The sequence below is a fragment of the Andrographis paniculata genome, unplaced genomic scaffold (genome assembly GCF_009805555.1).
Source record: "Andrographis paniculata isolate CXL003 unplaced genomic scaffold, ASM980555v1 Contig98END, whole genome shotgun sequence".
NCBI classification, from domain to species: domain Eukaryota; kingdom Viridiplantae; phylum Streptophyta; class Magnoliopsida; order Lamiales; family Acanthaceae; genus Andrographis; species Andrographis paniculata.
This window is the reverse complement of record NW_026137637.1, coordinates 1,516,056-1,634,400: the sequence shown is the minus strand read 5'-3', so window position 1 is coordinate 1,634,400 and position 118,345 is coordinate 1,516,056. Positions and strand designations below refer to the sequence as shown.

At 30.2% G+C, this 118,345-nt stretch overlaps 12 protein-coding genes across 16 annotated transcripts; 7 read left to right on the top strand and 5 right to left on the bottom strand.

Moving 5' to 3' along the window:
- Positions 1-11,569: 11,569 nt before the first annotated feature.
- Positions 11,570-14,959, top strand: LOC127243828 (stearoyl-[acyl-carrier-protein] 9-desaturase, chloroplastic-like). Its single transcript, XM_051264016.1, has 3 exons — positions 11,570-11,854; positions 13,540-14,044; positions 14,129-14,959. The coding sequence occupies exons 1-3, from the start codon at positions 11,730-11,732 to the stop codon at positions 14,690-14,692; spliced, it is 1,194 nt and encodes a 397-aa protein (XP_051119973.1). The 5' UTR covers positions 11,570-11,729; the 3' UTR covers positions 14,693-14,959.
- Positions 14,960-16,825: 1,866 nt separating this feature from the next.
- Positions 16,826-17,629, top strand: LOC127243892 (uncharacterized). Its single transcript, XM_051264116.1, has one exon. The coding sequence runs from the start codon at positions 16,920-16,922 to the stop codon at positions 17,496-17,498; it is 579 nt and encodes a 192-aa protein (XP_051120073.1). The 5' UTR covers positions 16,826-16,919; the 3' UTR covers positions 17,499-17,629.
- A 3,191-nt stretch (positions 17,630-20,820) lies between these two features.
- Positions 20,821-25,105, top strand: LOC127243938 (uncharacterized). Its single transcript, XM_051264184.1, has 9 exons — positions 20,821-21,432; positions 21,697-22,217; positions 23,187-23,237; positions 23,308-23,415; positions 23,981-24,076; positions 24,177-24,275; positions 24,346-24,405; positions 24,497-24,576; positions 24,783-25,105. The coding sequence occupies exons 1-8, from the start codon at positions 20,919-20,921 to the stop codon at positions 24,560-24,562; spliced, it is 1,515 nt and encodes a 504-aa protein (XP_051120141.1). The 5' UTR covers positions 20,821-20,918; the 3' UTR covers positions 24,563-24,576; positions 24,783-25,105.
- Positions 25,106-29,069: 3,964 nt separating this feature from the next.
- LOC127243897 (uncharacterized) lies at positions 29,070-40,369 on the bottom strand. Its single transcript, XM_051264123.1, has 15 exons — positions 40,214-40,369; positions 38,305-39,089; positions 37,915-38,227; positions 36,942-37,088; positions 36,703-36,791; positions 36,535-36,627; positions 35,116-35,242; positions 34,324-34,388; positions 34,069-34,243; positions 33,388-33,582; positions 33,249-33,296; positions 31,202-31,348; positions 31,005-31,087; positions 30,238-30,353; positions 29,070-29,484 (listed from the first exon to the last, which is right to left on the bottom strand). Exons 2-15 carry the CDS (start codon positions 38,898-38,900, stop codon positions 29,402-29,404), a joined length of 2,277 nt encoding a protein of 758 aa, XP_051120080.1. The 5' UTR covers positions 38,901-39,089; positions 40,214-40,369; the 3' UTR covers positions 29,070-29,401.
- Positions 40,370-43,588: 3,219 nt separating this feature from the next.
- Positions 43,589-51,118, bottom strand: LOC127243717 (endoglucanase 12). The gene is made up of 5 exons (XM_051263872.1): positions 51,011-51,118; positions 50,457-50,895; positions 46,949-47,854; positions 45,661-45,833; positions 43,589-44,144 (listed from the first exon to the last, which is right to left on the bottom strand). The coding sequence occupies exons 2-5, from the start codon at positions 50,830-50,832 to the stop codon at positions 43,743-43,745; spliced, it is 1,857 nt and encodes a 618-aa protein (XP_051119829.1). The 5' UTR covers positions 50,833-50,895; positions 51,011-51,118; the 3' UTR covers positions 43,589-43,742.
- A 5,183-nt stretch (positions 51,119-56,301) lies between these two features.
- On the top strand, positions 56,302-58,097 carry LOC127243929 (L-ascorbate oxidase homolog). The gene is made up of 2 exons (XM_051264176.1): positions 56,302-57,650; positions 57,797-58,097. Exons 1-2 carry the CDS (start codon positions 56,302-56,304, stop codon positions 58,095-58,097), a joined length of 1,650 nt encoding a protein of 549 aa, XP_051120133.1.
- A 9,342-nt stretch (positions 58,098-67,439) lies between these two features.
- Positions 67,440-71,369, bottom strand: LOC127243959 (violaxanthin de-epoxidase, chloroplastic-like). 3 transcript variants are annotated; one of them, XM_051264217.1, is made up of 6 exons: positions 71,261-71,369; positions 70,382-70,668; positions 70,139-70,305; positions 69,287-69,383; positions 68,816-69,207; positions 67,440-68,079 (listed from the first exon to the last, which is right to left on the bottom strand). In XM_051264217.1, the coding sequence occupies exons 2-6, from the start codon at positions 70,646-70,648 to the stop codon at positions 67,587-67,589; spliced, it is 1,416 nt and encodes a 471-aa protein (XP_051120174.1). In that variant the 5' UTR covers positions 70,649-70,668; positions 71,261-71,369; the 3' UTR covers positions 67,440-67,586. The 3 variants fall into 3 exon arrangements, with proteins under 3 accessions (XP_051120174.1, XP_051120173.1, XP_051120172.1); XM_051264216.1 differs by having other exon boundaries at positions 70,382-70,682; positions 71,261-71,365; XM_051264215.1 differs by having other exon boundaries at positions 71,239-71,332.
- Positions 71,370-77,378: 6,009 nt separating this feature from the next.
- LOC127243762 (probable serine/threonine-protein kinase PBL28) lies at positions 77,379-79,809 on the top strand. The gene is made up of 8 exons (XM_051263926.1): positions 77,379-77,478; positions 77,571-78,134; positions 78,266-78,292; positions 78,383-78,829; positions 78,904-79,019; positions 79,120-79,380; positions 79,464-79,664; positions 79,741-79,809. The coding sequence occupies exons 1-8, from the start codon at positions 77,379-77,381 to the stop codon at positions 79,807-79,809; spliced, it is 1,785 nt and encodes a 594-aa protein (XP_051119883.1).
- Positions 79,810-80,442: 633 nt separating this feature from the next.
- LOC127243964 (uncharacterized) lies at positions 80,443-83,244 on the bottom strand. Its single transcript, XM_051264225.1, has 5 exons — positions 82,866-83,244; positions 82,582-82,632; positions 81,681-81,814; positions 80,978-81,078; positions 80,443-80,875 (listed from the first exon to the last, which is right to left on the bottom strand). The coding sequence occupies exons 1-5, from the start codon at positions 83,205-83,207 to the stop codon at positions 80,694-80,696; spliced, it is 810 nt and encodes a 269-aa protein (XP_051120182.1). The 5' UTR covers positions 83,208-83,244; the 3' UTR covers positions 80,443-80,693.
- Positions 83,245-87,356: 4,112 nt separating this feature from the next.
- On the top strand, positions 87,357-90,207 carry LOC127243980 (flavonol 3-O-glucosyltransferase F3GT2-like). The gene is made up of 2 exons (XM_051264248.1): positions 87,357-87,953; positions 89,202-90,207. The coding sequence occupies exons 1-2, from the start codon at positions 87,479-87,481 to the stop codon at positions 90,089-90,091; spliced, it is 1,365 nt and encodes a 454-aa protein (XP_051120205.1). The 5' UTR covers positions 87,357-87,478; the 3' UTR covers positions 90,092-90,207.
- Positions 90,208-95,519: 5,312 nt separating this feature from the next.
- LOC127243951 (mRNA export factor GLE1) lies at positions 95,520-102,289 on the top strand. 3 transcript variants are annotated; one of them, XM_051264204.1, is made up of 16 exons: positions 95,521-95,742; positions 96,126-96,293; positions 96,366-96,527; positions 97,636-97,750; positions 98,189-98,337; positions 98,429-98,600; positions 98,872-99,073; positions 99,151-99,263; positions 99,531-99,601; positions 99,710-99,791; positions 99,956-100,036; positions 100,460-100,543; positions 100,966-101,094; positions 101,188-101,310; positions 101,392-101,613; positions 102,023-102,289. In XM_051264204.1, coding segments are annotated over exons 1-15 (1,872 nt in total). In that variant the 5' UTR covers positions 95,521-95,740; the 3' UTR covers positions 101,611-101,613; positions 102,023-102,289. The 3 variants fall into 3 exon arrangements, with proteins under 3 accessions (XP_051120162.1, XP_051120161.1, XP_051120160.1); XM_051264203.1 differs by having other exon boundaries at positions 96,363-96,527; XM_051264205.1 differs by lacking the exon at positions 100,460-100,543 and having other exon boundaries at positions 95,520-95,742; positions 96,363-96,527.
- Positions 102,290-103,957: 1,668 nt separating this feature from the next.
- LOC127243760 (probable serine/threonine-protein kinase PBL25) lies at positions 103,958-107,890 on the bottom strand. The gene is made up of 6 exons (XM_051263925.1): positions 107,734-107,890; positions 106,267-106,454; positions 105,989-106,178; positions 105,507-105,901; positions 104,684-104,945; positions 103,958-103,968 (listed from the first exon to the last, which is right to left on the bottom strand). The coding sequence occupies exons 1-6, from the start codon at positions 107,888-107,890 to the stop codon at positions 103,958-103,960; spliced, it is 1,203 nt and encodes a 400-aa protein (XP_051119882.1).
- Between the last annotated feature and the right edge of the window lie 10,455 nt (positions 107,891-118,345).

The following is a 118,345-nucleotide window of genomic DNA, read 5'->3' as shown; positions in this document are numbered from 1 at the left end:
TATCACCCTACTCCACAACCACATGTATATAACTAATTGGGGTATATCATTTTCTAGTTTTGTTTTAATTTATTTTTACTATTTCATCATTATAATTTATTTTATTAAATATCATATCTAAATTATTATTTTAAAAAATTGACTCCAGAAACATAAATTTTTAGGGGGTGGTACATAAAATTGAATTGCAAAGAAATAGAATTGAGTAGAGAATGAGAATTAATTTATTTTTTTTTTTTTGGTAAAACAAGAAAATTCAGTTGAGAAATATAATGATCAAACAAGAATAAATAATTAACCGGATAAAAAGAAAGTTTTAACGAATGAGAATTTATGAAAAAAAATTTGGTAAATTTTTTATTAAAAAAAAATTATAAATTATATACAATATTTTTTAAGATTATATTTTAGTACAATTTCTTAAAAGATCGTAAAAATTAAATATTTTAAAAATAAATTAAGTTTGTTTCTTTTGTAAAATTAAAATAATATAATTTTAAAAAAATTATAAAAATTAAATAGTATAAAAAATATTTAAAAATTAAAAAATATATATATATACTACAACATCATTTCTCTCAATTTCTCTGGGGGTGTTTGGTACAGAGAATGGAATTGCAGAGAAATGATAGTAGAGAATAGAATTTGAGAGAAATGGAATTGAGTAGAGAATGAGAATTAATTCTATTATTTGATAAAACAGAGAATTGATTTGAGAAATCTAAAAAAAAATGCAAATATATGAATGAGCAAACAAAAATAAATGATTAACACGATAAAAAGAAAGTTTTAACGAATGAGAATTCATGAAAAATATTTTTGGTAAATTTTTTTTAAAAAAAATTATAAATTATATACGATGTTTTTTAAAATTATATTTTAGTACAGTTTCTTAAAATGTCGTAAAAATTAAATACTTTAAAAATAAATTAAGTTTGTTTTTTGTAAAATTAAAATAATATAATTTTTAAAAAATTATAAAAATTAAATAGTACAAAAAATTTTAAAAATTAAAAAATATATATACTGCAACATCATTTCTCTCCATTTCTCTGCATATGGGAGAGAAATGAAAACAGAGAAATGGAAATGATTTATTTCTCAAGTTCATTTCTCTTAATTCAAACAAACAAGAGAAATGATACAATTTTTATTTCTCTGGCCTCATTTCTCTGTACCAAACACAACCTAGGAGAAAAATGAAAGCAGAGAAATGGAAATGATTTATTTCTCAAGTTCCATTATATGACTCAAACAAAAAAAAAAATGATACAATTTCTATTTATCTGCTTCATTTCTCTGTACCAAACTAGGATCTGTTTCTCCAGCCCAATTTTGAGCTTGATCACTCGGTAAACAAACTGGGCTGGACTACTGTATAAACAGTATTTGCACAATGATCCAGCCCAAAACTGGGCCAGAGGGAGGGTTTGAGGGACAGATTCTGTGAGTTTGTCCTTTTTTTTTTAATTATAAATATAAAAAAATATTATAATAATTATAATTTAATAATATATATACAACATATATGTCATTATGTAGAGAATAAAAAATTTATAATACAAATAAATAAAAATTTAAAAATATATATATAAATATAATATAAATTTATAATTAAATTATACAAATTACCGTACATTTATATTATTATATTTATAGTCGCCAGATCAATACACATCAAAACTCCTCAAACTCCAACAAAAAATCCAAACAAACAAAAAAAAAAAACATCAAACTCATCTCAAAATTCAAATAAAAATCAAATCCAAATTCAAATTTTCCCAAAACCTTCGAAAGAAACACACTCTTAAATCTAAATGCAACGAGAGAAATTTTGTTTATTAACAATTTTCTCTTGTTACGATTTTTTATAAATATTAATAAAAAATATAATATATATATATGTATTTATATAATATAACTAATATTCTTCTTTTTATAAAACATCAATAATTTAATACAAAATTATTACTTCATCGGTTGTTAAAAACTGTGCTTATTTGGTTGAGCACATGTTATAAATAAAGTGGATAATAATTGTTATTATTTTTTTTATAATTAAAAAAAAAATACAAGATACCGAAGAACAAAACGAAATATTTTTTTATAATAATTCAACAAGAAAATTGAGTATAAATTTAAATGAACTAAATAATTTTTTTATATTATCAATATAATTTTTTATATCTAACATATTTAAAAAAAAAAAAAAAGAGAAAAAAAAAAACACTAAACAAACACATTCACAATCCATTATAAATTGTAAGTTAAATATTTATTAAATTTCAAAACTAGTAGTAATTTATTTTTGGCAATTCTCAAGTGTATGAAGTGAAAATAAATTTTTTTTAATTCAAAAAAAAAAGGAAGAACAAAATATATCTGTGAAAATGACTAAATGCAATAAATATTCTCTTTGTCCCGTCATAATGAGAATTTACTATGAGTTTGTTTTTTTTAGGGTATAATTTTTTATAAATATTATTTAAGAAAAAATAATAAAACATAATATATATTTTATTTATTTATAAAAAGTTACTAATTTAATATAAATATTATTATTTTTTATATTATCAATATAATTTCTCAAACTTAACATAAAAAATACATTGATCTAAAAATACAAAATAAACAAACTTTGTATTTTCTTAAATTTTAAATAATAATAATAATAAATATATAAAATAATTTTATATAATATTAAAATGAAAGCACAAAAATAGTTTTATATCTCATACTCCCTCTGACATTCAATTGTATACTTATTTGATAGGACACGGATTTTAAAAAAAATAGGTAAAAATAAAAAATTTTACTTTTTTGGGTAAAAAAAATAGAAAAAATGATATTTTTTATTAAAAAAATGAAACGTTAATAAATTTGAATGATAATAAAAAATAATAATAATAATAAATTTGAGTGAGGGAAATATTTGTTTTAAATATATATTAAATGATATTATTATAAATATATTAAATTGTGAGGTATCATCCATAAAAAAGTTTTTAAAAAATAAATAAATAGATTCAAAGAGGACAATAAAATAAAATACTCCATCCGTCCCATTGGAAGGGTGGTGTTTGTTTTTTGCATGTAAATTTTTTAATATTAATATTATATTAGATTATAGTAAAAAGGACAAAAATACCCCTATTAGTATGGTATAATATAAAAGTAATGTCATTTGTATAATATATCGTAAGTTGAAAGGGTATTTATTATGTTAAGTAAATAATACAAATACTAAATTAGAAAATTGTAACTTTGTTTTGAGATGGACGAAAATAGAAAATGGTAACATTTCAATTGGACGGATGGAGTATTTCCGTCCCATAACAAAGTATCCATTTTTCCATTTTAGTTCATCCTATAACAAAATATTCATTTTTTTATAGTAATTGTACTATCTACCTAACATAACAAATACTCTTACGACTTATAATATATTATACAAATGTCATTCATTACCTTTATATCACACAATACTAATAAAGTTATTTTAGCCATTTCTACTTTATTCCTACTATATTCCAATATAATACTAATATTTATAAAATTTCATGCAAAAAGCACAAATGAATATATAATTATAGAACGGACGGAGTATATTTTTTCCGAGAGTAAAAATAAATAAAAAAAAAGAGTGGCAAGAAAAGAATAATAATTTGTTAGGCATTTTGATGGTGAATGGAATCAATCACTTTCAGAACCTTCCCTAATTAGAAACCTGTCTTCCATAAGCCATCAAACCTATCTTTCATACAAATACTTACATCTTATTTACCTTTCCTTTTCAAATAAAGAAAATACTATTATTATTCTTTGGAAATTTGTACCTTTTTTTTTTTTACTATATAATAATTATAATTTTCATAAAAATATTTTCTTCTGTTTACCTAAAATATTTAGTTATTTTTTAGAATTTAAGAAATATTTTGTATTTAAATAATACTCTCTCTGTCCACTTTGAAAGTTTACATTTATTTTTGGTGCGGTATTTAATAAATAATAGTATTTTAATTATAGCGAGTAGTTAAAAGTAGTGTAATGACATTTTTGTCCTTACTTTTTTGTGTAAAAGTAATGATGTGATGTAAAGTAAGGGTATTTGTGGAAAAAAAATAGAGTATTTAATGAAATGTTAACTTTGTAATTAGACATTGTAAGTAGACGGAGGAAATAATTGTTAGGTGTTTTTTTTTTAATAGAAACTTGTTTGTCTATAATGATATTAACATAAACAAGTATAAATGTTTAGGCTATTTTAATATATAGTTATTTGTATTTACTAAAAAAAGCTATATATTTTATGTTTAAAGAAGAAAAAAAAATAGTAAAAATATATACTATCTTTTTTTTTGAAAAAAAAATAAAAAATTATAAAACTTAGTATTATTTCTATAATAAATTAATACTTATTAAGTTTTTATTAATATTTAATTTATTAATAATAATTTATAATAATAGTTAAATTTTTAATTGAAAAAATATATCCAATATATTCATATTATTTTATAGAATATAAAATTTTATTAATTATAACATATTAAAAAATTAAAAAATATAATAATACATTTAAAATAATTTAAAAAATAATATATATATATGCATATATATATCATGACATATGCATATATAAAATTTTATTAATTATAACATATTAAATAAATATATTTTTTATATTAGATATAAAAAATTGTATCGATAATAAACGTATTATATACAATCTTATTTTATCATGTACCACATAATATATAATTTAGTTATCAAATGGTGAGTCCCAAAGGGATGGTACGGAGGTGGACTCGTAATCATGAGGTGGTGGTATTTTAAAGATATAAAGTCTGTCACACATGGTTCGTATAGTATGGTTTGTCTTGTCGGGCTAGTTAGTATATTAAGTTATGATATTTTTTTTTTTTTTATATGAGTAGCATTGTTGGTATTTTAAAAATATGAATTAATATATATATATAGTTAAAAAGGAATTTAAGATATATGTTTCAATATTTTTAGCATTATATTTCAATAAAATATATACAATATGGATATCATTTTGTAAATTATTAAACTTTATATAATAAAAAGAAATATATATATATATTGATAAAAGATAGAAATAAAAATAAAATAAAAAATAAATAAAAATAGTAGTCTTAGGTATAACATATTATAAATTGTTAACAGACTACTACATACGCTCTTGGGCCTCTTCGGTACACAGTATTTGTACACCAGCAGGCCTTGAACTTAGGTTGTGTTGCAGTTGATTTATAAAAGTTAACATAAATTTAATTAAATTGATTTATATTTATTCATGAAAATTAGCACACTTTGGGCCGACACAGAGATTAAGAAAGATAAATATTTTATTAAAAAAGTGATAAAATTAAAGAGTTAGGTTTTGTTTGGGAGTTTGGATTTTGGATTGAGATTTGAATAGTAAAAATTTTGAATTTGAATAGTTGTATGATGTGATATAAATAGGTGTTGATGTGATGTTTTGAATGTAAAATTGATTTTTAGTATAATATAAAAAATGAAAAATAGGTGTTTGATTTGATGTTTTTGGGGGAAAAAAAATATGATGAATAGTAGAAATCCAAACAAATCCTTCAAACAAACACACCCTAAGTGTATTTTTGAAAATTTAGTTAGAATTTAAAGTAAATAAAGAGATAATGTAATAAAGTCAGTGATATTTATTGTAAATAAGTATTGAATAAGGATACTAATTAAATATTGATTTGTTAACTTTGCCAAAATGAGTAATCGGGTAAATTTAAGGATGGATTAAAAAGAAAAATAATACTCCCTCCGTCCCAGAGATTACAGTATCTGCTACACTGTAGACATCTGCTACACTGTAGACACGGTATTTTAGGAGAGGTATAATTAGTAGATAATTAAGAATGTATTAGTGAAAATAATTATCCTATAATATAAATAATTATAAATTAAAATTAAGATAACTAATTAGTTTAATTAAAATTAAAAAAATAAAATTAAAAACTTTAAAACGAGATTAAAATGTGTAATCATTTTCAAAAAAAAAGGAAAGTGACATGGTATGTGGGACGGACAGAAACAGCAACGTGGACATGGTATCTGGGACGAAGGAAGTAATAAATTTGGGGGATAAAAGTATGTTTAAAATTATTAAATTTATTAAAAATGTAAAATGGTCATCTATTATTAAACAAATAAATAAAAAATAAAAAAAAATATGTCATTTGTGACGAAAGAAATAAAGTATTTAATTGGCATAAATTGACGCAAGAGAGTGACAATTATCTAACATTACACGGAAATTACCAATTTAAAAGATGTCTGTCCAGCCACATTCACATAAATTGTCACACCTTATGCAAATATCTGCCCGATCTAAAATTAGAGGTGTCAAAATTAAATTTGATCCGAAAAAACAAATCCTTTACATTGAAAATTTTCAGGTTTGAGTTTGTAAAACATCGGATCGACTCAAACCCGAAATTAAAAAAAAAAATAATAATAAAAAATAAAGTTGGATTTCAAGCTGATTTAATGATTTGAAATACTATATAAATCAGGTCGGATATCAGTTTAACCTAAATTATACTCCCTCCGTCTCGGAAGAGATGACCTCTTTGTTCTACGCACGGTTATTTAGATAACATAGATGAGTAAGTTATTAATAATAAGTTAGTATATTATTTTATTAATTTTAAATATAAATAGTGTTGTTAGTATTTTAAAAATAATAATGAATATATATGATTTTAAAAAATTAAAAATATATATTTTAAATATTTTTAGCACTATATCTCAATCAAATATATAAATTAGGGATATTATTTTATAAATAATAAAAATTTATATAGTAAAAATAAATACAAGAATATATATATTTATTAATAATTAATTTAAATAGTTTTATAAAAAATGAAAAGTTTTAAATGTTAATAAAAATATATGTTTATTGAGGAAAATATAGAAATAAAGAGATATGAGTGAATATTATAGTAAGTGAGAGGTTATGAATTTAATTAAATTAATTTATATTTATTGAGTATGTTTAAAATGAATAAATATATTAAAACTAGAAAGAAATAATTTATTATGGGACCGCAATAAAAAGAAAAATATCATATATTTGTGATAGAATGGATGAAGTATTTTTCATTTATTTTAATTTACACAGTAATATTTACATTATAGGAAAAATTAAATAATATAAAAAAATTTAAATTATAAAAAAATAAACAAAATACAAAATATCAATTCTTAAAATGAAAAAACTAAATAAATAATGCATAATTTATTGGATTTTTTTTTAGATAAATTTATCATTTTTTAGGTTTTCGGATTTGAACCATATTCGAAAAAATTTATGTCGTATTCGAATTTTGAATTTCGCAACAAAATTTAGGTTCATATCATGTTTGGATTGACACACCCACAATCTGAAAATACGAATCGACCCTCTTTTTTTTTTTTTTTTTTCTCTTACAGCTCAATCTTCTTTCTTTTTTGTCGAATTAGGATTTGTTTCTTTCGATAAGTTTGAAAAAAAATTAGTTTTAATTTAGTATTAAAATAATATATGAAAAAATATTTTGTAAGTGGAAAAAAATTATTTTTTTCGAAAAATACAAGGTTCAAATAATAGAAACTTGAAATTTTTTGCATAAAGAAACTCGTTCTGGAACGAAAAAATCTACTCTCTCCATCCCAAACACCATGCAATATTTCTTTTTTGGTATGTCCCAAACACCAATATTTCCAAAATAGAAAATAATTAATCATACTTAATCTTTATCCCACACTTTATCCCCTCACATCATCTAAATAAAAAAATAAAATATACATTTCTCTTTTCATCACATTATTTAATTTATAAATTATCTTACTTAATACTACTCACCTAAAAACTCGTGCCAAAAGTAAATGTTACACCTTGTTTGGGACGGAGGGAGTATTTTATTAGCAGGAAGTTTCTCCAACTATATGTTCCCTATTCTATTGAATAAATTATAGAAATATAGAATTCCCAAATATTCTTCTTTTTAATGAAAATCTATTATACTCTTTATGTCAGTTAAATTTATTTTAATTTTTTTTAGTCTGTTTATTAAATTTATTTTATTATTAATTTTAGTAAAGTCAACATATTTATATTTAATTATTATCTTCCATTCAATATTTATTTACAACAAATTTTACTAACTTTATTACATTATCTTTCTTAATTTTCTTTCATTTCTAACTAAATTCAAAAATATTATCAATTCTTTATATTTTTTAATAAATATTTATTTTTTTTAATCTACGTGTTAGACACAGGTGACCTAATTTTAATAGCCAAATGAAGTATTATATTAAGCATTTATTTAAGTAGCTTCTTTGAATAATAATTACACTTTAGGGTGTATTTGTTTCGGAGATTTTTCCCCCAATAACTATTCATCAATTTTTTCTTTTTTAAAATATCAAATCAAATACTCTGTCTGTCCCAAAACTATAGTCTGGGTTGTGTTTGTTACGGGATTTAAGTAATATTAATATTATATTGGTAGTGAGTAAAAAGTACGGGTAAAAAATTTTTTTGCTTTTGTGAGTGTATTAATGTAAAAAGTAGTGGTAAATGTTTAATAATACTGAAAAAATAATGGTAGTTTTATAATGATAGGATTATTTATGGAAATGAGACTATTGTTTTGGGACAGACAAAAATGATAAATATGACTATTGTATTGGGACGGAGAGAGTACCTAATTTTTATTTTTTATATTATACTAAAAATCAATTTTACATTCAAAATATCACATCAATACCTATTTATATCACATCATACAACTATTCAAATTTAAAATTTTTACTATTTAAATCCCAACTCAAAATCCAAACACCCAAACAAACACATCCTAAACATATTTCCTGTTCAACCTAATAGTATATAGGGACAATAGTTACCTAAGCTAACTACACACCCAAAATGAGTTCCCTTTGCCACGTGTGACTGCTTTTAATTAATGGTGGGAAATTTATATCCTATTTATTGGGAAGGTTAATGGGCCGCAAATCAGCACATGTAAAATACCGAAATAACACATATTTTTATTACAAATAACACATATTGTATGTAATAAAGACATATATTATTTGTTCATAATTAGAATGTGCGTTGTAAGAGAGTATGTTATGTGTTGAAATTAGAGGTGTCAAAAGTAAACCCGACCTGAAAAACCGAACCCGTTCAACCTGAAATTTTTTAGGTTCGGATTTGGGTATTTCGGATTTGAAAAAAATCGGGTCGACCCGAACCCAAAACGAAAAAAATTCGTGTCGTGTTCGGGTTGACCTGATAACCTGAAATATAAAAATCATGTTAGGTTTTTGGTTTCGTATTTCGGGTTAACCTGAAATTTTTATTATTATTATTTTAATTTATAGTATTTTTATTATTTTAAATAGAAAAAAATATACAAATTAGGTCAATTTAATTTTTTTAAAAAATGTTCGGGTTTGTGTCATGTCGGGTTTGTTCGGGTTTTGGGTGACTTAAAACTAATTCAGGTCAACCTGAATTCGACTCGAAAGAATTCGTGTCGTGTTCGGGTCAAGGGTTTCAAGTTAGATTTCGGGTCGGGTCGGGTTCGGACTGACAATTTTTTTGTTATCTCCATGGCTCAACCTGATACGAACACGACCAAAAAACACGAATTGACACCCCTAGCTAAAATCAAGTATTGTATATGTTGTGTGAGACTATATGATGTGTTGTTAAGTCATGTGTTGTATTTGTATTATATTAACGTATATTGTGTGATGTCTATGGTAGTAAGACCGTGTGCTCTCCGGTAGCTCACAATGTGCTATTCAGCACAGTGCTGAATTTCATATTTAGTACTGTAGCGGCCGCCCCTATTTATTACTATTAAATTTATAGTTATATATAAATATTATTATATATTTGATATAGATAGAAAAGATATGAAAAATATAATACTTTCTTCATCTCAAATAAATATTCCCTCCGTCCACTTTAAAAATTTATATTTATCTTTTGTGTCATTATACTTAACGTTAAAAATATTATTATATTTGTATAAATTTTTATACAAAAGTCATTATATTTGTATTACAAGACAATAATAGAAGTATTTTTGTCATTTTCTCTTAATTTATATTTATATTTTAATATAATAATTAATATTCAAATATCAACACACAAAAATAAATATAAACCTTTAAAGTAGACATAGGAAGTATTATTTTTTAAAATTTTCGTTTTGTCTTTGTTTTTTTTTCTTTTTTTTAGAAAAATAAATAATAAATTATATTTTAATCACATTTTATATTTTATATTTTATTGTAGACAGCTAGCATACTGAATTTTACTTCCTTCGTCCTCATTTAAAATATTATTTTTATCACTTTTGTTTGTTTCACTTAAATACCCTTAATTTTTATTTAAATTTTAAAAAATATCATTACATATATAATTATTTTATATATAAAATCAAAGCAAAAGCATCAAAATCTCTTGTACACTCCCACTAATTAATAAAATATTACTTCATCCGTCCAGCTAGAAAGTATATATATTTTTATTTTGAAATGTCCAATTACAAAGTAAAACCTCATTTTTTTTCACAAATACCCTTTCTTTACATCACATCATTACTTTTACACAAAAAAACAAGGACAAAACTATCACTACACTACTTTTAACTACCCACTATAATTAAAATACTATTATTTCTTAACCGCGCCAAAAGTAAATACTCCCTCCGTCCCATAAGAAGGGTGGCATTTGTTTTTTTCACGTAGATTTTTGAATATTAGTATTATATTGAATTGTAGTAAAAAAGACAAAAATATCCTATTAGTATGGTGTAATATAAAAATAATGACATTGTGTAATATAATGTAAGTTGAAATGATATTTATTATGTTAGATATGTAGTACAGTTACTAAATTAGGAAATGGTAACCTTGTTTTGAGACGAACTAAAATAAAAAATTGTAACATTTCAATGGAACGAAGGGAATATATACTTTGTATATGGACGAAGGGTATATTATTTCTTAATTTATTATAACAATATCGAATAGTTCATTTGAAAAGAGTGGGAGGGAGTACTATGTTCTAAATCAAATAAGTTCTTTGAAATGAAATAAAAAAATAACTTTTAATAAACACACAAAGATAATACAAAAAATACTTTCATCACGTAACATATATATTTATATAAATTTTATAAAGAGTTAATAAAAAAAAATTAATAATAAAAAAAAAATTAACTTAAAAATAACCTTTCATAACAATAATAATAAATAAATAAATAAATAACTTCCCGCAATGGAAACTATTTCTTGTGGGCGCACAAAATCAAAAAGAGAAAACAAACAAAAACAAAAACAAACGGTAGAAGGTACAACCGGAGGTGGCGTGCATTGAGAAGTTGTACGTCGAGGAGAGAAGCACAGAAATGGAGATCATAGGAATCATCGCCCTCCCTAAAATTGGTCAGGTCAGCAAAAATGGCGATCTTTCTAGCCCACAAAATCTATGGGCGGCCATATCTCCAAAACCAAACGTCCTTCCCACTGTTTTCCCCTCTCCACCCCTCCATTTATTGCCTCGCCTCTCTCCGCTGCCCCCATCATTCGCAGACCCTCGATCTGATTCCGAGATTCACCTCTCCATTTGAAAGCTGCTGTTGATTCCAATTAGTGCAGAGGCAATGGCGCTACTTAGGCTCACTGTTGCTCCCCCTCACAATGTCTGCGCGTCCTCCTCCTTCGGCGGCGGTTATCGGTTCAGATCTCACAGAGTGTCCATGGCTTCCACTGTTCATTCTCCGTCTGTGTAAGCGCTGTTTATGCCTTTTTTGAACTCGAGCTGTTTAGGCTTCGGATGTGATGAATGTGTGAAGGATTTGAGGTTTTGTTGTTACTGCTTTTTTTTGCCCTAGATTTGTTCGCGGATTGGTGTTGATTTCGATTTTCTGTTTGGATTTATGGCCGACGATTTGCATGGCGGCGATTGTCGGCGATTTGTTCGATTTAGTGCTTTTCATAGTTTCATACACACAATTTCTTCATTGACAATTGGATTCTTCGATTTGCTTTCATTCCAGTTTCGCCAATATATATATATATATTTGTGTAGATGTATTTTGAAAGTATTTCGAATCTCAGAGTAATTTTTGGAAAAATAGCTGGTTGATTTGACCTTCTGAATGGTATAATTTGGAAGTGTTTCGATTGAAAAATAGTTATTTGATTCAACGTTTCGAAAGGGTAAATTTACTTTGGAAGTATTTCGAATTTGGTAAAAAATTTCGATTGTGAAATACTTGTTTGATTTGATGTTTGAAATGGTTATCTTGGAAGTATTTCCATTTGATTAAAAAATAGTTGTTTAATTTGACGTTCGAGATGGGATATTTCCGAAGTATTTTGATTCTCTAAGTGATTCTATTGAAAAATAGTTATTTGATTCGACGTTGGAAAGGGTAAATTTACATTGAAAGTATTTCAAATTCGGTAAACAATTCGATTGAGAAATACTTGTTTGATTTGATGTTCGAAATGGTTAACTTGGAAAGTATTTCCATTCTATTAAAAAATAATTGTTTGATTTGACGATCAAAATAGTAAATTTTGGAAGTATTTTGAATCTCTAAGCAATTCGATTGAATTTGATTTCACTTGTTCATCTGTGTAATCAAATCATGGTTTTGTCTGCATTTTGAATTAATGTCTTCATTGCCCTATTAAGGTGTATCTATGAGCATCTGAGGGGGGGTAGGGGTGGGTATGGATTGATGCAATTATTTCCCAAGAAATTCTTGATTTTGTTCTTACAGTATTGACATTTCCCTTTTTATCTCCACAAATCGACGAAAATTAGGCGAAAGCCGCAAGAACTTTAATGTGTTTGGTTTGAAGCTCTTCCCCACACCATTAAATGGTCTATGGTGGTTGTCGTTGTATGGACCGCAAAATTTGACATTTGTTGTAAATATATGTGTAATGAGATGATTGGGACGCGCGACATTAAAGATTTTGCATTGTTTGGGTTAAATAGTATTTTGATTTGATATTTTGTGAGATGAAATAGTATATTTTTATTGAGAACTGTGCGGACTGAATAACAGTGTTTTTGTTTTGAAACCATAACAAAATCGACGACGTTTGGTTGCGTTTCTGATGGATGACCGCGATAACGATTTTGCGTTATCTGGTTTAAATAATATTTCGATTTGATATTTTGTGAGATGAAATAGTATATATTTCTATTGAGAGCTGTGCGGACTGAATAGCAACGATGTTTTGTTGTGTTGTTTCTGATGGATGACTGCGTTAACAATTTTGCGTTATTTGGTTTAAATAGTATTTTGATTTGATATTTTGTGAGATGAAATAATATATTTTTATTGAGAACTGTGCCGACTGAATAGCCGTGTTTTTGGTTTGAAACCATAACAAAATTCAGCGATGTTTGGTTGCGTTTCTGATGGATTTTCTTTGTTTCGTTCGTGCGTGTAGGGATGCCGAGAATGTGAAAAAGCCTTTCGCCCCGACCCGGGAAGTTAATGTCAAAATCACGAATCCCCTGCCTCCAGAGAAGCGGGAGATCTTCAAATCCCTTCACGGTTGGGCTGAGGAAAACCTTTTGGTTCTTCTCAAGCCGGTCGAGAAGTCGTGGCAGCCCCACGACTTTCTCCCGGACTCCTCTTCGGAAGGGTTCGAAGAACAGGTCGCCGAGCTCAGGAAGCGGGTCGACGAGCTCCCCGACGAGTATTTTGTCGTGTTGGTGGGAGATATGATCACCGAGGAGGCTCTTCCGACTTACCAGACGATGATCAACACGCTCGATGCCGTTCGCGACGAGACGGGCGCGAGCCTCACCCCTTGGGCAATTTGGACCCGAGCGTGGACCGCCGAAGAAAATCGGCACGGCGATCTCCTCAACAAGTATTTGTACCTCTCGGGACGCGTTGACATGAGGCAAATTGAGAAAACGATTCAGTACCTGATCAGCTCCGGGATGGTAAGACCAATGACGACAACGAAAAAAAATCTAAAAATCCGATCTTTTTCGGTACGATTGAAACTAATACGATTTAATTGACAGGATCCGCACACGGACAAGAACCCATATCTCGGATTCATCTACACGTCGTTTCAGGAGAGGGCGACGTTTATATCGCACGGGAACACTGCCCGTCTCGCCAAGGAGCGCGGCGACGTGAAGCTGGCCCAGATATGCGGCACGATCGCCGCCGACGAGAAGCGGCATGAGACGGCGTACACGAAAATCGTCGAGAAGCTGTTCGAGATCGACCCGGACGGGACGGTTCTGGCGCTCGCCGACATGATGCGGAAGAAGATAACGATGCCGGCGCATCTGATGTACGACGGGAGGGATGAGAATCTGTTTGGGCACTTCTCCGCCATCGCGCAGCGGATCGGAGTGTACACCGCCCGGGACTACGCCGACATTCTGGAATTCATCGTCGCGCGGTGGCGGGTGGAGGAGCTGGCGGCGGGGCTCTCCGGCGAGGGGCGTAAGGCGCAGGAGTATGTTTGTAATTTGCCGGCGAGAATTCGGAAGCTGGAGGAGCGGGCGCAGGCGCGGGTGAAGCAGGCGGCAGCGGTGCCGTTCAGTTGGGTGTTCGGCCGGGAAGTGAAGGTTTGAGCCGCCGTGGACGGCGGCGGCGGATGGGGGGGGGGGTGGTAGGTTAGGTAAGTGAAGGTTTGAGCCGCCGTGGACGGCGGCGGCGGATGGGGTGGGGGGTGGTAGGTTAGGTAGGTAGTTATGGTTATGGTTGATAGGGAAGGTGACTGTTTATTTTATATATATATATATATATATATATGCTTTAGGGGTTGGTGGGGGAGTGTAAGTGTATGAAGACTCTGGAATAATCAATCATAGCGTGTTTTTCCGGCAAAATTTCAATTTTTTTTTAATTTTTTTTCTATTTATAAAATTAAAAATTATAGTACAGCATATAATACTTACTTCTACTTCGTCCCACATAATTTATCTCTATATAATTTATTTTTATTTTTTATTTTCGTCTGTTCCACATAATTTGTTCTTTTTATTTTTAAAAATATAATTATGCACTTTAATAGGATTTTAAATTTTAAATTTTATAATTTTCTTAATTTTAATTAAACTATTTACTTATTTTAATCTTAATCTATAATTATTTTTATTAAATAATAATTATTTTTACTAATATACTTCTTAATTACTTACTAATTATACTTTACCTAAATTTTCGTGTATCTACAGTAATACACCCATATTACATAGGAGGGAGGGAGTATTTATTTATAAAAATTAATAATTTAATACAAAAGGTTATGAATAATTAATTATAGTATCTCGTGTATATTACTTCCTCCGTTACAATACATTACTCTTATTTACTATTTTTGTCTGTCTTAAAACAATAGTCTAATTTTCATAAATAATCATATAACTATAAAACTACTCTTATTTTCTATTATTATTACATAATTGCCACTATTTTTTACATTAATATCACTCGTAAAGGCAAAAAAGTCTTTTAGCCGTACTTTTTACCCAATATCAATATAGTATCAATATTTTTTAAAGATAGTTGTATTCTTCTCCCTCTATTCCTTGATTATATATTTATTTATTTTTTACATATAATTTTATGTATATTAATATTATATTGATATGTAGTAAAAATAATGTATAAATAATTAAAATAATTTTATTAGTATTGTATGGTATAAATATAATGATATTTGTGCAATATATTATAAATTATAATAGTATTTGTAATGTTATAATATAATTACTTAAAATAATAAAAAAAAATAGATAGTTTGTTACCCGAGGGAAATATTAACTTATATTTTATACTTTATGTATTATTTATATATATATTTTTTTATGTATCTACTATAATAGTAATAATTCAAAATATCTCGAATGTGTTTATTTTGTGAGATACTAATGTACTCCACATTTCAATTTAAGTGTTTGGAAATTTGTACTAAATGTATTAAGAATAATAATATTTTATTAGTTAGTGAAAGTATATAAGAATTTTTAATATTTTTATCATTTAATTTTATGTATAAAATAATTGTACGTGTAATAATATATTTGTAATTTAAATTAAAAAATTAATATTAATGTATGATTATTTTTTAAAAAAAAATAGAAAAGTAATACTTTATAATAAAACATATGCTAAAAAAATACTTTGACTTGGTAAGGAGAGATAAAAAAATATAAATTTTAATAATTATTTGATAGTATAATGTTTTTATAAAATATAGTATTACGTGCAAAGTAAATATATTGTATTCTCTCCGCCTGTCTTTAAAGTCACTTTTTTTTTTCTTTTTAAATATCCTTCTATTATTATTATTATAAAATACTAATGAAAATATTTTTATAATTTTCTTTTAATTTGTACTATATTTTAATATAATAATTAATATTCAAAAATTAATAAAAAAATAAATGAGATTTTTAGTGTGAAGTTACTATAAAAAAATAAAATTATAATAGAGATTAAAGATGGACAGATAAAATCAAGAACAGAGCTTGTGTATAAAATATAAATAATAATCCTAATGCTTTCTATAAAATATATATAGTAACAATAATAATAAAAGTAACAATTAAATCAAAATTAAAAAACCAAATCCACATAAACTATCCGTTGCACTCCCCACTTTTCAAATAAGCTTTCAAATTCTCTCCTCGCCCAACGGTCGAATTTCTCCCCCTTTTACCGTTGCTCGCCGCCTCCACTTCTATATATATTCAAATTCATCAGTCATCGTCAAAACCAAAATCTCCGACTAACCGTAAAATCCCTCCGGCGAAAAGAAACAAAAGCTCTCAAATTTTCCGATCGACCGGAAAAATGGGCGGATTGTCGCTGCAACACTCCTCCGGCGACTGCTCGCACCCAAACACCCACAAGGTGTTCCTCCTCTGCAATTACATCCTCCTCGGCGCGGCTTCGAGCTGCGTGTTCCTCACGCTCTCTCTGCGACTCGTCCCGTCGCTCGTCGGATTCTTCTTCATCCTCCTGCAGGCCATCACCGTCGCCGGCGCCGTTTCCGGCTGCGCCGCCGCGTCGCGCGGCGCCTCCGCCTCGGCGGGGCGGCTCTACGGCGCGCACATGGTGGCGACGGTGCTGACGGCGATTTTTCAGGGGTCGGTGGCGGTGCTGATCTTCACCCGGCCGGCGGACTTTCTCGGCCATCTCCGGTCGTACGTCCGGCAGGACGACGGCGTCGTGATTTTGAAGCTCGCCGGCGGTCTCTGCGCCGTGATGTTCTGCCTCGAGTGGGTGGTGCTGACGCTGGCGTTCTTCCTTAATTATTATGCGTATGTCGAGCGGCGGGGCGGCGGCGGCGGCGGCGCCGCCGGGATGAGGAACGGCAAGGTTCAGGATGAAGAGGAGTTGAAGAATTGGCCGTGGCCGTTTCAAGTGTAATTTTTATTTTTATTTATTAAATTTGTTAATTAATTTATTTTATTTTTGTATGAGTGACTTTTGGTTTGTTGTAATTTAAATTTAATTGATTTGGGTGACTGTTGGGAATTTTTTTAATGTTTGATTGGATGCCTTAATACTCCTCTCTCCTTTAAAATCAGTTCATTTGGTTTCGGCACAAAATTAAAAAAAATAAATATTTTATAAAAAAAAACAATGAATAGTTGGGGTATTTTTTGAAAATTTATTTAGAAAGTAAAATAAATGAAAATAAAAAGAAAAATGTAATAAAGTTAGTGGTATTTCTTCATAGCCGTTTCGAATTTTTTTTAGGCTCTGAGCGAAAATAAATTATAGGCCCTACAAATACATAATTAAAATGTATTTTAATAATATTACTGATTTCGCATTGATTGAACAAGAGAGGTTTAACGTGATCATCTGGACAATGTTAATTTGATTGAAAGACAATTGGAAATCAAGGACTAAATGAGGATGAAAGACATAAGAGAAAATGTGATGCAGGTTTGATTGAGTTAATGCGATAGGTGTAAGGTAAAGAAGTGTAGCTGATTTAAAAAAATATATATTATATATGTGATTAGAAATTTAAATTTAATTTTAAATTTAAATAGGATAACTATGAAGAAAAAAAAATAAAACTTAAAAGTTAAAATTTAATTTTAAAATTTAATAATAATAATAATAGATAATATTTAAAATATAGGCCCTCTATTAATTAGGGCCCGAGCAGTTGCTCACCCTAGTTTTGCTATGAGCCGCCCATATATTTCTTGTAAATAGGTAATAATTAAATGTTAATTTGTTCATTTTTGTCAAAATTAGTAATAGTATAAATTTAGTAGATGAATTAAAAATAAATAAATAAATTTGACGGACGAATGCAATATTATTTAAAATATATTTTAGTAAATTATTTTAATAAAAATAAATAAATAATTTATTTAAAATTTAAAATATGATTAAAATATATAATATATTTTTTTAAAAAAAAAAAATTATGTAGGAGCAATGACAATATAAAATTTAGACATATGGGACGAATGACCTAAATTATAGTAATACTAATAAATTTTTGTAAGTATTTAGGGGTTGTTTTGTTTTGAAGGGCATTTTTATAATGAACAATTGTTTTAAAAAGAATAATATTGATTTAATGTTTGTTTTTAAAACAGAATTGTCTTAAAAAATATTATTTTAATATTAATATATCATTATTTAAAAGTACACACAATTAAGGAATAGTATTTAAATTTAATTTATAAATGAATTTTTTGAAAATGAATAAGGAAATCAAAATTGTTAATGAAAAAGAATAAAATCAGCCTCTCCAGCTTATATACCATGAGACTAAAAATTATTAATTTTATTACGAATGAGATTAAAATTAATAAAATAACTTGATGAGATTAAAAATAATTTTGTCGAAAAATTTATTTAATTACCTATACACATAACTAATAAGCTCACCATAAAGCTACAAACGATATACTCTCTCCGTCCAAATACAATAGTCTTGTTTACCATTTTTGTCCGTCTCAAAATAATAGTCTTATTTCCATAAATGACCATATCATCGTAAAACTACCCTTACTTTTTCATTTTTATTACACAATTGTCACTACTTTTTACATTAATACACTCACAATGACAAAAAAATCTTTTATCTATACTTTTTACCCACTGCAAATATAATATCAATATTCCTTGAATCTCGTGTTCAACTCAATTAAGACTATATTTATGGGATGAATGGAATATAAGTTTAAGAATATATTTTGGAATTGGCGGGTGTGTTTGTTTGGAGGTTTGGATTTTGAGTTGGGATTTGAATAATAAAAATTTTGAATTTGAATAGTTGTATGATGTGATATAAATAGGTGTTGATGTGATGTTTTGAATGTAAAATTAATTTTTAATATAATATAAAAAATGAAAAATAGGTGTTTGATTTGATGTTTTTGGACGAAAAAAAATTAGATGAATAGAATAAATCAAATCAAATCCAATCCCCCAAACAAACACACCCTAAGGATTCTTCTATTCTCAAATTCTCCTATTCCTTCTATTCCAACAAATAAGAGGAGAGAAAAAAAAATTAAAAAAGAGTATATATATGATATGATTTAAAATTTATATATTTTAAAAAATTATATTTTTATTAATTATTAATTTTTTTCTTAAAATTAATAATTATTTTTATTATTATATTATTTAATTGTAAAAATATAATTTATTTATTTTTCTAAATATTGCAGTAAAAAATACCATTTTGATAATATTATATAAATAAAATATTACACAAATTACTATTTAAATGATTTTTTATGTAACATTTAAATTTTAAAAAATATATGTAATATGATATTTTCTAAAAAATAATATAAAATATATATATATATATAAAAGAATAAAAGAATAAATTTCTTAATTATATAAAATTATATCTAAACAATATTTGAGATGATCTAAATATGATAATAAAAATAAAAATTAATTTGAAATATAATTTATATTTATATTTTTAAATAAAAATAAAATTGATAAATAACAAAAATATAATTTTAAAATAAATAAATTTTAAATTTTATTCATATCATATCTCTCTATTTTTCCTCTCTTCTATCTGTCATAATTTTATTTGCTGGAATAGTTATATTTTTATATTAATATCATTATATTATTTTTTTTCTTTGTTTCAACAAAAAAATAATTTTTTATTATTTTTGTTCGTCTTATTTTAAAAATATTAATTTTTTATTATAATAGAAATAATTATATGTTAATACGAAAATACTTTGACTTTTATATAAATTACGAATATATACAACTTTTTTTTTTTTTTTTTTTTTTAAGTTTTAAAAGTTTCATTTACTTTTTACAAGTTGATTTTTAAATATTAATTATTATATCAAAACGTAGTAAAAATTAAAAAAAATTGCCAAAATACTTCCTCTTATAATACTAGTAAAATTATATTTGTATAAAAAATTATACAAATATAAATATATTTTTAATATTAAATATAATGACACAAATAAATATGACTTTAGAAGACGACGAAAAAAGTATTACATAAAAATTAATTTATACATAAATTAAATAAAAAAAACAAAAATCTTCATGTTACTCCCACTAATTAATAAAATTTTATTATTTATTATTATTTTTAATTATCATCTACAGAATTTATTTTTATTTAATACTGTATATAATTAATTTTTTAATATCACGATATAGGAGTGATATAATTTACTCCAATAACATAGCGACTATTATGTACTATAAAACACGATATAGAAATCGTTGTACATTCTACCAAAACCTCTAAAAAAACCCTAACCCTTCAATTCCTCTCCACCTCGCCACCGCCGGCGCCGCCGCTACCGTCGCCCCTCCATGTCTGCCGCAATTAGGAGATACTCATCGTCATTTGCTCGCCTCCTAATCCGCCGTCCCCGCATTCTCCCCTCCGCTCCATATCGACCCGCTCTTTCTTCCTCAAATGTCGCCTCCACCTCCCGAATCATCAGAAACTACAGCACCCATTTCTCGAGTTTATCACTAAACGCTCGTGTGGCCGCGGCGGATCGCGCGTTGAAAGATATCACCAATCAAGCGATCCGCGAGAGAGCGCGGGAGAGGGAAGAGCGGATAAAAGCGGGACTTAGTACTGAGGATCTCGACGCGGAAGAGGAAGAGGATTACATGGGCGTTGGTCCTCTAATTGAGAAATTGGAAAGGGAGAAAGCGAAAGGCGAGCCGCGGGATTTGCACAGGTACGAGGAGCCGACGGATTCCGAATCTGATGATGACGAGAGGAATTCACCCGCGGAGGTGAATAAACGGATGGAGCAGTTCGAGAAGAAGTTTGACAAGTTCGAGCAACTGCTTGACAATTTCGCTAACGCTGGTCCGTAATTTCGTTGAACATCTTTGCTTGGATATGTGGTTTTGTTTAAGTTTTTTGATGTATTTGTGTGTGTGAACTTCTATCTTTGCCTTGATCATGAATTTGTTCCATGGTGGTATAAGATGTAAGGGGAAATAAGGGAAAATCTGTGATCTTTGGACTTTCTTGCTTAGGAGTTCCAGATGAGACAAGAATGATTGATGGAGTTGATCAGTTCTTTGTTTGGCAATTTGCATATCTATCTGACTTTGCAGAGTTCTGCAGAGACACTTGCGGAGGCATCCAAATGGATGAAAAAGATTGACAAATTTGAGGAGAAGCATTTTCGGCTGAGACCAGAGTTTCGGGTGATGGGTGAGTTGATTAATAGGTTAAAGGTAGCTGAGGGGAAGGAGAAATTTCTTTTACAGATGAAGTTGAATAGAGCATGGAGAAAGGTGGAATGGAAAGAGGCATTCGATCCTAACGGTTCTGCCAATTATGGGGTCCTTCAGCATGAGCAAGTTGGATCGTCTGTTGATCATGTGGAGCAAGCGGATTTGGATAATGAGCAACAAACTGTACGTGATGGGGATGACGATGACTTTGAGTTTGATGATCTGAAAGAGAAAGATAACATATTGCTGGAGAAGCTCAATGAATTAGATAAAAAAATTGAGCAGAAATTGGCAGAGTTGGATCATACTTTTGGAAAGAAAGGGAAGCTACTGGAGGAGGAGATAAGAGATCTTGCTGAGGAGAGGAACTCCTTGACGGAGAAGAAGAGAAAGCCTCTATATAGGAAGGTAAGCACATGCCTTTGCCCCTGTAATACCTTAGCTCTGTTCTTGTTTTATCTTAGGATTTTCGGTACACTTGTGATTATCTTTTTGGCTTCAACCCATATTAGAAGTGCAATGGGATGTTCTTCGTATTTATTACTTGGTATTACCACTTACTACACCATATGAATTGGAGTGGAAGTGTCCAAACATTGCAATTTTATGATATTTGGTTCTTATCTAATATAATTTCTATTTGTGAGAACTGAACTTGAGTGGCCTATTAATCCGGAATGAAATAGCATGCTGCACCCATTCTTTTAAAGTTAAATCACTTAATCTAAGTTCATTAGTTAAAGGTAATGTAAAAAATTTGTAGGTTCATTTTACTCTTTCACTGTAAATGAAATTAAAAGTTAGAAACTGATGGAAGACAAAAGTTTAGGAGATTGTCTGTAGCGGTTAGGCACTTGTATAAAATTTTACCTGTTATATAATGAGAACATGGGCATATTCTGAGATTGTTGCCATGGTTAATAATTATTTCCATTTTTTTCCGTCTCATCATAATCTTCATATGAAACACCGTTTCACCCTTTTGGTCACCTACAGCCTGGATTCTATCTTTCTTTATTTCAAGCATAAGTCCTTTTTATGGTGATTGATTCATGCTAAATTCCAGCTCTGGGTGCTGAATTGTGTGTACTAGTGCAGAACTCACACTCAGCTATGTATCAGAAATAAATATTGGTGCAGTTTGTTATATCCACTCCTTTGTTACAACCGTTTATTCTCTTATTGTGTTGGTTCTATTGATTGAAGCTTGACTTGACAGGGAGCTATTTTTAAGCAAGTTTCATGGCATATAAATATATTGCAGATGAAGTTTTATTATGATAATCTTTGTACTTGTTAAAACTGTAATGCCTAATTCCCTGGCGTATCTTTCATGTTGATAATTTGCTAAACATGATCTGCACTTAATGGTTGCAGGGTTTTGATGTGAAGCTTATTGATGTCAACAGAACGTGTAAGGTCACAAAGGTAAGGTTGTCTTCTTGTATACACTTAACACAATATTTATTTGCGAATATAACTAATAAACAAGAAACAGGGTGGACAAGTTGTGAAGTACACTGCTATACTGGCTTGTGGAAACTATAATGGTGTCATTGGTTTTGCAAAGGCTAAGGGTCCTTCAATTCCAGTTGCCCTTCAAAAGGTATCAAGACTACTGTTTCTGTTAAGAATTACTCTAAAGTTTTGAACTAAATAACTCAATTAAATTTCACACGCATGCTACGACTTTCAAAGTTTCAATACTGGAGGAATGCATAAAAATTCTAGCGTTTGTTTAGCTGTGTTTTGAATGATTTTTATGCTATTTTGGGAATATTACAGTTTTAATGGAAAACAGGTGTTGAGTGTGATGTTTTAAATGGAAAATAGATGTTAGATGTGATGTTTTTAATAGTGTAATTTTTTGATGTAATATTTCAAATTAAAAATAGGTGCTTGATGTGATATTTTTGGGGGAAATTTTCTGTATGAATAGCCCAACAATATAGTTAAAAACACAAGTAAACAGAGGCCTAGTTTATACTGCTGCTTGTTTTTCTAAATAATAGCGCACCAATTATATGTTTTGAACCTGTATATGTTTTTGACAAACTATATATTCAATCAAAGCCTTGAAATGATTGAAATAATCTATCATGACCGAACTTTCATTCGGAATAACTATGGCATTCTAACCTTTTGTTTTCTTTATGTATGACCTGCCATAGGCACATGAGAAGTGCTTTCAGAATCTCCATTATATAGAGCGGCACGAGGAGCATACAATCGGACATGCAATTCATACTACGTATAAAAAGACTAAGGTTCCCTACATATTTCTTGTTCCTTTTGTTTGTAAAGATACTATATTGTGAAGGAGGTAGTTCTCTTTTTGTTGCTTACTGTTGAGCTGAAAATTTGTAGGTTTACCTTTGGCCCGCTCAGACCCAAAGAGGGATGAAAGCAGGCAAAACTGTACAAACAATTCTCTATTTAGCTGGTTTCAAGAATGTCAAGTCGAAGGTAGAAAACAAGCTCGAGCAATAAGTTTTCTGTTCTCCTACTTTGTGCTAATGGGTGAACACGCTTCTAGGTTGTTGGTTCAAGGAATCCACATAACACCGTCAAGGCTCTCTTTAAGGCTCTGAATGCGGTAAACATGATCGATTCACTCTACGCTGTACTGCTTTAATCTCACGCCCTAATATTTCTTGATTGATTGCTCTTTCGTGCATTGCTTACAGATTGAAACTCCTGCTGATGTTCAACAAAAGTTTGGCCGAACTGTGGTTGAATCGTATTTGTTGTGATAGGCCGACTTTAGGTCTGCATTTGATTTCATTTTTCCATTTTATAGTCAGTATCTGCACCCTTCTTGTGTGTTTCGATTTCCGATATTCTTTGTTCTGTGACAGGTTTATAATGTAAAACGATCATGTGTTGGGCATGAAACTATTGCACAGAAACATCCACATTTAATTGTGATCTTTCTAAGAAAAACTGATGACAGCTTACGTATTTTTTTGACAGTATGGCAATATAAAAAGCTCGACAGCAACAGAGAAGACAAATGCTGGAATGGAACCACATATATATATATATATATAAGATAACAGAAAATCTGGAATACTGGATGACATGGGGAACTTAGAACCATCACCTAATCATGGAGGATGGTAAGAAAATGGCTTTCAATAATTTGATCTATTTTTATGCTAAGGGAAATATGAATTCATTTTGATGCAAGCTCTCCATTGTTACATGGTTGTGTCCAGAATCGTAGCTCCTGTGTTTTTATAAAATAATGCACGAGCTTTCTCAGTTTTAAGTATTTCGATTTTATGTGAAGGATAGATCTAATATCTCCAGTTCCTTGTTCTTCAAATGGTTATATTTAAAATCGAGTCGACTGCTTATGCAGCTGATAAGAGGTCAAAATGAGGCACTCCATTTTCGAGCTTTAGGTAGTTTTCTGTTTTGCTTTTTGCATCCTTTACATTGGCAGTTTAGGTTGTGTTCTTTTAGTGGGTTATATTTTGTGGAATTTTTGTTGTTATTATTGGTAATAATGAAAGTGTTTTGAGAATTGCGACATTGTTTGGGTGGAATATTTTTCTTGTTAGTTTTTTAAATATACTGTTGAGAGAAAATAGTGTGTTTTTATTACCAAGTAAGATTTTGAGCATGATGTGATATGTGTTCTTTTGGAGTTAAGTTTTTTTTTTTTTTCCCTTCTGATTTTTTTGATTTTTTTGTTCATATGAATTTTCATCCACCTCCACCTCCCGAATGTCGTAATTCTCAAAACACTTTCATTATTACCAATAATAACACCAAAAATGCTATTATGTAAATGCTCACTTTTTTTTTTTTTTTTTTTTTTTCTGAATTATGAGTCGTATTTTTGAAAATTTAGTTAATAATTAAATTGGATGAAAATTGAGAATGTAATCACATTAGTGATATATGTTTTAAATAAACTTTGGTCGAAGGGTAATGTTTAAATGTTTGATGTTTTTACTTTGTTAAATTTAGTAAATTGGGTAAATTTAAACGAAAATAACTAAATAAATAAATTTGGTGGAGAAAGAAAATATTTGATATATTAAGTATCACATATACTCTCTTCGTCCACAAAAAGTAAAAATAATAATAATAAGCTTAGTTTATAAGGGGTATTAGGTTTGGTTGGGATTTATTCAGTGCGAATTTTTCGAGTGGTGGTTGCGAATTTCACGTCATTAAAAATAATAATAATAATAAACACTTTTTTTTTGTCATTTTAATACATGATCGTGTGAGGATAAAATAGTCACTTCAATGAATTAAAATTTCATTTTATTTTTAAACGGGAAGAATCATCAATTAAATTAAGATTCAATTAAGGAGGAAGCAACTTTGAACAATAATCAAATCGGAACAAATATAAACAAGATATGGACATAATTAGGGTTTTGGCTAGGATTGATAGGTATATTGGTTGTTCTATTTAATTTTTTTTTTAATTATATAACAAAAGTAACCATATATTAATATCAAAATATTTTTAATTTTTATATAAATTATAAATATATTATTAATGTATAATTAACTTATTCAATACATCATTCAAATAAAAAATAAATATATATATTTTTAGCATTATATTATTTAATTTTCAAATTATTTCTTTTAACCGTTATCCAGTTAAAATTCTCTATCGAAAATCAAAAGGACCTACTGGAGTATAATTTAAATTACAATTTTTTTAGCTCACAAAACAAAATAGTTTTTTCTTCTTTCTTTTGTTTCTTTACTTCTCTTTTGATTCTTTATAAAAATATGGTACATGTAATATTATATTCACATAATTATTTAAATCAAACAATTTATAATTAAAATACAAACCGAACACCTTAAGTAACTAAAATATTTTAATTAGTTTATTAATTTTTTTATACTACAATTTATTTTATTTTAAAAAGAATTAAATTACACTATGATTAATTAGTTTTCTTGTGCATCACTCAATAAAATCTACGATATGATTTATCAATTTAATTATATAGCATTCAACATATTTACAATATAATTCAAGATTTTTGCGCATCATCTTTTTTTAATACCATTTAGAGCTGGCAAAAACTGATCCGACCCGATACCAAATAATTGGGTTTGGGTCAAAGATTTCAATCCGATTATGTATACGGGTTGACACGAATCCGACACAATAATAAACAGGTCGGGTTAGGGTTGAGACTCTCAACTCGAACCCAACACGACAACCCGTTTATAATATATTAATATTGATTAATATATTTATTATATATAAAATAATCATAATTTAATAATTTTTTTATAAATTAATTTAAACTAAGTTCAATTTTAAATAATTAACCTAATTTACACTCAAACCAATAAAAACTAACATAACACGGCAACAAAACAAAAAATTATTTAATTTGAATAAAAAATTAGACTTAATTATGTACACAGGTCAACACAAGTCAACCCGAACCGGACATGATAATAAACGGGTCAGGTTAGGGTTGAGTAATTTAACCCGTTTAAAGTAATCAACCCGACACGAATCGACCCATGCTCTAATACCATTCAGTGCTCTTTAACACATTTTTGGAGAATGATTAGAGGCTAACAAGTTGATTAGTCCTAATTAACATATAAAATATAAATTGTCAATACATAATTTAAATTAATATACTCCCTCCATCTGTTTCAATACAATACTCTTGTTTATCATTTTTGTTCGTCTCAAAACAATTGTCCTATTTCCTTAAATAATCGTATCACTATAAAACTACCAATAGTTTTTTATTTTTATTACACAATTGCCATTACTTTTTACACTGATACACTCACAAAGGCAAAAAAGTCTTTTATCCATACTTTTTACCGACTACCAATACAATATTAATATTTCTTAAATCTTGTATCTAATCCAATTAAGCTATATTTATAGGACAGAGGGAGTAATATGTATTGTGTACATTGTTCCAATGTAGTCTATGTTATGTTTTATATGTGCTATGTGTCTATTTAACCTACGTATAAATTATCAGTATGTACTGTTAATTTTGCATAATATTAATATACACATTACATTGGTTTATACTTTCTCAGAGTTGTTAATGAACTAAATCAAATAAAAGTTTTAAGTGGTTGTTTTCGTTAATTAACGTTCATAGACAAAATTCATTTTCGTTCGTTAAAATTCAAGGTCGTTTGTATTGTTTAAACTCAGTTCATAAAGCAATTTTATTGTTTGAACTTGTATCTGTATTCAGCTCGAATAAGTTCATTCGAACTCACATGGATAAATATGATGTTTTTATTATATATTTTAATTCTTGTATATACTTACTCTGTCCGTCAATTTTTTTCCCATTTTCCTTTTTAGTCCGTTTACTAAATTTATCTCATCGCTAATTTTGGCAAAAGTCAATAAATCATTTCCAAAAATATTCTCAACTACCTATAATTTTTTTCAATAAAATACTCGTGCTGCGCCCAAATGGGATAATTTTAATGGCCGAAAAGAGTAATATTTTATTTATTTATTTTTTAATTTTTGTGAAAGTTTGCAAACAAAATTCGAACTCATTCATTAACAAAACAAATCTATTTATGCTGTTCAATTTGCCTTGTTTACGCTCACAAACAAGCTTCAACCAAACTGACCCAAGCCAAGTTCATGAATGAATTGGTTCATTTATAGCTCAACCTACTACTATAGATTTTGTGCCTATCAATCCAATGGAGATTAATTACAATCAACATTGCATATACTCTCTCCATCCCAATACAATAATTTTATTTACCATTTTTGTTCGTCCCAAAATAATATTCTTATTTTCATAAATAATATCTCCGTAAAACTACCCTTTTTTTATTACACAATTATCATTATTTTTTACACTAATATACTCACAAGGGCAAAAATATTTTTTATCCATACTTTTTACCCACTACCAATATAATATCAATATTTCTCAAATCTCGTGCCCAACCCAATTAAGACTATATTTACGAGACGGAGGGAGTATTATATTACAAAGAAAGTGACATAATTTTACCGGCATATATTATATTCATTTCGTCCGCTTCTAAGGGTCACATTTACATTTTGATTGTACTTAACATGAAAAACAATTCTTATATTTGTATAATTATTTTTTGTACAAATATTCTTCTATTAGTATTATATACTAATAAGACACTGATGAAAATATTTTTGTAATTTTTTTTTTTAATTTGCACTATAATTTAATATAATAATTAATATTATATCAGCATAAGAGTAATTCATAATACTTCATATATGTTTGAAGCAAATGGCTCATAATTCAACAACATAATTTTATTTTAAAATACGATTCGACTATCATCCAAATCTATACTGAATTTTGAACCCAAGAAATTAAGAGAAGCATTTCATTTCAAATCACAAAAGGACTCTCCCCCTCTTAGATATGCAAAACTAAGTTGTTCCCATTCTCTAAAACCATGCTTAGAACAACATTTATCGACGTACCTCTTTTGAAAGCGCTCGATAAAAATACTCAAAAGGTTTGCTTTGTCTGCAATAGTTTCACTTGAGATATACTCGGCAAGTTGCACAAAATAATGTGTATGGAGATCGATAGAATAGGCTATGCTTTTCCTGCTTCGGCAGCTTCTTCATCATCTGCCTTCTCGGCTAACTTGATTATATCTTCCACGAGGATTTTCCCCTCTGTCGAATTTATAGAAGCAGATCATGTCGATTAGATTCAAAGAAAACGATGAAAGGAGGCGAAAAGTCATAGAACCACAAGAGGTTTTGCCTAGAGCAAAAGGCAATATACAACGATGTTTTTGTAATTATTTTGTTGAATCTTTACAAAATCGAGTTGTCTTTTCGATGGGCAAATCAATATGCATGTCTTATTTTCAGGTCGAATTTCAAAGGCACTTTTGGAAGTTCTGGTATTATTGTCGACAGTAACTTTTTAAAAACACACCACATCAAATAACTCTTTATTCTCATCAAATATTACAGAAAAAATACAATTTTTTATTATTTTCAAAATTTTCCAAAACTTAAAAAATCACTATGTAAACAGAGCCAAAGTCTATTCAAGACACGCTAAAGAATTGATTACATACAAAATAATTGATTGTATACAAAATAAAAGTATTTGTTACAATTATTGTGAAATTATTGATTCGGCATAATTTCTACGGTGTCGCCCTTCTATCCTATATATCCACCGGTGTAAATAGGTAGCTTTAATAATATAAGATTCAACTCCTATGAACTATGCACGTGTAATTTATCGTCTAGTTCCAAAAAGAATTCTTTCAACCAAAAAAATCATTTTCAATAAATACTAAACTCAATATAATAAACAATCACATTCAACAGCTATTTTCTACTCCGAAACAATCCAGAACATCAAAAGCATTCCAAAATACAAGCAAACAAACCATAAGTTGCATAACTGACCTGCATCCTTCGATAACTTGCTGATGAGTTCTTGAATTCCCTCTTTATCTAAAGTATCTTTCAAATACATTGCAGCAGAAGCAACCTCCTCAGCTGTCACTTTACCGTCATAATCCCTAGCCATAGCCATATTTGCAAAACTCTAGTTACTAAAATAGAGTTGTGGAATGAATAAAAATCGAGCAAACAAAACCACACGCAAAGCTTTCACTGGGGATCTACGCAACTACACTAAATCCCATAAAGCAACAAATGCTAAACAACAACACAACCGGTTTGCATTAAATTCACGAAACTTAAACTTGGTTCAAAAGTTAGCGATAAAGGGGAAGATATTGATTATATCCTGCACTTTCTCCAAATTCGATGATCAAAAGAAGAAACTAGCTAACAGGTAGGCACAAAGACATCAAAATTTATTCTTCCTTCCACTGTTGTGTGGAGAGACAGATGAGAAGATGAACAGGTATAAGGTAGAAGATGGTGTTCGAAGAGTTTGCTTTAAGTTAGAATACTTTCATATTCCATAAAGATGATGGGTAAAAGTACGATGCACAGGTGTTCAAACAAACTAGCAATGGTTCTTAACTGTCATAGCTACTTAAGCATGTGATAGAGAAGTGAACATCAAACGTTTTTAGCAGTTGACGGCAGGTTCGAGATATTACATATAAGACATCAAGGAATATCAGAGGTTACAAATGTTTGAAACATTATATGAACATATAATTGCAAGGAGCTTAATTATTGCAGATTGTAGTGAGTACCGATCAAGCAAACGCCAACGGTCGCCAATTTTTGCATCTACATCATCAATTTCTTTTTCAAGCTTTTGCAGCATTGCATCAACCTAAACAATGTGAAATACCAAATAATAGAAGAGTCGCAAGAAGTCAACACAATAAAGAACTAGTAAAAGGCTTTCTATCGAATGAGAAAGCAAAAACCTTGCAAGATACCATACCCTGTTTATGAGAGCTGAAGATACTTTATGACCTGCAGCCCTCTCAGCAGCATGATCACTTTCCTCTCTAGCTGCTCTATATGCTTCTCGGGCTGCTTCCTGTCCATCAGTTCCCTCTTTCTCCACCATGTTATTATAGAGATCTATCTGTAGATTACATATTTCTAGAGTTATATAGAGAGTTCGCCACCATTCCACAGCGAAATTAAATGTTAAAAATCTTCTTAAGAAACATTCAGCTTAACAAGCATCACAAAAGAAAGATAATATCTGTTTTATACAAGCATCATGGAAGTTGAAAAAAACAATTGCTACGGTAAATGAAAGAACAGATATTTTGCATTCCACTGTACCAGGAGAAATAAGTGTAAGTAAATGGAACTTTAAAAAGATCATCCGAACAGCAGAAATGTGTACTAGTAAATGCCTCGGATCACTTGATTGCTCTTGTTACCACAGAAGTAAATAACATGTTTAGTGGGTTTGTCTCCAGTAATAAAATAGCATCACTTGGAAGTTTTAGCATCAACATAGTGAAGCGGAGAAACAAGAAAATGTTATGTACAGTGCATATTCAATCGTCATTGGTGAAATGGAATATCAATGATATTTAGGGTGTGTTTGTTTGAAGGATTTTGGAGGATTTCCACTATTCATCCAATTTTTTCCCTCCAAAAATATCAAATCAATCACCTATTTTTCATTTTTTACATTATACTAAAAATCAATTTTACATTCAAAACATCACATCAAACCCTATTTATATCACATCATACAACTATTCAAATTCAAAATTTTTACTATTCAAATCCCAATCCAAAATCTAAACCCCCAAACAAACACACCCTTAATATATAAAGAAAAGCCACTCTTGAGCATGGCACAATTTTGATAAAAACTGCATATATAAACATGGAGACAAGGTAAAAAAAAATCATGGAGACAGGGTGAAAGTCATAACATCTAGGTAAAGAAGTGTATAATCATGCTTTATAGACATAGGGTGTGTTTACTAAATAGGATTGGGGGTTAAATAATCCCATCCTATCCTGTGTAGTAAGCAGACCCATAGTCTATGTGAGTGTTGGAACTCAACCAACTCATCAATAGTATGATATTGTCCATTTTGGGCTGAGCCCGCACAAATTTATTTTTGAACTTTCTCCAAAAGGCCTCATACTAGTGGAGTTCATGTGAGACTTATAAAGTGTAGATTTTTCTTCAAATCTTCTAATGTGCGACTTGGGTTTGCACTCCAACAATCATCCCCTCAAACCAAGGACCAACCTATGGTCTTCCCTTCCCACCTTCCACCGCCTATCACAAAGAGACCCATTGCCTTACAACCACAATTGTCGGGACCCAATGCCACCAGGAGACTTTCGACACAAGGCACTTCTCAGACCCCGAGGACTTCCTACAACCACAACCAATGTCCGACAAAAACCAGTCTACTCTACCAATGAACCGGGCTCTATGATACCACTGTTGGAACTGGGTCAACTCAACACTAATATAATATTGTTCCCTTTAGACTGACCCGCACGGATTTGTTTTTGGACTTCCTCTAAAAGACCTCATACTAGTGGAATTCATGTGGGACAGGTGTATTTTCTTCAAATCTTCCAATGTGGGACTTGGATTTGAAACCCCAACATTGAGGTTAAAGATAAAAGGGAAAGAAGACGAGAAATGCCAACATAGATAAGAAACTTAATACCACGAGAACACATTTAGCTCTTATTGAGTGAGCACTAATTTCCTCGTAACCATCAGTTTTGTTTTCATAGAAGAAGGCTGAATCCAAATCAACTTGAGGAACATTGAAAGTAGAAAGGACAAAATGGACTGAAACTTGTGAGAAGTTTCATGAATGATCGGAATGCATTTAAGTCAGCTACAACCAACATAAGGGCAAGAATTTCAATGAACTAACACAAAGTAAATAAAAAACTGAGACATGTGAAAATTTAGATTGATGGTTATTTTTGTTTAGCTTATCACTTTTGTGCCAATGAAAGCAAAAAGGGGAAATAACTAAAGCTACCTCTTTGTTAACAAGTCCAAGAAACTCCTCTCGTTCCTTTGTCACAGACTGAAAGAAGAAAAGGATCAACATTATATGGCACTAGATATTTATAAACAAGTAAAACAGAAAGACAAAAGAAAGTGTATTAGATCTTAGCTGATGCAGATGCTAATACAGCCAATGCACGACTGAGCTCACAAAGTTGTTCTTGCTTATCCACATTTTTTGTCATTTCACGATCTTCTGCTTCTTTTGCTGTTGCATCAACCATCTCTTCCAAGGCCACATCTTTCTGTCCTGAAACAGATTCCTTCAACCTAGCCTGCTCCCCCTCCTCTTTCTCTTCCTCCTCCTGGAAAAACAAATTTAGGAACACCATAAACCCCCTACAAAGATAAAAATTACAGTAAAAGAAAAACAAGGAAATTTAAAAATAAATCTTTACTGGTATAATTGCAAAACAAATTTTAAAACCAGTGCTCTTAAATTTGTCAAATGCCTTGCAAGTAGGGCCTAAACACTAAGCATTTCCACATGAAATTGTTGAGAGATTTTGGGGATAAATTGCCACTGAAAGGATAAGTATTAAATATTAAATAAGTAAATAGGTGCAGTTAATTTTACAGCTGCAAAATATTTCTTGGCTAACCACATGAAAGATCATTGAAATGAAAGTGAAACTTCTGGATTTACACTAATATTATTAATTAAACTAAATGGTAATAATAGAGAGAAAGCATGGCTATCTAAGACCACTGGCTGATCAGAAGAAGAATCTGAGACAGCTATCATTCAGATAAAAATATTCTGGGCACCTCTTTACAAATGATAATCTTACCTTGATTAATTCTTCTTGCATTTCCAGGAATTCTAACTTCCTCCTCCTTTCTGAGACAGAATCTTCGGAGGGCAAAGATGTAATCCCAACAGTGTCCACCACCTCATCTGGAAGAGAAGAAAGCGTAGCTTGAACAGCTTCCTCAGGCCTCACTTTACCAGAGACACTAAATGCTCTGTATGAAAGTGTCATCAAATCATTAATTTCACATATGTCAGAATTCCATTTTGATATAGATAGCTAATGTCTGATTACCTTGACAAAATTAATAGAGATGATGGGACCGAATGGTTGAGAGATAAGTCCAACCAATCTTGTAGCTGCAAAGTAAATGTAAATCACATTCACAATTATGAAACTCCTGGTTAATCTAGGATGACTGCAGTAACATATAACAAAATCCATTATGATAATCTGGACAGCCGAAGAGAGCTTTCTGTAATATAACTACAATTAATACCAGAGAACTGTATAAAATTGTGTTTGTTAGAACAACTTTAAAATTATGAGAACTAAACACATGCGCCAAACAATAAACATAAAGAAACTCTATTTGTGTTGTAGCATATGACACAGAAATAAAAGCATAAAGTTGAATTAATGGTAAAGTAGATAAGCAGAGTTCCGTTACTTTGATAGCCATTTTGAATAAACCTTGTTATATTCTCCAAGAATTCAATTTGTGATGCTACTCAATTGTCCATTATATAATTGTTGGATCACATCATAGTTATGAACTAGAGAAAAAAGGGATTACAAACTACGTTAGGTTAACTTAACCTCCCTTGTGAAGATAATAGTAAGTATCATAAGCAAGAAATTTAAATGTTCAATACAAAGTAGATATAACCCTCATCTTTATATTGTTCTTGGCAATTCTGCAACCAGAAATATATGAAGGCACCAGTCACCAGATAATACCTGATCACTATGAGCATATTTGAGGTGCTTGGGTAAGCAGACATTTTTAGGAAGGTTAAAGTTCACAGTACCAATCATTAGTAACGAGTTCTTTTAACATAAAACATACTTAGAGAGAGAGAGGACCTGTTTTCGCATTTCATCAACTGAGAGGAGTCCAAGCAATCCACGTTCTCTACATGCTTGGCGCAGCTCCTCCTCTGAAAGGGACTCAATGCCCTCAACTTGAATCATTCGATCATCTTCCTTTATTCTGCAAGTAATCAGATCATTAAAAAATGAATAAAGCAAATGAAACTTGCCTATAAGAAACTAGGTTCTCTTAAAAAAATGCTGAAAACATGTTCTATATCATCTTTGTTCCCATGGCGCACTGTGCTGCATGCATGCGTAAATATCAGAATGTTCTTCAGAAACAAAGTAGATCAGAACTTGGAGAAAGGTAATATCAATGTTACAATTTAACCTCTCCGGTCCATGCTCCAGTAGTTCTTCTCAATTCCACATTAATCTTGTGTTCTCTTGTTGTCTTCTATTTTTTTGCATTAAATCCTGTCTTAATAGTTTGTTGTTGTAAGATTTTTTTGGTTAGTTCCACTTTTATTCCATTAATCTCTAATAGCCAAACAATCAAACTAGTAGAATAATACATATATTTCAGCTGAGTGAAATAATAAATATGTCGAACAATGTAACAAAACTACAGTTCATCACTGTTGAGGAACAAATCTGAATTTGTTAGAAATAACAGATAATTAATTTTTACACCAGAATTTGCATCCAAACCAACTGACTCTTTTAGAAATAATAGACTAATTAATTTTTAATGTTAACAAATCTAGACTAAAGTTATATTACAAAAACTTCAAAGCAGATGAATTATATTCATAATAAACACATATTAATTGAAAATCAATACAATCAAAATTTTAACACGACCACCCAGATTTTCCTCAAACTTGATATGATGAGCTTCACAAATAATTTTTATTTGGACAAATGATGTCTAGTACAAATAGTACCCGGCATGCAGCCCAATAAACACTTAATTCTCACTACTCTTGCTGACTTAAACTCTATGACCACCAAGGCTGGAGGACAGAAACTTCATCTACCAAAGTTTCCCTTTGCCTCCTCTAACTATCACAAAATCATAGGAGGTAGAGTGTTGGATAATCACTCAAAGTTTATATTGAGTTTAAATGTAATTTTTTAGGTTATTGAGATATACTTAATGTGTTAAGATATTTTTAAATTAAAACTGTTATTTCATCTCTCTGATAGAAGGCAGTAAATTTGTGACGTTCAAGTATACCAAATATTGAATAGAATTGTATTCATACTTTTCTATTCTCAGTTTCTCTCCAAAAAATATCAAGGAGCAAATACCTTTCAAACAAATGAATTGATGTAGTCAGAGAAAGCATGTAACTTCTGAAGTTTCTTACAAAGCTATAGAGCAGAAATGCATCAATACTATAAAAACTGAAATCCATATATTTACACATTGTTAAGAATCATACAGGTTAGGATAGAATAACTTACTTCTGAAGTTTCTTTCGAAGCATATAGCGCAGATATGCATCAGTACCGTAAGGATTGATACCCATATATTTGCACATTGTCATCAACCGAGATCTGTATTCAAGAAGGCATCAAGAATCTTTCACACAAAAGTGATTTCACCACCAGACAATTTCAGGATTGAATTACCTGCTAATGTTATCAAGAGTGAGCTCATCATTGAACAACTTAGCAAAGCCCAAGATTTCATCATTGGAAACAGGTGTCCCTTTCCTGACCTGGATAAATGTCATAAAACATTTATTCAGGAGCAAAGACACCATAAGAAACAAGTATCACATAACTGCTGAAAGAAATGTAGGCGTAGCACCTGTTTGAGAACATGATGTTTGAAATATAACAATTCTTTTTGCATACAAGCTTCATACCTTGTTCATGAATTCGTCAAGATCTTCAGCTGTTTTCTTTATATCTCCACTTCTTGTATTTTGAACTTCCTTTGCCATTTCCTTTACTGTCTCTTGCAGAAACTTAGCATATTCTATTCTTGCATTTAGCCTTTTTTTCAGGGCTTCCTACGTTTCAAAGAATTTTAATCAAAATAATTATGTTAAAAAGGGCATAGATAAAGATACTGGGGATGATAATAAATCAAACTGCACCAACAAGAGATGAGATGGGAAGTAATCATTAACTCACAATTTAGAGTCTTCCGTGATAAACAGTAATAAGATTTTGTGGCATACATATAAGGAACTACAGTTCAATAATATTAGTTTAAATAGTGATACCTGGAACAACCGAAATTTATGAAATATTTAATATGCTGGGAAATATATACTCATGTGAACAGCACCGGTCATCCTATGTACATTTTAGAGCATACTGTATAATGTAATGGTGCACATTGAGACCTTTTCTATAGACCATGGTCTCTGCTGCTGGCATTATATCGGGATTCTGAATCCAGACAGAACAAGGAGGAGAAGAACCTATTGGATTGAGCATCTCTTAATTCATAATTTCAAGACTCTTTAAAGTAGACATTTACCTACTTTGTATCAGAAGACAAAAAATTTAGGATGATCTGTTGATGCATTTTTGCAATTGGTATGGTATTATCAAATGTTAGCATTTACAACTGTTTTAGATATCAAGGAAATATTACGGCTTCTAACAACTTGTATATGTACCAGTAGCGACATGCATTCTCAATCTCTACTAACCCTTTGGTTCTAACAAAATTCTAACCATAAACAGACACATCCTGGACTCCCAAAGGATCCAAAACTACTGAAGATTACTGAAAACTTGGTTAAAAAAAGGTCACAAAAGTAAGACAAAGGAAACAGCATGATCATCTTAAACACAAATCGAAATATTATACGCCTACAATTGTACCTGCTCTTTCATCTTATCCTGGAATGTTGATGGTAACATGTTAGGAAACAATTTCAGGAATACTGGCAGCAGGAACTCCATGAATGGAACAATAATGAAGACGGCAAAAGGAACAAGCCTGAAAATATCTGCAGTCGTTCGTGTCAGCTGCTGCCTCTCCCTCCTGGATAGGGACTTTCCACCAGCAAGTTTCAACAATAATCTCAAGCTAATTCTAACATCAGCCCACAGGAGCTTTGTGCCCAACCAATAATGCTGCATTGTAGACTTAAATTCATCCTTCCAGTGTCGCAATTTTTTTACCCAATCCTCCCTATATAATAGCATGGATTAAGTCACAGTCAGATACTATTTTTGAGAAATTTTTTTTACAGAAATGCCAAAGTTGACCTGCTCATAGAAGCAACAGCTCGCAAAGCGGGGCCAATCCCTAAAATCATAGCCCACACCCTTTTCAAAATAAGATTTGCTCCCTTTTGAGAATCTTGCAGCTGCTTGGCCTGTGCCTTGGCTTTGACAGAGCTCAAACCTTCAACTGCCTGATCGCATTCTTCTGCTGAAGGTTCCTTCTTCTTACTAGTCAGTTCACCATCCTTATCATCACCATCTCCTAGTTTTGGGTGACCAGCAGGAGCAGTAGAAAGTGAACGCATATACTCTCTTGTCCACCTAAATCCCAAAGAGGTAAACTCTCCAGGTACTCTAGTCCCCCATGACAAAGTTGGACCACCATAAGAGCTGTATGGAACGAAAGTCTTTGTAGAAATAGACTTTCTTGTCTGTTTAGTTACAGGATGAAAATCTTTTTTCTCACTAGAAAGGACAGACGGCTGCAAATGTCTATTGGGCCCAAACAGATTCCCTGAGTTAGGAATCTCGAACAAATTTTCATGCTTAGAACATAAAGTGCCTTGAACCCAGTGATGGGATTGCTTAATAGAATCAAGAATGAATTTTCGCTTTCGCAGCATTGCTTTGGAAGTCATTATGGAGGAATAGGAGTATAACTAAAGCAGCAGATCCAAGAACAACCCAATAAATGACCACAGCCAGTTTGAAACAACAGAATTCAGACTGCTTATGAGGCAAAAATGAGAGGGCAGTAACCAGCTCTTAATCAAATTGGGTCATGAAAAAGTTTCTGTAAAGCATGTCTTCAACACATCACCTGGTACCTGGAGATGATGATTCGAAAAAGAATCAGAATAAATTATAGTTCAATCATACAAATGTCCAAAGTTATGCTTTGCAAAGTACTTAGAAATTTTCCGATGCCATGTAAATTACAGGATCACCTTTCTGCATTCAATCATTCTGTATGCCTTCCTCATTGAAAATGATTTGCATTTTGAAGTTATTTCCACAAATTTTGGTGTTATATCTCAGGGAAATGGTGTGGTTAAAATGGTGATTGAAAAGAGGCATGTTGGATGAACTAACACTACAAAAATTTTCTAGAATATTTGAATCCTAGTTACAGTAACTCCTAAAAAATGGCTGAAACATGTACATATAGTGACATTATGATTTAAATTTATTTAAAAGATAGCAGATCATCATTATCTATACATACACACACCCTTTCTTTATAGCATTGTGGACTTTAGCAAGAATCTTAAGATATTATTTGGCAGTACAAAATTGTCTGTATTGGATGAAAATGAACGAAAATCAATGAAGCCAAATTTTCACCTATCTCGAAACAAAATTTTTAGTAAGCCAAATAACTTAAATAACCATGTACCACAGCCATTCAAGCTCACCCTAAAAGGGAAATCTTATCTTTTATATTTCCACCAATAATGATCGACATCGAAATAACAACCTATAGTTGATGGAAAAACAAAGGTGTGATTCACACTCAAACAAAATTAAACAAATCCACATCTTAATCCAAAATTTTCTAGTTATATGGGTGAAGAGTGAGCTCAACCTTTTGACTTTTCTACTATCAATCACCTGAACAAAATCATTCTATTCAAAGTTCCTAAAGACACCCAGGCCGCTGCCTCCACGGAACTAAACAAATATCGACACAAATTCAGTATCACTTCCACGATGTTATCATCAGGAAACTAAACTATAATCAACCAACGAAAAATGCTCAAAAAATCAAAATCCAAACACGATAATTCCCTAATAGCAGAAAGCCAAAAAATTACAGTATCACAGCAATCGTTCGGAAAATCTTAATCCACATATACAATGCAAATGGAGAAAAAACAAATCATGAATCTCGTTATAGAAAAAATGCATGCTCTCGGAAAAAAATTAAAGCATAACTGTTAAAATTACGCACCTGACGATGAAAATAGATTATCAATCGGAAGGAATTGCGAAGAAATCCGAATTAAAGTGCCATTAACTTTCCTAATTCTGAATCAAAGCAGAAATTCGTTGGTCAGAATATTTCGGGAGCATTACAGAAGCCTGTAGGATGGCTGCGGACAAGAAGTCGTAATTTGAGCGATTGAGCTACTATTTCAGTTTTCTTTACGTGCTTCGCTTGTTGTACTTATGGACCGCGCTTCAATTGTTGTACCTTTTGGGCTGCGAATTACCCTTACTGTTAATCTCCTTGCATTATTGTATTTTATTCGATGTTAGGCTCGGTTAGAAAAACGTTTTGTAAGTTTTGAATTTTTTTTTAAAGTAATAATAAAAAAATGACATTTAATATAATATCTTCGCCCATAATTTTTTTTAATTCTTAATATATATTTTACCATTTCATAAAAATTAATCTTCAATATAAATTATTATTATTGTTCATATTATACATTAAACAAATTCAAATCAAAACACTAAATAAATAAACCATTGATATTTTTTTTAATTATTATTTTAATTTATAATATTTATATTTAAATTTAAAAAAAGATTTTTTTTTAATGTGGCGGGTTGATTCGGTTCCGAGTGACCTGAAACTGAATCAAATCAAATCAATTTGAATTCAATCTGAAAAAATTCGTGTGTTCGGATTTAGAATTTCGAGTCAATTCTCATATTCGAATTGACAATTTTTTTGTTACACTTATAACTCAACTCGATACGAGCGCGACCCGATAACACGAATTGACGCCTCTAGAAAAGTACAATTTAAATATTCAAGATAAATTCTATTTCTACGGACCTGCGGAAAAAATTCCACTTATGAGATTTCAATGCAATATATAGCCCAACAAATTTTCAAACCTCCGTGTGTGTGTATATATATATATATATTTTAATCGAAATTGTGTCTCTATATTCTTGCGTATATGTTTGTTCGACCTCAATATATCTTTTGAGTTTGAAAAAAATTGATTTGAGCTTAGTATTAAAATAATGTTTGATGAAATATTTTGTGAAAAAATATATATATATTTTTTTCGATAAATGTAAAATTCAAATAGTAAAATTTGATAAAAAAAACATATTAAAGCTTTAGGATTACTTTGGCTTGAATACATATTCTATAATTCAAAAAAGAAAAAAAAAAAGAATTCTTTTTTTGTATTTAACTCCCCATAACACACGTAAACAACTTAAATCAAATAATTGTGACAATATCTTGTATCGTCTTTATACTCCCTCCGTCCCATATATCGTGTCTCCTATACTGTAGACACGGTATTTTATGAGGGGTATAATTAATAGATAATTAAGAATGTATTAGTAAAAATAATTATTCTATAATATAAATAATTAAAAATTAAGATTAAAATAACTAATTAGTTTAATTAAAATAAAAAAAAATTTAAAATATGTGTAATCATTTTTCAAAAAAAGAAAGTGACAAAAATGTGGGACGGACAAAAACGGCAACGTGGACAGGGTATGTGGGACTGAAGGAGTATAATATTTTATATATAAAAAATATTACTCTCTTTATTTCATACAAGTTATTATTATTATTATTTTCATTTATTTCATATAATTTGTTTTTTTAAATATATATTTAATTATATATTTTAATCATATTTTAAAATTTAAAATTTAATTTTTTAATACTATTTAATATTAATTTATAATTATTTTTACTAATTATATTTTATTTAAATTATTATTGTATCTGCTGTACAATTTATCCTAAACGAAAAAAATACAGTTTTATTATTACTCTCAATACGATGATTTGGACATGAACTAAAAACAAAAAACACTTTTTGTTTATAGGTTTTTACTCAAATTTTTTCTACTTGTTAATATAAATAATAATAATAATAATAACAAAACCTTAAAACCCTTAAATAAAATTAATTTTATGTCATATCAATATATATTTCTGTCACATTAAATATTTTTTCAATTTAAAATTTTATTATTCAATACTCAAATAAAAAACGAGTATATCATTTTTGCTATTTTTATCATGTTCAAAACCAATTCATATTTTTTTAATAATTATGATCCACGTAAATATTAAGAAAATAAAAAAAATTTACATCTTACATATTATTAAAACAATGACATCAATATAATTTAATTGTATTACAAAATATTCTCTCTGTCTTAGAGAGTTAGTTTTATTTTCTTATTTAATAATTATTGTCTTATTTTATAACAAATTATTTATATTTTTCTAAACTATCCTTAATTATTACTCAGTAAAGGTATTTTAATTTTTTACATTCTACTTTATACTCACTTTTAATTAAATATTATTATTTTTTAATTATCGTGCTAACTCCCAACTAGATATTTCTTCTGGGACGGAGAGAGTATTAAAAATGTATTATTCATTTATTCCTATACTATATATCTATATGATACTTCTAACAATTTGAAATTTACATAAAAAAAAATAAAAATTAAACTTCATTCGTCTCAAATCATAGGCTTTTGAAATTTTATAATATATTAAAAAATAATACTCCCTCCGTCCACACACAAAGTATATATTTACTTTTGGCGCGGTGTTTAAGAAATAATAGTATTTTAATTATAGTGAGTAGTTAAAACAAATGTAATGACATTTTTACCTTTACTTTTTGGAGTAAAAGTAATAATATAATGTAAAGTAAGGGTATTTGTTGAAAAAAATGAGGTATTTAATGAAATATTTACTTTGTAATTGGACGTCCCAAAATAGAAACATGTATACTTTCTAATTGGAAGGACAGAGTAGTATTTTGTTATTTAGTGGAAGTGTGTAAGAATTTTTGATATTTTTGTCATTTGACTTTATATATATAATAATTGTATGTGTAATGGTATATTTGTAATTTAATAAAAATTTAAAGTATTTTAGTATTAGTGTATAATTAATTTTTCTAAAATAGGAAAAAAAAAACTTTGAAGTAACATAATAAAAAAATGATAAAAATACTCCCTCCGTCCCAATACAATAGTCTTATTTACCATTTCTGTCCGTTCCAAAACAATAGTCTTATTTCCATAAATAACAATATCATCATAAAATTACCCCTATTTTTTTTATTATACAATTGCCACTACTTTTTACATTAATACATTCAAAAGGGCAAAAAAATCTTTTATTCATACTTTTACCAACTACCAATATAATATTAATATTTTTTAAATCTCGTGCCCAACCCCATTAACACTATAATTTTGGGACGGAGACAGTAATATTTTAAATTGGAATGGATAAAGTAATACATTTACAATTGACGAAAAAAATTTGATAATTTAACAACATATAATTAATTAGCACTCAATGAGCCAAAAGATCGATTCAAAATAATCAATACTAATACAAAATTTATTAAACAATAAATACTCATATATGTGCATAAAGTATTGTACAAACAATACATCCAAGATATGCATACCACCAAACTCAATAACCATAAAACCAACAAGCACATAAAAAAGTATTATTTTTAAGGCCTCCACGGCGGCGGCGGCGGCGGATTGGCCGGATATAGTGGCGGCACTGCCGAAAAAATGGTGTTCCGGTCAACACCAACGCCGCCGTAGCTGGTTAGGGACACCAGTGCGGCAACTAGACCGGCATTGCCGGCCAAAGTGGGCTCAGTGTAACTATGATTTCTTCGAAGATCTTTAAAATGATCGAACCGATCTGGGCCGCCCACCATGGCGCCGATAATGGTGTTAGGGTTAGGTTTCCGGGAGTTAAGCCATTGGAAACCGTCTTTGCAAGAATACTTAACCGAGTTCTTGGGGATCGAGGCGCCGCGGTGGTGCACTTGCCGTGGATACTTGGATCCGTATCCGACTACGTAGCTCATATTTTGCGGGTTTTCACCTAATATGTAATTTATCTGTATATATATCCCAAACAAAGAAAAAATTATGAGAAGAATATTACTTAAAAGATAATTTCAATTAGAAGATACGAGAGAAATAATATTGCCTAAAAATATGAAAAAAAATTATGAAGTCGAATATGACACCTAAAATTTACTTTTGGTAATAAAATATTACCACGTGGGCCATCGTAACATAAGGGTAAATTATTTTTTTAGTATCATATTTGACCCTCTTTATCATTTTAGGACTTTAAGTGAATCATGTCTGAAAATAGCCTCGTAAGTAAAATATTTTCACTAAAATGGTTATTTAGTGCCGGACTCGCCACGTTGGCTGCCGTTGATAACGTGGCACTGATACGGTAGACATGTCATCGCCACGTAGAAGCCACATTGGAGGACCATTTTAACAAAAAAAAATTTACTTGCAGAACTATTTTCAGACAGAGTCCATTTAAATGTCCTTAAAAATCATAAAGGGGGTTATATACATGACTAAAAGAATACCAAGATATTTTGTAAAATAAAAAATAAAAAAAAATTCTCAAACATAGTTCATTTAAAGTCCTAAAATGATAAAAGGAGTTAGATCCGGAACTAAAAAAACCAATTTACCCCATAACATAATAACTTTCAACAGCAAATATTGCCGTGCATTTGATTTTATTGTATATTCATTCAAAGAATTGTTAAAAAAAACTTAAATACACAATCAATATTTAGTGTTAAAAATTATCACAGTGATTAATTCATATCAACTTCAAATATATCATGTCAACATTAATAACAATATTGAGATATCTAAGTCACTTTTTCAACTATTATGGTTTAGATATAGACCTATTCCTATAAAGACTAAAATGTCTACGAGTGTCACCTATTGAATTAAACATATATTTATCTTATAAAAATAATAAATGATATATATATAGAGTAGGGATGTCAAAATTGAATCCGACAAAAAAATTGTAAAGAATCAGTTCGATTTGAAAACTTTTAGGTTCAAGATTTTAAAAAATCAGGTCGACCCAAATTCGAAACCAAAGTAAATGTTGGATGTTGTGCTTCGGGTTGACATGACATAACCCGAAATATAAAATTTAAGTTACTGGATAATGTGAAATTCAAATCCCACCTGATTTTGATCTAATTTTATAATTAATTTTTTTTATTTATTTTAAATTATATAATATTACAAAATATAATAATAAAAAAATAAACAAACACTAATTACAAAAAATAAATAAATAAATAAAATAGATAATAGGTCTATTTTTATTTTTCTCTTTCAAAAGTGTCGTTTTTTCACTTGTTCTTACAATCTGAATTCATATTCATTTTTTCGAGTTTCTATAATTCTTTATTGGAGTTTTTTATTACTATAATTTTTTGCAATAAATTTAAAATTTTCAAATTTACAAATCTATTTCGTATTAGATTTTTCGGGTTCTTTTGAAGAGAGGCGTCGGAGAAAATGAGGCCGACGATCTCATGCCAATGTAAGTTGTAGTAATAGTAATATTAATACCTGGGAAGCAGCAAAGTCCTTGAGGGTAGAAATCCGGAAAAATTTATTGTCGCATTGCCAACCCGGAACGCCCGTGCCGTTTAAATAATCCGCAAACAACGACGATAGAAACGCTGCGTTAGCAATATACTGAAGATTTTGCGGCTTCCCACGGGCTAAATCAATCATTCCTCCTACACACATAAATTGACAGCACAATATATATATATATATTAATATTATTATGAATAATCTCCATAGTTCTAATAAAAATTTACTATTTTTTTTTTTTATAAAATATAACATCAAAATAATATACCCCTGTCCCTTAACAAATCATTCATTTTTTTATTTTGGTGTGTCTCGTAACAAAGTATCTATTTATATTTTTAGTAACTATATTATTTACCTAACATTACAAATACTATTTTAATTTACAATATATTACACAAATGCTATCACATTTATATCATACAACACTAATAAGATTAGTTTAATCTTTTTACTTTTAGTACATCTCAATATAATACTAATATTTATAAAATCATGTGTAAAAAACAAACGGATAAATAGATATGAAATGAAAGAATAATTTAAATAAAAATTCAAAGTACAAACTTTCCAAAATATAAACCACTATTCCTAATGGAAATGCAGACAACATATATGTCTAGATACTTTATATATTTAGTTTTAGATTTAGTCTGATTCGTATATTAGATCGAGCCTATCGAGTCTATTTTATGCTATTCATACATATATAGACCATTTATTTTAATGATCAATATAATGCAATTTTTTATTTTTCATAAAATATTTTTAGAATATATATATACACATATATGTATGTACGCATAAATGACGCGTGTATATGCTTCCTCCGTCCATCTAATTTATTCTTACTTTTTTTTTAAAGTCCCTCTATTAAATTTATCTCATTACTAATTTTGTCAAAATCAACAAATCAACGATTAATTATTATCTTTAATTCAACACTTATTTACTTTAATTTTTAGTTTAATTTCCAAAAATACATTTCACAATTTTTTTACTTTTATCATTGTTTTTTAATAAAATATTTATTTTTTTAATATCCGAACCCAAATAAACTAATTTTAATCCCATTAGATCCTCCGTCCTACAAATAAACTCCATCTCCCTATCCCCACACACATAATATATATTAGTATATATACACACACGTGTGTATGTATTATTTGTGTGTGTAAATATATATATATATGTGAGGATAGGGTATAGGATGTGTTATATATATACATACATAGGTGTGTATGTATAAATGGCGTACCTTTCGTCCAGTTGAAGACATTATACTGCTGGAGATAGGAGCACATGGTGAGTCCGGTGACGTTCTGGTAGGTTTTGAGCATCTCCTCGTAGGGGTACCCTGGGCTGAGGAAGAGGCGCATCCTGGTCAGCAGCAGCATCGCCGCCGGCAGCTTGTTGTCCCAGCTCAGCACGCTCAGCTCCGGCGACATGTACAGCGCCTTCGCGTGCTTCGACAGCCCCGGATTCGTCGCCAGATCCGAGTAATTCGATTTTCCGGTGGCGTAGTACAGCCACGCCGCCCCCCACATGTACTCGTCGTAGTACCCCGTCGAGTTGTAGTACGGCTCGATGTACGGATCCCCCCGGCTGTACGGCGACCGCCGCCCGAAATCGCGGCCGAACTCGAAGACCGCCTCGGCGGCGCGTGAGAGCCGCCGCGAGTAGGAGGGGTCGTCCTGGAAGACGACGGAGGCGGCGGCGAGCGCGGCGGCGATCTCGCCGGCGAGGTCCGGGCCGGAGGAGGTTTCGAGGGTTTTGCGGGGGTAGTCCATGTCCTCCGGGCGCTGCCAGCAGGTGTGGTCGTCCGGCACGGCGGAGTTGTTCTGGGAGCCGCCGACTTGGGTGAAGATCTTGTCGATGTGGTCGGCGGAGGAGTTGAAGGTGCGGAGGAGGTAGTCGGTGCCCCACCGGATGAGGCCGCGGACGTGGCTGTACTCGCCGGCGGCGCGGTACTTGTGGGGGTATTCGATGACGCTCCAGCTCAGCATCGACATGGCGAAGGACATCGGGAAATGGAACTTGGTGTTGTCGCCGGCGTCGTAGTACCCGCCGACCAACCCGCCTTTTATTTCGGGTTTGTCCGACCCGTCTTGCAGACCCGAATTCCCTCGCCATGAGATGTTGAATCCCTTCGGGAGTCTTCCCGCTGCACCCACAATTTTCCGAATTACTAATAATTAGACTATTCTTTTTGGAAATTTTTTTTTTATTTTTTTTTTAAAAAAATAAATATTTTTATTTGCCAACTTTTATAAAATTAGTTTATAGTATTAATTGTAAATAATAAATATATTTATTAGTATTTACTTGTTTTTTATAAAATAATACTAATATTACATATATTTTTATTTGTGATATATTTTTAAAAATATTTAAATACATATTCTAAATTTGTTAATCATATATTTTCTTATTTTTATTATTTTTTTCGTCTCACTAAAAAGTAGCATTTTTTTTAAAGTAAAAGTAATTATATATTAATATCAAAATATTTTCAATTTTATCTGAATTGTAAATATACTATTACACATGCAGTTACTTTATACAAAAAATGTCAATTTTTTTATACACTTCAACTAACCAATAAAATACTATGGAGTATTATTTTTCAATTTACTACAAACTTACAAAAGACCCTTTCAAAAGGAGAGAGAGTATTAAATTTAAGGTAAATTATATAATACCCCACGTATTTTTAGTAAAAATACACAAAACACTCAGTATTTTATTTACTGCGATGTAAAGTTTGCACAAAACACCCTATTATCCAAAAATGATATTTGGTTATAATAAAAACCTAAATTATGCAAGTTTTATACAAATAAAAAAATATAAAATATTTTAAATAATTTTTTAATAAAAAAAAATAAATAATTGATCAATAATTTATTTTTATAATTTTAATAAAAATCATATAACAATTTATTTCCAAAAACTATAAAATAAAAGATTAATTAATTAATTATTTTATTAAAAAAATTATTTAAAATATTTTATATTTTTTATCTATATTAAACTATTTATTTAAAATCAAATATTAATTATTGACAATTTATGGTGCAAATTTTATATTAACGCTGAATATGATCAAAAATTGAAAGTAGCGCTCTTAAAAGAACAATAGCCACTGACGGAATTGATGACGTGATAGCACAGCCAATCAAATAAGCCCATTATTAATTAATTGAGTAAATTTGAAAACGCGTGAAAATTCTAACAAGAAGGTGTGCTTATATATATTTTATATATACTCGATCAGTCCCATGTTACGTATTACTACTACACTATAGACACGGTATTTTAAGAGGAGTATAATTAGTAGATAATTAAAAATATATTAGTAAAAATTATTATTTTATAATATAAATAATTATAAATTAAGATTAAGATAACTAATTAGTTTAATTAAAATTAAAAAATTTAAAATAAGATCAAAGTGTGTAATCATTTTCTAAAAAAGAAAAGTGAGATGGTATGTGAGACGGACAGAAACGGCAACGTGGACATAATATTTGGGACGGAAGAAGTATTATTTTTGTATAATAATAAGATATAATTTTTCACTAAAATACAGTATATTATTACAATTTTTAATTCAAAATATAATATTATATATAGTACTAATTTTTTTATAAATATATAAAATCAAATAATTTTTTAAAAAATAAATTTAAAAGTCTATTCTTTGTATTTTTAAATTTACTTTTCTATTAGTATTTGATTTTGTATTTTCCTTAAAAGAATCTCTTTGCAAACTTTTTCATAATATTGAATAATTATTTGTATCTAAAAAGTATTCCTACAAAAACAATAAACATAATGTGTGTGATTTTTTTATTTACTATTTTAATTTTTTCTTTAAAAAATATTAAATCAAATATTCATTTTTGGATATTATATAAATTTTATACTTCCTCTGTCTCATTAAAAGTTTCATTTTTCATTTTATCCGTCTCAAAAATAAGGGTATCCTTTCCTAATTTAATTTTTACTGCAATCCAATATAATACTACTCTTTACATGAAACAGAGGGAGTAAAATAATTGATAAAAAAACAATAATAACAGATTAATTATTATTTATTAAAATAAAAATAATTATTTTTTCACGAAGTTTTAGAAATATTAGTATTACATTAGAATGTAGAATGAATAAAGTAAAAATGACTAAAATAATCTTATTAATATCGTGTGATATAAAGTAATGATATTTGTTTAATATATTATAAGTTGTAAGGGTATTTATAATATTAGGTAGATAGTACAATTACTAAAAAAAAATAGATATTTTGTTATGTGACAAAAATGAATAGTTTAATATGGGATGGTGGAAGTATAATTATAAGTGAATCAAGTTATTTATTATAAATAAATTATTCATAAATTTAATTAAAGACCTAGAAAATTAATTATAACTAATAACAAGAATACTTCAAAACTAAAAAAACCTAACAAACAAGCCCTTATGATTTACTAGATTTATAATGCACGTCTCGACACTTTCGTATACACGTTACAATAGAATATTACTTTAAAAGTCAATGCATTTAAAAAAACCTAAAATAAAAAGACTCATGCATAAATAGCCGTTTGATTTTGACCAATTTCCAATTTCCTAACCCAATTAATAATTCACTTATCAATTTCACTAACCAATCAAAATTTATTATTATTATTATTATTATTATAAATAAATAAAATAAAATAAAATAAAAAATAAAAAAAGAAGGGTTGTTGAGAAGAGCGTACATTTCTGAGCGTCGAAGAAGAGGAGCGCTTTACTGAGGGCTCGCGAGTAATTATCCGGCGGCGGCGGGCGGTGGCGGTGCTTAGGAATAGACTTCGCGATGATGATCGGAAGGGCGATGACGACGAAGGCGGCGACGACGGTCCAGACGGTCCATTTCACGGCGGTGCGGCTGCAGACGACGCACCCAAAATCGACGTACTTTTTCTTCTTCTTATCCTTCTCGGAGGGGCCGAGGAGCCAGCTCTGCTGCGTCTCGTCGAGGTTGCTATGGTGGGAGATCGACGCCCGATCCCAATCCATGTTGCGGCTCTTCTCGTCGTCCGCCGCCGCCGTCGATTCGTGGATCTCCAGCGACCCGCCCCAGTGGTTGTTCATCCCCAAAATTGAATTAGGGTTAGGGTTAGGGTTTTTTTTTTTTTTTTAATTGGGGATTTCTTCCTGGGGAAGACGACGATCGCAATTCAGCGTCAATGCACACGGATTCGTGCGTATATACACGAATTGATCGATTGGAAACCGATTGATTGAGGAAGAAATGGAAAATTTTTGTTACCTGGAAATTTTTGGGTGGATCTAGCTATGGCTGATCTGTGTTTTCTCAAATCTCAATCTCACTGGTGTTTATGGGGTGTTTTCATTCTGTATATACATGGGGGGGGGGGGGGGGGGGTGATGGGAATACAGAGAAAGTTGACTATTTAAAGGATTGTTTGTTTGTTTTTCTTTCCAAGGTTTGTTATGTGTGTTTTGGGGAATGAAAGCTGTAATAATGTGTAGAACAGCTAATTAGTATTATCTGTCATTAATTGGATTTTGAAAGTCATTTAAGTGAATTTGATGGGCTTGTTTTTTTTAAAAAAATAAATAAATAAATTATATTTTTTTGGTCCCGAAACTCAATATTCATTTGTTTTTTTCACGTACTTTTAAAAATATTAATATTATATTAAAATATAATAGTAATAAAATAGAAATGACTAAAATAATTTTATTTATTAGTATGTATGATGTAAATATAATGACATTGTTAGGTAGACAGTATTTGTTATGGGACAGACTAAAATGGAAAAATGAATATTTGTTATGGGATTGAGGTAGTATATTTTAATAACTTTTTTTATGTTTATTAGAGACAATAATATATTTTTACAAATAAATAAAAAAAAGAGTAATAATAATAAAAGTTTAGAAAGAAAAAATAAACATCAATATAAAAAATTTATTTTTTTAACTATTTTTAATTTTTAAAAAGTATGGTCTATATCAAAAAAATTATGTAACTTTAATTAGGACGAAAAAACTATTATCTAAAAGTATCTATTTTTACCATTTTTAAATAAAATATAACTTTTTTCTTTAGACAAAATTAATATACAATATGAATATCGGATAAAATTCGACCGAAGAAAATAACAAGTGCAAATATTTCCAATTTAAAAATAAAAATACAAAGAAAATAAAAACCTTGTAGTTTATACATCAAATAATAAAATATATACATACATATTATAAAATTAAATAAAATTGACTAAAGGGATTTCAATTTTGTTAGGTACCATGTAAGTTTCCTCTTGATTTTATTATTATTATTATTATTATTATTATTATTATTATTATTATTAACAAAATTTGATTATTATGATGTTTGTAAATTTTAATTATATATTAAAATATTATCTAAATAAAATCTTATAAAAAAATAATTTCAAATCAAACTTTTTTTTTTAAATTTTATTATTATGTATTACTTTTCATGTCACCCATTTTATTTTTATTTTTAATTTAAAATAATTATTTAATTTGATATAATTCGTGTTGACATGATATTGTAAGTGTAAAAATAAATAGTATAATAAATAAAAAATAAATATTTAATTTAATATTTTAAAATATATATATATTTAAAATGATAAAATCAGAGTCAAAACTTTACAAGTAAGCACATTTTTTTATAAGTATCCTTTCATAAAAATTACATTTAATTTACTCTTTAAATATTAAAAAATAAAAAATCATTAAGCTAACACATATAGTGTATTAAAATTCCGTCCCAATTTTTCTTGTGTATAAACCTTTTTTATTTTTCTTTATTTAAAATAATAAAAATATACTGTAAATTATATAACATTCCATTATATTTTAGTAAAAATGCATAAAATACTCTGTGTTTTATTTATCATGTAAAACTCCCTTATGTTAATGTAAAATTTGCACGAAATATCCTTCTTGTCCAAAACTGATATTTAATTCTAAATAAATACCTAAATTACGCAAGTTTTATACAAAAAAAAAAAAAAAAAGAGCAAAATATCTTTGCATTAAATAAATAAATAAATAATTTATTAATCCTTCATTTTATAGTTTTTGGAGACAAATTGTTGTTTGATTTTTATAAAAAAATTATAAAAATAAATGATTGATCAATTATTATTTATTTATTTTATTCAAAAAAATTATTTAAAATATTTTATGTTTTTTATTTGTATAAAATTTACGTAATTTAAGTCTTTATTTCGAACCAAACATCAGTTTTGGACAAAGAGAATGTTTTATACAAAGTTTCCATTAACACAAGAGAGTTTCACATAATAAATAAAACACAAGATATTTTTATACATTTTTAGTAAAACATATGTTATACTCCCTCTATCCACTTACAATGTTTACATATTTCTATTTTGGGACGTACAATTACAAAGTTAGCATTTCAGCTTTTTTCCACAAATACTCTTATTTTACATCACATCATTACTTTTACACAAAAAAAAGTAAGGACAAAAATATCGTTACACTATTTTTAACTACTCACTATATTTAAAATACTATTATTTTTTAAATAATACGTCAAAAATAAATGTAAACTTTGTAAATGGACGAAGGGAGTATAATTTAACCTTATTATTATTATAAATTAATAGGAATGAAGAAGCTTCAACGTCTTTATCTAGGCCAGCAAATATAATAAATTAATTTAAACTGAATAAATACTTAATAATTTTTTTTAAGTGTGTTTGTTTGGGGGATTGGATTTAATTTCCATTATTCATCTCATTTTTTCCCCAAAAAATATGAAATCAAACACCTATTTTTCATTTTTTATATTATACTAAAAATTAATTTTACATTCAAAATATCACATCATACAACTATTCAAATTCAAAATTTTTACTATTCAAATCCCAATTCAAAATCCAAACTCCAAACAAACACACCCTAATAATTTGGTAGTATAGAGCGATCCACAGAGTGCATGTGCACAATGAAAAAAAGTTTGTCTAAACAAATACGAAAAGTCAACGGATGTGTTTTTCTACTTTGATTTGTATTATATATATATATAATTATTAAAAAAAAAATAAAAAAAAAAATATTTCTCTTAACAATATAATCTCTAAGTTCCAATACAATAGTCTTGTTTACAATTTTTATCCCGTCCCAAGACAATGGTCTCATTTTCATAAATAACCGTAAAATTATCCACACTCTTGCTTTTTCATTATTATTACACAATTTTTACTATATTTTACACTACTATACTCACAAAGGCAAAAAAATCATTTATCTAACTTTTTATCAATTACCAATATAATATCAATATTCAAATCATTTGTTTTTTATATATAAATATATGTTTGATTGTAATTTAAAAATAAAACTATCAATGGTTTATCACTATTTATCAACATGATTTTTACTAAAAATATATTATTAAAAATTTAAGTAAACACATTGCTCAAATCAATTTCAAAGAGCAACCAAACGTATGTATTATTATTAATTTTTTAATATATCAAAATATTACTTTACAATGCAATTTATATCATATAAATCATTATTTCAATTTAATTTTTACTACTTTGAAGAAACCCACGCTAATTATCTTACTCCCTACTTCCTAGATAGATAAGATGACTGCCGTAAATACGAGAATTTAGATAAAATATAATTTTTAAGTAATTAAGAAATATGTTAGGAAGAATAATTATTATTTAATAAAAATAAATATAGATTAAGATTAAAATAACTAAATAGTTTAATTAAATTTTTTAAAAAAAATTAAATTTTAAATTTTAAAATATGATTAAAGTGTATAATCAATTTTTCAAAAAAAAAAAATAACAAATTATGTGGAACAAACGAAAATAAAAAATAAAGACAAATTATGTGGTACGGAGGGAGTAATATTTTGAATTATTTTATATATAAGCTAAAGATGAAGGGTTTGTTTGTTTACTATTTCGATATAAGATATTTTTTTTTTATATGAGACATAGAAAATCGCATATTAATATATATATATATATAACTCTATATTTTGTATTGAATGTGATTTTTTGTGAGAAAAAATTTAATTATAAATTCCATTTGTCTTAATTTAAAGTATTTTTTATAGTTCGTCCAATAATTTTTATCTAAATTACAAAAATACCATCACACACTTTAACAAACGAATAAGATATTATTATTTTTTAATTTATTACGTAATTTCAAAAGACCTATTTGAAATGTAATAGAAAGAATATTAAAAATTGTCTGGTACAAAAGTTATTGGACAAACAAGCCAAATTTCAACAATGATAGAGAAATATATTCATCATTTTTCTCTAAATTTTTTATTGTAAAAATAATTATTTCAAATCACAACAAAAAAATATTTAATTTGATATTTTTTTAAAAATAAAAGAATAAATTGTTTTTTTAGTCTCATATCTGATCCTCTTTATTATTTTAGAACTCTAAGTGAATCATGTTTTAAAATAGTTCCGTAAATAACAAATTTTCGCTAAAATGGTCCTCCGGTGCTGGACTTGCCACGTTGGCAGCCGACGTTGACGTGGCTAGCATGTCATCGCTATATAGATGTCACGTAGAGGACTATTTTAGCAAAAAATTTTACATGCATGACTGTTTTGAGACAAAATCCATTTAAATGTCCTAAAATTAATAAATGATGTCATATATGCGACTAAAAAAATAGTTTATCAAAATATTTTATAAAATAATAATAAAAAATTCTAAGTGTCGCTGACATGGCATTTACGTGGTAATGACATGTTAGCCGCGTCAATGCCATGTCAGCAACAATAGATCAGCGTAGCGAATCCATCATCGGATGACTATTTTAGCAAAAAAATGTTTTTATAAAACTATTTTTAGACATGATCTTCGTAAAATTCTAAAATAATAAAAAAGATCGTATACGAGATTAAAAAAACTAATTTACCCAAAATAAAAAATATATAAAAACAGAACTCTTACTTTCAACCGCAATATGAATCCATATCTACACGACCCTATATTAAGCTACTAAAAAGAATATTGACGGTCCATTTGTTCGGGAATTTGAATTTTGAATTGAGATTTAAATAGTAAAAAATTTAGATATAAAATTAATGATATTTTAAATATAAAATTAATTTTTTTTGTATAATAAAAAAATAAATAAATATTTAATTTAATATTTTTGAGTGCGACAGAATTTTGATGAATAATGTAAATCCTCACGTAACAAACACACTCTAATTTAATAAATAGTATTAATTTTTCCCTCTATTTCTACAAGCCATACACACATACGATTAGTATACGTGCGTATACAAGAGAGAGGAGATAGAAAGAAAGAAACACCAGACAAAAGTGGATGGTTAAGACAACGTAGGACCGAGAAAACAAAGGAGAGAGACAGAAACTAGTCCGAGAAAAACACACGCACGCACACGTGCCCCCACCTTTCTCTCACTCCTCCCCATATAAAAACTGCCCCCACTCCCCCCCCCATCATCCATCACCACCATCACATCCCTCCCCTCCCCTCTCTCTCTCTTCTCTCTCTCTCTAACAACCATGGCCCCCCTCCACCTCCTCCTCCGCCTCCTCGCCGTCACCGCCGTCGCCCTAGCCGAGGACCCCTACATCTTCGACACGTGGAACGTCAACTACGCCTCCCTCTCCCCCCTCGGCGCCCCCCAACAGGTCATCACCATCAACGGCAAGTTCCCCGGCCCCCGCATTAATTGCACCTCCAACAACAACATCGTCATCAACGTCTTCAACAACCTCGACGAGCCCCTCCTCTTCACCTGGAACGGCATCCAACAACGTAAGAACTCCTGGCAGGAAGGCCTCCCCGGCACCACCTGCCCCATCCCCCCCGGCACCAACTACACCTACAAATTCCAGGTCAAGGACCAGATCGGCTCCTACTTCTACTACCCCACCACCGCCCTCCACCGCGCCGCCGGCGGCTACGGCCCCCTCGACGTCCACAGCCGCGCCCTCATCCCCGTCCCCTTCGACTGGCCGGAGGCCGAGTACAATGTCCTCGCCGGCGACTGGTACCCTAAAGGACACGTGTCACTTAAGAAGCTTCTAGACACCGGCCGGAGCCTCGGCCGGCCGGAAGGTGTCGTCATCAACGGGAAGGGCGGCGGCGGCAATGGCAGCAACGAGCCGATGTTCTTTATGGCCTCCGGGAAGACCTACCGTTACCGTTTCTGTAACGTCGGGATGAAGAACTCCATTAATGTCAGAATCCAAGGTCACACGATGAAGCTCGTGGAACTCGAGGGATCTCATACTGTTCAGAATGTCTACGATTCGCTCGACATTCATTTAGGACAGTGCTATTCTGTTCTTGTAACGGCTAATCAGACCCCCAAGGATTACTTCCTCGTCGCGTCGACGAGGTTCACGAAGGAGCCGTTGAGCACCACCGCGATTATCCGTTACAACGGGAGTAACATTCCGGCGGCGGCGGAGATCCCTAAGCCGCCGGAGGGGTGGCTCTGGTCGCTCAGCCAGTTCCGGTCGTTCAGATGGAATTTGACGGCGAGCGCCGCTAGACCTAATCCGCAGGGCTCTTACCACTACGGGAAAATCAATATTACAAGGACGATTAGGATCGTGAACTCCGCCAGCACCGTTGATGGGAAGCTTAGGTACGCCATTAATGGCGTCTCCCATACCAATCCCGACACGCCGCTGAAACTGGCGGAGTATTTCGGCGTCGCCGACAAGTTGTTTAAATACGACACGATTAAGGATGAGCCGACGCCGGAATCTGAGAACGTCATCACCCTCGCCCCCAATGTCATGAACGCTACATTCAGGAATTTCGTCGAAATTATCTTCGAGAATCACGAGAAGAGCATCCAGTCATGGCATCTTTCCGGCTACTCCTTCTTCCCCGTCGCGTACGCAAAAAATAAAAAATAAAAATCCCCAATTCCCAAACCCTAATTTCAATTTCAGAAACCCTAATTTCACCCCCAAATTGAAAACCCTAATTCCATTTCAAACTAACCTGGTTTTTTACTTTCTCTGCAACTCCGGCGAACAGGATCGAGCCGGGGAGGTGGGCGCCGGAGAAGAGGAAGAACTACAACCTAATCGACGCGGTGAGCCGACACACGATCCAGGTGTACCCCGGGTGCTGGGCAGCCATTATGACAACCTTGGACAACGCCGGAATGTGGAATCTGAGGTCGATGACGCTGGAGAGGCAGTACTTAGGACAGCAGCTTTACATCAGCGTGCTGTCGCCGGAAAAGTCTCTGCGTGACGAGTACGCGCTGCCGCCGGGACAGCTGCTCTGCGGAATCGTCAAGAACATGCCCATCCCCGCCGACGTCTACCACTGATCGATACATACAGATATATACATTCAGACACGTATATATATATATAATATATATACACACACAGTCACTGATCCCATGAGGGTTTTCTGAAGGGCTGCTTAAAAATAGATTTTATTTTATTTTATTTATATATATATATATGGAGGTTTTGGGGGTAGGAATAATATATACAGGCATGCATATATAATATATACACGTGTATGTATGTATGCATGTATATATAGGTTTTGTATTTTTTTTTATTTTTTTATTTTTTTTGTTATTTTATTTATTTATTTATTTTAGTTTTGGATGGAATTGTATTTCAGTTTGAAGAGACGATTGCTATGAATAATAAACAATTTGATTTTTACTAATTTTTTTAATACTTTTTTATTATGGTTGTTAATAAAATATATATATATATATTTTATATGTACAAATATTATTAAATTTAATAATTATTGCATTTAAGAAAATAACAAATCAAAACATTTCAAATACACATACATATATTGTTTGTGTCGAATGTAAATTTGTATCTTTGCTAATTAGGTTTTATTATTATTATTGATTAGTATATTTATAAACTATTAATGTATGTATTTTTTTGCAAATAAATAAATACAATAAATAATGATTGATTCTATGTTATATTTATTTTAATTGAATTCTTTATTTTACTAAACAGAATATCAATTATAGTTCTCTAGACTAATTTATTTAATTTACAATTTAATTATATATTATTATTATGACACTCAATGATATGTCCAAACACACATTTAATGTTTTAAGCTCAGTGATATGTTAAACATTTAACTATTTTATTTTTATATTATATATGGAATTGTTTCGAAAAAGAAAAGAAAATTGATCGAATAGGACATGTTTAATATATATTTCTTCTGTTTTGTAAGAAGATTATTATTTGTTTTTTTGCATATAGATTTTTTACTATTAGTATTTATTGGTTTGCAATAGATATTGTTGATGCAATTTTTCAACAATAAAAAGTAAAATCCAAAAATAGGATATTATCTCCGAATTTGATATAATTAGTGCCTGAGATTAGGAATCTCTAATACATGAATAAATAAACTGGAAAATAAAACTACAGACTGAAAAATAAAGTGGTAATCCCCAAAGACAATTCTCTTGAATTTGATGTCTATTGAAGATGATTGAAGATAAAAAAATCCAAATCCTTAAATATTCCTTCAAGAAAACGTTTCAGAACCATCGTCAGCAACCGCCGTCAACTACCCACAACGAAACGTTTTAAAACATCGTCTTGTCGTTTACAGCAACCGTCTCGCCAACCGCATAATCCAACCGACCAATCCAGAGACTAACTGGTCGCTAGACCAAACAACTCCTTGGTCGCCCCATCAAGCGACCACCCTCTGGTCTTTCCAGACGATTCAATGGTCGCCCCAACCAAGCGACTGAACTACTGTTCACTTAATTAGGCGACTAATTAACAGACCTTCGCTTGGTCTAAACTCCGTATTGGCCGACTCAACTGATGGCGGACCAACCGACTGCAAACTATCCGACCTGTCTATCCGACCGTAGACCTTCCGACCTGCCTATCTGACCACGGACTTTCTGACCTGCCTATCCGACCGAGGACCAACCGACCTGCCTGTCCGACCGCGGACCTTCCAACCTACTTATCTGACTGCGGACCAACCGACCGCGGACCAACCGACCTGAGTGCATATTTTCTCTTTTTCCGCTGACTTGTGTCCTAACTTCCTTTAAGATCCTGCTACCATTATTATTATTATTACTATTATTTTTTATATGTAACAAATATATATATATATTTTAGACGGATATAAATGGAAAATTGAAAATGATACATTCTTATGAGATCAAAACCAAACAAGCCCCAATTTCATAAAAAACTTCTCAAGGCTCTACAAAACTTTCTTATTTATTTTTTATTTTTTTTTTAAAAAAACTATATCAAATCAAATTTTTATATTTTATTTTTTTATATAAAAATAAAAATAAGTTTATATTTAAAAAATCAAATTAATAATTATTTGTATCACAACAAGTAAAGATTTCAATTTAAGATTTACCCGATCAAAACCCCCCAATACAACTCCAAAAGCCACAAACACATCTTTGGCTTCTTGAAGGTTATGTTTGGTATTTGGATTTATATTTGAAGGTTTTAATACTATCCATCAAAAATCATTTTTTTAAAAAAATTATGTCTTCTTATAATAATATTACATCAAATATTCAATTTTATACTCTTTTCATCCCAAAAGTATAGTCTTATTGTGTTGGGTACGAAATTTATAAAATATTGATATTATATTGGTAGTCGGTAAAAAGTAAGGATAAATGACTTTTTTGCCCTTGCAAGTATATTAGTGTAAAAAATAGTGACAATTGTGTAATAATAATGAAAAAGTAGGGATAGTTTTATAGTGATATAATTATTTATGGAAATGAGACTATTGTTTTGGGACGAACAAAAATAGTAAACAAGACTATTATATTGGAACGAAAGGAGTATTATTTTTAAGAAATTTCAAATTTCCAAAAACTATAAAATCTCCATGCCTAAATAATCGCATGTAATAATTAAGGTTAAAATATCTTAACTGGTTGGTTGGATCGTCAATGAAATAATTGTCGAGTTAGTTGGTAACAATGTATTACTTAAATTACAAATACATCATAATATTGTGAGGTATGTCTAACATAATGGCACTTTGTTCCTTTTTAGTTTTTTTTTTTTTTTAAATGTTCTTTATTATAAAACTTTCATTATTCTATGTTAAAAAAGATATTATTTTGTTCATAAGTTGTTTATGGGTTTAAATCAAATTACACTATTCACTAATTTTTTTTCCTAAATATTAAATCTTCGTATCTAGTTTTTAATTTTTACATTACATTAAAAAAAATAATAATACTCCCTCCGTCCCGAAACAAGGTTGTCGTTTACTTTTCGCACGTAGATTTTTTAATATTAGTATTATAATGGATTGTGGTGAAAAAGACGAAAATACCCCTATTAGTATTGTGTAATATAAAAGTCATTCCATTTGTGTAATATAGTGTAAGTTGAAAGAGTATTTATTATGTTAGATATGTAGTACAATTACTAAATTAGGAAATGGTAACCTTGTTTTGAGACGGACGAAAATAGAAAATGACAATCTTTCAATGAGATAGAGGGAGGAGGGAGTAATTAAATTTTATATTAACAATATTATACCAATGCCTATTTATATTATTCCAAACAATTATTTCAATTTAAATTTTTGTTATTTTCAAGCATCAAACTTAACTCTCAAAGATACAAACAAACACATAAATCAAGATACTATTTTTTGTTCTAGTGTGATGATTCTAGAGCCGGCAATGGGTCGATTCGTGTCGGGTTGAATATTTTAAACGGGTTAAATTACTAAACTATAATCTGACCCGTTTATTATCGTGTCGGGTTCGGGTTGACTCGTGTTGACCCGTATACATAATTAAGTCTTATTTCTTAATTCAAATTATATAATTTTTTATTTTGTTGTCGTGTTATGTTAGTTTTTATTGGTTTGATTGAATTATTTAAAATTGAACTTAGTTTAAATTAATTTATGAAAAATTTATTAAATTATAATTATTTTATATATATAATATATATTAATCAATATTAATATATTATAATCGGGTTGTCGTATTGGGTTCGAGTTGAGAGCATCAACCCTAACTCGACTCGTTTATTATCGTGTCGGGTTTGTATCAACCTGTATACATAATCGGATTGAAATATTTGACTCAAACTCAATTATTTCGTGTTGGATCATGTCGGGTCAATTTTTGCCAGCTCTAGATGATTCACATGTGTAAGTAAGATCACATATGTAGTTGGTTAGGAATTTGTTGTAAATTGGTATGAGATTCTCCCATCATATATATATATATATATATAATAAACTCCCTCCGTCCCATAACAAAATATCTATTTTTCTATTTTAGTCTATCCCATAACAAAGTATCTATTTTATTTTTTTAGTAATTGTACTATATACCTAACATTACAAATACCCTTACAACTTACAATATATTACACAAATATCATTACTTTTATATCACACATACTAATAAGGTTATTTTAGTCATTTCTATTTTATTTCTATTTATATCTCACTATAATACTAATATTTCTAAAACTACGTATAAAAAGCAAATGAATATTTACTTATAAGACGGAGGAAGTATATAACCTCTTTATACCTTTTTATATTTCAATGAAGTTTGGATTGAAGTTAATGCATTAGTTCTGAGCCCAGGGCGGAACTACATGGAGGCTAGGGGGTCAACTGACCCCAATCCTCAAAATATATGTATTTTTTTTTAGGGTAACTGTTTTTTAGTCCCGTAACTAGATTCCTTTATCATTTTAGTTCCGTAAGTAGAGCATGTCGCAAACTAGTCCCATGAGTGAAAAATTTTCGTTGTTTTAGTCCTCCGGCGCCGGAGACGCCCGTGTGGCTCGCCGGAGATGATGTGTCTGCCAGGTGTCCCGTCAGATCAGCGACACCTGGCGGACACGTGGATTTTTATTTTTTTTTCATTTTTATTTATTTATTTATTTTTAATTGGACCAAATAAAAAAATAAAAAAATACAAATAAAATTAAAAAAAAGTTTTAAAAAAAATTTTAAAAAATGGAAAAAAATTTTAAAAAAATCCACGTGTCCGCCAGGTCAGCGACACCCGGCGGACACGTCACCTCCGGCGAGCCACACGGGCGTCTCCGGCGCCGGAGGACTAAAACAGCAAAAAATTTTCACTTATGAGACTAGTTTGCGACTAAAATGATAAGGGGGTCCAGTTACAGACTACAGTTTACCCTTTTTTTATGTATAAAATAATAAAATAATGTATTTTATAGTAATTTGTCTCTTTTAATTTTTTATTTTGTAATGTAAAAAACTATAAATTTTTTTGTTGATTTATACTTTTAGTTTTTAATTTTTATTTTTTATAGTAAAATAATATTAAATTTTATATAATTTTGTTGAATTTTTTTCTAAAACATTTAAATTTTTCATTTTTTTTACAGGATGTACTGTGAATAAAATAAAACAACATTGAATCGTTTAAAAGAAAAAATTGATTTTGCTCCTCCGGAATTTTACTGCGGATTCCGTCACTGGTTCGAGCCTAAATTATAAATCCCATTGCCCTATATCTTTTGTCCGGGTTCTAACAGCCAAACAACTTTGAAATAATTTGACAGAAAAGTTTGGACAATACAATTCATCCCTCGTGTAAATGCAATGTTGCATAATTGGATAGGAATCAATTGGTCCAATTTCTTATTGGTCTGAATGACACATACGAGAGCCTTATATAGGTCAAATTCTCCCGATGGATTTCTTGCTAACTATGAATCATGCTTATGTTATATTTTTGCAAGTCAAAAGGAACAAAAAATGGTCCGTAAGGAATGGCCTGATGATACGAGAGTGAACTCGTGACGGTGAGATTTATGGATTCAAACACCAGACACCTTTGGATTTTACCTGTCATATATGATTCGTCTAATGTAACTTATCGAGTTTAATTTACAAGGTATTAAATTTGAGAACTGTGAATTTCAACATCGTAATAAAAAAAAATAAAAAAAGTTGTGGGATCAACGAAATGCTAAATGTGAATGCTACAAGTTTATGAAAATATATTATAATAATAATAAAAAAAAAATCATCGAATTATTCCTTCATAGAGAATTGAAGTCCTAGAAAAATAACAAATTGATGGATTTTCTTTTAAAGTTTATTATTATTATTATTTATCATATAACAATTACAATTTTTTACAATTACAAAATATTCCGTCTATGTAACAACTAATATCATTTATATGTTAGTTTATTTATTAATAAAAGACATATTTTTATGTTTGACAAAATTTACTAATTTAACCCCAAAGGGATAACTTAGTGATAGTGATGTGAAGGTGAACTTATATATGTGAGCTAATGAACTCTTTTTTCTTTATAAAATTAATTTTGTATTAATTATATTATATTTATTTTTATTATATAAAATCTTATTATTTACAAAATGATATTCTTATTGTATATATTTTATTAACATATAATTTTTTAAAATATTTAAATATATCAAATTTGTTTGTATATAAAAAATAAATTTTTTTATTGAATATTAACTTTTATAAAAAGATAAAATATATATTAAAAATTGTGTAAAAAAAATTATAGGTTAACAAACTCATATTCTAAATTTGTTATGAAACATAAGGAATATTATATTCAAACTATCATTTAAATATAAAATCAAATTCAAACTCCAACGGCGTGTTTGTTTGAAGGATTTTGCCAAAAGTTTACTATTTATTCAAAATTTTCTCCCTAAAAATATCACATCAAACACCTATTTTTTATTTTCTATATTATTCTAAAAATTAATTTTACATTCAAAACATTACATCTAATACCTATTTATCTCACATCATACAATTATTTCAATTCAAAATTTTTACTATTCAAATGTCAATTCAAAATCCAAACCTACAAACAAACACACCTCAAAAGTTATTACTCTCCTCGTATAAAATTATGTACGTATGGTAGGACACAAATTTTAATAAAAATTGATAAAAAATAATTACTTTTAATTTTTTAATGTTAAAAAAAGAAGAAGTTAAACATAAATTTAAATTTAAATAACAAATAAAATATTATTCAATTATAGTGTAAGAACCAACTTTACATGACTTATTTAAAATATCAATAATTGTAATACTTATTTTATTTCCTTTTATCCAACTGCATACATTTATTATCTTCTTAGTAGATTAAAAAATATATATTACTAGTGAGTAAAAGTATGTAATTTTTTTTTTGACAAAATAGCAAAAAACTTCGTTGTAGTTTACTGAATTTGCTGAAAACTTTTTGTGGTTCTAAAAAGTTCAAAAAACCTCTTTGTGGTTTTTAAAATATTGCAAAAAATTCCTTAACGGTGGTGGTATGTTGAGCCTGCTATGCAATTTTTTGTCAATAAAATGATATATATATGTATAAAATTACTAAAATACCCTAATGACTACTTTTTACTTTCTTGTTTTTCTTTTCTTTGTTCTTCTCCGTACTTTTAAAATTTAATCTCAATTCATTTTTTTTTTCATTTTAAATTCCCTAAACACAACCAAATTTTATTTTATTTTATTTTTCATTTTAAATCTCCTAAACACAATCAAATTTAAAATTGATCCAAATTTAATACTCACTATTTCTTTTATATTTTACCAAACTCAGAAATCTAATAAAAGATTTGAAATCTAAGAAGAATTGAAAGAATTTGGTACTGCTGATTGCAGAAGAAGAATTGACGTAAAAAGAAGAATTGGTAAGGAAGAATAAAGAATAAAGAAAATTGGGAAAAAAGAGAAAAAAAAAATTGGAGAAAAAAGAGAAAAAAACCTATTCAACCTGTTTCTTCTTCTTCTTTATTTTCTTTTTATTCTCTTATTCCTTCTCATTCTCTTCTTCCTTCCTTCCTTCTTGCTTCTTTTTTCTCTTCTTATTATTTTTCAATTCCTCATTCTTCAAAGAAGAATTAGAGACGAAGAAAAAGGAAAAAAAGAATTGGGGAAAAAGAAAGAAAATAAATAACTGGGTGGGACCACGGGGGAGTGAAAAAGAATTGGGGAAGAACAAAAAAAAAATTGGAAAAAAACCTGCTTGTGAAGAAAAATTTGGGGAAGAAGAAAATGAAAGAATCCGGTGTTGTTGGGGAGAAGAGAAGAAAAAAGACAAAAAAAGAGAGAAAAAAGAGAAATAAATTAAAAAATATATAAATAAGGGTATAACTGTCAAATTTGATAAAATTTAAGGTCGGTTAGTCAAATTTAGAGATGAGGGAGAGTCTGCAACATTTTGAAAGTTTTTTGAAATTTTAAAATCCGGGCAGATTTTCAGCGAATTCGGATTTGACATGGATGTTCGAACGTCAAAATTCACAATTCTGAAACCTCCCATCAGACCAGCTTCAAGAACCCGAGAAAAAGCTTGCATTGACAAATTACAAGGCTTGACGATGAAATTTGCAAGTTGCAGAGCAATTAAAGGCAATGTTGCAATAGCCGAACACTTGTTGATGGATGCCTATGTTAGAGCTTGCAACGCCTCAATCGGACAACTAACGAAAAAGTTGTGCAAACCTAGGAGTTTGCTAAAATAAAGAGTTTAATATGTAATTATACAACCTAGGTTTGCACATGCTCAAGTAAGGGGACCATCCTTTGGGACTACTTATATATATACACATATATAATAAGCTCTCCCACATGTCTTTAGCTATGTGTCACTCGTAGGGAGATTACTTATATAAAGTCTATCCCACATTGGAAAAATCACTCAACTTGCCCCTTCCTCCACTTCTATAAATAGGACCCTCAAGGTACTTTGTAAGACACACCAAACAAGAATATATTTATGAATATTGATCATTATTGATCATTTCCTTTTTATGAAAAGTTATGTTCGATAGCAATACTTTTTCTTTTAGTCTAATATTTAATGGAATGCAATTCCATTGCATGCTTCATGGGATTTAGTATAAAAATGCTTCGTGGGGTTTAGTATAAAAATTCAGGTTTGAGTATAAAGCTTCAAGTTCCATTTAGGGAAAGTGGAAGAGCTCTTACTACAAAAAAAATAGTATATTAGTAACAGAATTTTATCTCTAAAGTTTACGTAGTTAACGCAATTCCGTCTCTAATGTCATTAGTAACGGAAAAAATGAATTTAGGGATGAAAAAACTTTGTTACAAAATTGATATTTGTTTGTTGTGTCTCCAAAGTGTCGACCGAGGTGGTGCCTTCGTGGAGGATGATTCGATGCTTATCGGGTCATGCTTACGTTAGTACTTACTTAGTTTGCTTCTCTTTCGATTATCATTATTCTCACTTTATTCATTTCTGCTTAATTAATTTGTTCTTTTGTTCCTTAGTTAGTTCTGTTTAGTTGTTCGTTTTTTCTCGTTGTTTATTAGATAGTTCCGTTTTAGTTAGTTTATTCCGTGTCTTGTGTAGTTGATCAATTCGATCCATGTCAGGATTTTTGCTATTTTGCTTTTTTTATATATATAAATTTGCTCTTTTTGGTCGTTTTTTTTTAAAATAAAATAAAATTTGCTCCTTTTATTTATATATATATATTTGCTCTTTTCTATTCACATCTATTTAGACTAACTTCCAATCATTTCGGCCGGCTCACCTCATCTCCAATTCAACCCGGCCCAACTCAACTCGGAACAGACTGGTCCAGTCCGAACCGGTCCAATCCAATCCGGCCCAACTTAAACCCAAACATATTTGTTATACCATTCAAGTATAATTCCTAACCCAAATTCAGCACATAATAATAATAATAATAACAACAATAATTATAAATCACCCTCTCTATATATAAACAAGTAAAGAAATAGAGACATATAGATACATACTTACCTCAGTTTTCTCAATGGTATAGCTCTGCTGAACAGCTTCTCTACTTCACTGGCCTCCATCTTCAGCTCACTCAACAGATCCATTTCTTCCTTACTTAGCTCATTGAGGAAGAAATCGCGGTCTTTTCCGAGCTCTCGAAGCCCCCGCGACAGCTTCTCGAGCAAACTTGTTTCCGTATTGATCACCTCATCTTCGATAACTTGGACTTCTTTCGCGATTATCTCCTCCCCTTCCTCCACCGTCTTCTCCAGCCTCTCAACCAGCGGCGGCTCGGGCCCGCAAGAGTTGTCGGTCCGGATGAACTTATTGAAGTCACGGCCGACACTTTCTGCGGACTTCTCCAGTGAAGGTATAATGCTGTCGGGCAAAACTGCAGTTCTTGTGTACACGACTGCGCCGCCGTAACCATCCCAAGCATCGTTGCTGCCTCTGTAGTACACAAATATGTAGTCGTCCGGTTGGTTTTCCACCTTCGACGATAGAATGTACCTGATCGTTGTATCGAGATCGCACATATTATTTTTATCGATGTGTAAACTGAAGGGTAAAAATATATAAAATATCCTGTGAATATAAAATTTGCACAGAACACCCTCTTTGTCCAAAACTGATATTTGGTTGTAAATACAGAACTAAATCATAAAAGTTTTATACAATAAAAGGATAAAATATCTTAAATAATCTTTTTTGAATAAAATAAATAAATAAATAATCGATCAATTCTTTATTTTTATAGTTTTTGTAAAAATCAAATAACAATTTGTTTTTAAAAAACTATAAAATGGAAAATTAATCGATTATTTACTTATTTGTTATATTCTCCTGTCTCTTAACAATCTATCCAGTTTCTACTAACATTAAAAATACCCTTACAACTTACAATATATTCCTTTTCTATCACACAATACTAATAAAGTTATTTTAGTATTTTCTACTTTATTAATACCACACCCCAATATAATACTAATATTTCTAAAACTCCGTGCAAAAAGCAAATTGATAGATAGAGACGGAGGGAGTATTAAAAAATGACTATTGAATATATTTACCTCTTTTATTTATATAAAACTTTATTCATATTTACAACTAAATATCAATTTTAGACAAAGAGGATATTATTTACAAATTTTACATTAACACAAAGGATTATATGCATTTTTACTAAAAAATAAAGGGTGTTATATAATTTAACTGTAAACTCAAATAGAGAGAGAGGGCAGCTCACCAGTCGTCTTGGTAGTGAAGAAACTCGTTGTCGTGATTGTATAATATTCCGGGATACTTCGGATCTTGAACAAATTTCTGGAGTGTCGATCGAGTGAAGAAACCGGTGTCTGGAGTCCTTATTCGCCACGATATGTTTCCGATGAGTTTGCCTGCTTCTGTATGGAACTCGTGTAGCTGGCAATCGAAGGTGTCGAATGTCGGATTTAAGCCGCTGGTTATGAACCACTTCCCATTGAAATCATTTATGTCAAATTTCTGGACTAGAATGGCGGGGTCTGGTACGGGGAACTCGCCTACATCAGATTTACGCGGCACACATTTCTTTTGCGAGACTGCACAGTTGTTGAATTCGTCTACCACACTGTTTTCAAATAAATCTCCACATTTTATCTGCAAAAACAGAAATGGACCACAAATAACTATAAACCCGAAGAATGAAGTCAGGGATCATGTAAGATGTAGAAACTACCTGGCATTCTGTCTCGTCCGGCCTATTATTACAGGTCTGAAGACACGCTACGTTAGCTGCACACGACGGGTTCGCTATGCACTTTGCAAGTTCTAACCTTAACAAGCATTGCAATTATATACAAATTAGTCAATTTCATTTCAATCAGGATCGAGAATATATTAATGATCGAATAATAAATAGAAACGTAAAAAAGACACATATTTACATGGTTCACCAACAACGTGTTGGCTACGTCCATGGGCAGAAACGAGGAGAACAGATTTATTGAGGCCGGCTACATTTACATATTACAAATATCGATTTCTGATACAGATAACCTAAATTGCATATCTAAGTCTATTCAAATAAATTAAGAGAATACATCAGATGGATTCATCCCAATACGAACTCGGAATCCCCAAATACTGCATACCGTCAGGCCGGGGGCCACTCCACCCCCCAGACCCCAGGCAAGGGTGATTTCGCCCCCATTTACCCCCCCAAACAAGTTCATTCGATGAAAATATTATCAGTCACAGACAGACATGGCGCAGACATGAGTACAGGAACATCATAGAAGTTAGTTTGCCAGATTTTAACAAGCAATAGTCAATTTGAAACATTGAAGAGGCATTTTAACTCGATTCAAAGCACATCAACACTAACTATAATAGAAAAGATAGAAACAAGTTCATTCGATGAAAATATCATCAGTCACAGGCAGACATGGCGCAGACACGAGTACAGGAACATCATAAAAGTTAGTTTGCAAGATTTGAATGAGCAATAGCCAAGTCGAAATATTCAAGAAGCATTTTAACTCGAAGCAATCCTCAAAAAAATGCTAGCAAACTTTGATCGGGAAAGTACCTGCAACCCTTGAGTAAGCACGAGCAAACTTTTAAAGCATCCACAGCATCTGCCATCGGAACAATCATCATTGTAAGTGCCAACAAGGCTGCCACACTCCGGATGTAGCTCCATTTCTTCCAAAAATCAATATTTACTGCCCATCGAAAATCTAATTTCTTCTTAACCTACAAAAAAGTATGTTGAACAAAAGTAGCAATTGAATAAAATACACAAGAACAAGGGTTGCCATTATGAATTCACCTCAGCTATAACTTCGCAAACAACATGGCTTGATATACTCTTCTTATCAATTACTTCTGAGAAAACATTTGGATGTTTGGATCCTCCTTTACAATGAACTTTCAACAAATTCACGCGACGTAGGTTCCATTTACAAGGACCTAACTTCACCGATACACTTCTGCTGATATCAGCCACGCTCCAGTAATACCGTTCACGGTGCAAAGTGTTATCCAAGAAAATGTTTTTCCCATTAGAAAGCAGTCCAGAGTACAACAGGAAACCCATTCTTGCTTCGTCTCGGACGACTGCCAAACACAACCTGATTGTAAACACAAAATCAATTTCGTTTGTGCCTATAATTCACTTAAACGTCAGATGATATCCATTATCTATAGCTCAAATTAATTTTCCAGTCACTATAAGACTCACAATACATCCCTTACAGGGGCAAGAGTGTTGCATAGTGATACATTCAAAGCTTTTCGATATTTAATCACATTCTAGTATCTATTTTACTTACATGACTAAAGTATGCCAAATATATCTCCAGATGTGGTGTTAGAAGATCGAAAATCATCAAATACACGATAAGGAACAAACTTGCCCTAACATTAGATAATTGAACTACTCTTCCATTTAGCTAAAATGAGGGATTGAGCTTTGTAAACATCAATTCTTCAACTCTATCCATTTCAGCTTCAGGTTCACAGATATCTCCAAAAATAAAAATAAAATTCCAAATCATTGCTTAATCGGCTCGCGCGCACGAAACACACAATCACTCCCATACTTTCACAACACATAACATCACTGTAAAAATTGGGGCATAAAAAGGTAAATAATGCATGTAAAATTGAAGGAGGAGAACACGTAACGGAAAATGGAGAAGGTCCGCACCTTGGAATTGAGCAGGAAGGATGGCGGGTTGGTCGATTGTGGAGGGACTTGCGCCATTTGAAAGTGTGCGGAAGGAGGATGGATAAGAAGGGTGATAAGGAGGCGTTGGCCACACAGTGGGGCTTTGAAAGCGTTGTGATCTTATGCCAGCCGTCGGGTGGATCAGTTAATTCGGATCCGGGTACCCAGCCCGATTATAGTTGCTGGATGGGTCGGTTATGTTAGTTATCGAGTTCTTCAATCGGCTGGGCCGGCCCAGACCAAGCACAGTAATATATATTCAAATCTGGGCCCGTCTGGGCCTTCTATGAGCTATATTCGGACTTACGAACAGCCGAGGATCTACATTATATTTAGTTATATCACAAAAAGGAGTTTTTATAATTTAATAATTATAGAACCACTAAAAAAAATTAGAGTGGCCATTTAAAATTTGAAATTTATTTTTACCTCAAAAATTTAGATGAACTGTTTAAATTTTAATATTTAAAATATCACCAATATTCAAATAATTAAATTCAATCCAAATAAAATAATTAATTTATATTTTAAAATATAAATATACAAAAATAAATTTATATTATTATTATTATTATTATTATTATTATTTTAACTTTATATATTGTGACACCAATGAAATTTTTTCTGAATTCGCCGCTACTTACGAATTAACAATTAGTTTGGGAGAACAAAATTGTTCTTTTGATTTTTATTTTACTATTCTATTTTAATTTTAACATATTCCGAACAGTTAATTTTCAAATTTTTTATTTAATCAGATCGTTTGGTATTTTTTGTGTGGAAAAAAAAAAAAAAATTGTAAGAACCAACTTTTCCATTCACTTCAACTGATTATAAGTTACTCTATCTTATTTAATTTTTCTTGAGTTACTCTATCTTATTTAATTTTTCTTGGCACTATACTTAGATCATGAAAATAAATAATAAATAAATAACTAGAAAAAAAAAAACGAAAGAGTGAGAAAATATAATACAATTATACTAATATTTATGATAAAATATTATTTTTTATATAAATATTTACAATTTAAATTTTTATATACTCCTTTAGTCCCATTTAAATGATAATGTTTTTTATTTGAACACGAGAATTTAGTTAGTATAAATTATTTATTTAATGATGGTGTAATAGAAATATATTATACATTGATTAAAATAAATTTAAAATGTGTTTAAATATTTGCAATATTATATATCAACAAAATATATACAATATAAATATAAAATAAAATTTTATATAATAAAAATAAATAAATAAATATATTTATTTAATTGTTGGGTTTGGGTTCCTTCTATGTGTAGGAGACCCAACAATTTAAATTAACCCAAAAGAGTTAAGAGTCCACCCTCGCCAATTGTTGCCCTAGCTGTCATAGTTATGAGAGGGGCCAATTGGGTGCATGGTTTGAGAAAGACAATTGTTCTCCACGCATACGAGAAAATCGGAAAGCAAAAGAGAATTCCTTCAACTCGGTTCCGATCAACGGTCTCGTCATCTTCGGATGTTCTTTTTGGTATCGATTGATTTATCACTATTTGTTTGAATTCGATTTTGAATATTATTGGTTGGGGATTTGAATGGATTATTTGTAGTTGAAAGATCTCTTGTGATTGGAGTTTGATTCTTGTAATTGGGTGTGGAGTTTGATAGCCCTTTTTGTTGTGGTTATCTTTGATTGTACAAACTTTTTGATATAGTGGATTTTGCCTTGGATCGGGCGATAGGCTTCGTGGTTTTTGTCCTTCACTTTGAAGGAGTTTTTCACGTCAAAATTTTTGGTGTCTCATATTGTTATTTCCGTTGTTTATTGGTGGTTATCATTCATCGTACTTTGGTACAAAGGAGAATTGATTGAAGGAAAAAGTTTTGGTGGAACAGTTTGAACACCCTACCTTAGGCGTGACCACGCTTAAGGAGTACTTCGCATCTTATTTTTTGTTTCAATTTGATCTTCTTCCGGTATTCTCGCAACATAAAGTGGTATCAGAGTAAGGTTGTTTGGGAGTATTATTTACCATTGAAAAATGGATGTGAGCTTAGGAAGAATGATTTGCTGGAACAAATTATCATGTTTGAAAAGGAAAGATAATTGATCTTCTATATGTGAAGAAGTTACACGGGCCAGTGTTTTCTATGGCAAAACTTGATGTTGAAACTAGTGATGCAGATTGGGAATTGGAGCATCGACAAGTATGTGGTTTCATAAGACAATGGATAGAGGACAATGTTTTGAATCATATTGTGAATGAGACCAATGCCAAAACATTGTGGGACAAGTTGGAAAGCTTATATGCTTCGAAGACTGACAACAATAAGTTGTTTCTACTCAAGCAGGCTATGCGATTGAGTTATCATGAGAGCAAGTCCATTTCCGATCACATAAATGAGTTTCAAGGATGTTTCGATCAGTTGTCAGGCATGGGAGTGAAGTTTGATGATAAGGTACTTGGTTTGTGGCTACTTAATACTCTTCCAGATTCATTGGAAGGTTTCAGAGTCTCTTTGCCTAATTCAACGTCTGATGGGATAGTCACTTTGAAGTTTATCAAAAGTGTCATTTTGAATGAAGAGGTGAGGAGGAAGACTCTTGACACTTCATCTTCTCATTCGAAGATCCTAGTTACGAATAATAGGGGGAGAAGTTGGAATATAGGCTGAGATCATGGGAATCGAGAAAAAGAGCCGAAGAAGAAGTAAGTCAAAGCCAAAATACAAAGACCTTGAATGTCATTGTGGCAAACGGGGACACATCAAAAGGTATTGTTTCAAGTTGAAAAAAGAGCAGAAAGACAAACACAACAAGTATGAGCAGAAAGATGATGATAAGAGCAATGACTGTGTGAATACGACAATGCCGGAGGATCTCGTCATTGTGTATGAGGAAGAGGGAATTCATCTTACCCAAAATGAGACTAGTTGGGTTGTGGACAGTGGAGCTGTATTCCATGTGACTGCCAATAGGGATTTTTTCACATCATATACTCCGGGAGACTTTGGAGTCTTGAGGATAGGAAATGATGGCTCGGCGAAAGTAGTAGGCACATGAACAATGTGTTTGGATATCAGTAGTAGTAACACACTAGTGCTGAAGGATGTGAGGCATGCTCCCGATGTTCGACTGAATCTAGTCCCCGCTGGTAGGTTAGATGATGATAGACATTCCTGCCATTTCGGTGATGGAAAATGGAAGATTACCAAAGGTTCTATGGTAATTGCTTAGGGCAAGAAAAAGTCCAGTTTATATTGGTTTCATGCTATTATTTATGCAAATGGTATTAATGCAGTTCAGAATGAGAGTTTTTCGAGCTTATGGCATAGGAGATTGAGTCACACTAGTGAGAAATGACTTAATACTTTAGCGAGAAAGAATCTACTTCCTGGTGTTAGACGTGTTCAGTTTGATAAGTGTTCACATTGTCTTGTGGGTAAGCAAACACGGGTTTCCTTTGTTCATCACCCTCATACGAGGAAGAGAGACATTCTTGAATTGATCCATTCAGATGTGTGCGGTCCTTTAAAGGTAAAGTCTTTCAGAGATGCAGTTTATTTTGTTACCTTCATTGATGATCACTCAAGAAAATTATAGGTTCGATTGTTGAAATCGAAGGATCAGGTTATTGATGCTTTTGTTGAGTTTCATGTTTCTGTTTGATGGGATGCATTGTGAAAGGAAAAGGTGTATTTCTTTATATAAAAATGCAGAGTCCATAGTAATTTGGGATAATTGATCTAAAGAAACAGACTCAAATATATGTATAAAGACACTTTATACATACACACGTGTATATATACACTCAATGGATGATGGTGTGGATGGGCATAAAGCCTTTTGATGCTGTTGATTTGATCCAAAAGCGGGATTAGATCAACAATCCCACTCTCACCCAACCCCATCTGTATCATCACTTATTGAGTTTTTACATATGCACATATGTGTATATATACACTAAATAGGGGATTATGCAGATTGGTCTAGGAGTCTTTCAATGTTGCTTACCACCCTCACCCAACACTATTTGCATCATCATCTATTGAATGTATACATACATATATGTATATATATAAAATACACACGTATGTATGTATAAAGTCACGTTATATATACATATGTGTGTATGTATACATTTAATGGATGACGAGGCAAATACGGCAGCAAATATTTTTATGCTACTAATGTGATTTTGCTTTGTGATCCGATAAGCAACCCCACCCCACCTCCACTTTAGCTCCATCTCCATCATCAACTATTTATATGTATATGCATATATGTATATGCATGTGATTAAAATATATAATTATTTTTTTAAAAAAAAATAAATTATGTAAAATGAATCAAAATAAAAATAATGAACACTTTTATTTGAACACAAAGAGTATCATTCTTGTGTACCATTTTTTTTTTTTTTACATTACAACGAAATCACATTAAATTACCATGCTCAAGTTCATAATAGGCCAAACTCAAGCATAAAAATAAAATAAAATGAAATGATTTTATTCTTTACAAGTCTAGGACAATAAGATAATTCAACAAATCAATTCGATCTCTTCATCTCAATAACAATCTCTTGGCATATCATCATTTCTTTGGCCACCCATCTTTAATAGTGTTCTTGTGTTTTCATAATCTCACTCTACAATAATATATATATTAATTTCCTATTCAAAATACCATCAAAGCATATCAAATACATATATTGTATTTGTGTGTGGATGATAGCAAGTCGATGATTATATTAGATCAGCACCATAATCGTCATCAATATACATATTAGTTTTATATTCAAAATATCGTTGGAGCATATCAAATTAGTCATAATCAATATATAAACAACTACTCTGCACATGAAAATAATTACAACACTGTGTTATATAAAATGTTAATATGTATTGTATGTTCATATTATATAGTTATCCTATGTTATGGCATCCATAGTACAAACTATTACCTACACGATTAATTCCTACCATTTATGTTATGTTAATATTCAACTATAAAATGTATGTATGGACTATTAACATTTATTTATTAGGTCTACTCGGCACAATACTAATTAGCCCTGGCTTAAATGATTTATATCTCATCAAATCATTATTGTACTTCTAAATAAACTCCAAAAACACAGCCAACCCTCCCCTTATCCTAAAATATCTAATATAATAATATTGCATTTTTCAAATACATTCTCAAGAAATGCCAAATGCATCGACAATACCAAGTAATGTAAAATAATATTCAATTCCCTACTTACCAACACATTAGTTTTCTTTAAAAAAATAAAAAAAAAAAACATACACACACTTCTTATTTTTAAAGAAGATACCTACATATTTTAATAAAAACACACTAATTTTTTTTTCTCAAATTTCATATTTATAAAAACTCACTTCGTCTCGAATAATTATGCCACATTTCTTTTTTTGGTTATTCGTTATATTTGTATATAATACATTAATTTATAGAGTAAACAAACTTTATCCACCTAAAATTTCATTACCTGTTTGAACATATAATAAGCATATTTACAATAACTTTTTCTACTTACCTCACTCTTTTTTTATTATTTATAAATTTCACATAATACTTCCAGTTTACATTTTACGTACTTTATTTTTATATTAAAATACTATTATTTTTTAGTCTTCGTACCCGGACTATATGGCATAAAGAGCCCGGACAAGAGGGAGTAATAAAAATTACTTTCACCCAAATAATATCACAATTCCCTCATAAAAACACTTTCACAATTAATAGCAACTAACAATAAACATCTAACAAATTCAAAACAAAAGAAGCAACCTAAACTTCTTTTCCTAATCTATTCTGCCAGACAAAAAAAAAAAAATACAGATCATACCCTCTTACAATAATACAACGTTAATTCCAAGGATTCATGGTGGTTGTAATCACTAAGCATATAAAATAGCGACACATAAATTATTCTAATCTTATCCTTCGATTTGAATGAGGTCTACATTGGCCTATAAATGATCACACCCATTGTTCATATATTCTACTTCTTAGCAAGTTTCAGGAAAAAACAAAAAATAACACAGAATTCTCATGCAAATCAGATTACTACGACAGGAAGACAAATGGAAGGAGGATGTCTGAAGTTTACACTAACCTTTTTGTTCTTGACAACTCTTCTTTGCGCTGGAGTCCTTTCGTTTCCATCGCCGGAGGATCCAGGTTGCTCGTTTCCTACGAACTTTTTCGCGATTTTCGTCGTGTATTCCTGCAAAGAGGACTTAGTTCAGTGTACTCTTATGTTCTTTCTATTGCAGCCTGCATTTTAAACTTCACTTCCTACCCTTATCGACCAATAGGAGGATGCCGTAATGTCCAAGAAAATCTCAAGGACTGGAACGGCTTGCCGAAAACGAGCTGCTGTCAAAATGCTCTCATCGTATTCTCCCACGCTTTAGCCCTCCATGCAACCGCCAATTCTGCTGGGAACATCTTCATCAGCCAAGATCAATGGAATAGCTGCAGCGGACCGTTCAGGCGCCAGCCCAACGTGTCAATTCAGACCTGTGGGTTTGACAGTTTCTACTATGGTAGCAGCCCGTGTTCGACACTTACTCTGTCGAGCATCAATGACGAGGATTTTGATGAGCAGTGCTCCAAGTTCAGTACTTCTCCGTTTGATGCTGCATGCGGAAGCTGCACATCTGCATTATCGGCGAAAATGAATCAGATTTCAACTTTGTTGGAAGTCGATGCAAGTAATCGGACAGAGAAGGCAGCGTGTCTACTTGGCCTTATTGTGCTATTTATAGCTCGAAAAAGGAATGATACCTCTGAGAGCGATGACTTCATTAGGTGCCTATCTGCTCTGGCTGTTCCAGGTTCGTCTAGCATCCATTCTGCCCGAGATTCTTGGCACTTTTTTTATCACACAAACCTGCTGCACATACTTGTATGCATAATCAATTTAACTGATCTTTACTTTATTTACATTTTTCGCTATCTTCTACAGAATCAAAGAATTACATAAGACTCCCAAGTAAGTAGATTTCATTCCAGAGGTCAATTTAAATTCATACTCAAATTAGGATAAACGTGACTAATTCTTATACAATAAATTGTGGATCAGGCGGAGCGGCTGAAGCTCTCCTAGCAGTGATTTTGGTGATGATTGCATTAGCAGCTGTTATCACACTGATAAAATATGTGACAAAGAACCAAAAGAAGAAGAAGAAGTCTGCACTAAGCAAAAGCATAGAAGACACATGCTCTGGGCTCTACAGGTTCTCCAAAGTTGAGATCGAGAATGCAATTAATTACGGGAATGAAAAGAAGTATTTAGGAAGAGGCAGTGCCGGGCAGGTTTACAAGGGCATGCTTCCGAGTGGACAGCTGGTGGCAATCAAACAGCTATACAAGAATAACACATCAGATTCATTTACTAGAGAAATTGATGGGCTTTCAAGAGTCAGACATCCTAACCTCGTATGCCTCTTTGGTTGCTGCATTGATGATGGCGAACAGTATTTAGTCTACGAATATTGCTCGAAAGGGAATCTAGCCCAGCATCTTCTAAGTATGGCTTTCTACTAATAACATGTCCTTTACACTTCGATTGGGTTGTGATTGCACTTTATCATCTACCTGCAGGGAAAGACACCAGCCTAACATGGGAGATGAGAGTAAAAATCCTGAGGGATTGTGCATCCGGACTCAAATATCTCCACAGTCACATTGACGGATGCATTGTGCACAGAGACATTAAGGCAAATCCAAAATAGTTCATGATGTGATCTGTATGTTTTTGTTCCAGTAGATCTAAATCTGTAAAGTTTTGACAGTTAAAGGTGAATCTTTTCTCTGCAGCTAACAAACATTCTATTAACACATAGCATGGAGCCTAAGCTATCAGACTTTGGACTCGCAAAGATGTTAGGCATGGAAGAGAGCAAAGTGTTCACAGATGTTCGGGGAACAATAGGTTATATGGATCCTGAATATATGAGCAATGCAAAACTGACCTGTGCTAGTGATATATACAGTTTCGGCATTGTCACTTTGCAACTTTTATCAGGGCAGAGAGTGATAGAACTAGATCTAGACGCCCGGGATCAACTCACAAGAAAGGTTGTCTTTTCTCAATGCATCAACACATACCAGTCATTTCTCAAAGTCATCGAAAATGCATATTGAATTATTTAAAATTGCAGGCAAAGGATGTCAACATGGGTAAAAGACCACTAACCGATTTTCAAGACCCCAAGATGAAAGGAAATGTTGTCAGCGTGGATTTTGAGTCCATATTGCAGATTGCAGTGTTGTGTGTAGCTAGTTCGAGCACAGGCCGCCCCACAATAGATTTGGTTTATGAAGAGCTGGAGAAGGCTTGGAAAAACACAAGGCTGGAGATGGTTAGTTCAATCGTCAAGATATATCCATGTTATTAGCAACAGTCTTAACTAAACACGTTTACTTTGTCCACTGCAGAAAGCAAGGCAGGAAAAGAACATGTTAGAAGCAACACCATCAAAATCACAAGAGATCATTCAAGCATGAAAAATGATATGTGGTATGCATCTCAAGCCTTTTGAGGCCCCTCGGCCTGGAGATTTTTCTCGACCTTGCTTGAGATGCCTCAAACAAATAACAGAAGTAATGATGTAAAAAGTGGCGTAGTAGACATGATAGGAGGGAGGCAATTCATGTAATTATAATGAAAATATTTAAGGACAAATTTTGCACAGTTTCAACACACAAATTAAATCCATGGATCCTTTACCTCATACATGCAGTCTGAACCAAACTCAAAAAATGGTGCTAAACAAAGTAATGCTATCACATTAACTTATAAGAAAGGGACCAACAACATTCAAAGTTAAAATGCAGTAAAATACCATATCTTTGCACCTCCCTTGCCAAGGCTATCAGCTTTCAACTACAAATTTTGCTCCAATATTAAATTCCAAACAATTTAATACAAAAATAATCTAATTGATTATGAATCAACACTAATGTAGGAAACTAATCTGGTACAATATAACTCATACTTACACTTGTCCATCAATTGGAATCTTTTTGCATTGACCAATCCAATCGCAACTGAACTACCTGCTTGAAAACCAAGCAAGCCTGTTTCCCTATTCATGTTTGACTTGCAACAATTTCTTTTGATTCTAACAGTTTTCCGGATACCATTAAAGCATACACAATCAATTCAAACAAACTTTATATGGATAAAGAATATCTGTTCCACTTGGCTAATATCCCCATTATTGTGGAAAGATAATGACCTATACACAAGAGAAAATGCTACAAAGATTTTTGCATCATCTTCATATGTAGAGAACTAAGAAGCGAAATTTGTTTGCTTATGCAACCAAATTAGGAATGATGTATCACTTGTAGTTTCCAACTGTAAATCAGTACATCAACGGATTTCTTTAGATGTCTATCCTGTCTTCAGAGATTGCATCTTCACCCACCGAGTTATTCTCACCTTGAGATATGATATTCAAGAAAGCTTTCGTGGCTTGACCTACAGCATGAGAAGTCTTCTTCGCAGCCCCAGCCACTACTGGTTGTAATGAGATTATTGGGAGGCTAGCCCTTTCCTGAATCATAGCTTTCAAAACAAAAGTGTAACTGATAAATTCCAGCTCAAAAAGAAATATCATATAAGAGTTAGAGTCTAGTACAACACTTATTTAAAAAAGGAATATCTTACTCATTGTTTGTTGACGAGCAAGTGAACCTATTTGTCGAACTCCAGCTTCTGCAGCTTGCACAGCTTGGGCAGATTTATTGACTCCATCTGCAATTTCTTGGCTGAGAGCAACAATATCACAGAATATTTAACGTAAGAGCAATTGAATCTTGTAAATGATCATGGTAGCTATTAATGTACTTGTAAAAAAAAGAAAAAAATGGAGCATTCCCCAGCTTTGAATGGTACCACAATATCACTCTTTACACATATTTCTTGTCTAAAGAGATGCATTGCCATACAATCTACATCTAATTATTAACTTATACAGAATGAATTATCATTCCCTTAACATTGAGAATAGCAAAGCTATACTGATCTCATACCTAACCCACGAACTACTAATCCATACAAATGCTGCAGCTTGTCATGAGATTGTGCGTGCATTCATTACCTGATTTGATTCCCACCAACATTGACTGGTTTATTAGATATTATACTAAGTAATACACTATTATGTATGCTCAAAAGCATGAATTATAAGACAAGATAATTTCTACAGGTGCAATTTTAAGTGAGTCACATTTACACGACAACAAAATACATATAACTTGATCAATCTACTATTTTGAGAAAGAAAAACTCAATAATTACAAGAGCTCTTTAGTTTTCTACAACAACTCCAATTAGCATATTGTGAAATAATGGAGAACTGTATTAATACCTTAAGTCACTCAATTCTAGAGTGAGATCACTGATTTCCATGCCAGACAACCTAATTGCAGCCATTGTACTGGGAAGCTCCTCACGAGCAGTATCAGCCAACTTTGCTAGAGATATTGCTGTCCTCCGCATTGCCTATAACACAAAAGAAGCCAAACAACCATAATTCCATGCCCAATATTTATAGCAACACATATAAAAGATTGGACTTATTCTTTATTGTTCATTTGCTTAGCAACTCCTTCACAACATACTGAGTTTCAGTTTCGCATCTTTTTTCTTTTTTGCTTTTCTCAAATGCCTTTAAAAAGTCCCACTAAGCTCTCAGGAAAAATAGTGCAAAGCATAGGTAGCAAATGTTAGGTTCATATTTTGTCCAAAAGGTAGCAGGCCTTTCATTCAAGTTTAAGCATTTCGCAAGCTTGGAGACTCAGGACCAGCGCATTACCAAGTTATCCAAATTATATCAATCCTAGTTAAAAATACTTTGTGTTTTAAATCTTGCTTTGGCACTATGTGATCTCAGTAAAATAAGACTAATAAGTATCCGAAACCTACTTCCAATTCAATACATCAAACCTACAATTTATTTTCCATTGAAGACTTCAAATCTAAAACCTATTTTCCATTGAAAACATCATCTCCAACACCTTTCCTATTAAAAAGTCACATACAAAACCCATTTCCATTCAAAAGTTTTCAAATTCAAAACATCCAAACCAAAAACAAAACCACCCTTAACATAGCCTATTAGTTATACACCATCATTTGTATATGCAATCAATATCAGTGGCATGATGAAATATCAAACAGATACTGCAACAAGTCCCCTTAAAGTCTAAAAAATACACTCGATGAAATATCCAATACAAACTATGGAAAATATAGCACAGTATACTTACAAATAAGGTCGGCACAGCTGCAACAACTAAGCTGGTGAATGCTAAACAAGTCTGCATAACATGAAAATAACAAATTCCATTATTTCATTGTGTAAAACTTATTAGCATAAATAAGGAAGATCAAGTGATTGGTAGAAACAGGACGCAAATTATAGGTCAAAATAAGCTGTAAATAACAAAATGAGAACATGTGCAGAACAACAAATCTTCGCAGCCAACGAAAAAACACTATCAACGCGAAAACAATGTATGCAGTCGATCAAAAACAAAGAAAATCACATTACCGTGGAGCCAATAAATGCGAAAAGCAAGAAAGCCTGATCGGTCAAACTCAGCCTTGGCACTGATATTATACGAGCTGGAACAAACGGACTTCTCACTTCAAATTTAAAACATCCATTCCCAATCCTCGGCTCCGATACCAATCCGCCGTTTTCCGAAGAATTTTGAGACGCCGCCGCAAACACATCGGAATTTTCGAGTGAGCAGGAAACTCTCCGGCAGGAGCCGCCTCGGCTCGGAAATCTGGGGCTGATGTTGAAGCCAGTAACGCCGCGTGAGGTCGGTGAAATCAGCGGCGCCGGTGGAAGAGAAGCTGCAGTGCGTAGGGCGCTGCAGGGAATCATCGCTCGTGTCGGAAGCCTGCTTCGGAAACACAGACGGAGGTAGATATAATCAGACTTCCCCAACCGGTTTCGAACCGGAGGTCCGAACCGACGGTTCAGATTTGAATCGGAAATCACCGAATCGAACGGAACCGGGTTTCATACGGTTGGGTTACCGTTTTAGAAGGAAGAAACTGGGCGGCAGCGGCTGTGGATGTGTATTTTGCTGTGTTGATTAGAGCCCAAAAAACAAAAAATTTAAAAATTGTATATATTTTTCAAAAAATAATATATTTATAATTAAAATATTAGTGTATTTACTTGTGAAATTTTATCCATTATTTTACTATTTTAAATTTTCTTTCCTCTCAAAGTATCAAATCAAAAATTCTTTTTTTTTTATTTTATTATACTAAAAATTTAATAGTACATTCAAATTACCACATCAATACATATTTATATCACATCAAATAATTATTCAATTCAAAATTTTACTATTTAAAACCAAAACTAAAAATCAGAATCTTACAAGTAAACACACTTTATAGAGTAATATTTTTTTCCTCATTTCACAATAGTTAGCGTATTTTGTATTTTTAGTAAAATTGTGCATTTTAAATACGCACAATTTACTATATGCATGATTTATTCTTTTTTTAAAAAAATATTTTTTTTTTTCAATAAATAAATATTTTTATCAATATTTAAAATTACCTTGTTTTGTTAAAATCAGTTTATATTATTTTCGTCATACTCTAAAGATTATATTTATTTTTTTTTAATATTGATCTTTAAATATTAATTATCATATTAAAATGTAGTGCAAATAAAAAAAATGATAAAAATACTTTTGTTAGTATTTTATAGTACTAATATAATATCATTTGTAAAAAAAATTATATAAATATAAAAATATTTTTAATGTTAAATATAATGATGCAAAAGGTAACCTTTGAGGCGGACAGAGTGAGTGTCATATTAGTATTTAAAATATTTAAACACATATTTAAAAAATAATAATAATAATCATATATATTATTTTTTTAATTAAAAAATCAATAAAATTACTCAAATAATAAAATAATATTAATTTAATATTAAAACAAAATAAATGATTATTAATGACATAGAAAGTTAATATTATTTCTAGTATCTGCATTTTTTATTAGTAGATCAAAGTTTGTACTTCCTCGTATCATTTTTGTATGAAATGACAAAATATTTTTTGGGGGGAAAAAATTAGATGAATAGTAAAAGAAAAATCCAATCCCTCAAACAAACACACCATAAAAGTACTCACTCATTTAAAAGAAACTTGCACATCATAGAAGAAGTAAATAACCGTTACACCTAATATGATATCAGAACATACTTTTATTCCTGAAATAAATACACCTTACTAATTCACATTTTTACGGGTTCATCCAACATGAGATGTATTTGGAGGTTTTCCAATTTTTTTATTTTTTTATTTTTTTATTTTTATGGTGTTAATGGAGATTTTTTAAAATTTAAATTCATTTGCAATTGGTCGTTCGTTAAATTTATTTTTCAATGTTTTGATTGCATTGAGAAGTCTCCTTGTTTTCCGACTCCGGTAAGAATTTTGTGTTTTCCGGCTCCGTGTGAGAATTCTGTGTTTTCGACTCCAGTGAAAGCCTTGTTGTTTCCGATCCTATTGAGAATTTTGTTAGAATTCTGTGTTTTCGACTCCAGATGTGTTTACTTGTGAGGTTTTGGTTTTGAGTTTTGATTTTGAATAGTAAAATTTTGAATTGAATTAGTGGTTTAATGTGATATAAATATGTATTGATGTGATGTTTTGGATGTAAAACTAGATTTTAATCTAATAAAATAAATAAAAAAATGAATGTTTGATTTGGAGGGAAAAAAAATAAAATTAGAATGGTAAAATAGACATAAAATCTTTCAAGTAAACAGAACCATTGATATTTTTTCATTTATATACTCCTTTCGTTTCATAATTAAATATTTATTTGTTTTTTGCACGTAGTTTTAGAAATATTAGTATTATATTTGAATATAGTATGAATAAAGTAAAAATGACTAAAATAATCTTATTAGTATGTGTGATATAAAAATAACTACATTTGTGTAATATATTGTAACTTGTAAGAGTATTTATAATATTAGATATATAGTTCAGTTGTAAAAAAAGAAATGAATACTTATTATGGGACGGACTCAAAATGAAAAAATGAATATTTTGTTACGAGACTGAGGGAGTCATGTATTACCTATTTATTAATATATATATATATATACAGTGACGGAACCAGCCTTGCGGCTTGGGGGGCAAAATTGTTATGTTTATTTGTTTCATTTTTTTACCGTTTAGTTTTAGTTTCAACCTATTTCGAGTCTGTTTTTTATTTGAAACAAACATTCCACTGTTTCTATGTGTACAAAAAATAATATAAGAACTTTCTCATCTATTTTTTTAACACTATAATGTGATTGTAAATAAGAAAAAAATAAAATGAAACAATATTTAAGAGAAAATATTTTATTTTTTATATAATAAATTTGTAAATAAAAATATTATATATTATTATAAATTAAAATAATAATAAATGGAGATTTATGTAGAATATTAATTCCAAATTGAGGAAGTAAATTTGATTGCTAAATAAAAAATTAAAAAAAATTACACTTTGAAAAAAGAAAATTAGGACTTGGAGAGACAACTGCCCTAAGCCCTGATATAGATCGGTCAATATATATATAGCCCCAATTTTATTTTATTTTTTTTAAAAAAAACAATATATGTATATATGTATTTATTAATTTAAAGGGGGCCAGGCACAACCACCGCTGAAGGTTTGGTAGGCACGAGCAAACCTCCGGAGCCACGTGGAATTCCGTTAGCCACCCTTCATCATAATACTTCATACTACCCCAACTACCACCACCCATCCCCCAGCCCCTATAATAAAACACACCTGCAAATACTAATATTATAATTTTTAAAAAAATAAAAATATATGTTTTTAATAAAAAAATATATAAATGAATATTATTTTGTAAAAAAAATATATATTATAAATAAAAAATATATATATTTATTTATATTTTATAAAATTGAAGAGGTTTAAATAAATATATTTATTTATTGAGAAAAATAAAAAAAAAAATTGGAAGAGTCTCATGCATAAAGGGTTGGAAATTTCATTAAAATAATTTATATTTATTAATTATATTTAAAATAATTAATTTTACCCAAAAAAAAATCATCTTAAATAAAATAGACTAAAAAAAATAGTCATTTATGATAAAATGGAGTAAGTACAAAACTGAAAAATGCTTTAATATAATTCTCACTAACTATCAATAAAATTTTTATTATTCTTAAAATACCAAAAAAAAAAATAATTTTTATTAATCTTAAAATACCAAAAAAAAAAACTAAATTATTATTTCTACAATTTCATTAAAAAAAATATTATTTATTTGTTGCAGGTAAATTTTTTAATATTAATATTATATTATTCTGTAGTTAAAAAAGACAAATGTATGTCTTGTGTTATATATAAAAATAATAATATTTATTTAATATATTATAAATTATAAAAATATTTATTATATTAAATATGTAATACAATTGTTAAATTATAAAACTAACACTCTTATTTTAAAATAAACAGAAATTGGAAAAAGACAGTTTTTACAGATACAAAATTATTTATTTAGTGCTTTAATTTAGTTTTTTATATTAAATATAAAAATTAATAATATATAAATACTAATATTTTGTGTTCAATACTTAAAAAAAAAAAGTATAAAATATATATATTATATTTTTAATATATTAAAAATCATATTAAATAAAAATGATTTTACAAACAAATTTGTACTTTTGAAAACACCAAAAAAATATATACTCTCTCCGTCCTAATAAATACTTTTTTTTAATTTCAAAATAATAATCTTATTTTCATAAATAATCATATCTAAAATTATCTCTACTTTTTCATTTTTATTACGGTCATTATTTTTTACACTAATAGCAAAAAAAAAATCTTTTATTTATATATTAATATACTAAGAATAATATTAAGTAAAAATGATTTTACAAACAAATTCGTACTTTTGAAAACACCGAAAAGAATAAATAAATAAAAAACTAAATTAAATTAAAAGACAACAAACCATCTAGACAACAAACCTATGGATGTGTATATATACACATATACATACATATCAGTCACCACTACTTGAATCATCTCCGCCGACAACCTTCTAGAAGATTCCATCATCGTCGATCGAACAACATGGGTTACCACTCCCACATCGGGGTCCTGGCCTTCCCGTTCGGCAGCCACGCGGCGCCGCTCCTGGCCCTCGTCAGGCAGCTGGCGGAGTCCAGTCCCGGGACCTGCTTCTCCTTCTTCAACACCGCCGACTGCAACCGAGCAATCCTGGCCGACCACGTGTCCCCCAATATCAAGGCGTACGACGTGCGGGACGGCGCGCCGGAGGGCGCCGCCGCCGCCGCCAGCCATATGGAAGCCATTAGATTGTTCCTTGCAGCGTCGCCGGGGAACTTCGAGGCCGGCATGGAGGAGGCGGAACGCGCCGCCGGCGTCGGCATCGGATGCCTGATCACCGACGCGTTCCTGTGGTTCGCCGCCGATTTGGCGGCGAACCGGCGGATCCCGTGGGTGGCGCTCTGGACCGCCGCCGCGTGCGCACTGGCGACGCACATGTACACTCAGGAAATCGTGAAGGCTGTCGCCTCACCCGCGGGTAAGGATAAGTTTATTAATGTGTTTTATTATTATTATTATTATTATTATTATTTATTTATATAATAATTTTATATTCAAACAATTCTTTGAATAAAATTCTTCGAAATAAAATTAGTTAGTTTCTTTACCAAAATTTTTTAACATATTTTTTTAAAAAATAATATATTATATATATTTATTATTTTTATATTGTCAACATATATTTCACTTAAAAAAATTTATTTAAATTAAAATAAAAAATAAATTCACATATTTTTTTTTATATAATTTTAGATTCTCTCTGACTCATTACTTTATTTTTGCTGCAGAAAATATCAATAATTTTACTATAATCATAAATTTTAATTTTTACTATAAAAATTACATTTCCTATATATTTTTTTATATTATTTTATATAACTTTTTATATTTATAAATTAAATTCTAATTTTAATTACATACTAATTTTTAAATAATAAAATTATAAATCATTCTTAAAATAAATAAAATTACACTATATACCTTAAAAAATAACAAAAATATCAGAAACTAATTTACTCCAAAAATAGAATGAAACCACACTATAGAGAACTGCAAAAAATGGGAAGATTTGGAATTGGATTGGAGCCTCAAACCCCTCATTTTTGCTATATCTCCTTTTAATATTTTTAAAATTTATTTACAGTACAAATTTCAAGAATTAAATATATTATTATAAAAATTAAAAAATAATTTCATATTACTATTCAATTCAAAATATAAAATTAAATACACCATTTAATTGGAAATTTTTAAAAATAGTAAATTATTATTTATTTATTTATTACATACATAATCATATTATTTACTAAAAATCTAATGAGAAAGCAAAATGTTAGTACCGTGACATTAATCGAAATTTCGTGGTGAAGAAAATGACAGTTGAAAATCATTTTAGGGTGTGTTTGATTGGGGATTTGGATTTTGAGTCGGGATTTGAATAGTAAAATTTTTGAATTTGAATAATTGTATGATGTGATATAAATAAGTGTTGATATGATGTTTTTTAATGTAACATTGATTTTTTAGTATAATATAAAAAATAAAAAATATATTTTTGATTTGATATTTTTTTAAAAAAAATAGAATGAATAGTGTATTTAAAAATGATAACGTTTAACATAAACAACATAAATAAAAATAAAGAATTATTATTTTTTTTTCAAATATTTTTAAAAAATGTAAATCGTACTTTTACCTAAACAGAGCCTAAACCTTCGTCTTGCAGAGGCCACCGGAGAATCAATTCAACAGGTTCTGTCATTCACTCCTCCAGGCCTCCCGCCGCTGCAAATCGCTGATCTCCAGCCGGAAATTTTCATCGACGACCGGAATCCGTCGCCGCTGGCCGCGACGATCAACAACATGGTCGAAAAACTCCCCAAATCCACCGCCGTCGTCCTCAATTCCTTCGAGGAAATCGACCCTATCGTCGCGCAAGACCTAAAATCAAAATTCAACCACTTCCTCAGCGTCGGCCCGGCGGCACTCCGCCGCCTGCCGCAGCCGCCGCCGGGCGACGATTCCGGCTGCCTCTCCTGGCTGGAAAAGCTACCGACGCCGAGATCGGCGATCTACGTCAGCTTCGGGACGGTAATCGTCCCGCCGGAGAATGAGCTCCTCGCGCTCGCCGAAGCCCTAGAATTTTGTAAATTCCCATTCCTCTGGTCTCTGAAGGAGGCGGCGGCGAAGGCTTTGCCGGAAGGATTTCTCCGGCGGACGGCGGAGTACGGACGGGTGGTGCCGTGGGCGCCGCAGCCGTGGATTCTCCGGCACGGAAGCGTAGGGTTGTTCGTCACTCACGGCGGCTGGAATTCGATTCTGGAGAGCATCTGCGGCGGCGTTCCGATGGTCTGCCGGCCGTTCTTCGGCGACCAGAAGCTGAACGGAAAAATGGTGGAGGATTCGTGGAAGATTGGGGTTAGGGTTAGGGATGGAGTTTTCAGGAAGGATGAAACGGTTAGGGTTTTGCAGAGGATGATGTCATCGAGGGAGGGAGATGACGCCAGGGAGAATGTTGTGAAGATGAAGGAGAAAGCTGAAAAGGCAGTTGGAAATGATGGAAGTTCGACTAAGAATTTCAAGAAATTGTTGGAAATAATTGGCATTTCCAAATGAATTTTTATATTGAATTAGGGACACCCTTTCTATTAAATAAATTAATAAAGGTACATGAATTAATTTTTTATGTGAATATAAAAAAATTGTGTTAAAATTATAAAATATATTTATTATTTTTTTTTTCACGTAAATTTTTTAATATTAACATTACATTGATATATAATAGAAAGAACAAAAATATCTCTATGATAAAAAAGTAATTGATATTTATGTAATATATTATAAGTTATAAGGTGGTAGAATATTAAACTCGGACAAAAATAAAAAATAGTATCCTTCTTATGGGACGGAGGGAGTATATAATTTAAATAGATGTAATTAATAAATAATTAAAAATATATTAGTGAAAATAATTATTGTATAATAAAAATAATTATAAATTAAAATTAAAATAATTAATTAGTTTAATTAAAATTTTAAAAAATTATAAATTTAAAATGAGATTAAAATGTATAATTTTTTTAAAAAAAACGACAAAATAAGTGAGATAGATGAAAACATGAAAATGTTGAAGTGAGACGAATGAAGTATTATTTTAAGTTGAATATTTGATTTTTTTTTGACTTTTTTAATAGTATTTGAATTTTATTTTATTTTGACTTTTTTTTTTAACAATATTTTTACATATGGTGTATTACTTATGTAAAAGTATTTTTAAAAGACTAAAATGTCCCTACCTCTTATATAATTATTGTGAAAACAGTGGGATAATTTTGTAAAAATGTAAAAAAACTAATTACAAAAATGGAAAACTAGTTCTATTTGACAAAATGGAACTACTATTTTGACGTAGAGGGAATATTATCTTTTTAAAATCGCAATTAAAAAATAATGTTAAAAAGAATAAAATGAAATTTTATAGATAATTTGGGGATTTATAGTTTTCTAAGGTGAAATATAAGTTAAATAATTTTAATTTTATATTTGTAGAATAAAATATTTTATTTTTATAAAAAATAGTACATTTTATATTAAATAACGCTAATTGTTATTTAGAATCAAAATAAGTGCTATTTTTTTATAAAAGATATTAATTTAATTTTAAAATTTAAAGTTTGAAATCTAAATATCATAAACAAACAATATTAATTACTATTTAAAATTCAAATTTAAAACTCTATTGCCAACTTTAGTTTTGTTCAAAGTCTAGTACTCCATCCATCAGAGTTCTAAACACTCTACAATATTTTATTTTTTATTTGTCCCAAACTCACTGCAATATTTTCAAATTTAAAAATAATTAATAATATTTATATATATATTAATATATAGTTTACTTTATCCCATCACATCACTCAAATAAAAAATAAATAATCATTTCTCTCTCTAATCACATCACTTAATATACAAATTATCTCAAATTATCATACTTAGAGGGTGTTTGGGAAATAGAGCTTTTTGAAAAGTTTTTAACTTATTGAACAGTTTTTAGCTGTTTAACCAGTCAAAAAGCTAATTTAAGTGTTTGGTAAATTAAATTTTTGAAAAAGCTTTTTCATTTTAATTTTGGTTATTTCTTATTTACCCTTAAAATTTAATTATTTATTTTATACATATAAATATATTTTTATAGCAGTATTTATTAATTATTTTTAATATATTTAATTTTTTAAATTATATATTTATTTTTGTAAATTTAAAATAATAATAATAATTATTAATTAATATATATAAATTATTTTATTTGTAAAATATATAAATTTTTAAAATTAAATCAAATAGAAAAAACAAAGGTTATTAATTTATTTATATATATTAAAACAATAATTAACATAATAAAAATATATATACGAAAGATTTATTATTTTATATTTTATACCATTTTTAATAAAAAAAATTTATTTTTAGCAAAAATATTTTTTTCAAATCTAAATAATAAAAATAAAAATAAAAATTTAATAATTTTTATAATTTTTAATAATTAATAACAAAAATTCTCATAAATTTCAAACCAAAATGAAAAAAATTAAATATTTTAAAAAATAACATATCAATGTCCTTAATAGTCATTTTATGTATAAACAGCTAATGTCAAACCGTTACTTTACCAAATACTTTAATACGAACTGATAATTGAATCAGCTAGTCAAACCAACTAATTGAATCAGCTAGTATCTAACAGCTAATTGAAGCAGCTAACATCTAAAAGCTATCAGCTAATTATCAAACGCACCATTAATACTCTCCACTTAAATTCCCGCGCCAAACACAAATGTTACACGATGTTTGAGACGGAGAGATTAATATTTTTGCAAAAATAAAAATATTTGATATGACATTTATTAAATATAAAGGGTAAACTGTTTTTTTAGTCCCGTAACTAGACCCTTTATCATTTTAGTCTTGTAAGTGAAGCCTGTCGTAAACTAGTCCATAAGTAAAAAATTTTCGTTGTTTTAGTCCTTCGGCGCCGGAGACGCCCGCGTGGCTCGCCGGAGGTAACGTGTCCGCCAGGTGTCCCGCCAGGTCAGCGACATCTGGCGGACACGTGGATTTTTTTTATTTTATTTTTATTATTTTTTTATTTTTTAAAAATTGAACCAAATAAAAAAAATACAAATAAAATTAAAAATAAGTTTTAAAAAATGAAAAAAAATTAAAAAAATCCACGTGTCCATCAGGTCAGCGACACCTGGCGGACACGTCACCTCCGGCGAGCCACGCGGGCGTCTACGGCGTTGGAGGACTAAAACAACAAAATTTTTTACTTATGAGACTAGTTTGCGACAGACTCCAGTTACGAGACTAAAATGATAAGGAGGTTCAATTACTATACTTAAAAAAAACTAATGATGAAAAATAATGAGGAAGACTGTAACTATATAGATATTTTATGAAATAAATTTGTATTTTCTTTCTCTATTAATTTTATATATGCTTCCTTCGTACTGTATTTTACAAAGAAAATAGACATACAAAATTGACGAACAAAAAAAATATATTTTTATCGAGAGAATAAAAAAAAATATTTTAAAACGAGTGATTATAATGCTATAAAAGCACACATATGTATTACATTAACCTTATTTTGTCCGTCACAATAAAATAGTATTGTTTATCATTTTTGTCGGTTCTAATAGAATAGTCTCAATTGCTACTACTTTTTACACTAATATATTCATGAGGGCAAAAAAGTCATTTATCTATACTTTTTTACCAACCACCAATATAATATCAATATTTCTTAAATTCCGTGTCCAACACAATAAGACTATACTTTTGAAACGGACGGAGTATTATATTAACATAATTAGTGTATGATATGTTTCTTCAGTCAAAATTTTCTAAATATTACTCTTTGAACTTTGCGTTTTTTTGAAAAAAATATACTTCCTCCGTCCCACCACAATTGACATTATTTTCATTTTTGTCTGTTCCGTAACAATTGACACATTTCTATTTTTGGTAAAAATTATTAAATCAAAATATATTTAACAAATATAAATCAACTTAATTAACTACATAACATACAACATCATAAATGACTTAGGAATCACTCAAAACCCCTTTATTTCTATCTCTCGTAAAAAATAGTAAATATTTTAATCTATATTTAAAACTACAGATCTTTTATAAAATTGATTTATGTTAATTATAAATAAACAAAAATATTTTTTTTATTTACTTGTATTATAGAAAATTTTATTTTCTACAAAATGATATCCATATTGCATATATTTTTTTATTGCTATATAATTTTTAAATATTTAATCATATATATTAAATTTACTTTAAAACTATAAATATTAGTATTAATTATAATAATAATAATAATAATAATATCTTAATATCACAACTAATTATTATTAACTAATTATTTCAAATGGTTCAATTACGGTGGAACAGATGAAGTATTTTTTTATCTCACAAAATATTTAAACAAACATTATTTTTAATACCAAACTTAAATTAAATTTTCTCAAACTTAATCAAAAGAAACACACCCATAATTAATATGTTGTATGCATTATTGTCCCTTTTACCATATAATCAACTTGTATTTATTTAGGGTTGGACTATGTACAAAAAATGTATTTTTAGTTTTTTATTTAGATAATGTGATGTGATAGGAATATATTAATTATTTCAATTTTGAAAATATTGTCAGATATTTGAAAAAAAATAAAATTATTATAATCTCTTCTTTCTTTAAATTTATTTCTAATTTTCTTTTCATCTTATTAATTTTGGTAAAATCAATAAATAAATATTTAATTATTACATATTCTTTTACAATAAATACTTTTATTATACATTTTTATTTTTATTTATTTTAATTTTTAATTATATTTAAAACGTACAATCAACTAGGGTGGGCAGAAAAATCGAACCGAACTGCTGAACTATTGAAATGAACTGAATTTTCGGTTAACCGAGCAAATTCGATTCAAATACAAATACTGCATATTTGATATTTGCTCGGTTCGATTCGGTTTCGGTTTTTGATACTTTTTTTCGATTCGGTTAACCGAACCGAATATATTTATATATTTATGCTATTATATTTTAAATTTTATATTCATAATTATATTCGATTCGATTACAGTTCTGTTTCGGTTTGGATATTTGAAATATTTGCAAATATTTTGATTTAATTATTTTTTTATTTCGGTTCGGTTTGAATTATTTGCAAATATTGCAAATATTTTCGGTTAACCGAAATTTTCGGTTCGAATACGGTTCACAGTTTCGGATATTTGTTTGGTTCGGTTCAAATATCAAATATCTGCGTATTTGCAAAAATCCGAACAGTGTCGTCCCCTACAACCAACTATTCTTTTAGATTTCATTTTAACGAAGAGAGAATAATATTCCCTTAATTTCCTTTTTTTTTATTTTTTATTTTTTAATTTTTAAGTGTACTATCTAACGTTACAAATACCCTTACAACTTACAATATATTACACAAATGTCATTACCTTATTTTAGTCGTTTCTACTTTATTTTTAACAAATATTTTTAAAATTACATGTAAAAAGCAAACTGATACCTAATTATGGAACGAGAGAGTATAATTTAACTACGTGTGTGAATTATAAATACTTATTGTATTAAATAATTTTGATTTATCGTGGTAAAATCAATTCTATATGAAATTATATAGGTTTTGTTTACTTGTAGGGGTTTTTTTTTTTTTTTTTAATGGATTTTACTATTTTTAATTTTTTTCTCTTTAAAAACATTAAATTAAATATCTATTATTTATTTATTATATTACACAAAAATTTAATTTTACATTCAGAATATTATATTAATAAATATTTATATCACATCAAACAATTATTTCAATTCAAAATTTTATTATTCAAAACCAAATATAATTATGAAAATCAAAATATAAACACAACCTATAACATGCCCCTAATTCCCCCACACCACTACAAATTAATTATCATTATTTTAAATAATAATAAAAGAAATGCATCAATTGAATTATCGTTGATTTCCGGGGTGGACGGCACAAAACGCCACCGATAGCCCCACCGTCCTTACTCCTCGGTTCTTTTACCCAACTCCGCCGGCGAAGACAGGGCCTGCGTCGCGCCCCATAGTCACTCAGTAAAAGTTCTTCTGTATTGTCTCGTCTCGTCGAGTGGGGGCCGACAAACACCGATTTCTTGATTCTGAATTCCGATTTCAACCTAAATGTAAGATTCCTAACCCTAGAGTTTTTAATTTTGGGGTTTCATATATTGGGCATTCTGTATGCGAGACACGACCATGGGGCAGATTCTTGTAGATTGATTAGGGTTACATTGAATTTACATTTTTGTGCTCATCTTGGTCGGGATTCTGCCCCATCTTGATTTTTTTTGTTAATTTGAGCTGTCTGATTACTGCTGCTCTGCCGTCTGTGTGCCACCTCCTCTTCCCCATTCCATTGCAAAGAAATGTTAAGGCTACATAATGTGCACTTATGTTCTTATTGTTGAATAATTTCACTATGTTGAAAAGTAGATGTATCTGTTGAATATCTAGGTATGTATAATTATGATGAACTATTGACTATCGATTATTTTGCTGAATTCAGGGGAGCCTTTGAATTGCAACTTCGGTGTCCACAAAATATCAATGGCATTGCTGCTGATCCGCAACCGGATTGGAGTTTCGACAACTTATTACATGAACTTGACTCGATAGAACAAAGGCAAAATGTAAATATAGAATATCCTGGACGTTTTGCCAAAACACAGCCTAGGTATTTATGCAAAGTTTCTTTTGGTTAGGCATCTGTTCTGCAATAGTTTATGCTCTTCATAATTTGCAGCAGAAAATTGAGAGCTTTGAAGGACAACTATACTTGCAAAAGGAGCTTTGTGATGCATGTGTCAGACCAAGAAAGTGACTCAAGTGATGCTGATAGTGAAGAGGAGTCTGATACTTCATCCGGAATTTCTGGAAAAAGATTTGCTTGTGACGAACTCTACTTGAGGTTTGTGCTTATTAGAAGTATAATGGTTGGAGCACATTGTCTTTGAATTATGAAGTAAATGCGTAGAGGCATATTTGTTCTTTACTTCCAACACGTCCACCTCCCTTGGTTGACATAAAAAATAAATAAGAATCGTTGTCTCTTTGTAAGGTGCAAATAAAACGAGTAAATCTGCCTTGTTCGGCTGTTTGAATGAATATATTGCAACGTGATGTGATGTCAAGTCTGACGACTTATTAAATGATCTCTCTTTGTTCATACTCTCTCTCTCTCTCTCCCTGCTGTTTTTTTTCCCCCTTCACAAACTCTTCATTTAATCTTACGAACATCAAAAGAATGTCAGATATTTATGCTTGAGAATTATGTGTAAAATTGAATTAAAGAAAATACATGAAGTCATACTCCTAAATTTTTTGAATGGGAATTTAGAAAGAACAAGTACATTGTGTCATATAAAAATATTGATTGCTATGTGGAAGAATTATATCAGGATTCAGAAAAGTTATATGATCTGCAATTCAATCATGAATCATGATTTTTTCTTGGGAAAACTAAAGACTAAGTAATCGTGTATTTGAGATGGTCATGATATATGACTTAAAATGAATTGTATGCAATATTAGCTAGTTTGGTTGTTCACTTGCCTCTTCCTGTTATGTGTTTATTGTCTTCTCGGTGAAATTTTAGTTGAAATGTTGTATACTACTAACTGAAAGTTCTGTGATACTTACATTTTCTTCTTCCTTGAATGAATTTGTAAAGTGTTACTGAATATTTAACCCCGCAAAAATTGTGGCAGTTGCATATTCATTTAACCGTAGTAATCTGCTCTCCAATGTTATCCTAAAATATTCTGGTGGAGTTATAATGAGATTGTTAATTCCAAATATTTATGAGTGACCTGTTTTAAAAAAAAAGTAGTGACACAGATGCACGTGTTCTCTCTCAAAAAAAATTTCTTACATTACAGATGACAGTACTCTGTTTTAAGGATCATGGTATTGAGTTGTCATTACATTGATTTAATATTTAAACTTTCATAATTTTTACTTAGTTCATTTGTTTCTTAGTAATTTTCATTTTTTTTTTCTCTTGTTCATATTTGCAGTGATGCTTCTGAAGATGAGCATTTTGGGGTTCAATCTACTCCTCTGATGGATAAAATGGGGTTAGCAGAGTGTGCGCTCCATGAACTCACACAAGAATTTCATCTAACCCTATCGGTGGGTGGAATACTTGTATACCACTTTTGATATATAGTAGCTTTGGTAACTCAATTACAAACATGATTGATTTAGGAATGCACCTCAACAGCTGACTGCCTTAAATTGCTTGGTGAATCTACCAACTTACTTGATAAATTATTGAAATAGGCGCTAGACAAAACTATGATTGTTGTTGAAAATTTGAACTAGGTTCAACATATCCAAGGATAGAGGAATCAGGATATGCTCTGGGTGCTGGGAAGGTTGTCCAGATTCTACTCACTTGCAATCCATTATTATGCTCTAAATGAATTTGTACTTTCAAACTCTTTTGCAAACAAACTTGTTATCTTCAATTCTAGGCATCGTGCTGGCGTTGAAATATAGACTTTTGATGTGCTCCTGGGGTTGCATAACTTTGATTTCTGTTGCTATGGATATTTTTGTTGATTGCAGGATGAAGTGAGATTCAATATATCATCTTTGGAGTCAGAGCTGGTCAATGAAGATGAGAAATTTGTCTCAATGATATCTAAATCGGTCAAAGACAGAGAACATCAACAAGAAAGGGATAGACAATTTGATTTGCAGTATCAACGCACAATGTAATCTGCACTAATCAGTATTGAATAATTTTCAATTTCGTTCTAGATCATGTTGTACAGGTATCGACACTTCTCTCTTTTATCATGACAGTGCCCAAGCACTTGATAATCACCTTACGGAGTTACAGAGGGACCATGAGCTCATCTACCAACTTGAAGAAAAAAGAATTAGAGATGATGCAGCTCGTGAGGAGGCTAGAAGGAAGGAGAAGGCACTTCAGGAAGAAAGAATGCAGCAAGAAAGGATCAGAGCAGAAGAGGAGGTTAATTCTTGGTGTATCGTAATTTCATATGCCACATGATATAACATGATTTCTGCAGTTTGATGCTTCTCATTTGATCACTTGGATTTATTTTTTTTTCATGTTTTTCTGCAAAATATGGACATGTTTATTCTGTACTTATTTTTGTATTTTGGTTTTTGAGTAAAAGAGTTGTTTGATGTGGTTTTTGTATGGAAAAAAAAAACTCGGAAGTGAACAGAGCCTATATAATAGTTGGTTTTGACTGAGGATTTACTGTGTTATAATGCAGGCCAGACTGAAAGCTGAAAAGGCTGAGAGGGCTAAAGCAGCAGCAATAGAGGCTGAGAAACGAGCTGCCGAAGAAGCTGCTTCCAAACGTGCAAATGAGACTCTAAAAGATACTGCAGCCAATGCGTTGGGAGATTCTAAGGGAAATCTGAGGCCATCTTCCAATTCTACCTCTGATGTCAAGAAAGAAGTTCAATCTTCAGGTTTCTACATACTTCTCTGAGGATGTTGGTGTATTGTTTGATTTTATATTCATGTGATATTGGCTTCTTTGTGGCAGCAAGAAATGTAATCAAAGCCTCAAAGAATGCTCTTGAAATGGAAAAGAGACGGAGGCAAGTATATGATGAAATGATCGCAAAAACTGAGGCTATTAAAGCAAGTGGCAATCAGGTAAACCATTGGAGAAGAATTTTATAAATAAAACATAAAACTTCAAAATTGATGATCGACTCTATATCTTGTGTCACTGAGTACATCTATTATCTTATTTTCTGCTGTCATCAAATCCAGTTCATTAAGCTATAGAAATTTGGTAGAATATCATTTCATGTCATATTCATTTGTTTCAGCACTTCCCAATAATTTGTAGTCTATGTTAGGGTTTATGAATGCTCAAGCGTAAAATTTAATTCACCACTTGAACTCTATTTTGTGCAGAACTATCACAAGCATGGACTGAGTATAGGAAGACAGATTAGAACGATCTCAGCTACTATGGAAAATATCAGGCAAGTAGGATTAGCCGTTTTCTTATCTTTTACACTAAATATAGTTAGCCTTGGATTGCTTTGCTATAAGGTATATGACTTGCCCATTGGGGATTTCTTTTGATTCAGAACAAAAGCAGAAGACTTGGTGAATCTCATTAATAGTCCAGGGTGTCCCCAACCTATTAGTATCCAATTATTTGTGGAAAAGGTCTCGTCATGGACTACCAATTGGAGTGCATTCTGTATTTTCTGTTTCCTTAGTTTTTGTAGAACTAAAATCTGCATCTGTTGTTTTCTAGGTACAAGAACATGATTATGTTCGTAAAAAGTTGTGGTTGATGTGACCTCTTACAACATATATTTAAATTGCAGATAGTTTCCAACTGCACAAATCAAAGGGGGTTGAGTGCCATATATGCTGTAGCTCGAGTGATTGTTCTTGTGACATCTAAGGTAAAATATATAATCTAAATCTGCACATATTAATGATATGTGTGCTGGACAATAAAAATGCTTGCATTTTCCATACCTTTCTTTGACATATTTATAAGCCTAAATGCCTTTGTAAATTGATGAAAGTCAGTACTGATTGTATTATTTTTAAGTTTGCATATTTAATATTATAGTTTACCTGGGGGCTCCCTTATTGATATGATTTGAACCTGAAACCAAGCTTGATGGCAGTCTTTTTCTCATGGCGTTTATATATAAATATATATATATATATACACATACGGGATTTATCCTCATATGATTACTACAACATGCATATTAGATTGCAGATTTGCTTGTATCAATAAACATTGCAGAAGTCTAACTATTCACTGTATTCTGATCTTAAAATTGTAATTTCTACTTTTCATTTCATGGAAACAGATCCCTGTGGCCATGGATGTTCTCATAGCTGAGTTGAATAAAATTTGCATTTACACAGTTCCGAAGCACATAATTTACTCCGAGGTAATTTTCTAGGATGCTGTCCCCATTTTCTTTTGTATAAAGTTGTGCCGTGTCATTGGTTCATGATTTGCAGTACTGCATCGTTTTGTTGTTCATTTGCTCATCTTTCATGTTAGGGACTGCCTCTTCTAGTTCAAAGACTCCTTGTGTCTCACATTAAATTATGCTCGTATATTTAAGCTATATATATATATATAACATATATTACAAACACACATCTTTTTTTAAATCCCTAAGAAAAGTAAATATTGCAAGGTGCTCCCAATTAGTTATTGTGCTACAAAATTAACTGACATTGGTTAGATTGATACGGTTCCTATTTAAATTGTTAAAAAGTTTTAAAATCAAAAATAATTTGTGCTGCTGAGAACTTTTCGTGTGTAGATTCATGTTTTCATGGCTAACCATCTTCCCTAATTCAGGATGTCTTTAAGAGCAAGGATGCTTATTTTAAAGCCATTGGCTACCGCGAAAATGGGAATATTGAAAGCACTGATGATTATGTAGATAGGTTGGGTAGTTATATGCGACTATACGGAGCTCTGGTGCAGGTTCGCAGCTATTTCATTTTTTTTTCCCCTTATTATTGTTTTCTGGGAATCTGTTGTGCACTTCGATTAGACAATACACTGATTCTATGGCAGACCGAGGTTGGGCCCTTCCAAAATCTACATGGACTCGGAGAAGGCTGGGCATGGCTTGCAAGATTCTTGAATGCTCTCCCAGCTAACCTCTACACTGCAGTTGCACTGCAGTCATTTCTCGAGGTAAGCTTCACCCATTGTTTGCCGATTTTTAAGAACCACCGATGTACAGAACAGTTCGAAGATAAGTGATTTTGGTTGCAGATGGCTGGATTTGCATTGTACAGAAAATACAGAAACCAATTCAAGAAGCTGCTGAGCATTATCGATCGTGATTTTCTGAGTGCATTAAAAGAAGGCGGGAGTACCAAAATAAACAAGGTCAAAATGTCTATTAGAAACTACATCGAATCAAACGAATACCAGAGGGAACCCGAGGAATCAAAGCTACGGGATCATTTGGAATCCCACCAGTTTTGCTAATGAGTAAGCGGTCGCCCTCCACGTTGGCTTATTTATCTTTTAGGGTAAATTACATTTGTATGCACAATATATTTTATGTAGAATTTATTGCATAATTCACCTTCATGTTCGCCAAAACATTGCATAAAATCCCTAAATTTGTGCCCAAACTTCTGGTAAGGTAAGGGCTTTATGCATATTTTGGGCTAACATGAAAATTAGTCGCGCAATAAAATTTACACGGCATATTTTGATGCATTTTTGTTAGAACATAAATACCATACATACAATTTACCGTATATTTTTAACTTTCTACCTTGGCTCTTGAAAATGGTATTTTTAACTTTCTACCTTGGCTCTTGAAAATGGGATATGGACATCACTAAGCATATCGACGTATTCTTCATTTTAAGTCGTCTATATGAATATGCAGGCGGATGAACTGGAGGTACACAAGTTTGTGTAGAATAGGCTGTCGAAATACTTCCAAGGCAATGCGCAAGAGGTCAGTAACCGAATCCCTTGTCGCGTGAGTATGAATTGGTGAATTGTGCAATTGAATACATAGGAATATTGTGCGATAGTTGTTGGATGTGATATATATTTCGGTGGCACGGCCCCCTATTTTATAGTATTATATGTTAGAAATTTATATTGAAATTAATTTTATTTTATTATTTATTTTTTTGTTGAGTAGGAATCATGGTTTGGACGTAATGTTTTGTGGGATTGAAGTAAAATAACTTTATATGGAATCTTGATAATTGAATAGTAGGAAAAGTTAAAAAGTTAAGTGAATTTGAATACCAATTTTCATTTAAAGCGCATATCTTAGGGTGGCTCTGTCAGGTATAACCAGAAATGGTAATGGGTCGATTCGTGTCGATTTAATACTTTAAACGAGTTAAATTACTCAACTCTAATCCAACTCGTTTATTATCGTGCTAGGTTCGTGTTGACCCGTTTATTACTGTGTCAGGTTTGGATTGACACGTGTTGACCCGTATACATAATTAAGTCGAATTTTTTTATTCAAATTAAATAATTTTTTGTTGTGTTGTCGTGTTATTTTAGTTTTTATTTGTTTGAGTGTAAATTAGGTTGAATTATTTAAAATTGAACTTAGTTTAAATTAATTTATGAGAAAATTAATAAATTATGATTATTTTACCTATATATAATAAATATATTAATCAATATTAATATATTATAGTCGGATTGTCATGTCGGGTTCGAGTTGAGAGTCTCAATCCTAATCCGACCCGTTTATTATCGTGTCGGGTTCGTGTCAACCCGTATGCATAATCGGATTGAAATATTTGACCTAAACTCAATTATTTCGTATCGGATTATCGTACCGGGTCAGTTTTTGTCATATAACGGAAATTTTATGCCATAGTATTGTAAATATTGGTGAAAATATATTGTATTGAATTATTGGTTATATTTGTTAAATTATTTGTAAACCGAAAATAAAAAATAACTATAAATTATTTTAAATTATGACAATTAAAATAATAATAATTAATAGATATATAAATGTATAAGTATTTTTTTTTTAACAATTAGCTGAATTTTTGTAAATATCCACAGACCACAACTATATTTTTGTACTTTTCTCAATTATCTCCACTCCAACTTCAATGAAAGAATTTTGTAGAAAAGAGTATTTCTTATATATATAAAGAAAATTGGTTACGAAAAGAGACAGAAATGTGCCCTTATATATGTTTGTCCAATTAAATTCGATTTCAATATATATATAATATATATATTTTTTATTAATATAAAATATTATTTTTTATATTATTTAAACAATTCTTATATCTGTCTCCAAAATGTATTTTTTCTTTTTAATGTATAATAATAATAAGATTATGTAGCTTATTTTTATCCCCTAATCCTTAATTTTTATTTTTCTTTTTTTGTGTAAACTTCAAGTGCAAGGGTATGTTTGTTTGGGGTTTGAATTTTGAGTTGGAATTTGAATAGTAAAAATTTTGAATTGGAATAGTTGTATGATGTGATATAAATATGTGTGCTGTTTTGAATATAAAATTGATTTTTAGTAATTCATCGACAAACTACTCAAATTGCATGGGAAAAACCACTGTTCAGCTGGATAAAGTGTAATGCAGATGGTGCCTTCAAACATGGAACTGCAACTGGCGCGGGTGTTTTACGAGATGATATGGGTGCTTGGCAAGGTGGGTTTTCTTTCAATATGGGTATAGGTTCGGTTCTTGCTGTTGAGTTGCTCGCTATTTGGCATGGTCTTGAATTGGCCTATGAAAAGAATATCGCAAGACTGATTTTGGAGTCGGATAGTAAAATTGGAATTCACTTTATTAATTCACCAATGGAACAGTTAGGAATACACTGTCACATTGTTCATAAAATCAGAAATCGAATGGCAAAAAATTGGGAAGTCCGGCTACAACATATTTACTGGGAAGCCAACTTGATTGCGGATCGTCTAGCTCATTTTGCAACAAGACAAAACTGGCATAACCCACTTTGTTAGACCACCAGAGGAGATTGGACAGTGGCTCCTTCGTGATGTATTAGGAATCTCGTATGATCGAGAGATTTAAACTTAGGTAAATGTATTACCTCATTGCTTGTATTTTCAAAAAAAAAAATAAATAAAAAATTAATTTTTAGTATAATATAAAAAATAAAAAATAGGTATTTAATTTGATTTTGTTGAGAAAAAAAAAATCGGATGAACAGTGGATTAAAAATCCAATACCCCAAACAAACACACCCTTAATAAAATTGCATTTACTTTACATACGTACATATATACATATATGCATCAATTTTCAATTCTTCTACTTTAATCCCTCATTGTTTCTTTCTACATTTCTTCAATGTTCGATCCTTCAATCTCCAAACTCCAAACTCACTCTATAGTATATTCTTCTCCCAACTGATGTTCGATCCTTAAAATTCTAACAGAATCGATATCTTCTAACCCGATCGATACTCATCATTCGTATCGAAATCATGTATGCGTGCCCATTCATCGCTCGATCTCAAAACTACGATCGTTTCTTGTCATCATCATCATCGTCGTCGTCGTCGTCGCTACTATCATCTTCATCTTCGTCGTCTTCGTCGTCTTCATCTATGTCATTTAAGTGAGTCGAGAAAGGCGCTCCGGGACCACCCGTCGCAAGAAAAGTAAGAGCAGCCACCGCGTCGGCGATCAAGGGTCGTACGGACGGCTCGTCCTGTATACACATCGACGCAACTCCGACGGCTTGGTTCAACGCCGTCGTCGGGAACTCCTTTCCGAGGCGCGGATCCGCCATTTCCGGATACTTCTTTGGATCACACATAAAAGGTTTAGCCTACGACGCATTAGGGTAACGAAAACTACGTCAGCATCGAGCACGGTAAGACAAGAGTATCGGATCAAATCTCAAGGTTTTTGAGACGATCACGACTAGGGGTGGCAAAAATAAGCACGGTCCAAAAGCTCGGTCCGAGCATGGTATATAAAAATCGTGCTTGGACCTCCAAAAATAGGCCCAAAAATTTTCGAATCATGCCTAAACCAACAGACTAATGAACCAGGCCATGCCTGAACTCATAAAGGTCGGACTGTGCCTAGCCAAGTCCAGTTTTTAAAATAAATATTTAAATTTTAATAAATATATATATATATATACTAATTTTTGAAATAAAAACAGAATTTAAAAATGGCTTGATGGTAAAATTTTTGACTTGCGGGCTGGCCAGGCACAACTTAGTTTCAAGCCGGGTCGTGCTCTGGCCGCCTTTCCAAGCCCGACTTGCAATTGGGCTGTGCTGGCCTAAGCACAGATTGGAATTGGGTCAGACCTGCCCGGCCCGAATTGTCACCCCTAATCTCAACACTTCGAACATATATCGAAAAAACTCGGACTTACCCAAGTGACCAAGCTTTGTTCTTGCGCGGGTCTCGACCCGTCGTAGGCTCGACGCCCCGTGAGAAGCTCGAGTAGAACTACGCCGAAGCTGTAGACGTCGGATTTCATCGTGGCGTCGCCATGCCTACCGCATTCCGGCGCGGAGTAGCCGTAGGCCGATAGGATTGTCGGCGACGCATTCATCTTGTTGCTGTGCTGCATCAGCTTGGCGAGGCCGTATTCGGAGAGCTTCGGAGTGTTGGCGTTGTCGTCGAGCAAAATGTTCGACGACTTCAAGCTGCAATATATGATCGGCGGATCGACTTTCTCGTGCAAATACTCGAGCCCTTCCGCGACGCCCAACGCTACCTTCATCCTCGCCGACCAATCCAACGGCTTCTTATCCTCGGGAAGCTCTAAAAAAACGTCGACAAAAATAGAAATTTTAGCAACACGAACATAAATTTTAGCTCAGACGACTACAAAAATTAAATGATGAGTACCGAAGAGACGGGTTTCCAAAGGGCCCAACGGCAAGTACTCGTAAACCAAAAGCCTTTGATCGCCATCGGCGCAATATCCGATTAATTTGACGAGATTCGGGTGGTCAAGTTGGATCAACGTCGAGACTTCAGCTTGAAACTCTTTACTCCCTTGAGTCGCGCTCCGGTCGAGAGATCGAACAGCGACGATCTGTTCGAAAAAAAAAAGAGCTCGTCCGATCGGGGATTCTTAACGAGAATTCGCGAATAATATTCGAGAAGAAAATTCTTCGATATACCTGTCCGTTCGATTGAAGTGTCCCTTTGAAGACTCGTCCGATTCCGCTCTCACTCAATAGGGACTCTTGCCGGAAGTTCTTCGTCGCTATGGCGAGCTCCCGGAATGTGAATGCCTTGGCTGCGCCGATGTTTCGACTCGCCGGAGTCCCGACGTTGGCGTCGGCCGGAGGAGCATTGCTTGTGCATGCTGAAAGAGAGGAACAAGAGATCAAAAGCAACTCCAAAATTCTTGATAAATAAATCTGATATATATAATTCAGCACAGTACTGACAACACACCGTACTAAAATATATAATATACAATACAATGAAAAATACCGTACGATTTATGTTAATATAATACAAACACATGACATAAAGTAATAATATATGACATCCTCCACACGACACATTCTAACATTGATCTCAGCAGCAAAGCCGATCCTGCCTTTCGAAGGGCTCGAGAAGGGCTCTTAAATATATGTATATAAATAATATATTTTTATTTATAATAAAATAAAACAATTTTTTGAAAAGAAAAGAATTCCAAATTTTGGGTATTAGAGATTTAGGGGTGTTTGTAGGATTGAATACATATTCAGTTCAACTTTTAAAATTCTTGGAGGTATTCAGTTCAAAATTTTAAGTTTGTGTTCTTTTTGTAGTTTTTTCTGCACGGTTTTATTGTTCAAATTCTTTTTTTTTCTCCGAATATATCAACTCAAATAATAATAATTATTATTATTTTTTTTAGGGCCCAAACTAAATTGTTCTAGTTAGCTTAAATAAAAATAATTATAGATTAATAAAAATAATTATATACTAAGATTAAAATGACTTATTTAAAATCTAAAGAGTTATAACGATGAATTTTAAAATATGATTAAAGTGTATAATTATACTCCCTCCGTCCTATAAGTAAATATTTATTTGCTTTTTGCACATAGTTTTAGAAATATTAGTATTATATTGGGATATAGTAGGAATAAAATAGAAATGACTAAAATAACCAGTTGTATGGTATTTATTTGATATAAAGGTAACGACATTTATATAATATATTGTAAGTTGCAGGATATTTGTAATATTAGATATATAGTACAGTTATTAAAAAAAATGAAATGGATACTTTGTTACACGTACTAAAATGGAAAAATAAATAATGGGACGGAGGGAATATTTAAAGGAAAATGACAAATTATGTGGATAGGGAAGTTATAAAATATTATATCCAACAATTATTTGCATTCATCATACTACAAAACACAATTTGAAATAAATTCAGGAGGCGAACATAAACAAAAACTCATGTTCCTCGGCTCTGTCATTCAAATTTATGCCTAATTTCTTTTTCTTGGTTGGGATACAAAAAAATATTTTAATTATTTTTTAATAAATCAAAAAAAAAAAAAAATCGTATTCGGTCAAACGAACATAAATTTTCACGACTAAGACAATATTAATTAACAAAAAATGCATATGTATACCCGAAGCTGAAGCTGAAGCTGAAGCTGGAGGAGGATCAGATGGTGATGATGATGAACTGAGATGATCTTGCCGTGTACGAGAAGAAATAGGTTTGCTGTGTCTCTGAGAAGAATCTTCCCTCTTTTTCTTACTCTTAAAACATGCGAAGCAACCCATCCTCAATTAACAAATCTCATACATTCTTCATTACACAAAAATTATTGGGGCAACCTTAAAAAGGACAAAATCATATTTCTCAATATATTGGTTTGTGTTTGTACAGATAAAAAGCTATCTTCTCCCTAAAACATTGTAAGAAAAGTATGAATGTTTAAAGCCCAATAAAATTAGGGATTAAATCGAAGAAATCAAAAGGTATGTACAGAAGAAATTATACATAGGAAGAGTTGCAGAAAATAAATAAAATAAAATGTTGGGGGAATGAAGGACCAGAATGTAAAGAGTATTTTTTTTTCCCCAGAATTTGGATGTAAGAAAAAGCATCTTAATTTGCAGAAAGAGAGAAGATGGTGTTAATGGAGGGAGAGAGGTGTTTGGGAGGGAAGAGAAAAAGGGGGAGATTTGAATGGGATATTTTACACTTGTTTTTATGTTAATCATTTCTCACGTATAATTATTTACTTAGGTTGTGTTTGGTAGATAGAAATGAGGTTAGAGAAATAAAAATAGTATTTTCTCTGTCCAGTTAGAAAGTATACATATTTTTATTTTGGAACGTTCGATTATAAAGTAAATATTTCATTAAATACCTTACTTTTTTTTCCACAAATACCCTTACTTTACATCACATCATTACTTTTACACCAAAAAAAACAAGAGCAAATATGTCATTTTACTACTTTTAACTACTCACTATAATTAAAATACTATTATTTCTTAAACACCGCGCCAAAAATAAAAATAAATGTTTACTGTGTGTGGACGGAGGGAATATCATTTCTCTTGTTTGTTTAAGCCAGTGATGAAACTTGAAAAAAAATCATTTTTATTTCTCTATTTTCATTTCTCTCTCGTATACAGAGAAATTGAGAGAAATGATGTTCTAGTATATATTTTTAATTTTTGTTGGTACTATTTTTAATTTTTCTATTTTTTTTAAAAAAATTATATTATTTCAATTTTACAAAAATCAAAATCTATTTATTGTTAAAATATTTAATTTTTACGTTCTTTTAAGAAATTATACTAAAATATAATTTTAAAAAACATTGTATATAATTTATAATTTTTTTTTAAAAAAAAAGTCACCAAAAATATTTTTCATGAATTCTCATTCGTTAAAACTTTTTTTATCCGGTTAATTATTTATTCTTGTTTAATAATTCATATAGCTGCATTTTTTTTATATATATTTCTAAACTAAATTATCTGTTTTACGAAACAAGAGAATTAATTCTCATTCTCTAGTCAACTCCATTTCTCTCGAATTTCATTATCGACTCTCATTTATTTGCAATTCTATTATCTATATCAAATGCCCCTACATTGTAGAGTGTATTTCTTTAGGGCGGTTTGGTTCGGAGAAATTTGAATTTGAGTTTTTCGTTTTTATTTGGATTTTAAGATATGTTTGAGTTTTTTTTTTTTTTTTTTTTTTTTATGTTTGAGTTTGGTTTGGGTTCGAGGAGTTTTGATATATATATTGATTTGATAGATAATAAATATAATAATATAAATGTGTATTAAATTTAATTGATAAAATAAATAGTAGTATGATTTGATATGAATTTATATTATATTCAACATATATATTTTTAAATTTTTAATTATTTATATTATAAAAAATTTTATTATCTATCACATATATTGTATATATTTTTTTTAACTTATAATTATTATAAATATTAAATAAATTATTATTTAAATATTTTAATTTAAAAAATAAAAGATAACAAACCCAAGCTATCAACTAGCCTACACCCTATTTATGCAATCATAATGTATATATTATCTTCCATTTCAAAAATAATAGTCTCATTATTTTTTCTTGGTAATTTCTTTTTTATAAAATTATTTTCATTTTTTTATAATAATTATATAAAGTAAGAGCATTTTAGTCTTTTAAAAACACTTTTACACTCAATATTAATATAATATTATTATTTCTTTATTTTCATAAATATCTTAAATGTCTCATTACATCATACTTTTACACAAAAATATGTTTATTTTGATTTGTTTAATTACAAAATAAATATTAAAAAATAATCTACATTTTTTTATTTTTTTTTTACAAATATCACTAATGTTTCATTACGTCATATTTTCATACCAAAAAATATGAATAAAATTACTTTTACATTACTCTTTAACTATTATTTACTACAATTAAGATACTCTTATTGGGGCAAAAGTAAATATATATTTTAAATTGGACAGTATTATTTTATACTACTACATCTATATCATATATATATATCATAATACCTACATATATCTTTGATTAAGAATGAGTACATAAAATTACATTTTTCACCCTTCAAATTATGATTTATATTATTTTTATTTGTTTAAACATGTAATTTTTATCTAAAATTTGTCTAAAAAATGTAATTTAACTTGGCCCACTGTACTTTTTCAGATTCAGTTTTTTGCCACCTATATATACCTTGTAGTAAGAATGACTACGTAAAATTACATATTGACCCTTCAAAGTATGATTTTATATTTTTTTATTTGTTTAAACTTGTAATTTCAACCTAAAATTATAATTAATTTATCGTTTTTGTGTTTGTGTTGTGGCCTTTTAATATTATGTAAAGGGCATGGCTATATATGAATTTTGGAAGAAGCGAGAGACACTATGGTTAAAAACCGTTGACCGATTGGGTATGAAAATTAGCCAATCTAATTTCGATGAATATCTCTCGGTTTCATAATTGACCAATTGATGGTAGTTTTTTCTTTCACTAATTTTTCATCTATCTAATTTCCTTGGGTTTTTTTTTTTTTGCCTTACCAAAATTCAAGAATTTCACTTCAAAAGGTGAACACACTATTGGTTTAGAATTTCGCAAGGTTATGTTGTTTTAGATTAGTTATTTTGAAATGTTTTATGAAATTTTATTGAAAGCTGTTTAGTTTGTGGATTAAAAAATAAAAAATAAAAAATTGTGGCTTATTGATTAATGTTTGAATTATTGTAAGCTTGGTGTTATAGAAATGGAGATAAATTCTTCGAGAAAATGCTTATGTGGTTGTGCAATTAGATTGCGACATTGGGTGGAAGAATTGAAGTATTTCTTCGAAGATCCGACAATTGTGTTGTCCGATTGAGATTCTGTAGATTCAAAGCCTTGTGAATGGTTAGATATTAGTTATTCAGTAAATAAAAATTATGTTGCACAGATTAAAGATTATTTTTTTATTAATTTTTTTTTTAATCATATATCTTAGTTTTCATAATATGAAAAATATAAATTCTTTTTAATATAGAAAATTACATATATGATAAAATATAATACAAATATAACAATTTTATAAAATAAAAGTAATAATATTTTTTATTGTGCAGCGTAGCTTACCACTACGAGTACTAGTGTATATATATAAACTGATTAATACTCCATATATTATAATATTATATACTTATTTAATAAAATAATTTATTCTCATTTTAATTAGTTTAATATCTTAAGATATTGACTGTTTAACTTTTTAAAAATATAATACTCGTATTAAATATTTACTTTGCCAAAATTAGTACATATTTTTTATAAATTATAAAGGAAGTGTAACTAATTTTGGCGGGCGGAATGAATATATATATATTTTTATAAAATATTACATTAAATATTATTATTTTTAAATTCTTAAAATTTTAAAGTTTGTTTGGTTGTTGTTTTGAAGTTGTTTATTTAAATAATATTTTGATACAAGAGAAAAATTAATATTATATTTTTATTTAAAAAATGTGTAAAATGAATAGGGGTGATTTTTGAAATCACACCCGTATTTATTTGTAAGGTTTGGCTTTGATTTTACTATTTTCAATTATTTTTTTTAAAAAAAAAACTCTAAAAAAATATTTTTATTATATTATATTAAAATTTATTTTATATTTAAAATATCATATTAATATATATATTTATATTACATCAATAATTATTTAAATTTAAAATTTTATTTTTCAAAATCAAAATTTTACAATCGATTTGTTTGGTTTTGATTTGAAGTTAATTTAAAATGAAATATTTATTTGAATTCTTTTTAAAAAATAATATTTTTATATATGAAAAATATTGTATTTTTATTAAAAAAATGTGTCAAGTAAATGATGTTAGATTTTAGTTTTAAATATTAAAAGAACAAATACAAATAAACACAAGTGTTCTTCTAAAATGGTATATTTTGTAGATTCTTTAATATTAACTATTGAAAATTATAAAATATTTTAATATTATTGAATTTCTTTTATTATCTTTTTAATTTTAAAGAAAATATAATTAAAAATTAATGTTTTTATACAATATAGTTTCTTTCTTTCTTTCTTTTAATCGTTTAATTTGATGTTGTCACGTATTCACATCAGTTAAAATCTTTACGTGTTGTAAGAGAAAGTCTGGTAGTGTGGAAGTGGAGTGTGACTGTGAAGTCCTTTAGGTCTTACGTGCCATTCGCATTATTTTTAATATAAATTACTATCTCCGTCTCGGAAGAAGAACAACATTTAGGGTGTGTTTGTTTGGAGGATTGAATTGGATTTATACTATTTATTCAATTTTTTCCCCCAAAAAACATCAAATCAAACACTCATTTTTTTATTTTTATATTATACTAAAAATCAATTTTATATTCAAAACATCACATCAATACCTATTTATATCACACCATACAACTATTCAAATTTAAAATTTTTACTATTTAAATCCCAACTTAAAATCCAAACCCCCAAACAAACACACCCTTACTTTTTTCACGTAAATTTTTTAATATTAGTATTATATTGGTTTATAGTGGAAAAGACAAAAATACTCTTATTAGATTATGTGATATAAAAGTAATGATATTTTTGTGATATATTGGAAGTTGTAAGAATATTAATTATGTTAGGTATGTTGTACAATTATTAAATTAGGAAATGATATCCTTGTTTTGGGAAGGATAAAAATAAAAAAAATGATATTCTTCTTATGGAACGGATAGAGTATTATTTTTTTTGGTAAATTATTTTTTGTCTCGTATCTAACATCTTTTATCATTTTAGAACTTTAAGTGAACCATGTCTGAAAATAGTCTCATAAATAAATTTTTTTTGCTGAATGGTCCTCTAGCGCCGGATTTGCCACGCTGGCAGCCGTTGCTGACGCAGTGCTAACGCGGTTGACATATCATCGCTGCGTAAATGCTACGTCCGAGGAGTGTTTTAATGAAAAAAATTTACTTGCAGGACTATTTTGAAACAGAGTTCACTTGAATGTCTTAAAAATGATAAAGGAGATCATATACAGAACTGAAATAATTTATAGAAATTTTGTAAAATCAAAAATAAAAAAAATTTCACGCGTCGCTGACATAGCATCTACGTAGCGATGACATTTCAGCCGCATCAGCGCCATGTCAGCAACGGCGGGCCAGCATGGCGAGTCCGGCACCGGAGGACCATTTTAGCGAAATTTTTTTACTTACAGTACTATTTTCAGACATGGTCACTTAAAGTTCTGAAATGATAAAGTAAGTCAGATACTAAAAAACACAGCTTACCCTAATTTTTTTAATATTCACACAATTTTTAATAATTAATTTTGTTTTAAATCTATCTAAAATTGTTTCGAAAAAAATTGTCTTGATATCTCTATATATACGAGACAATTAATTAAGTACGATTCAAAATTGTTCATCTATATTTGTATTTATATTTTAATTTTCAAGTGAAAGCGTTATATATATATATATAGTATTATGTAATGAATGTATTTTTGGATATAATATTATGTACTTTGTTCAGCACATGGGCTGATAAGTTATTTCAAAAGATAATTACATGTTTTAGTTAATTAATTATTAATTATAGCATTTAATAATATAGTTAATTACACATCAAACACTTGTGCCATATTAATTAACATCTAAGACTTGATCCTTACCGTTTACGGAAAGAGGGTTTACCGTTAAACTTTGTTGAGATATTTTAGATATTCAGTTTTAGGTTTAGTAGATTTATATTTAGATTTGATCTTATCCATAGATTAGATTACTTAGATTTGAGTCTATCGAGTCTGTTTTGTATTGTGTATAGATAGACTCTTTATTTTGACGATGAATAAGACAATCTCATTATTTTCTCCCAAAATTTCTAACAAATTTAACATTATAATTTTCGATAATTCTTTTATTTATTTATTTTTATTCCCACTTGTATATATATATATATATGCAGGGACGGATGTACGTGGGGCAAGGGGGGCTCCAGCTCCCCTACCCCCAACCAACCCCCTTATAATTTTTAATGTTTTGTTTTTATTTTATAATATATAATATAAAAAATAATAAATAAATTAAAAAATTGCAAAAAATTGATAGAAGAATATTTATGTGAAAATTTAAATTTTGAATAATAAAAAAATTTGTATCATAATAATTTTTAGATAATATAAAAATAGATATGAACAAAAAAAGTAATAAATAATAATTAAAAAAAAATTTCAAAAATTTCTCAACCAAATACACAGGAAATGATATTTTTAACAACTTTTTTTTTAATAAATGTTTTTATTATTTATTAATTTCATATAATACAAAATTTATCTTGTAATATGCAGTTGTCAATGTAGATTGATATTTTGTAAGATTTTCGAAATATGATAACTCCATTGATAAAATTATTGGATAACAAATAGATGATGATCGTTTCAAAATTTTAAAAATTAGCCCCCTTTCATCCTGGTCTGGTTCCGCCTCTGTACATATATGGGTAGGGTATATGAACCCATATATATATATATCAAATACGACCCCTTTTAACTCGCCAACTTTCCCGACTTAAGTAATAATGTTGCTAGTGCAACCTAACTTGTCGCGAGTTCCTTATAGCGAATGATCACTTCAACGTAACGCTCGTCGTTCTTTTTAGGTTTGCGACATTAAGTGTGACATGCATTTACTTTCTCAATTATGTCTCCATCATGTTGCTCCATTCGCTACAATTTCACAAAATATCATACTTACTTAGTTCCATTGAAAGATTACTATTTTTCATTTTCGTCCGTCTCAAAACAAGGTTACCTTTTCCTAATTTAGTAATTGTACTATCTACTTAACATAATAAATATCTTTTTAACTTACAAAATATTACATAAATGTCATTACTTTTATATTACACAATACTGATAGGGGTATTTTTGTCTTTTTTACTACAATCCAATATAATACTAATATTCAAAAATCTACGTGTAAAAAGCAAACGACACCCTTCCAACTGGACAGAAGGAGTATTCAAATTACAATCGGCCAAAATGTACTTAATGTTTATTTGATGGTTTTCTTTTAATAAAATGTAAATAATTAAATAGTATATTATATATATATATATATATATATATTTTCAAAATTTATATAAAGTGAACAAATCAAAACTATGAAACTGTCATTGTAAGTTCCTTGTTTGTTTTTTTAGGATAGTGATCACATTTTTTAAATAAGAATATTATTATTATTTTTAAAAATAATCAACCTAAATAATCATTTAATTAGCTAATAAAAAGACATATATTATATAGGGTGGGTTTGTTTTATATTATTATTATTATTATTCCTCTGTCCCAATACAATAGTTTTGTTTACCATATTTGTTTATCTCAAAATAATAGTTTCATTTCCATAAATAATCATATTACTGTAAAACTATCAATACCTTTTCATTATTATTATACAATTATCATTACTTTTTACACTAATACACTCACAATGGCAAAAAAATCTTTTATCCGTACATTCTATCCTAAATTCCGTGCCAAACACAATCCAGACTATAATTCTGGAACGGAAGGAGTATTATTTTATGAATATACTTATAATTCATATTAAATTATTGATTTTTTTTTTTTTGAAAAAATATAATATATATTATTCATATGTCCTACGTTTCGTATTCATATATTCATTTCTATGCATCTCGTATTTAATGTTATATTTTTTTAAAAAAAAATTATACATTTTAATTATATTTTAATATTTTTAATTTATTATTTATTTATTTTAATTAAATTAATTAGTTGTGTTAAATCTTAATTTATAATTATTTATATTATATTATAATTACTTTTACTAATATAATTTTAATCATTTAATAATCATACTCCTATATTATCATGTCTATATTAATAATCATACTCCTATGTATATATTACTTTCTCAATCCCGACAATATTATAATTTTTTGACATGATAATTCAGGTTGATATAATAAAGTAAAAATGAAGTAATCTGATTGAGAAAAATAAATATATATATATATTTATTTAAGTGAAATAATGAAATAAAATGTATTAATTATTTTATATTTTAAAAAATATTGCAAAATATATAAAATGTATTAAAATAAAAAATACCGTACAATATTAAAATAAAAAAATAATATTTTATCGTATCAATAAAAATGAATAATTTAACAAATACAATAAGAAAATAATCACATAAATATTCTTTAAATGAAATTCCAAAAAATCATATGAAAAGTGACGCAACCAAGAATTGGCAGCCATCATAAATTTTGTAGATTCCAATTTTATTTTCTTTAGCACGTGGCAAGTACCAATCACTTAGGTTTGTTTGTTTACGTTGGGTTTGGGAAGATTAAGATTGGATTTGGTTTAAATTTGAATTTTTTAAAACTTTTGGAAATCCGCATTTATTTGATATAGTAGGTTTTGTTGGAGTTTGGAGAGTTTTATTGAATACACTACAAAAAAAATAGTATATTTGTAAAGGAATTCCGTCCATAAAGATAACGTAACTAACATAATTTCATTATTAATTCCGTCTTTAATATCATTAGTAACGGAAAAAGTGAATTTAAAACGAAAAAATCTCGTTACAAAAATGATATTTTTTTTGTAGTGATAGTGATTTGATAGGTGATGATTGGAGTGATAATATTTTTAATTTAATTGAAAATAAGTTATATTAAATACTATTTTCCTCTCAATACAATAGTCCTGTTTACCATTTTTGTCCGTCCCAAAACAATAGTCTCATTTCCATAAATAATCATATCACTACGAAACTACTCTTGCTTTTTCATTATTATTACACTATTGTCACTACTTTTTTACACTAATACACTCACAAGGGCAAAAAAGTCTTTTACTCGTACTTTTTATCTACTACTAATATAATATCAATATTCCTTAAATCTCGTGCCAAACACAACCCATATTATATTGGGGACAGATAGAGTATAAAAGTAATGGAATATATGTGTAGAGTGAATTTTTTGTCTCCTTTATTAATATTTTTTTCATCTGTAACTAAAAAAAAAAAATAGAATTTCGGATCTATTTCTAAGCCTTGCCTACAGCTACACATGCAAGAACAAGCTTGTGCATGGCCATGCATTAGTCCGTAGCTGTTCGAAAACAACACTAGATGCATTGGACAGAGAAATGCAGTTACATTTGCACGGCGGTGGTCGATTGTTGTTTGTTGTGTGCTTCATGTAACATAAAAAACAGCATAATAGAATTAATCAAGTACGGTCGTGCTCGTTCCATATAAGTGGTTGCTTCCTGTAGAAATTGAAGCAGAAAAACGGACCTAAATGCACGGCCGTTCACAACTATCCATATTCTTCTGGCTCCCATATGAAACCCTTAGGGAGGCAACGCCGGATTGGTGTGTAAGATAGTTCTATCACAGATTTATCAAAAATTGCACGAATTTACGAAATCGACTAATCAATTAAGTCTCAAATTGAAATGTAGTTCAATTTTCCTTACCTCTTTGCGCTCAACCGCCGGAAACCCTATCCTCTATCAACGTGTGTCCCCCAAACTTTTTTTGCGGCAATCCTCTGCTTCATTGGCCGACGAAATCGCTAAAATCCCATGATTCTTGCTCTGCAACGAAGGGAGTGAAGAAAATTTGGGAAGAAAATAAAAAACAAGTATTGAAGATGAGAAATAATGGAGGAGAGAGAAGAAGTAAGTAACGAAGGGAAGATAAAATAGTGGAGGAGGGAGATATATGTGTAGTCAATGCCTACGAAGCTGTTGCAGACTTTGTCTGCCTAGATCTGCCTCGCGCCAAAATAGTCATCAACAGTAAATGAATAGGACGTGTGGGAGGAATTGTGCCAAAGAAACACACCCTTAGGTTTTGTTTGTTTTGTATTATGATTTGAAAGAATATATATATATTTATTTAAAGTATAAAAAAATATATAATTAATACTCCCTCAATTCTAATACATTTACCATTTTTGTTCATCTCAAAATAATAGTCTAATTTTCATAAATAATCATATTACCATAAAACTAATCCTATTTTTTTCATTATTATTACACAATTGTCACTATTTTTTACACTAATATACTCACAAGGACAAAAAAGTCATTTATCTTTACTTTTTACCAACTACCAATATAATATCAATATTTTTAAAATATCGTATTC

Coding starts and splice junctions, on each gene's coding strand:
- LOC127243760 (XM_051263925.1), bottom strand. CDS start 107,890: ATGGGTTGCTTCGCATGTTTTAAGAGTAAGAAAAAGAGGGAAGATTCT. Junction 106,455..107,733: donor AGCTTCAGCTTCAGCTTCGG/GTATACATATGC, acceptor CCTCTCTTTCAG/CATGCACAAGCAATGCTCCT. Junction 105,902..105,988: donor TTTGGAAACCCGTCTCTTCG/GTACTCATCATT, acceptor ACGTTTTTTTAG/AGCTTCCCGAGGATAAGAAG.
- LOC127243959 (XM_051264215.1), bottom strand. CDS start 71,317: ATGGCGCAAGTCCCTCCACAATCGACCAACCCGCCATCCTTCCTGCTC. Junction 70,669..71,238: donor GCGGACCTTCTCCATTTTCC/GTTACGTGTTCT, acceptor TGTGTTTGGCAG/TCGTCCGAGACGAAGCAAGA. Junction 68,080..68,815: donor CTTCACTACCAAGACGACTG/GTGAGCTGCCCT, acceptor TACAACGATCAG/GTACATTCTATCGTCGAAGG.
- LOC127243951 (XM_051264203.1), top strand. Junction 100,544..100,965: donor AGCACATAATTTACTCCGAG/GTAATTTTCTAG, acceptor TCCCTAATTCAG/GATGTCTTTAAGAGCAAGGA. Junction 101,311..101,391: donor CACTGCAGTCATTTCTCGAG/GTAAGCTTCACC, acceptor TTTTGGTTGCAG/ATGGCTGGATTTGCATTGTA.
- LOC127243828 (XM_051264016.1), top strand. CDS start 11,730: ATGGCGCTACTTAGGCTCACTGTTGCTCCCCCTCACAATGTCTGCGCG. Junction 11,855..13,539: donor ACTGTTCATTCTCCGTCTGT/GTAAGCGCTGTT, acceptor TCGTGCGTGTAG/GGATGCCGAGAATGTGAAAA. Junction 14,045..14,128: donor ACCTGATCAGCTCCGGGATG/GTAAGACCAATG, acceptor TTTAATTGACAG/GATCCGCACACGGACAAGAA.
- LOC127243929 (XM_051264176.1), top strand. CDS start 56,302: ATGGCCCCCCTCCACCTCCTCCTCCGCCTCCTCGCCGTCACCGCCGTC. Junction 57,651..57,796: donor TACTCCTTCTTCCCCGTCGC/GTACGCAAAAAA, acceptor TCCGGCGAACAG/GATCGAGCCGGGGAGGTGGG.
- LOC127243964 (XM_051264225.1), bottom strand. CDS start 83,207: ATGATTCCCTGCAGCGCCCTACGCACTGCAGCTTCTCTTCCACCGGCG. Junction 81,079..81,680: donor CTAGAATTGAGTGACTTAAG/GTATTAATACAG, acceptor TGTTGCTCTCAG/CCAAGAAATTGCAGATGGAG. Junction 80,876..80,977: donor TGCTCGTCAACAAACAATGA/GTAAGATATTCC, acceptor TTGTTTTGAAAG/CTATGATTCAGGAAAGGGCT.
- LOC127243980 (XM_051264248.1), top strand. CDS start 87,479: ATGGGTTACCACTCCCACATCGGGGTCCTGGCCTTCCCGTTCGGCAGC. Junction 87,954..89,201: donor GGCTGTCGCCTCACCCGCGG/GTAAGGATAAGT, acceptor TTCGTCTTGCAG/AGGCCACCGGAGAATCAATT.
- LOC127243892 (XM_051264116.1), top strand. CDS start 16,920: ATGGGCGGATTGTCGCTGCAACACTCCTCCGGCGACTGCTCGCACCCA.
- LOC127243717 (XM_051263872.1), bottom strand. CDS start 50,832: ATGAACAACCACTGGGGCGGGTCGCTGGAGATCCACGAATCGACGGCG. Junction 45,834..46,948: donor TGTCTTCAACTGGACGAAAG/GTACGCCATTTA, acceptor TTATGTGTGTAG/GAGGAATGATTGATTTAGCC. Junction 44,145..45,660: donor AGGACTTTGCTGCTTCCCAG/GTATTAATATTA, acceptor ATATATATACAG/ATAAATTACATATTAGGTGA.
- LOC127243762 (XM_051263926.1), top strand. CDS start 77,379: ATGGAAGGAGGATGTCTGAAGTTTACACTAACCTTTTTGTTCTTGACA. Junction 78,293..78,382: donor GAATTACATAAGACTCCCAA/GTAAGTAGATTT, acceptor ATTGTGGATCAG/GCGGAGCGGCTGAAGCTCTC. Junction 79,665..79,740: donor AAAACACAAGGCTGGAGATG/GTTAGTTCAATC, acceptor TGTCCACTGCAG/AAAGCAAGGCAGGAAAAGAA.
- LOC127243938 (XM_051264184.1), top strand. CDS start 20,919: ATGTCTGCCGCAATTAGGAGATACTCATCGTCATTTGCTCGCCTCCTA. Junction 24,276..24,345: donor TCAAGAATGTCAAGTCGAAG/GTAGAAAACAAG, acceptor ACACGCTTCTAG/GTTGTTGGTTCAAGGAATCC. Junction 24,406..24,496: donor TCTTTAAGGCTCTGAATGCG/GTAAACATGATC, acceptor CATTGCTTACAG/ATTGAAACTCCTGCTGATGT.
- LOC127243897 (XM_051264123.1), bottom strand. CDS start 38,900: ATGACTTCCAAAGCAATGCTGCGAAAGCGAAAATTCATTCTTGATTCT. Junction 37,089..37,914: donor AGGATAAGATGAAAGAGCAG/GTACAATTGTAG, acceptor TTTGAAACGTAG/GAAGCCCTGAAAAAAAGGCT. Junction 36,792..36,941: donor TTGACGAATTCATGAACAAG/GTATGAAGCTTG, acceptor ACATTTATCCAG/GTCAGGAAAGGGACACCTGT.